This window comes from Sorex fumeus, unplaced genomic scaffold (genome assembly GCF_029834395.1).
Source record: "Sorex fumeus unplaced genomic scaffold, SorFum_2.1 ptg000029l, whole genome shotgun sequence".
Classification (NCBI taxonomy): Eukaryota; Metazoa; Chordata; class Mammalia; order Eulipotyphla; family Soricidae; genus Sorex; species Sorex fumeus.
The window spans coordinates 2,236,622-2,357,134 of NW_026606086.1; the positions used below are offsets into that span (position 1 = coordinate 2,236,622).

Sequence of the window (120,513 nt, forward strand, 5' to 3'; positions counted from 1 at the left end):
AATGAACATTTTTGTCAAGTGCTTTCTCCAGGATAAAATTTTCCAAGAGATAAAGTTGACACAGGCCCCCACAGGGCAGCTTTCTGAACTGAAAGGTCCCATAAGCTGCCCATCCTGTACAGCTCCTGTACCTGGACCCCAACATCTCCCCCTTCTTGTTTTGCTGATCCACAGACTAGCAGACTCTCTTACATCTCAAAGGGCAGAAGCCTTTAAAGTGAGTGAATTTATTTCAGGTGCAGAAGTCTCTAAAGTGAGTGAATTAATTTTAAAGGAATCTTCACTGAGAGGCAGCAGAGATAAGAGTGTTCCCATCACTGAAGTTTTCTTCCCCAGAATGCCAACTTTCCGACTCTCCATGGAATGAAGGGCCCATAAATCACTCTATCCAGCATCTCTCTACAGGCTGATCTAATTCATCTTTTTTTACCCCATACCCAGCATTGCTCAGGGGGATGATCCTGGCTCTGTGCTCAGGAATCACTACTGGAGGTGCTTAAGGGACCATGTGGGATGCTGGGTCATCGAACCTGGGTCAGCTGCATGCCAGAATTCCTACTCGCGGTACTATCACTACACCCCAGATATTAATCTTTTAAACTAAGCATATCTATTTCCCTAAGTGTGTGCATATCCAGCAGGGGACCAAACTAGGGATCAGTCCTGAGTTCTTCCCTGCCAACGTTTGCTTCTGCCTTTGAACCACGTCCCAGCTGGGATTCTCTCTCTGGTAGTTGGAGCACTTGTTTGACCTGCTACAGCTCAACCAGATCTAAACCAACATGTTGGAGGTGGACAGATACGCAGCTGGACTCAGAGAATCTCCTCAAGGCTCTTTCCGTTTGCACGACAAAAAACAGGTCACAGCAGACACCCCCCCCCCCACACACACACCACCACCACCACCACCAAAAATAAAAGCACTGTTCCAAGTTGTGAGGTCAGAGGAATCTGTCAATTCTTGAGTGTAAGATAGAAGATGGAAGGGAGAGGGGTGGGGGAGGGGTTTGGACCTAGGGGTCTCAGAGGGGAGAGATCAAGGGCTCAAAGCACCTTCCTTGCAAACCAGAGGCCCTGAATTGGACCTTAGCCTCCCCCATGTGACAGCTTCAATGGCTGCAGTTCTGCTGTTTGTGATGTCCAGCCTCCGTTGCCATAACAGTGTACTATCTCCAGAGTACAGGCAGGGGTGTGGTGAATATCTGTGTGACTCTTTGTGTGACAACCAAGTGCGTGTAGACATCCCCTTCCCCAACAAACACTCATACCCCATCACTTTGGAAACAAAGGGAAGAGGAAAAAAGAGAAGTTAGGATCCAGAGAAAAAGGATGGGGGTTGATAAGGTGATTGCCTTGCATGCAAGCTCCCTAAGTTCAACCAGCACTGCATAGAGTCCCTGGATCGCGACCAGGGGTCACTCCTGAGAACATAGCCAGAGATTGCCCCTGAGAACCATCAGGGTTGCTCCTGAGCCCAGATTAAGAGTAAGCTATGAGTACTGTGGCCTCCAGGCCAAAATCGAAAGAAACAAAAGATAAGCAAGGCCTGAAGAGATGGCTCAGTCACTGAGAGCACTTACACTGCATGCAGGAGGCCCTGGGTTCAGTTCTCAGTACTGCAGTACTCTGAGCACCATCATGGTGACTCCTGGAGCATTGAGGTGGGAGTAGTCCTTGAGCACTAATGGCCATGGCCCCAAAAACAAAAAAAAATGGAACAGAAAGAAAAGATGAAAGTATCAGAGACAGGAGAGCATCTGAGTTGGTGCTCTTCTCTTGTGAAGCCCCTAAAGGTGAGCATAAGTCTGTGGTCAGCTAAGACAGGACTCCATAGCAGGGTACCTGCGCAGTCCTTTAATTATTTATTTTTATTTATTTATTTATTTTTGGTAGGGGAGGTGAACTACACCCAGTGATGCTCAGGAGTGACCCCTGGTGGTGCTCCAGGGCTATGCCTGGCGCTGTGCTCAGGACTGACCCCTAGTGGAGCTCCAGGGACCTTGTGCAGTGCTGCTGCTATATGCCAGGCAAGAGGAGCCTGGCTCTCTCTTCCATTCTATGTTCTGGAACACTTCTATTTACTTTCAATTTTTTGGGGGGGCACACCTGGTGGTACTCAGGGATTACTCCTGGTTCTGTGCTCAGAGAGCACTCCTGGTGGTGCTCAGGGGACTATGGGAGGTGCTGGTGATCAAACTTGGCTTGGCTACATCCAAGGCAAGCACCTTTCCCACTGAACTATCTCTCTGGCTCCAGGAACCATTTCTATTTTCTCCAGTACTCCTGCCTTCCACTGTGTTGGGTTACCTTCATTTCTATGCTTTTTTTTTGTTTGTTTTTTTCTCTTTTTTCTCTTTTGCCAAACCAGTGGGACTCCACGCCAGGCTGTTTTCACTTGGGGCACCCCAGAGGGGGCAGGCGAGAGCCCTCCCCCCACAAGGGACCCAGCCCCAGTGGCCAACCTTCACTTCCCAACCGCCGTTACACTCCAGGCCGCTTTCCAGACACATCATAAGACACTTCCTACCCATTTTCCATAATTACCACACCATGTTTGATGGAGTTCAGTGGAGTTCAGACAGTAGGCAACAAATCAAATCATATAAATATATATATATTTATATATATCACTGTCCTCACGTTGTTCATCGATTTTCTCAAGCGGGCCCAGTAACGTCTCCATTGTGAGATTTTGTTGTTACTGTGTTTGGCATATTGAATACATCACGGGGAGCTTCCCAGGCTCTGCCGTGCGGGCGAGATACTCTCGGTAGCTTGCTGGGCTCTCCGAGAGGGGCGGAGGAATCGAACTCGAGTCGGCCATGTTGGCTGCGTGCAAGGCAAACGCCCTACCGCTGTGCTATCTCTCCAGCCATATATATATATATACATATATATATATATATATATATATATATAATCACGCCCGCACGAACAGAGCCTGGCAAGCTCCCTGTGGTATATTTGATATGCCAAAACCAGTAACTATAACAGGCCTCATTCCCCTGACCCTAAAAGAGCCTCCGATCATTGGGAAATATGAGTAAGAAGAGACTACTAAAATCTCAGGACTAGGATGAATAGAGACGTTGCTGGCGCCCGCTCGAGCAAATCAACGAACAACGGGATGACAGTGATCCAGTGATACCAGGAGAATTTTCAGGGGTTCCTCTTGGATCCACCCTTAGGGATGACTCATGGGGGATCATATGGGATGCTGGGGATCAAACCAAGGTCAGCCATGTACAAGGCAAATACCATATCCCTATCCACTGTACTCTCTCTTCAGCTCCTGAATTTCTATGCGTTTATTTGGTGTGTGAAATCCTCCCTTGGAAAAGCTCGCACTGCAGTAGAACAGAGCTTCCAAAACAGTGTTTAGAGTTGGGCCGGGGGGTGGGCTGTGGGTAGTCACGAGGTAAACATAGGTTTGACCCCCCAACACCCCATATTGTCTCCCCAGCCTGCCAGAGCCAGATCGTAAGCCCTGAGCACCTCTGGGTGTGTCCCCCAAGCTGAACAAAAACAGAGTTGGACTGGGAAGATAGTACAGGGTTAAGGCACTGGTCTTGCATGCAACTGACCCTGGTTCAATACTAGTTCCCTGAGCACTTTATAAAGAGCCTTGAGCACAGAGTCAGTAGTAGCTCCAAAGCACTGCTGGATGTAGCTCCAAGCCCTATGGGGAGGTAGCTCAAAGGGTTGGAGCACATGCTTTGCATGCAGAAACCCTGGGTTCTGTACCTACAACTGCACAATCCCACATGCTCAGCTGGTGTAACACAAAAAATTAAAAACACACACACACACACACACACACACCTTTTTATAGACCCAAACAGGAAACCATTTGCCGTGCATTTTATGAGGCTAGAATAAGAAATGAAATTTATAGTCAGTGGAGAAACATGCTTCAAAATCCCAAATCTCCAAATATTTGCAAGCTGAAAAAAATCTTAGTTGAGTCTGGTTTGTCCCGGAAATGTACTTGAACAGATTACAGACTTAGGACATTTATTTCTGATCCCACGCATTAACAGATAAAAGAGAAACCATGATTATAAAAATGGGGGCAGGAAAAAAAAGACTTTGATACCATCCAATACCTATCCAGGATCTTAACAACTTAGCATCCTTCCTTAGCCTAATTTTACCAAAAGCCAAGAGAAGCATCCGCAGTAAATGATGATTCATTTCAAATGTTTCTTTCTTTTCCTTGACTTCCTTTTTGTTTAGTTTTGTTTGGGACCACACCCAGCAGTGCTCAGGGCTCATTTGTGGCAGTGTTAGGAGGACAATATGCTGTACTGGGATTGAATCCATACCTGCAGCATTCCAGAAAAGTGCCTTAACCCTTTTTTACTTGAATTCCAAATGGGACAGCAAGTCTAGGGGTCATTTATATAGGGCCCAAGTCAATGTAAAATGAAGCAAGTATGCCTGGATTAGGAATCCATAACCCTTTAATGTCATAGATGATTTTCTAACTGTTTTATTCTGGCATTCCCTGAGGAACAGGCCGTGTTTTTGCCAGGTATTTCTTAATATTCTGAAAAACTCATTACACACATGGTATCAAGCATCTGATAAGTATGGAGGACACATGAACCAAAACAGTGTGGGGCAGCATTTCGGGACGAGAGTCTCTGTCGCAAGATGATCGTGCATCCATGTACACATCTACTTCTAGATTCTGTAAGTTGCTCCCTGGATCTATTTCTTTTTTTCTTTTGTTCTTTTGGGTCACATCTGGTGATCTCAGGGATTACTCAGAAATCACTCCTGGTGGTGCTTTGGAAGACCATAAGGGATGCTGGAGATTGAGCCCAGGTTGGTCACATGCAAGGTATACGCCGTACTTGCTGTACTGTCTCTCCAGCCCTCTATTTCTTTTAAGAGGGATGTGCTAGGATCAAACTCAGGATTTCAAATACGCAAAGCCAAGAATGTAGCTCAATGCTAGAACACTTATCATGCAAGTATGAGGTCCTGGGTTCAATCTCGGACACCACAAAAATTAATTAGAACTGGAGAGATAGTAGCGGGGTTAAGGTGCTTGCCTTGTGATGCAGCCAATCCTTGGTTGATCCCCAGCACTGCATATTATTCCCTGGGCACCATCAGAAGTCACTCTGAGCACAGAGCCAGGAAGATCCCCACAGCACCACCAGGGGCGCGCCTGAGCAAAGAGCCGGGACGTGCCCCTGAGCACCACCAGGGGGCGCGCCTGATCACATACATAAAAGCTCCTGAACTCTGCTGTGTGTGGCCCAGATTCACCTCCAAGCAAGACCTGGTCAGGAGTGGCTACAGCTCCTGACCAGGAAAACAAAATTAGACCCTCACCCCCAGCGGCTCCCCAGCCTGGAGAAGATTCATTCTCTCCCTGTCCGCCTGCACCCTCCCTGTGGAGGCTTCGATCACCATCACGATCAGATCATCCTGTTCGTCAATTGCCTCGAGCAGGCCCCAGTTATGTCTCCTTCGTCCTAGCCCAGAGATTTTAAAGTACCATATTCAAGGCATTTGCGGCTGCGTGACATCTTATCTCATTCTTTGTACAACCTGGCAGGCTACCGAATGTAACCCGCCCACACAGCAGAGTCTGACAAACTCCCGTGGCATACTCAATATGCCAAATACCAGTAACAATGATGGGTCTCATTCTCCTAACCCTGAAAGGGCCTTAGTGTAACCAATCAGATAGCAGGAATGGCTAAGTGCCGGTTTATAACACGTAACAGTGGGTTACTGGTATGAGGGGGTTCCCTGTGGTTGCGGTGGATGCTTTGGGGGATAATCTCTATTATTGCTGCTGCTGAGGATTCCATTTAAAGAGTCAGCCTCGAAGCTGTACCCAGGAATACAGGAAATAAAGAGAGAAAAGTCTGACGACAAGCACTGGGTGCTGAACCAAGTCAGGTTTACTCAGTGAGATCAGAACTTCTGATTTGAATTTTTCTAAACGTTCCTCTTGTGCCTTTGCTCGCTTTCATCATTGGCAAACAATTCATGTGGTGCTGGGGATCCAACCCTGTGGCTGCATGCAAGGCATGTGTTTCAAGCCCTGTACCATTTCTCAGATCTCTTGTTTACTGTTTTATTGGGGTGAAGATGATAACTCTCCCACTGCACGGACGCCCTGCTGGAGGCCAGGTAGTGACAGAGACTGAATATACTCCTTAAGGAGTTATTTTAAAAGAGGCAATAGAGGTAATAAAAAGGGAATTATGGGGAAACAGAGAGACAGTAAGAGCAGAGAGGGTGCTAGTCTTGCAATTAGCTTACCTGGATTCAATTGCTGACTTTACACAGAGTCCCCTTCTAGGAGGGGTCCCTAAACATAGAGCCAGGAGTCAGCCCTGTGCACCGCCGGTGAGTCCCCAAAACAACAATAAAAAGGGAGCTTTAGGGACTGGAGGTAGTACAGAGAACAAAGCTCTGGCATTGAGAGATACTGATCTGGGTTTTATCTTCATCCCTGCATAGAGGGTCATCCGAGCATAACGTAACTCAAGAGCAGGGCATTTGGTAGAACTTTTTGTTTTCACCCACAATGAGCTTCACTTAAAAGTATGTCTTTCACAGTTGCAAAATTCTGGGCATTTTTTAATTCAAACATTCGCAAAACAAAGACCTAAATCTTTCTTTTTTTTTTTTTCTTTTTAGGTCACACCTGGCAATGCTCAGGGGTTACTCCTGGTTCATGCACTCAGGAACTACTCCGGGCCGTACTCAGGGGACCATATAGGATGCTGGGGATTGAACCCGGGTCGGTAGCAAACGCCCTACGTGCTGTGCTATCACTCCAGCCCCAGTCTTTCTTGTGCTTTGGACCTTTCCCTCTTTACCACTGCTGCGACTCAGTAGAAAGAGTACACAGAGATATATTTTAGAAAGTTTATATTTCTGTTGTTACTGTATTGTTGGGCTGGAGTGATAGCACAGTGGTAGGGCGTTCGCCTTACAAGCGGCCAACATGGCCGACCCGAGTTCGATTCCTCCGCCCCTCTTGGAGAGCCCGGCAAGCTACCGAGAGTATTCGATATGCCAGACACAGTAACAACAAAGTCTCCAATGGAGACGTTACTGGGCCCGCTCGAGCAAATCGACGATCAACGGGAGGGACTTTACTGTATTGTTAGGGCGTTTGCATTGCACGCAGCCAACATGGCCGACCCGAGTTCGATTCCTCCGCCCCTCTCGTAGAGCCCGGCAAGCTACCGAGAGTATCTCGCCCGCACAGCAGGGTCTGGCAAGCTCCCCATGACGTGACCTTTTCGATATGCCAGACACAGTAACAACAAAGTCTCCAATGGGAGACTTTACTGGGCCCGCTCGATCAACGGGAGGGCCTTTACTTTAGTTTACTTTTACTGTATTGTTATTATTTTACCGGTGGAGATGATGCTGACTTAGAGGTTTGCCTAGAGAGACCCTGTCCACTAGTCTTCAGTTCTCACGGACACTGTAGGCCGGCGGGCCGCAATGACTGCTGGGAAATGTAGTTCGGAGAGATACGGCGGTGCAGGGAGGGCCGGCTCACCTCTGCGCATGCGCTCTCGCATCTGAAGCGGCGGCGGCGCCAGAGTCCCGGCTTTTGGGGTTGGGTTCAGGCGTCGGTCGCGGTGGGCCCAGGTGTGCAGCTGCCAGTGAGGCAGATCGGGGCGCGTGGCCCCGGCGGAGAGCGCGGCGCGGAGTTCTCGCTCTCTTCTCTCGAGACTTGGTGCTGTGGAGCACTGGGGCGCGAGTCCCGGGTCATGGGGTTGGGGCGGGGGCATCTCTCTGGGCGAGTTGGGGTGCAGTTGGGCGCGGAGGTGAGGACGCCAGTGGGATGAGCCCGGGGTTCTTCCCCGTACATTTGCAGGGTGCGTCCCGGTGGTCACCTCCGCCCTTGGTGTCTCTGCGAGTCCCTGAACCTTTATCCTTATCAGTGCTCAGGAGCCGGGTGGGGGGGGGAGGGGGGGCTGGACTGGCCCTGGCGGGCAGGGGAGGAGGGGGAGACGAGGGGGTGGCTGGACCACACATGAGGCGCTCAGAGCTGAGTCCTGGCGCTGGAATCACTCCCGGCTCTGTGCTCAGGGCTGACTCCTGGCTCTGTGCTCAGGGCTGACTCCAGGCTCTGTGCTCAGGGGTCACTCCTGGCTTTGTGCTCAGGGTCATTCCTGGCTCTGTGCTCAGGGCTCACTCCTGGTTCTGTGCTCAGGGGTTACTCCTGGCTCTGTCCTCAGGGGTCACTCCTGGCTCTGTGCTCAGGACTCACTCCTGACCTCAGGTTCACACTCCTGGCTTCGTGCTTGGGTGATCCTGGTGGTGGGGATGGTTGACTGTCTTCAGTACAAGCACTGGCCCTCTGCTCTCGCTCTCTCTTTCTCTCTCTGTCTGTTTCTCTCTCTCTCCTCTCTCTCTCTCTTCTCTCTTCTCTCTCTCTCTCTTCTCTCTCTCTTCCTCTCTCTCTCTCTCTCTCTCTCTCTCTCTCTCTCTCTCGCCCCTTCTCTCTCATTTTTGTTTTCACCACAAGATGACCGATGCCTGCTTGGGTATTTCTTTTTTTTTTCTTTTTTGCTTTTCCGGGAATGCTCAGGGGTCACTCCTGGTGCTGCACTTAGGAAATTCTCCTGGTGGTGTTTAGGGATACTGGGGAGCGAACCAAGGTCAGCCATGTGCTCCCCCCACTCTTATCTCTCCACTCCCCTTGCATAGTTATTTCTGCAGCCTCCGATTCAGCCAGTGGACTTTGGAGGTGCTTCATTTCAGCCCTGACCATCTAACGTTTGGAGCTCCATCTCACATCCCAGGGCAGTGGGCGGTGCTGGATGGTGTGGGTGTGCCCTTCATAGTGCTGGTAACTGGCTTCAGGCCCGTTGCAGCCCTGGGCAGGCTCAGAGACTGCCCAGTTTCCTTTCCCATGGACAGGTCTGCTCCAAGTGCTAAGAGTAGGGAAGCAGAAATGGCCTCAAAGTGGATGGTGGCCCCCAGCTCAGGTTAGTGATGTGTTTTCTCCCACCTCTGCTAAGTTGGAGCGATAGCACAGCGGTAGGGTGTTTGCCTTGTGTTCGGCCAGCCTGGCCAAGCCGGGTTCAATTCCTCTGTACCTCTCGGAGAGCCCGGCAAGCTACCGAGAGTATCCTGCCTGCACTGCAGAGCCTGGCAAGCTACCCGTGACGTACTCAATATGCCAAACACAGTAACAAGTCTCACGATGGAGACGTTACTGGGCCCGTTCGAGAAAATCGAGGAACAACGGGAGGACAGTGCTACAGTGCTGCTAAGCTCCGTCCCTGCCAAGAGGCGACCCTTGCGGGGTCCCTGGGGACCTCTCGGCGAATTTGCCTTTGCAGGCGTCTGGGACCTTTCTGGACGTGGCCGGGAGGCGTGGCAGTGCCTGGCCCAGCGCAGCGCACCTTGTACCGGGAGGTGATGATGGAGAACTATAGGGCCCTGGTCTCACTTGGTGCGGCCTCAGCCAAGCCTCCCTGCCGGTCTGGCCACATCCTAGCAGCGCCTTTCTCCCCTTAGGCCCCGAGCCTGGCCCTTCCCCGCCCCCAGCCCCTGGCACCTCGAGTCCTCGAACGACAGGCCCTGCTTCCATCCCAGCCCCGCCGCCTCCCTTCCCCAGTGTACCTTTGCCCGTGGTGATGTCCTTCCCCAGGACACCTAAGGAATGGCATCACCACGGTCTCCCCGGATGCCGGCTCACCCAGCACGCAGCACTTCCCCGGCCCTCCCTGCTGACGGGTGAAGGTGTCCTGGCTCTTCCTGTCTCGTGCTCCTTGGGGTCTGTCCCCTGGGCCCCCAGTGGGTTCCGCTCAGAGGGGTGCAGGGCCAGAGTGTGGCTTTCAGCCCAGGGTGCCTCTGGCCAACTTCTGTGCAGGTGTGGGACAGGTTTGGTTTCGTCCGCACGCGCGTGTGCACGTCTGCATGCATGTGTTGGCACGCCTGGGTGCGTGTGTCTGCGCCTGCCGCCCTGTGTGTCTATGCGCACCTACATTTGTCTACGCACCCCTACATGTATTCGTGGGTCAACATGCACAACATGGACAGGATCTCCTCGCACAGGGGTCCTGTTCTCCAAGCCGGAGACACTTTTCCAGTTACAGCAAGGGCGAGAGCTGTTACAACAGCGTTACAACAGGCTCCGCCCACCCAGGGCTCGGGCCCTGGGTGGGCGGAGCCTTTTGTTTGCACAATTATGGGCAGAGCTGCTCTGCAGTTTGTGCGGTCGGGCCTGTCTGCCTGCTGGCTGTGCTAGTTGAGGCTGTTAACGTCAGGCTGCGGGTGGCACAGCCTGTCTGGCGGGCGATGGGCGGGGCCTGTTTCCTGCAGGGGGTGGGCGGGGAGGCATGGTGGGTGGGGCCTGTGGTCCGCAGGGGTGGGGCCTATTGTCTTTAGACCGTGGGTAGGTGGGGCCTGTTACCTGTCAAAGCCTCCCTAGCCGCAAGCCCTTCTCATCCATCTGTCTGTCATTGGTCTTTTTTTTTACTCTTTTATTTATTCACTTATTTATTTTTGTTTTTTGGGTCACACCCGGCGATGCACAGGGGTTACTCCTGGCCCTGCAGTCAGGAATCACTCCTGGCGGTGCTCGGGGGACCATATGGGATGCTGGAAATTGAACCCAGGTCAGCTGCGTGCAAGGCAAACACCCTCCCCGCTGTGCTGTCGCTCCAGCCCCTGTTATTGGTCTTCATTTCTGCCAGGCTGACCTGGCTGCCCTCTGACTCTTCTTGCCTGGGAGAGTCTGTCGGAAGCTCCTGTTTCCCAGGAGGAAGGTCGGGAAGTGAGGTCTCAACTCACCCATGAGCCTTACCCCCTGTTGTTAGGTCGAGGCTCGGGACCCCAGGATGCGCAGCCGCCACCGGGCCAGATGAGCAGACCCTCCCGGAAGGCCTCCGCAGCTGTGCAAAGACTCTTCCCGAAGGAGCGGAGTTGGAGGGGCCTGAAAATCGGGGACAGTGCCGGGCTGAAGCTACTGCTGCTCAGGAGATCAGGGTCTCTCCCCGGGAAGCCCAGCACACAGCAGTCCTCCATCCTCTCCCGACAGCCCGGCGTGAGCTGGGTGTGCCAGTATCGCCGTCTTACTGCACAGCTCCCCCCTGGGCCAGCACCACACCGGGGGACCCACCTGAGGAGAAGCACCACCAGTGCCCCGAGGGCCAGAGGGCCTTCAGCCAGAGTGCGGCCAGGCCTTCTCCTCCCGCCTGCACACCCACGCCAGAACGCACCTGGGGAGAGAAGCCGTCCCACTGTCCAGTGTGCAGGAAAGCCTTCAGCTCACACTCAGCCATCAGCACCCACCGTAAGACCCACCCCGGCGAGAAGCCCCTACAGGGGCACGGCCTGCCACAAGGTCTGCAGCCAGAGCTCGGCCCTGGTCCAGCACCAGCACATCCACATGGGCGAGAGGCCCGACGCCTCCGCCAGACCTCGTCCTTGATGCTGTACAGGACGGCCTACGTGGGGAGGAGCCCTACCACCTCGAGGCCTGTGGCAGAACCTTCAGCCAGAAGACCACCCTGGCCAGCCACCAGAGGGCTCACACCGGGGGCAGCCTCTGAACTTGGCCCACAGCCCAGCCCGATGCACGCACCTCCCAGCTCAGACCTGACGGGGAAGAACAGGCAATCAGGAGTCGCTAGTGGAGGATCGGCCTCATCAGAGTCCAGGAAACCCAGAGACTTGAAGGGACATTAGGAAAAGCTACGAGACAGTGGTTCCCCACCCCCCTGTGTCCATAAGTCATTAGCAAAGATTGTGATGGTGGGGCCTAGTGATAGTGCAGTGAGTAGGGTGTGCACCTAAGCCACAGGCATCCCAGGTTGGATCCCCTGTACCTTTCGCCAGTGTTACTAGGAGTAATGTCTGAGCTTAGAGCCAGGTGTTAGCCCCTGAGCACAGCCAGGTATAGGTCCCCCAAGCCAAATGAGTAAAATTACAACTGTGTAAGATCAAAGGGTTCAAACATCCCTCCCAGCTCCCTGGAAGTGTGCTAGTTGCCAACTTGGCAAACATCGCTGGGGAACATGTTGGTGGAAATAAAAGTACACTTGCCAGGGGCTTGAGTCTGGATTTTTCTTTCTTTCCTTTTTTTTTTTTCCCTTTTTGGGTCACACCCAGCAATGCACAGAGGTTACTCCTGCCTCATGAACTCAGGAATTAACTCCCAGTGGTGCTCGGGGGACCATATGTGATGCTGGGAATCGAACCCAGGTTGGCCACATGCAAGGCAAATGCCCTCCCTGCTGTGCTGTCGCTCCGGTCCCTGAGTCTAGATTTTTCACCAGAGGGCTAATTTTTCTGGAACACCATTGAAGTGTTGCACAAAACACTTTAGCTAGAGGAAACATGGAGAAGGAATGTAAACTGGCCTACCAGTTTACATTCCTGAGTCTACCTCACTGACCATACACCTGCTTTTTTTTTGTTTGTTTTTAATAATGTAAAAGGAAATGTAACATTGGTGGTTAAAATTTGGAGGTGGAGGCTGGTTGGTGCATTAATACAGTGGGAAAGGTGCTTGCTTTGCATGCAGCTGCCCCAGGTTTGATCCCCAGCACCCTAGAGTGTCCCCTGAACCAGCTAGGAGTGAGCACTGATCTCAAGCTGGATGAATTCCTGAGCACTGCTGGGTGTGACCTCTGCCCACCCCCTCACCCCATCCCCACAAAGTTAGAGGTAGTTTGACTTGGTATTTTTGCCCTAAATTTTTCATTTGAGAAGAAAAATCTCTTGTCAGCTCTGCAGGTTAGTGATGAGACCGTGAGTTTTCTCAGACTTTTTGTCCCAAACTTAAGTCTTCTTGATGCTGCTTGATGTTCCCTGATGCAGTGCACGCATGGCACTGCACTGCTTTCTCGGACAGGAACTGCCTTTCCCGTGTTGAGGACAAAAAGTTTCTTCAGACACAGCTTTTACAGACCCGTGGGATACTGAGCTCTCCTGAAGGGGGGGTGGGGGGCATTGGGAGCACCGGGGTGGACTCCCAGGCCAGACTAGCCCCTCCTCCCCAGGAGTAAAGGGAACTTCCCCCTCACGTTTTACTGCAGTGATTAGACTCAACCCACATGCTGAAGGCCATCGGACAGGAAGCGACCTCTTTCTTCTTAACAAAATGAAGCTGTGGACCCCTCCCTTAGCAGGTGACTCAGCCGGTCAATGATTTTTCTCAAAGGTGAAGAATTGGAGGCACAAGATCATGAAGTTTGCTTCCAAAATCAGGAAAGAAGTTCTGAACACGACCTAAGGTCAGCCTGATCAGACTCTCCCAGAATCTTGGTAGGAAAAGTGTTTGGGGAAACAGTGCTCCTTTGTGTCCAAGGGAAGCGTTTTTTTCTCTGCACCTGGGGTGTCGCGAAGGGAGCCTGACGTGAGAGGCCCTGAGTTTGATTTCTGGAAACACACACTTTCCTTTGAGCCATACCAGGTAGAGCCCTGTGGTTTTTCCCAAAGCATGGAGACTTAGGCACTGCAGCCCAGCCCATGATGATGATGATGATGGACGAGAAGAAGACAAACCCCCCAGAGACCTCAGAAAGGTGTCACAGATAGCGATGAAACAGAGGCAGATCCCTGGGTTCTCCTGCTTCCTACTACATCCGTGTCAGCTTCTGCCTGGTGAGACTCGAGCATGGAAACCCCTCTTTGTTGCCTGGTGGCACTGCCTTGGGCTAGGAATACTAGGAGCACCCACTTTTTGGGGTTCCTAGGTCTGCAGGGCGCCATTCAGTGAGTGCCACCAGTTGTTACATTTGTCTTGGTTTATTGTTATTTTGGGTCACAAGCTTCTGTGTCTCTAAACTCAGGAGCTTCCCTGTGGTGGTGCTCAGGAGAACCCGTCTGCTGTCCGGAGACTGAGCCTGGGTCAGCTGCATGCAAGGCCAGCACCATCCTGCTGCCCAGTGTGTCTACCCAACTCCTTAGATCAGTCCCCTCGACTCACCTTGGATTCTCGGGGTCCCTGCAGGGCGAGCCTGCAGATGGGACAGGCTCATTCTCCACCTTGTCTGGAAACCTGGGGGGAGGCTAAAGTGAAGTCTTCTTAGTTTTCAGGGAGGAGACAGCCTGAGGCTGGCAATGGGCCCCGTTTTGCCAACATGTGCTCTGTGGGGCTAATGTGGTATTTGCCTTATTTGGAGCTGTGTGTGGATGCTGGGAACTGAGCTGCTGATCACTGAAAAGAGGGAGAAAGTGGAGAGGGGCGCAGGCATTGGTTTGCTATGGGTGGGTTCCAGCTTGAGTCCCAGCAAACCATGTGGTCCTCTGAGCACTGCTGGGCACAGCCCTGTACCCCCCCAAACCCTCTAGTAGGGGGACGGCCCAGGCTGGCCCTGGCACTGCAGGGCCTGAGCAAGCACCTCATCCTTGAACCCGCATTAAACCACGAGACTTGCCAGGCCTCCAGTCTCTAAGGCCTGACACTCATCCTTGACTTGTAGGAGCCCAAAGTTTAAGCCCTGGCACCGCCTCGTCCCCCCAAAACCTGTCAGGAGTGACCTTTGAGCACATGCAAATATGTCCCCCTTCAAAAAAAAAGAACGAAAATAAGCAAAAATATTTAGAAAAATTAAAGACTGGAGCCAGAGAACAGCAGGGAGGGCGCTTGCCTTGCATGTGGCCCACCCGGGTTACCCTCGGCATCCCATATGGTCTCCTTTGGCCTCCATGGGTGATCCCTTAGTGCAGAGCCTAGAGTCACCCTGAATACCGCTGAGTGTGGCCCCAAAACAAGCAAACAAAAAACAATTGGAAAAATTCTGGGTTTTCACTCCAGCCTTGTACCCACTCTCCCTTCCCCTAGGGTGGGCTGCAGAGAACTGCCTGCCCAGTTTACCTCAACACCCCTTGTTAAAGGGCCCAAGAGAAGGGAGTTGGGTCCAAGGAGCACAGATGAGGCAATGATGGGTCCTGAGTTTAAGTAAAGAAAATGGCAGTGGGACTGGAGCAGGTAATGTGTTTGTCTGGCCTGGGGTCTGTCCCCAGCATCCCATACGGTCTCCTGAACACTGTCAGGTAATTCCTGAGCATAGAGCCAGGAGTAACCTCTAAGCATCACCAGGTGGATTTCAAAAACTAAAAAAAAAAAACAAAAAAAACCCAATAGCAACAACAACAAAAAGACAGGGCCAGGCTGGGTCATAGGGAGTATCAAACACAGGCCAGTCAATGGCCAGTGTGTCAACTTTGCCCCTGAAACCGGTCATTGAGTGGGAAGGAAGGTTCCAATGGGACACAGTATTGATAACTATTATTGTCAGTATTAATTACTAATAGCCAATAAACATCACCTGATTATCACCATCAGTTGCTATTGATCACTAAGTTACTAATTATTTTTAACCATTAAGTAATTGTTAACCATTAAGCCATAATATAAATGGTTAATTTCAAGCAGTAATAATCAACGGTTATTAACTATCATAAATCATTAGTATTGATTTGTGGAAACCAATAATGAATCGCTGATCACTATTAGTTAATACCAACAAACCACTGTTAACGCTCAGTTATTTAAATCTACCAATCGTAATCAGCAATGATTTAACTCTTAATCATTATTGGGTTATTAAATGAGTATCAGTCAATTACTTATTGGTTATCAGGGTATCTGAGTGAGAATCCTTGGGGACTGCTAAGTTCAAATTTCTGGGGGAGGGGACATGGTGGGGTGCCGAAAGGGGGCCGAGTGCAAGGAGAGAACAAACCCACGCAGGTCCAAGTGCAGAGACTGAAGTCAGCATTTTCCACTTTAATAAGTTAGAGAATGAGGCGTACAATTGTCCTGTAATGTGAGCGGGCACGGGGAGTGGCCCCCAGGAAGGTGTTTTGAGGGGGCAGAGGGGTTACAGCCTGGGGGGCCAATCTCCCAGTGCCCTGGAGGAGGCCGGTGCCATTGCCACAAAGGCGCGAGGCTCTCCCAGGAGGAGGTGTCTTGGATGGCAGAGAGGACTTCTGTGCCCCGAGACCCCCAGATGGAGCGAGGCTGGTGCCGTGCAGGTCCCTGAGGCCCAGGGCTGCCGAACTTGGGGAGGAGGAGAGCGGAAGCTTGCTCTAGCAGGAAGACTCCTACCAAGACCCACTTGGGCTATCTCTCGGGGCTACCCTAGAATCACCCCCAGGCATGACTGGATTCAGCCCCCCAGCTTTCCCCATCTTGGGCAGTGCCCCTGCATCAGACAGTGGGTGGGCGGGGGGCAGATCCATTCTACCCCAGTTCTGCCTCATCCCCACTCCTGGATCCAGACACATCTTGGCCCCCAACATCTCATTTCCAGAAGGGGTGGTCACCCCTACAAGTGTCCCGCAGTGGGGGGGAACCCTTTCCTGCCCCTTCATTCCCTTCTCTTCCTCCTGAAGTGCCCCTTACCCACCAAGTGGGGAAAGTGCCAGTGGTGAGAAAATGGGGTTCCCCACCTCTCAGCCTCCCTCTGGGGGTGGGCTCCCTAGAGATGCCGCCAGGAACCTCTGGGGAAAGCCTTTGGGGCCCCTTAAAAAAGGCCAGACTGGGGTTCCCCAGCTAAGCAGCCAGGGACATGCCAGTGTGGAGCTAGGGGCTGTCGAGGGCGACCCAGTGATCCCAGGAGCACCCCCTTACCCGCAGGAGCCCTGCTGTCAGGAGGTGGAGGGGGGCTGGGTGCTTTTCCAGACAGAGGGGTGGGGCCCACCTACCTGATGGAAATGCAGCCCGAACTCCAGAGTGTAGGGGGGTGGGTACCCCCACATTCTCCACCCTCAGAACAGCACCAGATTGTGGCTGGAGAGTCCAGATCCACAGGTGTCCCCAATTATTTTCAGGTGCCCTTCCAGAATTCTCCTGACACATCTAGATGTGGGAGAGCAGAAGTGGGGGTACTCTTAGGACAGGGAGACCTGGATACTCCCATCCAGCCCCTCCAATGGGGTCGGGCCCTGGTTGCCACTGCACATGGCCGTCACCTGCTTGGTGGATGAGAGAATGCACCCCCAGTCCTTGGGGGTCCCCAGAGGTAATGTGAGACAGAGCCAGGAGTAAGCTGTCCTCAGTACCTGGGGCTGGGGACCTGTGAGACATTCCCTGTCCAGCACCCGGGAGGATTGAGAACACCCAACACTTGGGGGTCCTCTGGGGAATTGAGATATGCCCCCTCCAGCACCTGGGGCTCTTTTGAGGGATTGGGACACACCCGCTCCAGCACCCGGAAGTCCCCTGGGGGATTGGGACATGCCCCCTCTGGCACATGGGGGATCCCCTGGGGGATTGGAACATGCCCCCTTCAGCACCTGGGGCTCCCTTGGGGGAATGGGACAGACCCCCTCCAGCATTTGGAAGTCCCTTGGAGTATTGGAACATGCCTCCCAGCACCTAGGGGTCCCTGGGGGTTATGACACACCCCATCCAGCACCTGGGGGTCCCCTGGGGGGTTGGGACACACCTTATCCAGCACCTGTGGGTCCCCGGGGGATTGGGACATGCTCCCTCCAGCACCTTATGGGGCTGCACCTTTTGGGGCTTGGGTCCGAAAGGTCCTGGTCTCTCCGGACTGGTTCCCATCACTCTCTGCCTGCCCCTCTTCCCGCCACTCAACAGGTTCTAGAACATTCCGGGACCTGAACATATGGCTGTTGGCCTTCACCCTGTTTCCTAGCAGGCCACAGGGCCAGGCTAATCCTGGGAAGGGAGTTGGGGGTCGCTCTTGAAGCAAGAAAGAAGGGGGCGCTCGGGGGCTCTCTCCACTTTATTGCATCTTTGGGTGCTTCTCCTGCCGCCTCTTCTCCTCCATGAGCTCCTGGATGCGCCGGTTGCGGGTTTTCTCGTAGCGGCTGGGGCGCCTCGGGATGAAATTGCCCACGTCTGGGCTGGGGGTCTTATAGGGCCCATCTACGGCGTTGGTCTCGGGGCGCTCCTCAGTGGCGTTAGGGCGCGAGGCGTTGAGAGGAGTCTGCAAGAGGGTGGGTGCTGGGTGGGTGGGCTCCGTCTCTTCCTGCAGGCGGAGGGTGGGTACTGGGTGGGTGGACTCTGGTTCTTCCTGCAGGTGGAAGGTGGGTGCTGGTTGGGTGGGCTCTGGTTCTTCCTGCAGGTGGAGGGTGGATGCTGGTTGGGTGGGCTCTGGTTCTTCCTGCAGACGGAGGGTCGGTGTCAGGGGCGTGGCCTCCGGCTCCTCCTGCAGGATGTCGTTGTTTGTCCGTGGGGGCGGCAGCGGCTGGGCACGGTCATCCCAGTGGGTCTGGTTCCCCTGCAGGCCGCAGGACTGGCAGCAGAGCTTGTGGTAGCCCTCGATGGAGCAGTAGCGCGACAAGACCTCCATCTTGCAGAACATGGACTTGTCCCCTTGGCAGCGGCCCTCTGCAAGAGAAGAGGGCACACGTCACCACAGCCCAGGCGGGCAGGGACTGGGAGGGGTGGCGGCTTGCAGGAGGTGCTGGGGGAGCCCAGAGACAGTGCTGGAGAGAAGCAGGTGCACGGGGACGGGGGATGCTCCCAGTGGGGGTGGGGTGCAGGCACCGAGCTGCGAGCAGTGCCCCCTCCTCCAAGCAGACCTTTTAGGCGCCTCTCAGTGTAGGAGATAAGAGCAGGCCTGTGGGGGGTGCAGAGCGAGCATCCTGGGCCAGGTGAAATGCTGGGGCAGAGGTAGACTCAGCTGCTGTCTGTAAGCAGCAACTACAACCTACGCAAACCCGGGAGAGTCAGTCCCGAAAGCCGTGTGGGGCAAATCCCAGAGGCTGGCTTTTCCCACTTTGGGATTTATGTTTGGAAGTGGAACCACATCAAGCGATGCTGCAGGGCTACTTCTGGGGCTGTGCTCAGCGGCGCCCCCTAGTGGTGTTTAGAGACGATTCCAGGCTCTGTGCTCAGGAGTGCTCCCTGGAGGTGTTTGGGGAACATTGAGATGCCAGGGATTGAACTGGGAAGGCAAGGGCCTTTAGCCCCTGTCCTATCTCTCTGAACCCCACAGAATTCTTAAAATCTTTTTATTGCTTCGTAGGTCACACCTGGTGGTGCTCAGGGCTTACTCCTGGCTCTGTGCTTGGGGTTGACTCATGGCGGGGCTCAGAGAATCACACTTGGCTCTGTGCTCAGATATCGCTTTTGGCTCTGTGTTCAGGAATCACTGCTGGCAGGACTCAGGGGACCTTATGAGGTGCCAGAAATAAAATCCAGGTTGGCTGGATGCAACCAACTGCCTTCCCAGTTGTACTATCTCTCTGGCCCTCACACAATTGTTTTTAGTTTTTGGGCCACACTGGCTTGTGCTCAGGGATCATTCCTGGCGGGGATCAGGGGAATCCATGGGATTTCGGGGATCAAAGCATACAAAGCAAACACTCCACCGACTGTACTATTACTCTGACCCCCACACAATTTTTGTTTTAAAAAACACTAGACATTGGGAGAGGAGGGGGAAAAAAAAACTAGGCATAAAGATTGCATCCCTACCCCTCCCACTCCAAATTGGCATCAAATCTGCAATAGGGATGCAGTGATTTAAGGTATTGGCTGCCTTATCAATTTTTTACTTAACTGGCTCCCAACCAATCTACCATAATTATTCTCTGCTGGGTTTTGGGGTCAGACTCCATGGTGCTCAGGGCTTACTCCTCGCTCAGGACCAGAGTGGGGGGTGGTTACTCCTGCTGATGCTCAGTGGGTCACGGGGTGCTGGGGTTTGAACCTGATCTCCCCCCAGGCCCAGCCGCGTATTCTCTCCATGTACCCTCTCTTCTCTGAGCATCTCTGCAAGAGAGCAGGAGAGGGGCAGGGCCACCTCTGACGTCTACTTACGTCTGATGAACATCTTCTTCAGCACTTCTGGCAGTCCTGCCACATCCAGAGATAGTGGGCTTAGGTTCCCCCCCACCACTGCCCCCTGGTGACACACGAGACCACCTCCGTCTCCCAGAAATTCACACGTTCCGCGTAGGGCGCGTAGAAATCTCCCAAGCAATGCAAAGCAGGGCTGAGCGGTTCCCATCCCATCAGCGATTCTTGCCCAGCTTGTCAGATTCAGTGCAAAGTGCAGGGTGGGATAGGGAGAGAGGCCTCCAGAGATGCAAAGTCACACCGGAGTGCAGCAGGGTGGGAGAGGGAGAGAGGCCTCCAGAGATGCTCCTCGCAATGCTGTGTGTGTGTGGAGGGACTCGACGGTGCAGGTGAGTGAGGATTCGAACGACATTGCTGCCTCATGTGCACTGAATCTTTGTACTATCTCCTGGGCCTTGATTGTCTTTCCTGGCACCCACAGCACTCAGGGGATCAAACTTGGGGCCTTATGAGCTGCCCAGATCAGCTTCTTTGGATCTGTTTTGAGCTTGCTGTCAGGACGCTCTTGCTGACCTGAGGCTGTGCCTCTCCTTTCCCTTCGCCCTAGTACCCCCTTATCTCCCCTCTCCCCAGACACAGTTTCAGGGTGCCCAGGGACCCCCACTTCCTGGGAGCGTGGGGCTCCCCTGGGATTCAGGCCAGGTAGTAGAGGCCGACCTTTCCACTTCCTGTCTGTGAACATCCCCTAGGTGCTCAAATGCTTAAATCAGAAGGGGGAAAAGGTGATGAGGGGCTGGGAATGATTTTCACAGATGGGGGCACTGTTGTTGGACCCCGCGCTCCTCAGAGGAAGGAAGGAAGAGGAAGAGCGGAACCCCACACAGGGATGAGAGCAGTTCAAGAGACAGCCTGGTATTTCCAGCTCAGGGACTTGGCCCATCACCTGGCACTGGGTTTGTGGGGGAATAAAAGGGAAGGGGTGAGGATGGGGGAGCTGCGACTACCTCTTCCAGGCAGGCAGGATTCTGGGGTCCCATTTCCTTTGAATTGGGGCTCGGGTTTGTTTATGCGCTGAACAAAATTAAAAATATCCCAACAGAGGAGAGAGACCTGTACAGAGCAGAAGGTGCTTTGCCTGGCATGAGACCCACACGAGGTTCCATCCCCAGCACCCCGAGTCTTTCCTACTCACACGCCCCAAATTAGAAGAATGAAAAATTGGCCACTTTGGAATTGAGCGTGAGATGGGGAAAGTCAGAGAACGGCCCCTCCCCCACAATCCCAGGGACTCGCTGTCCTGTTAGTTGGGGGACTACAGCCCCATCACCCCATTTCTGGGATTTGTGCTTAAGGACTGTCACCAGCCCCAGCTGAGTCATTTTGCTGGTGGTGGATGAACTCACCCAAGGACCTCAGGGTTCCCCAACTCACCAGCACCCCTAGGTCGGCTCTGTCCTCACACCTGCCATAGGGTCACCTTCTGCCTTATTCTCTGTTTGGCAGAGGGGCTCTCACCCCCATCATACGAGGGGGCCTGGATCCTTAGGGGGCAGTGCATGGCTCCCTGTCCCACTGCTGGTGGCCAACCCGCAGCTTGCTTTTCTTGGTGGGTGTCTGGATACACTTTCCACCAGGACACCCTAGGGCGACTCCAAAGCAGGGAGCTGGAGGTTGCCCCTAACCCCCACTGGATCTCTGCTACCCTCCATCACCCTCCCTCCCCCAGGAGAGAGCCACTGGCCCATTCTCTGCAGAGTTGCCTAGTTCAGCACGAAGGATCCAAATGCAAGAGCAGCAAGGTGGAATGTCCTGGAATGGGAAAATGCTCAGGGGGAACCCCAACATCTCGCTGGAGCCAGACGTACCCCCAAACCTACTCAAGCCCAGATTCACTGCCCACAGCACTGCCTTGGCACGGCTCAGCCCAGGGGTGGGGTGGCGGTGGGGACAGAAAGAAGCAGGAGGAGCAGCCACACCGCAAGCACCCAGTTTCACGGGACTTTTATTGAGTTTATTAGGGGGTGCATCACACGGAGCCTTTTCCGCAGGAGGCGTGGGGTGAAGGCTGAAGGGGAGAAAGTGGATTTTCACAGTCACTTTGGCACACACTAAACGTCTTATAGAAAACAAAAACTCGGCGTGGGCGGGGGGACATGGCGGCTGGGGCCTGAGAGGCGCCGTCATCATCATCATCATCATCATCATCATCATCATCATCATCATCATCAACAACAACAACATCATCATTATCATTGAAGCATTAACAAAAGGCGAAGGAAAGATCCCTGATGTGCTTGGTGCAGCCAGAGCGCCCCCCTGCCGGCCGGCGCCCCACGCCCGCCCACCCCGGCTAGTCCAGGAGAGCAGTTAACAGTCGAGAGAGACAGAGAGAGAGAGAGGGAGAGAGAGAGAGAGAGAGAGAGAGAGAGAGAGAGAGAGAGAGAGAGAGAGGGAGTCGGCTGCACATACCCGAGTATTTACATTAACAGTAGTCAGCGCCAGGGTGCGGGAGGCCAGCGGAGCGCTGTGCGCGGAACGGGGGGCGCGGGGGGGGGCGCGGGCAGCGTGTCACCCTCGGTAAGGCAGCTGTCAGAACGCCCTGCGGGCCTCCAAGCAACAGTCGCTGCCAGCGGGCAGCTGGGGACACCAAGGGGCTGGCGGGTGCCCGGTGCCCCGAGGCGGGAGGCGGGGCGAGGAGGGGGCACGCCGGGGCCGCCTGGGTTTGGCAGAAGGTGGAACCGGGCCGCCCCCCACCCCACCCCACCCTCCTCCCTGGAAGGCGGCGAGCCCCCCGCCCTCAGAAGCCCATCTGGTGTGACCGGGGAACTTTAAGGCATTTTTTCCCTTTCTCTCTACAGTTTTCTCTAAGCTCAGAAGCAATAAAAATTGAGGTAATTCTGTGGTTGTCTGACGGCGGCAGGCGGCCGCGGGCGCTGGGCACTGACACAAGGCCACGGGAAGCACACACCCGGCACGGCGGCGGGCACCCCGCGGGAGGCTCGGGACCCCCACCCCCACCCCGGCTCTGTCTCCCCAGTGAGCAGCGGCGGCGTGGTGGGGGTGTGGGTAGAGGGGGAGAGGGTGGTGGGGTCGGCCCTCGAGGTCCCACCGGCAGCTTCAGCTTGGAGGAGTCCCCTTTCAACTCCAGCCTGGGCCCCTCGGCCCACATGACAGATCTTTGCCCCTTGACAAGCCAGCATGGGGTGCCCCCGGGGCCGTGCCCCCTTCCTGGCCGTGAAGCCACGCCCCGTGAGACACGCCCACACGAAGCCACGCCCCGGAGACCACGTCCCAGGTCGGGCACCCCAGGAGACCACGCCCCCTGGAGGCCACGCCCCCAGGAGGCTGCACAGTCAGCTCCAAAACCAGACAGCAGCCGAGACAGGCGAGAGCCACAGGCCGGGAGCCGACAGTCAGCCGAGAAAAGCGCTCAAGGTGGTGCTGGTCAGGGGAGCTTTCCATAGAGAGAGAGAAGCGGAGCCCAGGGCAGAGCCCACAGCGCACAGGGCATGCGCGGAAGGGCGGGGGCAAAGTTATAAACCGGCCGGTTACTTGAGGAGCTCTTCGGCCCGGGGGCGTCGGGGTCTGGGCGCGACAACCACTGGACCACGTAGCTCTTCTTCGATGGGTCCGAGAGGTTTCCTGAGGGGGGAGGGAGGAGAGCAGAGCTTCAGCACGGGACAGCCTGACTCAGGGGGTCCCAGTAAGGCTTTACTGGAAACATGTGCCCCTCTCCTCCTCCCCACTATGGGGGGGTCCCATCTCTCAGTCAACGGGACTTTCCTCTTTAGTTGTTTCAGGGACGCACCTGGCTGGGTGCCCCCTCCATGTCACACCTGGGAGGTGTGCATTCATGACCCGGGGCCCTGGGAACCCTGGGGAACCCCAGTCTGGCAAAAATGTCCTGTGGGCGCGGGGGTCAGGGGCTGAGTCTGTCCTCTCTTCTCCCAGGAGAGGGAGCATGGTGGGGGCTCTAAGCTTATGAATGTGGCATTCTGCTCCCTCCAAGCCCTGCCCAGGTGCCAGGAGAGAGGAGAGCATACTTCCAGGGTCAGGACAGCAGGGGACATACTTATGGGAACAGGACAAAGGATGGAACAGCAGAGATGTAGTTGCAGGGAGGATGCAGCAGGGGGCATCATTATGAGGATGGGACAGCAGGTATGTATGTAGCTATGGAAACAAGACAGCAGGGGGCATTCTGACAGGAACAGCAGCAGGCATGTAGCTACAGAGACTGGACAGCAGGGGGCATTGTGGTGGGGGATGAGACAGTGGAGTGCGGTGTGGCAGAGAGTAGACAGCAGGGCCATCCTTACTGGTATGGGTAGCAGGATGTGTACTTAGAGACTGGACAGCAGGTATAGTGACAAAGAGCAGGCAGGATAGGGTACAGTTACAGAGAGCCAGGCAGCAGGGTGTGTCATGGCCCGTATGGGCATCCGGGGGTGTACTTGCGGGGACAAGACAATAGGGGGAAGAGTCACAGACTCACAGAGGGGGTGAGGGACAGCAGGGATGTAGTTCCAGAGAGCAGACAGCAAGGAGAGCGATGGTGGGGCTGGGAAGCAGGTCACACTTACGGAGACAGGGGCCAAGCCTGCAAATCCGGGCTGTCTCAGGCCGCGCCTCCCGGCAGACTCCAAAGCTGTCATCTGTGGTGCGGCAGAGCACTGGCCGCTCCTGTGTGCCGTTGCCGCAGGTCACTGAGCACTGTGAGAGTGGAGTAGAGTGGTCACTTATGATCCCCTGCACTGTTAGGGCGGGTGTCAGAGGACCTGCTATACCCTGGGACTACTTGGAGGAAGTCCAGGAGATCTTACACACACACCAGAGAAGAGCCTCTAGAGGAAGCAGCTGCACCCAAACCTCACCCGCCTGTCCTAGAACGTTCTGGGTCTGACTTCAGCACTGGCCCTTGGACAGCTCCCAGGAGCGCCCAGTGCACACCTGAAGGTCTGCACAGGTGCTATTTCTGCTGCCTCACTGGCGTCACTTGCAATAGTTACCGAGACCTGCTACGGTGTACTGGCCCTCAAAAGCTTTGGACACTCAAGTGTGTTTATGCATGTAGGGGTGAAATATGTCACACGTGATTTCCACTTTGATGCTGTAAAAGGGTCAGGACACCACTGAAAGGGATGTCTTGAAGCCAGGATTTCCTGTCTGGGTCTCTTCTGACTTGACCCACAAACCTCTCCTTGTGCTGATTCTCTGCTCTGCTTTATTTCGGGAAACTAGGTCTCCTAAAACTGCAGCCATTGGAGTCAGTTCCCAATCCCTCCTTGATGCTTTTAATGTCTAAATCAGCGGCTTTCAAGCATCAGTCCATGAAGCAGCTGGCCCGGTGTGAAAAGGTCCAAGGATGAGACGCTAAATTGAAACTGAACAAAGAGCTGGATTTTCTGAGACAGGCCAGTGAAATGCTGAGTCCGAGCTGCTCCTGGGGACCCTGAGTGGTGGGTGGTGGGCATATCAGCACTACCCCATCCCTTGAACTCACCCTCGCGTGTGCCTACACGGCTAACCTCCCCAGACCCCCACCTGGGACCTGTTCTCCCATTACCAAGCGCAGGATGGGATCACCCTCCTGGGGCTCGCAAGGTTCCATTATCATGGAAGGGCGGGGCTTATCTGGGGAGGGCGGGGTTTCTCTGGGAGGGGCGGGGTTTCTCTGGGAAGGGCGGGGTTTCTCTGGGAGGGGCGGGGGTTTCTCTGGGAGGGGTGGGTTTGCCCAGGAAGGGTGGGGTTTGCCCGGGAAGGTGGTGCTTATCAAGGAAGGGTGGAGCGTGCCTGCCAAGGGGTGGGGCTTACATGAGAAGGGATGCAGTTTCTTCCGCAAGGGTGAGTCGAGGCTTACCTGGGACCAGGATCCAACGCGCCAGCGGCCAGGGCACAGCTCCCGGTTGCAGGGCCGGCGACCCTCCGGCCGCGCATCGTTGCAGTGTTTGCTGTGCACGGAGCGCGTGATGTTATTCTGCAGCGGCTGCACACAGCGCACTGAGCGCGCCTGCGTGCCCGTCCGCCCGCAGCTCTGACTGCACGGCTCCCACTCGCCCGTCACCCACCTGCGGGGCAGAACAGCACGAACTGAGTTCCCCGCCACCCTGCCCAGGCCAGCCTCCCTCGCTCCCGTGGGTGAAGCCTAGCACAACGACAGGAGGTGCTGCCTTTCGCTGGACACACCGACTGAACTGAACAGCTCCCGGGCAGGATCCTCCTGCCCACTTCCCAACCGTCCAGCCCTGCTGCCGAGAGTGGCTTGGGGAACCTCGGAATTGGAAGAAACCCTACACCCTCTGAGCCTCGGTCCCCCCATCTGAGCATTGCTCGCTTGGTTTTATTTCAGGGAGGAAGGGTTTCGGACCACACCTGGAGTGCCCAGGGATGATTCCTGGCTCTGTGCTCAGGGAGGGGCTTGGGGGACCCTAGGCAGTGCCAGAACCTAACCAGAGTCAACCATGTGCAAGGCACGTGCCTTCACCCCAACGCTATCTTGCCAGCCCTGTGGGTTTCTGTCTTGGTTTTTGTGTCACACCCAGTATATTCTGGAATGCTCCTTGCCATTTCCAAACACCCAAAGGCATTTTCGTGTTGTTTTTTGGTTTGGGGGCCACACCAACCTGTGCTCAGGACTTACTCCTGGCTTTGTACTCAGAGGTCACTCCTGATGGGCCTCAGGGACATATGAAATGCTGGGGATTGAACCCAGCCTGGGCACATGCAAGGCAAGTGCCTTATCCTCTCTCTGGCCCTCAAAGGTCATTATTATTATTATTTTTACAGGGAATTGAATTCAGAGGCCAACATATGCAAGACCCGTGTCTCACTGCTGAACCACTGTGCTGACCCATCTTTAATTTTACTAGGGTCCCCCTTGGCAGTGTTGGGCCGGCAGTGTGAGCCAGTGGGGCTGGATGCTTTTAGGTAATGACTGGGCTGGGTGGTACTTGGTGGCCCACCCAGAGCTGGGGGTCGAACTTAAGAGTCTTATATATACCAGGTCACATGTTCCACCCTCTCTGAGGCTTATTTCTGTCCCACAACTTTAAAAAAATACAATTTAATTATATATTTAAAAATATATATATTGGTGGGTGGTAATTTAGGGCTACACCTAGCGATGTTTGACGATCCATCCAAGACTCACACATGCAAATTAGGAACACAAGCTTTGGGAGCACCATGTCTTATTATGTCTCATTATCACTCAGGAGGGATGGGGCGCTCCGCTGGGGATTCTTAGGGAACCGGGCCAGAAGGTCAATACCAGGACTTGAGGATATATTGCTTCGCAGACCCTGCAATGCCCCAAACCTCTGGACCATTCTGGCAGTGCTGGGGGCCTCCAAGGCTCACTCAGCAGTGCTCAGATGACCATGGGTGTACTGAAAATCAAACTCAGGTCAGATTCATACCATAACCACTGTACTACCTTTCAGCTCCTTCCTGCCCCATCTGCTCACTACTGTTATTTTTAAGATGTCCTACAGTGAGACTCGAGCAGGCCTGCGCAGTGGCCCATTGGCATCAGAGACCCCATGGAAGGCGGTGAGGAAGAACTCTGCGTTGTGTCTGGGAGGTGGCGGCCCCATTCACCTCCCTCCCGAGAGCCCCTCCTACAGGAGCACTCACACAGGCTGGGAGCACTCTTGCGGGTTGCAAGCACGGCGGATGGCCTTGGGCTTAGCCACAGCATCACAGAAGCCCCGTTGCACCATCTTGTGGTCCAGCCTCCGGCGGCAGCCATACTTGGTGAACTGAGACCCTGCAGATGGATGAGACCGTGTGTGTGTGTGTGTGTGTGTGTGTGTGTGTGTGTGTATGAATAGGGCATCTGGACCGGGTGGAACCTGAGTCTGGTGGTGGGTGGGGCCGCAGCCCTATGATGGACAGGGGCCTGAGTTCACAGATGGGTGGGAAGGGTGGGAAGGGGTGGAGCCCGAGCCATCCAGTGGATCGGAACTGAATCCTCCAATGAGCAGGGAGGACCAGGGCCTGGGTCCTCTGATGGCATGACAGGGGCAGGGCCTTGGGCCTCTGATGGACAAGGTGTGAGTCCTCTGGAGGACTGGGAGCAGCATGAGCTTGGGGGGGGTCTGAGCCCTCGAATGGACAGGTGGGGTGTGACCTGAACCCAGGAGCACGGCTGATCAGTTTGGAGACCATCAGGCACCCTCGGGATGCGTGGGGGTGGGAGGGGGTAAGTGGGATCCCTGGCCCCTGGCTGGCACCCTGGGTATGACAGGAAGCTTCTGTGTCCCCTCCAATCTAAGTCCCTCCCCGCATCACAGTCAGCCAGCACAGAGGCTGGAGGCTCCCTCCACTCTCCCCGTGGGCCTCACCTCCCCCGCAGGGCCGGGAGCAAGGTGACCACTTCTTCAGCGCCCACTCGAAGCCCGTGGAGCCATCCTCCAGCACGTTGTTGCCGTCCACGTTGAGCGCGTCCTCGTGGATCATGTACTTGTAGGTGAGCGCGATGCGGGCATCACCCTGTGGGACCACCTGGACCCCCAGCGCCATGAGCGAGGCTGCTCCCGTCCCCAGCAAAGTGCCCCCACGCCCCTTGGGAACTGGCATTCTTGGAACTCAGGGTCACTGAGCTCCGAAACGCTGAATTCCCCCTTCAACCAGGGTGACTGCAGGGGTACTTAGGGAGCCCGAGGATCAGGTACTTCAGGAGCTGTGGGTAGCCAACCCCCGGGGTTTGGAGCCGCCTGAATGGGAACGGAGGTGTCAATCACTCCAGCCTCCCAGTGCCCTGACTCAGGCCTGCAGGCTGGCCTCAGGGGGTGCTCAGCAGCCCCCCGATTTTTCACCGAGACCTATGTGGCTGCCAGTGAGCCAAAACTTTAACATTAAACTTGGAGATGATGGATGCTGAGGTTGGTCCAGCCCCTGGAGACCTCCGTCCGCAGGCCCCCTGGTGAGTCTGGGGGGTAGCTTGCACCTAACCACAAAGCCAGACTGAAGGGACCTGGACTTGGTCTGAGGTTTTAAATTATGATATTTTGGGTTTTAAGGTCACACCTGGGGCTTCCCTGTCATGCTTTTTCTTTGGGGAGGGCACACCCAGCTGTGTTCGGGGGGTTACTCCTGGCTCTGTGCTCAGGAATCATTCCTGGTGATGCTCAGATGACCATATAGGGTGCTGAGGATTGAACCTGGGCTGCTGCATGCAAGTCAAATGCCCTCCCTGCTGTCCATGGCTCAGGTCCTCCAGCCAGGCTTTCTGTGGAAGGGGGAGTAGATGGCTCAACCTGGAGCTCAGGGGACCATACCGTACTGGGGCCTGGACACAGGAACCCTACGTGTAAAGTCTGTGCTCCAGCCCGGCTAGGAAAGCTTTGGATGTCCCTTGAGCAAATAAAATATGTTCCTTATGCAATAGAAACAAATTGGGGAGGGGCTTATAAATTGTGTTCAGGAAGTTCAGGGGCCCCAAGACCAACTGGGTGGGCAGTTTGGTGCCAGGGTCCAAGGATGTGGCGCTGCTTCCTGTCTCAGGTGGTAAAGAACACTGGGGGATCCAGAACACCTCAGCAGTGCTCAGGTCCCCAGAGCTGCTCCTCACAGTGCTCAAGAGTCCCGTGGTGCTGGGACTTGAACCCAGGATGGGTACATGTCAGCCAATGGTTCCCGACTGCTGTGCTTTCTCTTAGGCAAGAGTAACTGGAAACACCAGGCTCTTTTCTCCTGTCACCAAGGACAGCCTGAACTTGGAGACTAAGAGACCCCAGGGGGTAACAGGATGGTCCTCCCTGGCACTCACCGTCCCCCCTTACCAGCACAGTGATGGCGCCGTGCAGCGGGCCCATGGTCTGCAGTGTCTCACGGCCATCCTCAGCACGCAGCTCCCACTCCACGCCCATGGCGATGAAGGCCCTGGACGCAGGTGGCCTGTCCCTCTCGTCATTGAGGATGAACTTGCCCGTCTCCAAGTTCTTGACAGCTAGAAGAGCAGAAGGGGGGGGGGTCTGTGGGGATCCCCATCCTTGCAGAGTATGTTGGGGCACAGAGCTCCTGAGGAACCAGCTGTCCTCTGCCAGAGGTTCATCCTTGTCTGCTGACATGCCAAGTCCCTTTTGGGAACCAGCAGGAACCCCCACCCAGAGGTAGACGATGCCTAGCCCAGGAGGTGTGTGCCCTTCCCCCAGGAAGCAGATCCCCTCGCTGGCAGTGGATGCCTCCCCTTAAGGAGTAAAATGCCTGTCTTAGAAGGGCACAGTCTGTCAGGCAGTGGTGGGAGTGGATAGGATAGTTTGGGAGCCCCAAATCAGGGAAGCTCCCAGGAACCTCCCAAGTGACCCAGTATCACTTCAGCATTTGGGGACCCACAATTCCCCAGAGAGGGTTGCCCAACTTCTTGGAGAGCAGGTGCAGGCAGTTGAAGCCTCTGCCCCTGAAGTGGCCCCCAGGCTGGGGAATTTGCTGAAGAACTGCAACACACCTGCATTTCAAGAGACACCCCACATGTCAAGAGCCTGACCCATAACTTGAGACAATGTGCAGATGGGTCAGGTGATTGGGTGGGTGGGTGGGGCCCAGGGTATAGGGTCCCCAGGAGCATTCTAGAGGTTGGCAGAGAGACTCACCAAGACGATGGCCAGTGCTATCCGTCTCCTGGATGAGTAGGTGTCTGGCTCCTGCAGGGATCTCGAACATCTTGATGTAATCTTTGGGGGTGGGGTGCAGGTAAGGAGACTGAGTCAGCAGGAGATGGAGGTAGTTCTGGGAGCTCCGCAGTGGGGCAGCTCCCTGCTTGTACATGCAAGGCCACAGGTTTGATCCCCAACACCACCTCGCCCTGGGCACTGGCCAGATGGGACTGAGTATCACAGGGAGCCAGTCTGACCCCACCTCCACCCCAGAGCAGTGGGGGAACGCAACTACAGTCCCAGGCACCCAGACTCTCCCTATCAGCTCAGCTCCGACCCAGCAGGGATGCACTCACCCAGCTTCTTTGGGGCTCGTGAGAAAGTGCCTTTGACCACTTTGCAGTGGCTGTTGTCCCCGCCACACACACCACACTTGTCCTCCTGCTTGCTTGAGCCGATGACCCCATCACAGCCCACCTTCTGTAGGGGTGGAGAATGACAGCCACTGAAGTCCTTCTGAAACTACCCTCATCCCTCCTATACTCACTGGACTCTGGCTGGGTAACAGCTGTTCCCATCCCTATCCTGAAGGTTCAGGGAAGGGGAGATCGGCATCCCCACCCAGATGTCTTCTTAGCACAAGGATGCTTTCCTACAGGGACCCTCAAAAGGCTTTTAATAAGAAGGCTGATGGCCCCTTACCACTGAGGGCACTAACTGGTTAGAAAAGGAAGAGTGTGGAGAATTGAGACAAAGCTGTGTCCTCTCCTTCCTTCCCTTCCTCTCACCCTAACTCCCATCACTGTTTTTCGGCCACTTCCAGTCATTGTCAGGGCTCCCCCACCCAATCTGTGTGCAGCTTTGTCTCCTATGATTAGGTCCTTCCATCCTATGCAGGGCCACGGACAGAACCCAGAGCAACTCCATGCAAGCCCGGTGCTCCCGAGTGTCCTAATGCTCTGGCCTCAGAGTCTATATTTTATCAAAATGGCAATGCTTGGAGAACGCCCCTGTGGGCCCCATTTTATTCCTGATTTTGTAGGCATGTGTACCCTTTTCAATTCTGCAACTTTGGTGGTGGCTGTCACTTCCTAAACTCACCCTGCGACCGGCCTTTAGCCCGAAGCTCCACCCTTAGACTGTAAGTAAGCCTACCTCCTGCAGCCAGCGGTCTCTGCAGTCCCTGCCCACTGAAGACCACCCTCCTTGCTGCAGGCATTCATTCTGCATCCCCGCCCATGCAGTCCCCTGTAGCACCCTACAATCCGGGCCCACAGCAGCCTAGCCTTCCACTGACACACCGCCCCTCCTAAAGCCGTGCCCTCCATGAGACCCACCCCACCGGAAGCTGCAGGGACCCTATCTCCTGCCTTCCCAGGGAGCCCTCCTGTCGCTGAAGCCCGGCACTTGGGCAGCCAACAATCACCCTGTGACCCCTGCATGACCCGCCCTCCGCCGAAGCCCCGCCCTATGGCAAGATACCCAATCAGCCTTGCCCCCTAAGCTCCGCCCAGAAGCCCCATCCCGCAGAGCCCCACCCCCATCGCAAGGCACCCAATCATTCTTGTCCCTTAAGCTCCGCCCCCGCGGAGCCCTGCCCTCCCTGCGGCCAACCTCCCTCCTCACCTTGCAGTCTCCACGCACGCACAGGCTGAAGGCGTCCTTGTAGGAGCAGCGAGTGCCGTCGTGCACCATGCGCTTCATGGACACGACTTCCCCGGTCTCACGGGACTCGCAGTGCAGGTGGCACCTTTCCTTGGCTGTGAGAGAAGCAGCAGAGTAGTGCGAGTGGCAAATGCCCAGCGCCAGGCTGAGTCCATTAGAGAACAACTCTGCCGGGGCTCCCAGCTCCCCTGCCGGGGCAGAGGAAACACGCCCTTTCCAACCTGTCTTGGCCCATCGAAGCGGGCAATCGGCGGTGCAGTCTCTGATCTCTCAAGACATGCCCGAGCACCCCAACCTTGGGGTGGCTCTGCCTGAGGACACTTCTGGGTCTGCTCAGACTCCAGAACAAACCATATCTTCAGGGCGGTCCCTGCTGCCCTCCTGTCCTGGACCAATGACATGGGGTCAGACTCTGCTTAACTTCCGGCCACAGGGCAGACCCTCAAACTAGAAGGGGCTTCTCTCTCTCTCTCCCTCTCTCTCTCCCTCCCCCCTCTCCCTGTACTTCACCCCTAGTCCATGGTGATTCATGGTCAGCTCCCTCTCACTTGCCTGAGCCCTGCAGATACGGGCTGGGGTCGGTTCATAGCTTTTTTGCTTTATTGAGAGTTTTGAGGCACCTGATGCTGCTCCAGCTGTGCTTGGGGGTCACTCCCTGGGGTGCTTGGGAAACCCTGTGTGGTGCTGGGAATTGAACCAAGCTCTGCCATGTAAGACCAATGCCTCAGTCCCTTCTCTGCCTCTCCAACCCGGTGGTTCAGAGTTACTGGGGATCACTGGGATGGGGCTCAGGTAAATAGAGACACAGGGGCTGTGGGGCGCTGGGTTCCAAGCCCTCCACTGCCATCGATCAATCAACATAAATACCACACCTCACCACAGAACCTCACCATATTCTTATGCATTCTAATGTTGCACCATAGATATGTAACTCACTGTCACTGTCCTCCCGTTGTTCATCGATTTGCTCAAGCGGAGCCAGCAACGTCTCCATTTTGAGACTTGTTACTGTGTTTGGCATATCGAATATGTCACAGGTAGCTTGCCAGGCTTTGCCGTGCGGGCGAGATACTCTCGGTAGCTTGCCGGGCTATTTAAGTAATACACACACAATTTTTTTGTCTGTCTAAAAAGCTTCACAGAGTGGTCACACATCATGTTTTTATAAAATCAAGGAAGAAAAGAGGAATAATAGGGGCAAAAAAAAGGAACAGGAAAATATGGCATAAAGGATCAGAATAAAAGTACAGTGGGTAAAGCACTTGCTGGCCTGGGTTTGACACTTAGCACCTGTATGGTCTTCTGAGCCTGGCCAGGAGTGAGCCCTGAACACAGCGTCAGGAGTCAGTCCTGAGCACTGTAGGGTGTGATCCATCAAACAAAACCAAAAAGTGTGCAGTGATTATGTGGTGAAATATAGGATTATAGTAAAATTCATTAGAAATGGGGAGTTACCCAAATGTAACAATATATTCTGAAGCCCAAGATGAAGCCAGGTCCCAATACTGAGTTCTTGGCCTCGTCCCTGCATCCTGGGCCATGCCTGGCCCCTCCCCTCTGTCATAGGCCACACCCCCAAGCTATCAGTCCCACCTCATTACCCTAGGCCACGCCCCCGAGTCCTAGACACCACCCGGGTCCACCAGGCTCACCGTCGCGGTGCTCATGAGGCAGCCAGTGGTGCTGGCCATCCCCGTGCTCGAAGTACAGGTCCCACTGGCGGCACTGCTCTTCGCGGAAGTCAGCCAGGGGGTCTGGGCAGCCCTGTGGGCTGCAGAGCTGGAAATCGTAGCCCAAGCCGGAGCAGGTGCGGCCCCCGTTGGCCGGGCTGAGGAAAAAGCAAAGTTCTTTCAGCCTGTGCCGGGGCAACCCCAAGATGACTCTGCTGAGGGTAGGGAGCGAGTAGAACCCTTGCCTCCCAGATCTTAGATTATGGTGTAGAGAAGGGCCTGGAAATGTGGCACAGTAGTAAGCAATGCCTGGCACGCATGAGGCCCTATGTATGAGGTTTTATCCTCAGTCAAAATAAAACATTGTTTAAAAGTTCCAGAGAGTTAGGATAAGAGGTAATCACTTGTATGCAGCCTATCTCTTACATCATGAAGCGTCTCCTGAACACCAGCCACTAGCAAACCCTGAATACCACCATATGTCACAGTCAGGAATAGTCCTCAAGCACCACCAGGGGGCGCATCTGAGTACAGACCCAGGAATTGCACTCAAGCACCACCAGGGGGCACTCTCGAGCACAGAGACAGGGCACTGCCAGGTGTGCCCTCCTGGCTCTATTAAGAGTCTGGAGAGATGATTTACTGGAGTGAGCACAGGCTTCGCATAGGGGGCCCCAGGTTTAAAGCCTGGCACCGCACAGTCCCCTGAATATTCCTAGGAGCTGCCTTTGACTACTACTGACTGTGGCCTTCCCCTGAAAATAAAACAAACAGATAAATCAGGAGAAGGGGTTAGTGGTTTCCCTTTGGGAATCCTCCTTCGGTTCTCATCACTGTTATCAGGAACCCACAGTGACGTGACAAGCCATCAGGTTCTGCTTGCTTCTCGTGGATCCCCACGCATACCCCCCAAGGACCATAAACCCTGGGACCCAGAGCAAGTGCCTAAAAAACAACTCCAAGATTAGGGAGCCCAAATACAGAGTTTTTATAGTGTCAGCACAGGGGAACACTCCCGACCTTGGCCGCTTTCCTGCAAACCCTTTATTTCACTGGGAGTGATTCTCTCCACCAAACCCCAACAGCCTGTAGGGAAGGGTCTTCCGGAGGTGGGGACAGAGGGAGTGCAGTTCGAGCCTGTGGAGGGAAATAGGACCAGGGACCTGTGCTGGCAGTAACTGAGGTGACCAGCAGAGGGCATAGTTCTGGGGACCTCAGAGTGGGGTGAGGGCTCGTGGAGCTCAGGGAAGCAACCTTCATAGAAGTAGGGGGTGGAGGAGACTGGTGGTCACTGTCCCCATTGGAGAGGGAACACCTCTGAGCTCATGGACAGTTCTGGTAGCTATATACTGGCTGCAAAAGGAGGCCCCTAAGGGTCCTTGCCCCACGGTGGGCGATACCTCATCTGACTTCCGGTCTTAATCAGTTTCATCCAGCCTTGTCAGTTTCATCATAGCACTTGGTGCTGTAGAGACCAGCAGCAAGGGAGGTAAGAAGGGATGAGTGTTGGGGCTGGAGCAATAGTACACTGAGTAGGATGCTTGCCTTGCATCCAGTCGACTCAGGTTCGATTTCCAGGATCCCATATGGTCCCCCAAGCACTGCCAGGAGTAATTCCTGAGCACAGAGCAAGGAGTAACTTCTGAGTATCACTGGGTGTAAACCAAAACCAAACAACAAAAGAAGTGGTGATGTTGGTGAGTGTGTGGGTTAGACTGACAAGCTAAGGGTGGCCTCTGTCTCTTACAGGCACTAGGGACTGGGGTTGGGGTACGGAGATGGTTCTGGTTTCTGACCCTGCCTCTTGCCTGCTTTGCAAACAGCAGTTCCCCACTGTAGGCTCTGGACACCCCAGCCTATCTCACCTCTCACTTTCTGTCTTCCGTACCCTGAGCCAAAAGTTCCCCAATTGACCAGATCTACCACCCGATGGCCCCCTGCCGCCCCCCACCTTTTTCAGAAAAATAAAATCACTCAGTACCCGCTAGAAATCAGCTTTCTTTAGGGAAATGAGCAGGCAGCGCCCCCTAGTGGCATTTGGTGGTACTACCGGCACATAATGAACCAGTTCAGTGGCCCCAAGTGGGTGGGATTGGGAAAAGCCCATTTCTTCCTGGCGAGACAGTGAAGGACTGGCTGCGCGCTGGGTGGAGCGTCCCTGATTGTGGAGAACACCCCTCTGTTACAGGCCGTAGGGCTGGGGCAGGAGCCCTCCCTTTGCTGAGTCTCGGCTGGCAAAGAGAGGATGGGCGGAGGCTGGGGGACCCCCCGCCCCGGGGGCCAGGTCCCACTCACTGTGGGTTGTCACACTGGCGGGTGCGGAACTTCACGCCGGTGCCGCAGGTGCGGGAGCATGAGCCGAAGGGGCTCCAGGCGCCCCAGTTGCCGTCACGTTTGAGGATATCGGGGGTCAGCCACACACAGTGCCCCTTGAAACAGTGCTGGAAGACACAGGGCTGGCCTCAGTCCCTGACGACCCCTTACACCCCCTTCCTGATGTTCCCAGTAGCAACCTGGCTGACCCCCCCACTGCGGCCCGGACCCTCAACCAGCCAGCAATGAGCACCCCAGTTTGACTTTCCCCAGAGAAGGACCCAGGGTATGTCCGTTCCCATTAAGGGCTACCCAGGGGGCTGGAGATATAGTCCAGCATATCGGGCACTTGCCTGGCATGTGACCAACTCAGGTTCAATCCCCAAGCATCCCATATGGTCCCCCAAGCCTACCAGGACTGATTCTTGTGCACAGAACCAGGAGAGCACAGAGCAGAGAGCACAGAACATAGAGCCCTGAAAACCGCTGGGTGTGACAAAAAAAAAAACAACGGAGGCTGCCAGACATCATGCTGACACTAGGGGACAGTTAGAGGGAAAGGGAGAGAGTGCAGGTGCCAGGGGCCACTCGGGTCTCAGCTCAACAATGCTCCTGAGCACTGCCAGCGATGCTAGGATAGAATCGAAGTCCAGTGCCTTCCTGTGTGCCTGGAAACTCTGGCACTTCTTGTTAATTAAGAAATATCTGTGTGGGCTGGAACCATAATACTGAAGTAGGGCACTTGGCTTGCACACAGCTAACCTGGGTTTGATTCCTGGTTTCCCATGTGGTCCTCTGAGCCCACCAGGAGTGATCTCTGAGTGCAGAGTCAGGAGTAAACTCTAAGCACTGCCAAGTGTGGCCCAAAAAGGAGAAAGAAAGAATGAAAGAAAGAAAGGAGGAGAGAGAGAGGAAGGAAGGAAGGGAGGGAGGGAGGGAGGAAGGAAGGAAGGGAGGGAGGGAGGGAGGGAGGGAGGGAAAACGGTTGAAGGAAGGTAGGAAAGAAGATCTGTGTACTCAGGACCTGGGATATCCAATAGTTGTTAGGGGCCCCCAGGGCCCATTTCATACATTCTTGGCCAAGCAGTCCTGAAGGTTTAAATGCTTCAGCTCAGAGACATGGTGTGGCTTAGTCCCAGGAGTTTTGGAGGTAACCAGAGCCTCTTCAACAAACAGAGCTGGTGGGGTGTGTGGGAACAGGCATGAAACTCAAGTCTGTAAGTGCACACCCTCCTGCAAATTAAAATAAATGTGGGCTGGGCATGTAGCTAAGGGGTGGAGGTGAGGACCCCTGCAGGTGTGAGGCCCTGGTTTGCTAGCATTACAAAAGGGGAGTTTAGTTTATAGTTTGCTGCAGGTTGACTTTAGGTTGACCTTGCAACAGCGGTAGGGCATTTGCCTTTCACGCAGCCAACATGGCCGACCTGAGTTCGATTCCTCCGCCCCTCTCACCCCTCTCGCCCCTCTCGGAGAGCCCGGCAAGCTACCGAGAGTATCTCGCCCGCACGGCAGAGCCTGGCAAGCTCCCCGTGACATGTTCAATATGTCAAACACAGTAACAACTAGTCTCACGATGGAGACGTTACTGGGCCCGCTCGAGCAAATCGATGAACAACGGGAGGACCGTGACCGTGACAAAAGGGGAGAGGAGGGAGGGGATGGAGAGAGGAGGGGAGGGGGATGGAGGGAAAGAGGTGGGGAGAGGGAAGGGAATGGGAGAGGAAGAGGGGAAAAAGAAGAGGAAGAGGAAGTGCATCTAATATCATAAGTGAACATCCCAGCTGAGCCCGACCTGTCTGCATCATGCTCAGAACACAAGGAGAACAAGTATTGGGCCCACCTAAAACCAAGGAGCTGGAGAGCACAGGCAAAGGCAAAGATAGGCCTTTGGTAGCTGGTGGGGGTGTGAAGGGCCAGAAGCCCCCCGGCCCTTCCCGAGTTAGTGCTGAATACCTATGGGGTCCACCCTTCCTCCACTTTCAAGTCCTTACAATTACAGAGCTGGGCAGGAGAGAGAGGACAGGGATAAGGACAGCTCCTGTTCTCTTCCGAGCAGTGCATGTTCCCTCAAGCACTGCCAGGGGGCGCTCCTGAGCACAGAGTGGGGAACAATCCCTCTGTACCACCAGGGGGTGCTCCCGAGCATGGCCTAGGAACAGCCCGGAGCACTGCTCAAAGACTCCCGGACACACACACCACATGACTCGTCTTTCCGTGGAGCTGACCAAGGAGATGTGGAGATCTCGAGGTGCCAGGACCACTCAGCCCACAGGTCCCGACTGTCTCTGGATGGAGGGCCAGGCTGGACCCTGTGGCCACAGGCCCCTGCGGAGGAGTCCCAACCCCTCACTCCTGGGAACAAAGCCGACGGCACCCTGACACGACTCCTCAGCGCGGGACCTCGGGAGAGGAGCCCTGGATGGGGGACTGGCCTCATGCGATAGCTGCTGGAGTGCTCCGGGAGAGAGGCAGTGGGGTGGGGGGCCCAGGCCAGCCCCCACGCCCCCGCTCACCTTGCCGTGCGCACACATGGTGCCGTCCAGTGGGGGCCCCTTCTTGGTCTTGCAGAAGTAGGGGTTGTCCGGGTGGCTGCACCACAGCTGCTTGCAGGGGTCGAACGTCCGGAACTGGAGAGAGCAGCCGGGGTTGCTGCCGGCCCCGTCCGGGCACCTCATTGCCCCCCCGCCAGGCTGGGGTCGGACTGAGTCCCCATCCCCCACGGGGCGCCCCACCAGCTAGGTACGTCTCCCAGGTGGGACTGAGGCAGGGGAGGCCTCTCCGACCGCGGGTCCCCTCAGTGGTAGGACGAGGAAACTCCTGCTTCCTCCCCTCAAGCCCCGGGGAGAGCGCCAAGACTGCTGCCAGCACTGAGCCCTGTCTTTTGCCCCGCGTGCGCCCGAGCCGCCTCCTCCTCCTCCGGGGGGCTCTTCGGGATGCTGGCCCTGGAGACACGTGGCCCGACGCCCCCACTCACCGCAGTGCACATCATGTAGCCCAGGCCGAAGTCGAAGCGGCACTGCTCGTTCATGGAATAGTGGAGCCCGGGCAGCTGCGGCAGCGCCGGCCAGTCGTGCGCGAAGGGGTCGTCCCTCAGACAGTCGTAGGAGCTGCAGGGACACGGGCACCGTTTCCTCCGGGGACCACCGGGGCCGCCCCGGGGCCACGACGGGTGTGGGGGCTTAGACTCTAAGGAGACTCTATATCTGGGAGCCTGTCAGCCCCTTGCAGGGAGGGCCGGGTGCCCTACAGGCCAGCCTTGAGGAGGGGACGTCTCCTGGCCCTGAAACTCGGGGGGGGGGGGGGGCGCTGAGGGCCCTGTAGCTGTGAGGGCCTGGGCGGGGCTGGGTGGGAGGAGTAGGTGGGGCTGAGGCGAGGCCGGGCAGCCTTCTTGGCTCTGGGCTCCTGGGCAGCGCTGGGGATGGGCAGGACCAGGTGGGTTGGGGCGGGGCCCGGGATCTTCCTTGCACAGGGCGTGGGGCGGGGCAGGGCCCTCCTGGGCTCTGGGGACGGGGTTAGAGGGGCGGGGCGGGGTCCTCCTGGGCCTTGGGTGCAGGGGCGGGGCTGGAGGGGCAGGGCGGGGCCCTCCTGGGACCTGGGAGTGGGGTTAGAGGGGCGGAGCGGGGCCCTCCTGGGCCTTGGGTGCAGGGATGGGCTGGAGGAACAGGGCGGGGCCTTCCTGGGCTCTGGGGGCGGGGTTAGAGGGGCGGGGCAGAGCCCTCCTGGGCTCTGGGGGCGGGGCTGGAGGGGCGGAGCGGGGCCCTTCTGGGCTCTGGGGGTGGGGTTAGAGGGGCGGGGTGGGGCCCTCCTGGGCTCTGGGGGCGGGGTTAGAGGGCCCCGGCGGGGCCCTCCTGGGCCTTCCTTGGGTGCAGGGGCGGGGCTGGAGGAACAGGGCGGGGCCTTCCTGGGCTCTGGGGGCGGGGTTAGAGGGGCGGGGCAGAGCCCTCCTGGGCTCTGGGGGCGGGGTTAGAGGGGCGGGGCAGAGCCCTCCTGGGCTCTAGGGGCGGGGTTAGAGGGGCGGGGCAGAGCCCTCCTGGGCTCTGGGGGCGGGGCCCTCCTGGGCTCTGGGTGTGGGGTTAGAGGGCCCCAGCGGGGCCCTCCTGGGCCTTGGGTGCAGGGGCGGGGCTGGAGGAACAGGGCGGGGCCTTCCTGGGCTCTGGGGGCGGGGTTAGAGGGGCGGGGCAGAGCCCTCCTGGGCTCTGGGGGCGGGGTTAGAGGGGCGGGGCGGGGCCCTCCTGGGCTCTGAGGACGGGGTTAGAGGGGTGGGGCGGGGCTCTCCTGGGTTCTGGGTGGGGTTAGAGGGGAGGGTTAGAGGGGCGTGGTGGGCCCTCCTGGGCTCAGGGGCGGGGCTGGAGGGGGGGCAGGGCCCTCCTGAGCCCTGGGCGCTGGGGCGGGGTTAAGGGACGGGGCGGGGTCTTCCTGGGCCGGGCAGGAGCGGGTCAGGGGCAACGGTGGGCACTCACTGCAAGTAGCGGCCCAGCTCCTGCTGGCTGCAGCGCGACCAGTGGAAGCGGTGGAAGGCGGCCTGCACCAGGGGGGCCATGATGCTCCCCAGCCGCACCTCGTCGCCGCAGCGGTTGCCTTGGCCGTCATGCTCCATGCCCAGTCTGCGAGGAGACTGGACCGCTGATTGCGCCTCCCCAGGACCCCCGGCCCTCCCGCGCGGTGGTTACCCCAGCTGCCCCGCCCTGGCCACGTCAAGTCGCACTGACTCCGCCCGGAACATGGGTAGGACGGCTGCAGCACTCGCTCGCGCCCCCCGCCCCCCAGCTCCCGCTCTGCAGAGAGCCCAGGTCTGCTCTGGGCCCCGCAGGGCTCCCTCCCCGGTCCGTGTCAAGGTCCCTGGCTCGGGGAGACTCACACGTGGCCGGTCTCGTGCGCCACCACAAAGGCAGAGGAGAAGCCGTCCTCGTGGTTCAGAGTGCAGCTGCGCACGGGGTGGCACATGCCGGTGACCGGGGCATAGCCTGTGGGGCAGATGGGGCCAGCTGTGCAGGGAGGTCCGACTGCGCAGACCCCGCAGACCCCCGCCCTACCTAGTTCTGGAGACACTGCAGACCCCAGAGCAGAGGGCTGGTGAGGAAGCCCTGCCACCCCTGAGGGCATGGGCAATGCTCCCACAAAACGGTCCCCCACCGCCCTTGGCATGACTGGGAGTCACCCACTCCCCACCCCTCACCCACCACTGCCCGGTCAGGTGCCTCCCTCCTCAGACCCGCCCTCCTCCTTTCTCTTCCTTCCTCCCCCATCCCTCCTTCCTTCCCTTCCTTCCTTCCTTCCTTCCTTCCTTCCTTCCTTCCTTCCTTCCTTCCTCCCTCCCTCCCTCCCTTCCTCTCTCCCTCACTCCCTCCCCTAGGGGGTCAGTTGGAACCAGTGCGTCAGAGGCATTGGAGGAAAGGGAGCTACTGCAGGGCAGGCACCAGACCCCTTGCTTGCTCTGCTTGTGTCAGGGGGCTTTAGGGGGTGCATACGTGCACATGGCTCCTCCCCAAACATTTTCTTGGGGTGAGGGTTGGGTGGAGCGTGTGTGCTCAGGTCTCAAACATGCCTCTTGCCTGCTGTGCACTTGGTAATTCTCTCTGTAATCCAGGAGACTGTGACTGACAGGATGAGGTTTGAGGAAGCAAGGGGGGGGGGGCAGGGCCCTGACAGCAAGGGCTGGGGGCAGGGAGCCCCTCCCCCCACTGAGGAGAACAGCTCAGCCTGGTCTGCTAGCAAAGAGGAGAGATGATGGAGCTTCATTCCCGTGGACCCTCTCCCCACCCCAGGACTCCCGGCTGCCCAGCCCTGCAGTCTGTCCTGGAGAAAAGTCTCAGGTGTAATGTTTGCTGGAGCCACTTAGGACAGGCTGGCTCAGTCCTTTTCAGGGACTTGGCAGGAAACTCGCTACCTTTGAGTTTCCTTTTTCCTCTGCAGAATGGGGGTGGGGTGAGTGGTTCTTGAATCTGCATCAGAGAGCACAACACACACACACACACACACACACACACACACACACACACACACACTCCCGCCCCAAACTCCCGCCCATGTCTTTGTGATTTGCATGCAAGGCTTGCCCAGAACTCAAGCCTGGGGGACGAGTTCTTAGCCACCTGCTCTGCTTCCATCCACAGCGCCCTCAGCCTTGATCCAGAGTTCTTTGCTTTTTTGCTTTTTTTCATATCCTTCCCTCGCTGGTTTCACTTTGTCACTGCTCTAGAAATCACATCAGAGAGACCTGGTGCCTCCCAGAGCTGATGGTGCCTCTGCCTCCTCCATCCTGTTTTACCTGGTGTTTTTCTATGCTTTTGCCTCATATTTATGTCCAGTAACTGTCTGTGTTTGAGAAGGAACCACTATGACAATGATAGTTGAACATGACCTTTCTGGACAAGAACTGAGTGCTGAAAGGAGATAACCTTTCAGTATCTGTATTGCAAACTATAATGCCCAAAAGAAGAGAGAGAGAGGGAGAGAGAGAGGGAGAGAGAGAGAGAGAGAGACTGTGACAGACAGAGAGAAGAAAAATGCCTGTCATAGAGGCAGGCAGGGTGTAACTGTGTATCTCACGATGATTCAAATAAAAAATAAATTAATTAATAAAAAAGAAATATCTATATTTCTTTTCCTCTTTTTTTTTTGGCGGGGGGATACCCATCTCTGTTAGGGCTGATCCTAGCTCTGTGCTCAGAGATTACTCCTGGAAGGGTTTAGGGAACCTTCTGTGTCAGCTATGTACAAAGCAAGTGCCCTACACACTGTACTATATCTCTGGCCTCCTCTTTCTAAAATATATATATATATATACATATTGCTTTTTGGGTCACACCCAGCGATGCACAGGAGTTACTCCTGGCTCTGCACTCAGGAATTACTCCTGGCGATGCTCAGGGGACCATATGGAATGCTGGAAATCGAACCCAGGTCAACCACGTGCCAAGCAAATACCCTACCCATTGTGCTATCTCTCCAGCCCCTCTAAAAATATATTTTTGAGGCCAAACTCAGCAGTTCTCAGGCCTTACTAGTCTCTCTGATCAGGAATCTCTTGGCAGTGTTCAAGGGATCAGATGGGGTGCTGGGAATTGAACCCAGGTCGGCTGTGTGTAAGAGAAACACCCTCCCCATTGTACTAACTCTCTGGCCCCATAGATAACTATGTTTCTATCCCATGCATATGTTTCTACCTCATAACTCACAGTTTCTATATCATATAGAAATCTATCTTTATCATAGATATATGTTTCTAATAGACAGATATCTCAATATATTTGGGGATCCCTCTCAACCTTTTCATTTCTTTGCTCTGCAGAATGGGATGCTGGTGGTGATTTCACGTGGGTGGCACTGGGGATCGAACTTGAAGCCTCACACTTGTTGGACAAGTACTTTTGTCACTGGGTTGTCTCACAGGATAACGCCCCCCCCCACCGGAATGCATACATCAACCCCTCCCCCAAGAAAAATAACTTTCCAAAGTGGGAAAGTCATTCCAGTGCATGGGCACTATAGAGAGAGTACTCAACAGGATGTACATGTACTCGGCAGGCAGAGGCTTTGTTTGAGCCACAGGCACTGCACGGTCCCCAGAGCACTGAGCCTTGAGTAGACCCTGAGCACCTGTGAGTGTGGGGCACAGACAAAACCTGGAGGGAACAAAAACCCCAACATTTCACGACCTGGAGATCTTTCCCTGAGAGGCCATGGGGGGAAATGACGTCAAGAGCGGTGGTTTCACAAAATGAGGGGGGTCTCCACACTCACCCCCACTGGGTCCCTCCAAGGCTCCGTTATCCACGCCGCCTCCCCCTTCCTCCCCCTCCCTCCCATGCCCCCCCCACTCACCCTGCATGCCCGAGGGCCCAAAGTCCTGCCTGGTGAGGAAGATGGCATGGTCATGGTACTCGTCATGGTCAGTGTCTGCCTTCTGCTGTAGGTAGGCCCAGCGGCACACGTTCTCCAGGCTCTGGGAGGGGTTCCCGATCTCGATGAGGCTCGTGGACTGGGGTGGCACAGAGGAGAAGGGCTGGTTTGGAGAGGCAGGTGGAGACTGGGGGCTGACCAAGCAGCAGGGTGAATGGCTTGTTTGGTTTTGTTTTTATCTCTTGGGGTCACACCCTGTGATGTTGCTCAGAAGTTATGCCTGAGTCTGCTCAGGAATTACTCCTGGCAGTACTCAGGGGACCATATGGGATGCTGGGGATCAAACCCGGGTCAGTCGTGTGCAGGGCAAACCCCCTATGCACTATGCTATCGCTCCAGCCCCCACAGCAGGGTCAATGGACTCCCGATGTCGGAACTGCCCAGAGGCTCAGGGCCCCGCCTCCCAATTTGGGTCTAGGTTTCTGAAGGGCAGGCGAGTCCTTGGGGACAGCTGGGAGCTGCTGACATCAGCATGTAAGGAGGATCGCTGAGGCAAGGGAGCATGGCGGGAGCATGACCGATGGCTGTGGGCATGGCCAAGGTGTCGCTTGGTGACTGGGCCATGGCCAAGGGTGGCCCAATGACTGAAACTCAGGGCCAAGATGCCTGAGGCTAGGGGTGACCAGGCTGAGACCTGGTGCCTGGGAATGGGGCTGGTCACCACAGTGGGGACTGACTCCTGCAGCCTGCCCCCGACTCTGGTCTCTTCACTCCCCAAGGCAGGAAGGGGAGCTTGGAAGCCCCCCCACACACACACGTAGCCGGCAAGCCCACATCCAAAGCTACACCCCATCACCAGATCCCAGAACACTTCCTAAAAGACTATAATCTCTGGGTCATTCAGGGAACCAAATCGTCTTTCCTAAATATGGATATTTGAGGGGGTTGGGTCACACCCCAACTGATGTGGCTCCAGCCCTGACCACATCAAGTGTGTCCCCCAGATGCTCAGAGCCAGTGTGAGCCGGGTGCCACATGCCCTCCACCCTCCCAGGCCCGCCTAGGGCACCGTTTTGAAAACCCTGGGGTGAAGGTCCACATGTGTGTACAGGACCTTGTTCCCACCTTCCAGGCTCACCCCCTCCCTGCTGAGGTCCCTTCCCACACACCCGCATACGGGGCTGCCCTCCCGGCCCCTGGCATCCCCTGGCAGTTGAAGGGATTTTGCCACTGTGGAGGCTGATTGATTCGACTCTTTGTATTGATCTGCGTCTGGTCTCTGCCCTTTGCAGGGAACAAGCCGCATGGGAGTGGGGAGAGTGTGTGTGTGGTGAGGAGGTCCGGGGCACACGTGTTTCGGGACCTCACTCCAGGTTTGGGGATTCTAAGAAAACTTACCCTCCCCCAGACAAGAGTCGAAAGGTGCTGCACAGAGCTGGAGTGTTCTGGGAAAACAAGTTCTAACAAAAAATGAAGATGTGGGTTCACTCCTTCCTGTTTCTCTGCTGTCGAATTTTCTCAAGACTTCCGACTACCCAAGGTGGGCATTAAGGAATCAAAGGGGTGCAAGTGGGGGCCAGGGATGAAGAGCAGAGCTCTGGGATGGCCCCCAGGGTGCCCAGCACCCAGACAGTGCCCTCAAACAGCCTGTGTTCAGATGCAAGCGCAGAGGAGAGCCTGGTGAATTTGGGGAAAGAGTTCCTCATGGGTAAAGAGGAGAAGAGGGCAGGAAGGGGATAGGGGGCAGGGGTGGCTTCTTCATTGTCACAGAATTGGGACAAGGAGTGGCAGATGAGCAGGAGAGGTGGGAGGGGGTAGAGTCAGGACTTGGAGAAAGCATTCCAGGTACTGTGCCAAGGGTCAGTCTGGCTTGGTGGGTGAAACAGAAATTCCTTATATTTGGAGTTTGGGTCACAGCTAGCAGTGCTCAGGGCTGACTCCTGGTTCTGCACTCAAAGTCACTCCTGGAGGGGCTTTGAGGATCCTATAAGGTGCCAGGAATATAACTCAGGTTAGCCGCATACAAAGCAGGGACAGTACCTGCTGTATGATCTCGCTTTGGTCCTGAAATTCCAAAATATTGATAAGGGGACCCAGCGCAGCCACCCATGGGTGTCAGCCTCCTAGACTCCAGGCACATGCTGTTCTTGAATGATGGCACCCACTCTATGATAGCTTCCAGCAGCACAGAGGCCAGTGAGGGGGCAAGGCTGGGCTCCAGGACACCCTCACGGACAGAACCATCCACCAAGACTCAATCTTTTCTACCTCTGTGCCACCACCAGCCACAAGCACAGTGCCACAGACACTGCCAACCTGGCTGTGCTTCCACATGATGAGACTGGAGGTACGAGGAGCATCATCCCCATGAGCACAAAAGATGCACCAATTACTAGCCCCTTCCCTGCCACTAAGAAGCATATTGAAGGCTGGAGAGCTAGCACAAGGGCTAAAGCACTGGCCTCATATGCAGTCGCCCCTGGTTTGATCCCTGGCACCACACTGAATTACTGGAAACCCACCAGGAATGATCCCTGAGCACAGTGCCAGGGGTTCAAATCTAAATCATAAACAAACAAACAAAAAATGCACATTGAGAGTGACAAATGGCCTACAAAGTAAGAAGGTAGGCTAAGGGGAGTTCTGAGTTTGATCCCAGTACAGCATAGAGGGCATCCGCTCCCTGCTCCATCCCCTGCTGGAGTTGTCCTCGATGACCCAAATCACTCCCCCCACTTCTCTCAAGATGAGTGTCCTGATTGCCTGCTGAAAAGCATGGCACTTGCTCCCCTCCCTGGGTGGGGTGTAGACTCTTGGGGTAGGGGGTTCTGGCACTGCAGGGAGCAGTACCCCAGACAGCAATGTTGGTGGTGCCACCTGATGTCCTGAGTTAAATTCAGGCAAGTGAAAAGACTCACTTCAAGTTCCACCCAGAGAGAAGTAGAGGAGGGGCTGGAAGCCTGGGGGGGAGGTTTGTGCCTGCCCCTAGGAGGGACCAGTAATAGCAGTGCAGAGCCCAGAGTAGTCACCAGATGGCGCTGTCACTGCAGAGATCTGAGCTGGCCACCAGGTGGCGCTGTCGCGATAGATTTCCCCAGCTGGCCACCAGGTGGCGCTGTTTCAATAGATTCCCCAGCTGGCCACCAGGTGGCGCTGCCGCCACAACAACAGAGGCTCCAGGGCAATCTGCTCTAAAGCCAAATCCATGCAAGAAGCAGGTGGTCCACATGACTGTCTGAGTGCTGTTTCCCTGGGAGAGCTGAATTCCTTCTACAATTTCCCTCTGCAGCCCAAAACACCCACAGGGAAGGGGATCAGACCTGCAGCTGGCCGGGCACCCCTTGACCACCGTAGTCCTCCAGGGCAAACCTGGACACTACCCCCCTACACACCTCAGCCCTGTCCAGCAGAGACTCAGAGTCCTTTGACAAGTACCACCACCATGTTCTGAGGTGCCTTTGCACAATGGGAATAGGATGGAATGGGGACTGAGTCTGCCTACCAGCTGGTACCTAGACTGGCAGGAATCTTGCAGGGCTCGAGCATGCCCCAAAGCCTCTGGCTGCTGCTCACACAGAGTGGGAGTTGGGGTGCAGAACTTTCGGGGTGGGCCAGAAAGGCAATGATGGCCCCGCTCCTTTCTGTTCTGTCGTGTCTTCCTCTAAGACAGAATTTTTCTGTCCCCAAATTTTCACCTCTAAAGTGAGACTTCTGAACTAGAGAGATAGGATACAGCTTAAAGTACTTGCTTCGCACATGGCTGACCTGGATTTGATCCCTAGCACCTCATAGGATCCCCTTAATCCCACAGGGAGTGGTCTCTAATCTCAGCCAGATGTGGCCCCCAAGTCAAAATTAAATTAATTAAAAATGTGGTGCCAGAGAGATAATGCACAGGGGAAGGTGCTTTTCCCGCATGTGGCTGATCCGAGTTCAATGCCTGACACCACACAGTGTCCCCTGAGCACAGAGTCAGGAACCGACCCTGAGTATTGCCAGGTGCAGCCCAAAAACTCCAACTAAAAAACCCTTGACACTCCTCCCAACACCCACTGGCTGGTGGCCTTGGCCGCTTGCTGTCCTCGCATCTTTGTGCCCTACTGGCTTTGGTTTTCAGCCTCTGAGGGGGGAAAAATATTTTATAGAAAAAAGAAAAAAGAAAGCAAAAACAAAAATCCCAAAATGAACTTGCTCAGTGGCTTCTGGTACCTTCTCAAAAAAAAATCAATTGAAAAGCCAGTTGCTATGCAACCTACAAGTGTCGCTCCCCGACTGATGGCAGATTGCAATATTGCATCCTATAAAATAAGATCGTCTCTCTGCTTTGGCTGGGCGGGGGGGGGGGGGGCGGCAGGCATTTCAAAAATGGAGGAAAATGTTTTCAGGAAAACTTGCCCCAACGTGCGCATCTCATAAGCTGGGAGACAGACGATCTGTCACTCAGAGAAGTGACACCGAGTGGAGGAGGAGAAGCGGACGAGCAGAGGGGGGTGGGGAACTGGTCTGCTTCCACTGAGCTCTGGGCAGACTGACTGGCTGCGGACCAGGACGTCTCCTTCCTCTGCCCCTGGGTAGCCAGCTCAGAGCCCACCACCACCCCCCACCCTGTCCCTTCAGCATGCCCTGGACTGCAGCAGGGTACAGCCCTGGGCTGTCAGAAGCTCTGTCTACTGCCGCTTTGGGTTGGGTTGGGGTTGGGCTTTGAAGGTCCCTGCCTGCGAGTGACATGGGGTCTCTCCTGGCAATGCTCGGGGGAGCAAGATGCCAGGGCTGCACTCTGTGCACCTGCCCCAGGATCTATGCTCGGATTATCAAGACAGAGTCGGGGACTCTGCCTCTGTTCTTTTCCCTCCTTTCCCTCCCTCCTGTCTCTCCTCCCTTCCTCCCTCTTCTCTCCCTTCTTCCTCACTCTCTTCCTCCCTCCTCCATCCCTTCCCTCCCTCCTCCCTCCCTTCCATCCCTCCTCCCTTCCTTCTCTTTCTTCCCTTCCTCCCTCCCTTTCCCTTCCTTCCCTTCCTCCCTTCACTTTCTCCTTCTTTTCCTTCCTTCCCTCTCACCCTTTCCTGCCCTCCTTCTCTCCTTCCTCCCTCCTACCCTCCCCCACACACACACCCCTGGCTGTGCTCTGGAACTATCTCCTGCTCAGGGGCCTGTAAGTTGCTTCCCTTAGTGCTCAGCCAGTCTTGTATTTCACAGTAAACGTATCCTTCCCCTTGGGAGTAGCAGCATTTGTGTTTTGGGATTTGCCTGGTCGATTCATACGAGTTCAAAAAGATTCATAAAGAGTTCATACAAATTCTTTATAGACAAGGGCATCTGGGCCAGACTGCAAATATTTTTCTTGCTTGTTTGTAGGTTTGTATTTTGGGGAGAGGGGGCCAGTCACACCCAGCAGTGCTTGGGAGCTAGTCTTTTTTGTTTGTTGTTTTTTTGTCATACCCAGCGATGCTCAGGGTTTACTCCAGGCTTGGTGCTCAGGAATCACTCCTGGTGGTGCTAGGGGGACCATGTGGGGTGTCAGAGATTGAACCCAACATGTGCAAGGCAAACACCCTACCTGCTACACTATCGCTCTGTACTCTGGAAGCTACTCTTGGCTTGTTGATCGGGGGTCACTCCCAGTAGCACTGACGAAACCGTGTGATGCTGAGCTCGAACCCAGGGCTCCTACATGCAAAGCCTGTGCCTTTTGAATCCTCCATTGGGTGCTTTTTTTTTCTTTCTTCCCTTCCCTCTCATCACTGCAATAAATCTGTGTAATACTCACCCCACACTTGGTTGCCCAAAAGAGATCAAACACTTTTCTCGTGGGGCTGGAGAGGTAGTAAACTAGGAAGGGCACCTCTGTGCCTTGTATGTGGCTGACCCAGGTTCAATTCCTGGCATGTCATATAGTCCTCCGAGCTCTGCCAGGAGTGATCCCTGAGTACAGAACCAGGGGGAAGCACCACTGAGCACTACTGGGTGTGGACCCCAAACAAACCAACCCTTTGTTGTGCCAATGGGGAATGCTAAACCTTCGTGTCACTGTGTGGGAGCTGGGCCAGGGACCCAACTCAAAATCCACAGCCGAGAGGCTGCTGCTTCACTGCTAAGCCGCACTCCTTGCCCCATGTTTTATATTTTATTTGGGCCACACCTGGCAGTGCTCAAGGCTCACTCCTCACCCAGTGAGGCTCACGGCTTACCCAGGTTCTCCAGCATGACTCTGCTGGGCTCCAGGGACCATACGGGGTGCCGGGGATTGATCCTGGGTTGGCCGTATGCAAGGAAAATGCCCTCCCCACTATACATATCACGCCAGTTCCTCAAGGGTCACTCCTGACTGTGCTGAGTGCTAACTCCTTTCTCTGTGCTCAGGGAAGACTCCTAGCTCTGTGCTCAGATCTGACGCCTGGCTCTGTGCTTAGGGCTGGCTCTTGGCTCTGTGCTCAGGGCTGACTGCTGGCTCTGTGCTTGGTGATTGCTCCTGGCAGGGCTCAGGCGACCCTGTACAGTGTCAGGGATAGAAACTGGACCTGTCACAGGCGAGGTTAATGGTTTCCAAGCTGTCCTGCCTCTCGCGCCTCAGGGTTCTTATATTTTCAGTTTTCTAATCTTCCTGTTTACCAATCTTGTCTCTGAGATGTAAGGATAGGAAGCATGTAAAAAAAAATCACGATTTTTGTTTCCTTGACTTGTCCAGCCTCCATAGCACGTTCCCCTGGCCATATGGCACGTGGCATATTTCATTTACTACAGAGGAAATGTCCGTTTGTCACACACGATTTGCAACTGTTCGACCCTCCTTTCTGCATCTCTCCCACTTCCTCCAGCCCAGAGCCTCCTGCTTCCTTCAGCTGGTCTGTGGGTGCTTAGGCAAACACAGTCGGATTTTAATTAGTTTCGCTTCCTTTGAGGTTTGAAATCAATCCCCTTTATGATTTGCTCGCCTTGGAAGACGTTCCCAGCCCTTCTTGAGCCTAGATGATTCTAGACAAATGCTGTGATGCTTTCCTCCGATTTCTAATTATTAATCTGGGAAAACTCCCCTTCACCTCAGCATTGGCCCCCTCCCCAGGAGCAGTTTCAAGGCTCTTCATTAAATTCGCCACCGTTGGAGACTCTTATTATTTCCCGCCAGAGCTCCTACTTCTGTCTTGTTAGAGCCTTTTGCAGACGGTCATACTTTTGGCACCTCTAATAAAAGGGACTTTTCTCTCCCTCTTATCCCTTTTTCCAAAGGCATCCATGATGCTTAGATGTTGGTGTTTGCATAATTGTCCTGCCTGGCCATGCCACTGAGTCTCATGAACCCAAAGAGTTTTAGTATGAGTTCTTTTTCTAAATTGCCTTTTTTTTAAGTCTCTCTCCTCTTCATCTTCAGTAAGAATTATTTCTGCTTTTGCTCTGATACAGTTCAATGTCATACCATGTTGACTAGAGTTTTCGGAATCTGTGACAGAGTGTTGCTTTTTTTTTTTTTTTTGCTTTTGGAATGCGGGCGGGGTAGGGGGGCACACCCGGCAGTGATCAGGAGTGATTCCTGGTTCTGTGCTCATGAATGACTCTTGGCTCTGTGCTTAGGGATCACTCTTGGCTCAGTGCTCAGGGAACACTCCTGGTTCTGTGCTTGGGGGTCACTCACAGTGGGGCTTGGGAGCCCTCTACAGAGCCAGGTATAAAGCCCAGGTTGGCAGCATTCAAGGAAAACACCTTCCCTGCTGTACCTGTGGAATTTTCTTTGTTGACTTATTTGTTTGGGGGATGGGATTCATCCCTGAAGGTGCTCAGAGAATACCTCTGACCCAGGGTTCTGGGCTCTCTGCTTGTAGGACTGGGACGAAGCTTGCTGTGGTACTTTCAGATACGCGTGTTTTCTCTTTCTACCATAAAGTAAAAAGTCGGTTGTCATGTTCCCATCTGTTCCTCATTCTCCCAGATGGCTCAAACCCAGGCGCTACCTTCCCTGCCATGAGAGAGGAGATCCCATATGCCTGCAGAATCAGGGGGCCTCAAGTCTCCTGGACCTTCTCTCGGGGGGTGGCAGTCCCTCACTCATGCCTTTGCACATGACACTTATCCATTTGTACACGACACCCAGGGCTTTGCACATGACACCCATTCCTTTGCACATAACACTTATGGCTCTACACAAGACACTTGTCCCTTCCCTTGAACTCTGCCTCCCCAATAAATCCTCAGTTGAACTTTGGTCTGGGTCTCATCCCCCCACCCCAGTTTCTGGCTCCAGACCGCCCCCCACCCAAGGTTGGCACTTCTGCCCGCCCACTGCCAGCACAGAGTTCTGAGTCTCCATCTCACAGAGCCCAGGGCACCTCACCCTCCCAAGGGGCCCTCGAGGTTCTCTTCTACCCTGTTCCCACGCATGGCTGTGCCCTCTGCAGAGCTTGGGGCCACTCCCCAGACAAACACCGGATGCTCATTCCCTCAGGTCATTTCTCCCCGTGATCCAGCCCTTTATGGCGCCTCGGGGGTCCACAGCCTCAGGGAATGGGGACCAGAGCACCCGCCACCCCATCATGCAGCTTCTCAGGGACCCTCCTGCTCCTGTGACCCACCCCCCCAGGCTCTGTGGGGATCTCGCTCCCTCCCTCCCCCACCCAGCTCTCTTCTCTTTGCTCTTTCCTTCCTTCCCTCTCTTGTCTTCCCCCCCAACTATATCCCTCTTTTCTCTCCCCTCTCTTCCTCCTTCTCTGTCAACCCCTCTCTTCCATTCCTCCTCCACCCTTCTCCTTCCTCACTCTCACACTTCCCTTTTTCCGACCTTGTAACCCTCCCCCATGACCTATGAATAACGAGTGCTCCTCACCTCTCCTCCCCAACTAGTACCTGCCATGAAAATTGAGGTTCCGGGGGATTGCTCCTGAGTTCAGGGGTCCCATCTGGGGGTATCTACAGTGCTCGGTGTCAAGGAGCTGGATATGACAGGGAGCCTCTGTGCTCTGGAACTAGGCGACTCGAAGTGAAGAACGCCCCAAAGAACATCCGTGTCAGGGAGAGTCTTTGGGGTATTTGCAAATGAGACTCTACACCAATTTGGAGTCTGACAACTTTTGTGATGACACTGCTGTACCAGGGGTCCAACTTGAGGCCTCACGTGTTCAAGGCCTGTGTTCAATGACTTGAACCACTTCCCTTCCATCTTTCTTTTGGGGCATTGTAAAGTCAGTGCGTAAAGATATGGGTGGATTCTGAATATGTAGATATGTATCCTGTATTGCATTTCCTTCCTTAAGAACTCCTTGGAGGGGGTGCTGGAGCGATAGCACAGCGGGTAGGGCGTTTGCCTTGCACGCGGCTGACCTGGGTTCGATTCCCAGCATCCCATATGGTCCCCTAAGCACCACCAGGGGTAATTCCTGAGTGCAGAGCCAGAAGCAACACCTGAGCGTCGCCTGGTATGACCCAAAAAGAGAAAAAAAAAAAGAATTCCTTGGTAGTAGCAGAAGAGATAAGATAGCCAGAAAGACGAGAGCCAGGAATCAGCCTTAAGCACTGCCAGGTGAAGCCTCCAAGCCATGATAATCATAATCATCATCATAATAATTTGCCAATGAATAAAATGCACTGGGAAAAAACCCAAATCACAAACAGATGTTGACAGTTAAAGGGCAGGCCAGTGGCGCTTGAGGTGGCTGGGTGGGATGGAGAGATGGAGGGAGGGTAACAGGTGAATCCTGGGCTACCTTGTGAACCTGCAAACTTACGTGTCACGCGTGTAGTGGAGGTGAAGGGAAATACGTAATTGCGGTTGGTAACAAGGTTTTTGGCTTCAAATAGGAGGCACAGGGCAGCTGAGGGAGGATGTGGGCGACCATAAATGTTTTAGGAGGAATCCCTCTGGAAGGGTCAACCAGTCTCATAGCGGTCGGAGGTACAAATGTTTGCACAAAAGGCAGGGTGGCACCCAGAAGGTGCCAGATGGTTCTAGAATAGAACCTAAGAAAGTTCTGGAAAGTACTGGAAGGCCCTGAGAAGTTTTAGAAGGCACCAGCACATGCAGAACGTCATCAGAAGCCACTGGAAGGTTCTAGAAGTTACAGAAAGGGACTAGAAGCACTCACCTTGGTGTGGCTCAGCAGGATAATTCTCACCAGCACAACGTTGATGTGGGCCCCCAGGGACTCGTCGTGGTAGATTTCATTGACCTGAAATACAATCAGGGAAGGGTCAATGGAACCAGGGGACCCTCAGCCCAGCCCAGCTCTGCAGAGTGTCTGGCCCCACCAGCTGCCAGGCCTCTGCCCACCTCTCCGCCTCTCCTCTCCCTTTCTGCACCCCACTCGCCTGGGTGACGGTCACCCTTCCTTGGTGGAACCCCTCCCACCTCTACTTGAGCTCAGATGGGTCACTGAGCCCATTATTTGTTCTCACCTCTAACTGGGACAAGACTGAGATTGACCATGGACTGCAGACCCCAGGGAGAGGACGGTGCATGGATATCACTCAGCAGGGACCCTCCCAAACAGTGCTCCAGAGGCTGGAGCCATTCATGGGAATTCACAGTCAATGAGATGTTGTTCAATGCAACAACCCCAGAATGAGATACTAGAGACACAAAGGCTATGCGTGTCGGTGCTCAGGGGTTGTGCAGTGGCATGTGACTGCTATTTCCCCAGCATTTTAATATGTGCATATATAAAATAAACATATACAGATATAATATACACAGTGCATGGGTTAAGTCGCTTGCCTTGCACATGGCTGAGCCCGGTTCTATCACTGGGGCTACCATGAGAGGGCACACCTGAGCACAGAGCCAGGAGCAGCCCAATTGTTCGCACCATCAAGACAAGTAACAAAAATTGGGACCAGACCAATAGTGCAGCAGATAGGGCATTTGCTTTGCACACGACCCACCAGGATTGGATCCCCGGCACCTTATGCGGTCCCCTGAGCCCTGAGCCAGGACTAAGCCCTGAGCACCGCTAGGTGTGGTCCCAAAACCTAAATAAACAATTCATTCTATTCTTCTCAATTTAATTTGTGCTTTGTTTTGTCTTTGCGCTTAACACATCTATTATGACCAGATGCCCATGGATTCCACCAGGGACCAAAGGAGTTCAAGGCACAAAATTAAAATATAAGGTGCTGAGCGACAGCACAGCGGTAGGGTGTTTGCCTTGCGTGCAGCCAGCCCGACCGCGCCGGGTTCGATTCCTCCGCCCCTCTCAGAGAGCCCAGCAAGCTACTGAGAGTATCTCGCCTGCACGGCAAAGTCTGGCAAGCTCCCTGTGGTGTATTCAATATGCCAAACACAGTAACAACAAGTCTCAAAATGGAGACATTACTGGGCCCGCTCGAGCAAATCGATGAACAACGGGAGGACAGTGCTACAGTGCTAAATTTGCTTCAACATGACCAAGTGGGCCCTTCCCAAAAAATCCTGCAGAGGACCATGGGGTGAGGCGGGGGCTGACACAGCCTCCCTTCCCGTTAGCCCCCCCCCAGTCCCCCAGGACGCTGCTGGAACACCCACCGCCTGGAACACCCTGCTTCTCAGAGCCTCTCCTTCTGCCCCCCCACCCCCAGAGACGCAACGTTTACCATCTGTATCTTAGCAACAGTCCTTGCTCTCTGCAAAGAATAGGAAGACCCTGGGGAAATGTGAGCGTTAACCAGGAAATTCAGAGCTAGGATGGATGGGCAGCTTGCCAGACTCGCAGCCTGGCGTCCGGGGCCGGAGCAGGTGCGGCTCACCGGCGGGGAGAGGCGAAGTGCAGCGCACGGCGGGCTGCAGGGTGAGGCTAAGGCAGAGAGCTGACAGGTGCGGTGGGCTAGGGTGGGGTGGGGCTGACGTGCAGGTGGGCGCCTAGGAGCGTGCGATGGGGCTCGTGTGAGAGGTGGGAGTAGGGACTAATGCCGCAGAGCTCATATGCGAGGGTCCGGCCTTGATCCAGAGACCAGCAGTGAGTGGGAGACAGCAGCTCGTAGGAGATCTCTCGGACCCTGTACCAGCCTTCTCACCGGGCACCTCAGATGAGCGGGCGTCCCCTATGCGCCCACTCCAGAGGAACCCCCGCTGGCCACAAACTGAAGACTCCATTTAAGCGCATTAACGGCCTTGACCCAGAGACTCACAAATGAATCTCAAAATGGATTAGCTCCCTACAGCAATGTCTCCGGACCCCAATCATTTACAATTTTATGGGTTTTTTTTCTGCTTTTGGGGTCACACCCGGCGATGCACAGGGCTTACTCCTGACTCATGCACTCAGGAATTACTCCTGGTGGTGCTTGGGGGATCCTATGGGATGCTGTGGGTCAAACCCGGGTAGGCCACATGCAAGGCAAACGCCCTACCTGCTGTACTATTGCTCCGGCCCCTCATTTACAATTTGAGAATTCCAAGACTACACGGCCGCAAAAGCAGCCGCACAACTTCTCATGATATTCCTAATAAGCGATAGAAAAGAAATTTTCTAGAACCAGCCTGTGGCAGGCAGGCTTGAATGGTGGTGGGAAAATTAGAAATCATGCTGTTGGGAAGGTGTCATGGTGGTGGGATTGGTGTTGAAATATTGAATGTGATCAATTAATGTGAACGACCTTACGAAAATAAAATTTAAAAGTTAAGAAGAAAATAGAGCTAAGATGCTGGGAAGGGCTAAGTGAAATGCAGGGTGGGGCTAACACGGGGTGGGGGGTAGCTAATGGGAAGGGTGGGGTTTGCGTGGAGGGGGTCAGTGTGAAGGGTGGAGCTAAGGCAAGGTGCGCAGCTACCAACGGGTGTGCAGAGCTGGGCTGACTCGGAGGTTGGCGCAAACGTGGGAGGTGGAACTGGGGGTTGTGGGGGCTGTGGCTGTGGGTGTCAGCAGGGTAGAGCCACAGTGAAGTGAAGGGGGGTTCTCCAAGGTGGGCTCTCACGGTGTGTAGCCTGGCTAACACGCAGGGCTGGGAGGGGCCGACATACACTGTGGGCTGGCTCCCAGGACCCACCCTCACCCCATCTGGCCAGTAGTCCCCTGTCCAGGGCGTAATGGGTCCCACAAGGCTATGATTTGGTTCCTGCCTGGCCCTGGGTCTCTCAGGGAAAGGCACATTTGTGGTAACTGGCTTGGGCCTTGTGTCTGGGGAGAGTGGATGGGTGCCCACATCTGCCGGAGACCCTCTGAACCCACCACCCCCACCCTGTCACTCACAAGGTGGGCCTGCAAGCTTCCCCCACCCACAGGCTAGCCCACAAGTCCCTATAAACCCGAATCTCGGGGCCGGAGCGATAGTACAGCAAGTAGGGCATTTGCCTTGCATGCAGCCGACCTGGGTTCAATCCCTGGCATCCCATAGGGTCCCCTGAGCATCGTTGAGTATGACCCAAAAAAAAGCAAAAAAAAAATAAACCCCCCAAAAACCCGAATCTCATCCACTAGCACTGTGAGAAGCATATCCCGGTGTGGGAGGGGATGTCAGTGGCATCACCGAGGGCCCCATGGTGTTTGTCCCTAGAGGGTGTGTCACTGAACCCCGGCCCTAAGCTGAGGCTCTGTGGGGCCAGGAGCATGCAACTCTCAGGCTTCGGCATCCGGGCTTTCCCTCTCCGCCTCTGCCCCCCAGGTGTGGCCTCCACAGCTCTCTAAGCTGCGAAGAAGGGGCTCCCAGGACGTCCAGAGAGCCTCCCCCTAACCAAATATCCCCTTAAAAATAAAAAATCAGGGGCTGGAGCGATAGCACAGTGGGTAGGGTGTTTGCCTTGCATGTGGCTGACCCGAGTTTAATCCCTGTCATCCCATATGGTCCCCGAGCAACACCAGGAATAATTCCTGAGTGCAGAGCCAGGAGTAACCCCTGAGCATCACCAGGTATGACCCAAAAAGCAATAACAATAATAATAATAAATCAGAAGACTTGAAGAGCCAGCCCCCAACTGTGCAGAAGGGACCCCTGAGGCTCATGCCCCACCTCCAGAGAAGTATGGGAAGGCACCCTAGTGTCCAGGCCCATCTCAGAAACCTCCCGAGGCCGGAGCAACAGCACAGTGGGTAGGGAGTTTGCCGACCTCGGTTCAATCCCTGGCATCCCTATGTCTCATGAGCCTGCAAGGAACGATTCCTGAGCACAGAGTCAGGAGTAGTCTCTGAGTACTGCTGGGTGTGCCCCAAAATCTGAAGGAAACAAAAAAGAATTCTCCTATTTCTCTCCCATCAGCCTGTGGGACCAGATTGAAGGTCAGCACCCTTCCCCCCAAGCCCCTCTCCCCACACCCACACACAGGCTGACAGGGGCCAGGAAAGGAGACAGGTCACACACATGGTTGGCTGGGAGGGGGCACCAGACTGGGGGTCTCCGCCCTCCAAAGCAAACCCACCATCGGCTCTGGCTCCTGGGTCTCCTGGCTGCCAGCGGCTCAGGGGCAGGGGCATATAGGGGCAGCCCCAGACACCCAGGGAGAGGGAAGCTTCCAAACTCCCCAAGACTGGCCACAACGCCAGCACGCTCAGACCATCTCCCCGGAAACCTGCACCCCCTTGGCAGGCAGCTGAGCCATCCAAACCAGGCCCCGACTCTCGCTCTGCAATATAGACCGTGGGGGCTGGACGTCAGGGGAACCCCCCATTATCTACCCCTCAGCTGGTCCCTCTGAATCCCAAAGCACAGCCTCTTGCCTTCTTTGCAACACGAGGGGGTGTGGTCAGCCTAGACAGGACCTGGGGACACGGGGGGCAGCCCAGTGGGGCAGAGCCCCCCCAGGCTCCCCCATATCTGTCTGACCCTGGGTAGGCAGACGGTGCGAGGCATCTCGGCTGTTGTGTGTTCAGAGCAGCCCAGACCCCCTTTGGGGGCCCCCAACCACACTCAGTGTCCCAGCCCACCTCACAGACAGCCCAGCCTGGCCCTGGCCCCTGATCCACTGCCCGCTCCTTGGGTGATGTCTAATGTGGTAACACCCCCCTCCCCCACCTGCACCCCTAGCCTCTAAAGTCTTGAAATAGCTGAAGAGCATTTGGAGGGAACCAAAAATGCAAAGCAAAATAGATGGCAAAAGATGGGAACTAGGGGCTGGAGCAATAGCACAGTGGGGAGGGCGTTTGCCTTGCACACGGCTGACCCAGGTTCGATTCCCAGCATCCCATATGGTCCCCTGAGCACTGCCAGGGGTAATTCCTGAGTGCAGAGTCAGGAGTAACCCCTGTGCATCGCCAGGTGTGACCCAAAAAGCAAAAAAAAAAAAAAAAAGATGGAAGTTATTTTTCTCCCTCTTTCTTCCAATGCTCTCGGGCCTCCTCACTGCACATGGAGTCAAACCTGCACTCAGGTGGCACTCTGCTTCCTCTCACGCCATCACCCTCAGAACCCAGTTACTCCAGTGTCTCTTACCTTATCAGCCCCAGGGCCTTTGCACTTCCTGCTCCCTGGCATCCCCCAAACTCAGGGCCTTTGCACTGGCTGAGTTTCTGATTTCTCAAGCTTTTGCCTCTCCTCCCTGACCCCTTCCAACACAAGCCCTGAAAGCACCCTCTGAGTTACCAATCAGGTCTCCCACCCTTTGCTGGGGTTCACCCAGTGTTTCATATCTGCCCAGACCTTATTGCCTCTCTCAGCAGTCTGACTGGTCCTGCCTCTCCCCACTCACACCAGCTGCCCTCTCGTCCCTCCCCTCTGCTCAGCAGCTCCGGCACTAGCTACTTCCCAGTTTCTCAGGGGCCTTGAAAGGAACAAACCCGGCAGGTGTGACATCCTGGGTTTGATTCTCAGTCCCACTTGGCCCTCTGAAAAAAAAAAATTAGTCATTAATACAGCTGACCTGGGTTTGATGCCTGAACACTTCCAAGATTGATCCCTGAGCACAGAGCTGTGAATGATTCCTGAGCACAGAGCCAGGAGTGATCCCTGAGCACAGAGCCGAGAGTGATCCCTGAGCCCAGAGCCGGGAGTGAGCCCTGAGCACAGAGCCAGGAGTCAGCCCTGAGACAGAGCCAGGAGTGATCCCTGAGCACAAGGCCGGGAGTGATCCCTGAGCCCAGAGACGGGAGTGAGCCCTGAGTACAGAGCCGGGAGTCAGCCTTGAGCCCAGAGCCAGGAGTGATCCCTGAGCCCAGAGCCGGGAATGAGCCCTGAGCACAGAGCCAGGAGTCAGCCCTGAGCCCAGAGCCAGGAGTCAGCCCTGAGCCCAGAGCCAGTAGTGATCCCTGAGCACAGAGCCGGGAGTAAAAGCCGTGAGCGCTGCCGGATGTGGCCCCCAGGCCCCAAATAAAGAGTTGAATGAATGAACGAGTAACTGGAAGAACAGAACTAGGCAGAAATGTGGGACAGCCCCAGAGACCCCCAGCTCAGAGAGCAAATGCCACCTCCCTCCTCTAAACCCCCCCCCGCCCCAGACACTGCAGGCGGGACGTGGTACGGGTGCAGCGTGAGCGAGCCAAGGTGCCCTTCAGCCCGGGCTGGGAAATTGATCCTGGAATCGCTCGGCCTCGAGGGAAGCCTTCGAGCCGCAGCCTCTTCAGCGGAGGCAGCCCGGGGCGCGGGCTCTGGGGGGGCCGGAGGGGAATCCACCAGCCAGTCTGTCGGGCCGTTGGCGGCTGCCAAGTTTCTGCTGTGGAGCGGAGGGGGGGAAGGATGGAGGAGGAGGGAAGGACGCAGGAAGGAGGGAAGGAGGCGGCAAGGACGAGGCGAGGCTGCGCAGACAGGGAAACAGCAGCCTCTGGGGGGGGGTGGGATTTCGCTAGTCTGCTGGGCGCGGGAGCCGAGGGCCCTCTGCCCTGGGTGGGAGCGCAGAGATGGGAGAGACACAGCCAGCTGGCATGACCCTCACGGGGAGCACAGTTGGGCCTGCAGGAGGGCCTGGTTCCTTCACAATACAAGACACTGAGCTGAAGTGCACCCCCCCCCTCGCCCCCCAAGAAGGCCCGGGCTCCCCCGCCTCACTGCACGGTGACAAACCCACCACAGATGACCCGTGCAGACTGCCCGGAGCTAACAAGAGTAGGGGAGGGGGCAGCGGGGTGCTGGGCTAGCCCCTGTGCCTTGCCTCAGTTTCCTCATTTGTCATGTGGGTACCTGCCTAGTCCTCACCTGCGACCATTTCCAGGTGCCAATAAGGAGGACTGTGATTTCCAGGGCTGGGTGGCAGACTGCTCTGCGTGCATTTGGGGGCTGAGGTGGAGAGACTGGGGCCCCTCCCTACAATATTTTTTGGCTTTTCGGGTCACACCCAGCAATGCACAGGGGTTTCTCCTAGCTCTGCACTCAGGAATTACTCCTGGCGGTACTCAGGGGACCATAAGGGATGCTGGGAATCGAACCCGGGTCGGTCGCATGCAAGGCAAATGCCCTACCCACTGTGCTATCGCTCCAGCCCCTGCTCCCTACATTCTTGATGTATCAGGACTGAGAGTGCTGAGATGCCCCTGGGAGATGGTGGTGGCCAAGCCAGGGGAACTCCAGGTTATACCTAGCAATTCTTGGGGGTTGAACTCAGGGCTTTGTGCACAGAGAAACAAATTTCAGAGCTTCAAGTTCACTCCCTGGCCCCAGTCCTAAATCTAAAAATACTCTTTTGTGTGTGTATGTGTGCTTTTTGGGTCACACCTGGCGATGCACAGGGGTTACTCCTGGCTCATGCACTCAGGAATTGCCCCTGGCGGTGCTCAGGGGACCATATGGGATGCTGGGAATCGAACCTGGGTCGGCTGTGTGTAAGGCAAACGCCCTACCCGCTATGCTATTGCTCCAGCCCCCAAAATACTCTTATTTTAAGGAATTATTTTTTGTGGGGGACAGGGGGGTGGGTTGGTCACACCCAGTGGTGTCAGGACTGACTCCCGGCTCTGCACTCAAGGCGGATTCTTGGCTCTGTGCTTGGGGAATCACTCTTTTTTCCTTTTTTTGAGTCACACCTGGCTCCGTGCTCAGGGATCACTCCTGGCAGTGATCGGGGAACCTATGGGGTGCCGGGGATCGAACCAGGCTCATTCAGTCACGTGCAAGGCAAGCACCTTCCCCACTACACCATGGCTCCAGCCCTCAGAGATCACTCCTGGAGGGCCTGGGGGCCATATGCAGTGCTGGGGACTGAACACGGGTTGACCATGCGCCAGGCAAGTGCATTCCCACGTTCCGCTCCCTGGCCCCTACACTGACCGTGTTTAAGTGACCAGCAGAAAGCCACCACTAATGCGCGAGCGGATGCTTACTGCCCCCTCGGGTCACTGCAGTGTCTCATTTCTTAATTCTTTCAGCCACATTCCCCACCACTTCCTAATGCCCCAGTCGCGCCCAAGAGCACCTTTCCATGAGCTACAGAATCCGTGCGGTGGGAGGCGAGGGGGATGGGGGGGAGTGTCCTGTGTGACAGGACGCCATGTTCAAGCCCACACCCCGGGTGACATGTTCCCACCCTGGGTCCAGTTCTGTAGGGCAGTTGGAGACAGAGGGGTGGGCCACCCCACAAGGGAACCCCCCAGCAGTTTCTCCTGGATTCGCCTTCATACAGTGTCATCAGGGTTTATGCCGGGGAGTGTCGGGGACCCTTGGGGAAGCGAATAATTTAGGGAACTGCCTGGGGGTTTGGGCGCGACCTCTGCTTCCACCAGCCGGACCGTCCTCCACAGTTGCTGTTCCCCAGAGGAGGGCATTTAGGTGATGAAAGGCACTTGTGGGCAACTGACCCAGGTTCAATCCCTGTACCACAAAGGCCCCCCCCCAGCTCTGCCAGGAGCCAGCCCTAGGCACAGAGCCAGGTGTACCCCCCGACACTCAGCCCAGTTCTCCCCTCTGGTGTATCTGTGGGGAAAGGAGGGAGGGGGGGAGTTCTGTGCTGTTTTTGTTGTCACCAGGACTGACACTCATCCTCCTGTCCGCTCTCCCTGGCTCCTTGGTGCTGACACCTCCCAGCTCCCCCCCACCCCCCATCCCAGGACAACAGACAGTTTCTTGACCAGCACTCAGGGCCCGGGGGGTGTCTCATATTTCAGCAGTTTCTTGGAGTCTGAAATGTACCTGGTAGGTTCTAGAGGATATCTTCTATTTAAGGGGGTCCTGAGGGTGCCTCACACTTTGAGGATCCCCCAGTGAGATGCCCACAGGCAGTGAGTGAGAAGTCATCATCGGCATGGCAGCATTGAGGTGCAGCCTAGACCCCACCCAGACATGCGCTCTGCCGGCGGGACCAGGTGCCACACCCTCAGCTCCCTAACCCTGGGCTTTGCAGAGAAGCCAGAGATTCTAGGGCCCTTGGGGAAATGGTTGCAGTGCCCATGTCCTGCTTCTCCCAGCCACAGCCCTTCCCGCCTGAACCCCAGGCCTGGGTTTCCACCATGTTCTGATTCCCCAGCAGCCTGGAAACCAGCAGGAGCAGGAGAGTCTGGGGGGCCTGGGAGTGAGGAGAAGTGTCCTGTTCCCCACAGCATCCTGGGACTCAGTTTGGACTCACACCTGTACTATCTCTTCACTCCCCACTTTAGAATTTGTTTTTTGTTTTGTTTTTTCTGGGTGGATGGGGGGAAACGGGTTCATATCTCCCAGACCCATCCATGAAACCCTCCCCCACCCCTCTGCTTTCCTGCTGGGGCCAGTTAAGCCCATTCTCCAATGGCCCCCCTGACCCTTGACCCCTTATACTGGAAAGTGGTCCGAGTGGAGCTGCCGGGCACTGACTGTCTGCGATTCCTGCCAGGGCCTGGGAAACCCAGCCTAGCTCCAGGCTAAATCAGGAAAGAGATGAGGAGTGTAGCCCAAATCCTGGCACAGAGACTTGGGGGACATATTTGGCAATGCTGGGGGGTGCTCCCGGCTCACTGTTCACAGGTCACTTCTGGCCCGTCTCAGGGCTGGACTGGGTGGAGGTCAAACTCACACCACCCAGGGGCAAGGCCTGTGCTCAGGTTCTATCACCTTCTCTCCAGCCTCCCGCTGGGTCGTTTTAAACTGTCTATTAATGGGCCAGGGCCAGGGTATGGCAGGGAGGGCATTTGCCTTGTATGCAGTAGATCCAGGTTCAATCCCCGGAATGCCATATGGTTCCCTGAGCCTGCCAGGAGTGATTCCTGAGTGCAGAGCCAGGAGTAATCGCTGAGCACTGCTGAGTGTGGCCCCCCAAAATGGCGGGGGGAGGCGGGTTAACAAATAGATGCTAATTTTTTTAAAGTGGCTATTATGATCAGCTTGTTCTTTTCATTACATTTTCATTACATTTCACAGAATCCTCTCCCCCTGCCCCCGCTGGAGAAATGGTTTAAGAGACAAGCTGCTGAACTTACACACAACAGACCCCAGTTGGATCCCTGCCACTCCAGAGGGACCCCCAAGCACTGCCAAGAGTGACCCCTGAGCATTAAGCCAGGAGTCAGCCCAAGCACTGCTTGGTGTAGTCAACCCCTCCCCCAAGAAAAGGCTCCCTCAAGAGACTTCATGGGTCCAAGGAGTTGACCAGGCGGGGACTAGGGGGGGTGGGCGGAGGTGGTCATGGAGTGTCTTCAGCATGAAGACCATGACAGAAGGTTTGTCCAGCCACAGGGTCTCTGAGGCTGAGGGAAGGGAAGGGGTACCCTTCTGGCCAGGGATGGTAGCCATGTTTCATATATGGAAGGAGGAAGAAGAAGGGAACAGATTCAGGGTTGGGGGGAATAAGAAGCAGGAAGAGGAAGAACAGGAGGAGCTGGAGGAAGAAAGGAGGCCAGAGGAGGGCGGGGAGCAGCAACAAGGAAAGGAGAGGCAGCAGGAGAGGCAAGGGGGCAGCTCTGAAGAGGAGTCAAAGGTTCCCATGAAGCTCAGCCAACCCTTCGGCCCTCTCAGCCTCAGCGTCTGAAATGGGAGGGACAGAGGCGGGCGTGCAGGGGGCGGAGCGTACGCCACCTCAAGGATCCTGGGACCCCAAGTCCCTCTCCCCACATCTAGTGACCAGTCTTTCTCACTTCCAGACATCTCCCCATCTGGACCCTTTCTGGGGTCTCCTCATACACTTAATCTTATTTCCGCCCAGGACCTTTGCACAGCCAGTTACCCAGCAGCGCTCGGGTTTCAGCCCTCCTAGATGAGCCCCGCTTCCCTCCATCAGGCTAGAAGTTCCTAATGGGTCATTTCCTGCTGGCCAGGACTTTGGGGAAGAACTAACCCCAAATGAGGTACAAAGTGTGGGGGGGAGGGGAAGTGGGCGAGGGGGGAGATACTGGGAAGGTAGGTGTGTACAGCTCATGCATGAAGCAGACAAGCTGTGTAACTCTGGGACTCAGAGCCTCCACCCCGGTCACCAAGGATGAGTGAAACGGTGTTACCTGGAGCTGCACCAAGCCAGCACCTCCCAGCCTCTTTCCCTTCCCCTGCTCCCGGCACAGGGGTGTCCCCAGCACTGCTCTGCTCCCGGGACAGACTGTGTGCCCCAGGGCCGATCAGATGCTCAGCACGTGCCTGGTCCAGACCAGCTGTGGCCTCTTCTGCCAACCATGGCAGGAGCAAAGGAAGAGATGGGGCTGGGGGAATTCCCACAGTCGCACTAACTTCTGGGAGAGAGAGGGGCTGATCATAACCTTTCAGGGTCACTGGGCCACCCCTACATCCCCATTTTCCCAGTTGGGATCAGCTACGTGTTGGGGATACTGTCTCATATAGAAGGATGAAGATTCTCCCAGGACACAGGGCAAAGGTGGAAACTGCCCCATCAAGCTGCACACAGCATTCCCCCCCTCCACAGAACTGGGCAGGAAAACCTGAACACTAATAAGGCTCAGGAGATGCTCAGGTGATGCTGAGTCTCAGAGGAGAAAGGGAACGTCTCCTGCAGTTCCCCCGACGACCTCGAGGCGGCGCCAGGGCAGGGGCTGGGGGAGCATCAGTCGCTGACAAGATCTAAGGTGAAAAAGATCCTTTTCCTTCGGGGTTACCATAGGCAAAGTGAGGTCTCTTTTGTACAGTCACAGGGGCAATTTGGCTTATAAATAGGGACTACTCCTAGCTCTGCAGGCTTGGGGCTCTGGGAACCAGCGGGGAGGGCCCAGCACTCCCACAGCGGAGCCTGCATGCACAACACAGCTCTGAGCTATCTCTGCGGCACTGGAGGTTTTTATTTTATTTTTCATCTTTTTTTGGTTTTTGCCCCACACGTGGCGGTGCTCAGGGCTGTCTCCTGGCTCTGTGCTCAGGGTCTGGGGGTGCTCTATGTAGTCACGGATGGAGCTGGGGAAGGCTGCCGACGAGGCATCTACCTCTCCGGCCCCGTGACCAAAGTGTTTGAAAGGTAAGCTTGGTTTCTCCCTGGAACCTGGCTGCTGTGTCCCCTGAAACTATTCCCTCACACTGAAGCCCTGGACACTGTGCAGAGCCACAGTCCTAGCCCCACCTGGCCTCATCCACACCCCTTTTACCCTGCCTGGCCTACTAACCTGCCCTGACCACGCCCAGTGACAGACCACTGCTCAGCACTGCACTGCCCCTATTTCATCCTCCTTGGGCACACCCACCGACACAAACCCTGTCCACAGACGGACCACGCCTACTCCCGCTCTGACCACGCCCACCAGTGCCGGTCACGCCCACAAATAGACCACTCCCACCACGCTCTGGCCACACCCTCCAGAGCGCACAAACCTGCCAGATCACCCCCTCACCGTCACCTGCCCGACCCAGTCACACCTACCGGCACAATCTCCACCCACAAACGGACCATGACTACTCCCGCCCTGGCCACACCCTCCAGCGCGCACAAACCGGCCAGACCCACGGCCTCTTGGTCACCTGCCCCACCCCAGCCACACCCATCAGCACAATTCCGCCCACAAATGGACCACACCCACTTCCGCCTTGGCCACGCCCTCCAGCACTGGTCACGCCCACCACCAGACCACGCCCCCGCCCTGCTTGCCTTGTCCAGTCCGAGCACACAAACAGGCCAGATCCCGCCCCTCCCTAGCCACGCCCACCAGCGCCAGCCACGCCCACCACCAGACCACTCCCTGCTTGCCTTGTCCAGCCCCAGCATACCGTGCCCTGTCCAACCCAGCCAGGCCCCGCCACGCCTGCCCCTCCACTTACGATGTTCATGAGCGTAAGCAGGTACTTCTGCACATGCTCCTTCCCGTGGAACTGGACAACGGAGTCGTCCACGCCCAGCAGCACCTCGATGTTGTAGTCGTCCTCAGCAGTGTGCCTGCGCCGCCGCGGGTGCCGCCTGGAGCTGTTGACGTGCTCCTCCAGGACACCCAGGGTGCGGCTGAGGCTGTCCAGGCTGGCCCGGGGGACCCCTGCAAGGACGCAAGACATGGTCGGCATCTGCCACCCCGTAGGCCACGTCCGGCCCGGCCCAGCCCACTGTTGGCCGGGTGGGGGCTCAGTCTCCACACCCCTGTGTGAAAGGGAGGGTGAGAGTGAATCCATTTGCACAAATCCCTTCGGGCGGAGCCTTCCCTGCCCTGCCCCCACTACCACCAATAGGCATCCCAGGGTCACTGCGGGGCTGCCAAGCTGTCCATCGGGATCCCTGGCCTCTTTGGACGGCGTGTTTGGCGGAGTCCCATGACCAACGCCTATCCCCACCCCCCCCCCCCCCACACACACACGTACATCCCGCAGACGCGGCCGGGTAGGGCTAGGGGCCGCAGCGGCAGCACAATCACCCTGCTAGCTGCCTGGAGCTGGTTCAGGGCTGTCCTGGCGGCTGTGCTCTGACAGGGACTTTGAGGAATTGTGACTCTATTTTTACACGTTTATTTCCTTGCATTTCCAACCGCTGGGGACAGCTCACCTTCAGAGCCACCTTGGGAAGGGAAGAAAAGCCGCGATTTCCATAAAAACGCTCTGCTGGGGGAGGGATGGGAAGAGAATAATCTGGGTAACTGCAGATAGTCAGGGCAAAATCTGGTCACGGAGGTGCCTCCTGAACCCACATGGCAACAACAACAAATAAGTGAGGGGGGGGACGTATTTTGGCTAGAAGGCTGCCAAGGCCTGGATTCCACCCCCAACACCCCCCCAACACTGGGGGGCTCCCCAAAGCGCGTACCCAGTGCTGCTCAGGACTTATTCCTGGACCTGGGCTTGATTATCAGTCCCAGTTCTCTGCTCAGGGCTGATTCCTCACCACGCCCAGGGACCACTCCTGGTGCTGCTCAGGAGATCCTAGGAAGTGCTAGGGATCAAACCAGGGTCAGTTACTTCCAAGGCAAGTGCCTTAACCTCTGTGTTACCTCTCTTGCTCCAATCATGCCCTTTCTTTTCAAAGACCCCTGCCTGCCCAGAAGACCCTACAATGGTGCCTGCAGATTGCTGAGGAGGAGACGGGGAGGGAACTGCAAGAAGAATCCTAAACTTTGGAAACCAAAAGAACTGTAGCACTGTCCTCCCGTTGTTCATCGATTTGCTCAAGCGGGCACCAGTAATGTCTCCATTGTGAGACTTGTTGCTAATGTTTTTGGCATATCGAATACGCCACAGGGAGCTTGCCAGGCTCTGCCGTGCGGGCGGGATACTCTTGGTAGCTTGCCGGGCTCTCCGAGAGGGACAGAGGAATCGAACCCGGGTTGGCCGCGTGGAAGGCAAATGCCCTACCCGCTGTGCTATCACTCCATCCCAAAAGCATGGCTCTAAAACTTAGCCTAAGCAGAAAATGGAAATTCTCATCATCAGCTTCCGTTAAAACTTGGAAGAAATCTCGGAAGAAATTGCAAAAACCCAGAACACTCCACCCCACAGAATACTTATTCCTCCTCATCTGCAAGAGAAACACAAAGGGCTGTGTTTTGGTACATCATAATAAGCAGCAAAAAATAGAACAGGAGAAAGGGTTTACCAACAACTGTGCAATGAACACCTCATCCCTGGCTGCCAGATCTAGGATCAACAAAAATAATGATTGTGAAACACCATGTAAATAGCCACGTCTAAAGTTCTCCAGAGAGGTCAGAGAGGGAGGACAGGGCTGACGGGACTTGTACTTGCTTCACATGTAGATGACGGCATTGCCCGCTGAGTCCCACCAGGGGGCGCCCCAGAGCATAAAGTCAGAAATAGCCCTTGAGTCCCACCAGGGGGCGTCCCTGATTACAGTGCCGGGAAGAGCCCCAGGTGTGTCCCAACTCCTGACTCCCCATGAAACACAGTGAATTCTATCAGGTACACCAATTCAGAGCCTGCATAAGGAGCAAGACTGATGCTCAATAACAGGGTCGGCATGGGTGGGAGAGGCAAGCTGGGGTTATGAAAAGGCAGAAACGGAACTGGAAATAATGCAGTGCGGGCTGTCTACTCTCCCTACTCAGGTGCGGGGGTACAGGGTGCAGAACCTGACCGCATTCCTGGTTTCTGCAGCTGGTGGAGCTGGCTGGCATCCCACCCACCTAGCACCCACCCCCGGCAGAGTCAACTCTTCCACATGGAAATAACCAGCCCCCAGCAAGTGTCCCCAACTCTGATCCTTAAGGTGAGAAGGACACACAAGTCACGCAGAGGCAGGCTCTGGAGAGGGGGTGGGATGGGCTGGGGAAGCTGAGGCAGGTTTGCCCTGAGGGGGCCCCTGAGCTCCATACCCCACTGGGGTGCTTTGTTAAAGCAGCTCACAAGGATGATTTCCTCCCCACTCAGCAATGTGGAGCTCATTTCTGCAGCCCAGCAAGTGTACTGCATCCCCTCGCCCCGTGTGCTGTTTCTACCCCCACAAATCACCCCCTTTGAAGGCCATGGAACAAGAGGCTGGGGAAATTGCACCCCAGCCTCTCCCAATTCGCCCCACCAAGGCAGAGATGGGTGGTCTGCGAGACTGCATAAGGGACTCCACCAACACCCCAGAAGGCACGAGCCAGTGGCACAGATTTGGGGCAACTCACCCCCACTTCCAGCTCCTAGGGCTCAGGGGAACCAACCCCACGGCTTGGGGATGCCCACCGCCCCCCCACCCCCCAGTCCAGGCAGGCCAGCAAAGCTCCACGCCAAGCACTGGTTATGGGGAGTTAGGAACAGGGTGAACTGAGGAGGGCGGGGGGCACCATGGAGTGCGCTGACTCCACTGTGGGAGATACTCAGACCCTCAGCTCTCAAGCACATTTTTTTTGCCTTCCTGTCTCTCAGCCATTGTGACCCAGCTATTTCAAATGGGTGTGATACACAAATGATAAATATTCACAGAACACACATATACATGCAATCACACAGATACATGCATTGGTCATGTGCACCACAGACAGTCCACACATAATTACATGCACAACCACCCACACAACCACACAGAACCATACACACTCATACATTCACATGCACACAATTACCCTACACAACTACATGCACAACCACCCACAATCACACAGAACCACACTCACACCTGTACACATGACAATGTGCACAAATAATTTCCACACAATCACACATGCACACACACAATCACACAGAAGCACACACACACACATGCCTGAGCCATCATGTACACACACAATCACACAGAACCACATTCACCTATGCAGACACAACCATGTGCACACAGAATCACTCCCAAGTGCATCCACCGTGCCCTCCACACTCAAGGATGCATACACAAATCATGTGCTCACACACAGTCACACCATGATGGTGTGCAACCAGCTCCTTGCACAGTGGAATATGACACGATTCGTTAAGAGAATAAAATCTTGCCTTTGACTGCAATGTGAGTGAAAGAGGAGGGCACCATCTTAGGGGGAGTGAGACAGAGAAGAGTGTGAGTAACTGGCTGTTGCCGCTTGCCTGAGGTGTCTGAACAACTCAGCTAGACCAGAGGGCAGCACTGGGCAATACCTGGCCCTCAGCCGCACACCAGAACTCAGCTCACCGACCAGTGATGGTGGGAGGAAGAAGAGGCTAGAGGTGACCACCGAACAAGGCGTTGGATGGTCTTGGGTGCTTCAGTGGGGGGTTGGGGTGCAGTCACTGTGCTTCCAAAGTATCCACATGAGCACTGAGATGGCCCTGTGAGGACCACTCTAACTGTAGGGACAACAAAACTCAGGTCTCAGGGACTGGACCTAGAGTACAGTGGGGGGGTGGGGGACGGCGCGTGTTTACTTTGCACGTAACTGACAGTTTCAATCCCCGGCATCCCATAAGGTTCCCTGAGCCACCTGGAGTGATTCCTAAGTGCAGACCCAGGAGTAACCCGAGTACTACCAAGTGTGGCCCAAACACACACACACACACACACTCACAAATACACACATACAAAAAAACCTCCAATGCTCAAGCATCCAATGCTGCCCCATAAAGCCAGAGCAATAGCACAGTGGGGAGGGCACTCGCCTTGAACAAGACTGACCCAGGTTCAATCCCCACACCTCTAGTATTCCCCAAGCCCCACCAGGAGTGCTCCCTGAGTACAGAGCCAGGAATTAGCCCTGAGTACCACCATATATGGCCCCCCAACAAATGATCTGCCCTGTGCTAGCACAGCCTGGTCTATGGGGCCCCCAGTGGTACAGCAGGAGCATGCCCCCCCAATTCTGACCCACCCTAACCATATATGACCTGATGTTGGGGGTCCTACTGGGTAACACAGTGGCTCCAGGAGAGTCAAGGTCACGAGGGCTGATTCCAAACCAATGGGGTGGGAGGTCCCTTAGATTCCCCCGAGACTCAGGCCCCTGCTTCCAATCAACCGCTGGCCACAAGGGAGATTCTGCGCACCAGTTGCTCCTGTTTTTTTCCACAGATCCCAGGACACAACCCCCAAAACCAGATCCTGGGGCTGCCCCATCATCCCCTGGTCTCTGCAGGGATGCGAGCACCTCTGTCAGTGTGTGGGGTGGGTGGGTGGGAGAATGGGGGTTCCTGTTGGTGGAGTTGGTCAGCGAGGCAAGGGGGCCCCCTCTTCTCCCACAGGGGCTCCCCCCATACCTCAGCCAGATGGTAGGGAGCAGAGAAGCTAGCAGATGGCCTCATGGAAATATCCATCAAGAACTCAGCGAAACACACCTAGCACCGCGGTACGACAGACAGGAGGGGGCTCAGGGACGGTGCTGGGGAGCTGGTGAGGAGGGGGTGCTGCCTGAACCCGGGCCAGACCCTTCCTCTGTACATAGCAGTAGCAGCCAAGTCCCTGGGACATCCCTGTCCCCGTTGCAGTCCTTCCTCCTGGCTCCAAGACATGATCCATGCAGCCATGCCTCAGTATCCCTACACGTCGCCCCCCCCCCCTCAGGGGCTGCTGAATCTGAGCAGGTGGCCGAGGGCACTACATGGGACTGGGGCTCAGCGGTGACCACCCCACACCTTGTTCCACCAGCCAGCTTCCCGGGAAGGGGGAACAAGTGTCCAGTATTGGCGGCAGGATATGACGTTGCACCCGCCATGACTGGCAGGTGACAAGGAGCACCCATTCCAGGATGGATTTTCAGGGGCCCCCAGAGGGCTTAAGGAGGGCCCCCATTCTGAAGGACTGGGAACAGGGCCCCCAGCTCCTCCCTGCCTCAGGGTGTAGATGCCCCAAAGCCTGCTCAAACACTACGCTTCAACTCTGCAGGGTTCCTGGAAGGAGGCGGCTTGCTTTGGGGTCCAGGCTCAGGGAAGTCATTGGCAGGCTGCCAGAGAGGGTGCCCTGTCCCACCCAAGCTGCCTTGGCCTCAAAGCACCAAGTCCCACCTGGCCATCCCCAGGGATGGGGTGCTGCAGGACAGAAGGAGCTGGGTGGGGAGGTTTGGGGTCTGAGCTGGGTCCTTCCCTGGGTCCCCGCACTGTTAGAGCTCATGGTGGGGAGCACAGCCCCAGTAGGGACCTCTGGGTGGACAGGGTTCACCTAGATTCTGCACCCCAAAGTCTGCCAGTCCTGCGGTGCACATGCCAAACCCCCACTTGAGAGCCTCACCCGTGGGGACCAGAGCGATAGCGCAGCAGGTAGGGCGATTTGCCTTGCACCAAGGTGACCTGGCTTTGATCCCCGCATCCCAGATGGTTCCCAAGTATGGCCAGGAGTGATTCCTGGAAGCAGTGCCAGGAGGAGCCGCTGAGGACAGCCGGGTATGGCAAAGCCTCGCCAACAGTGGCTGGAGGAACCACTGCCCGGCAAGCCGTGAGTTCAAATCCCCACTCGTGTCTCACCCTGGTATGTGCAAAGACTGAAACCAAAAGGCACTGCAGCTGGAATGGGTGGGACCCCCCAGTCCTGGATCAAAGACCTGGACCACCAGGAAGGGAAACAGGAGGCAGAGACACATCTGAGAGGTGTCACACAGGACAGAGCCTGCTCAGGGCAGGGACAAGGGACCGTCTGATGCCTGGCCCCCTCCTGAGTGCGAGGTTCGCCTAGGGACCTTGCTGGTGGAGTGGATATCTCAGATTTGGGTCACATCCTGTCTCCCAAGGCTCCCACTTCCTTCCAGGGACCCTGCAGAATTGGGGTGCAATGTCTAAGCAGGCTTTGGGGCATCTGTGTCCCTGGGCAGGGAGGAACTGGTGGGTCCTGTCCCCACTTCTTCAGAAATGAGGATCCCTCCTTCAGCCCTCTGGTGGCTGCCTGGAAATCAAGGAGCCCTGAGCACCCCCATCCAGCATTGGGGAAATCTGCCCTGTCGTAGGGTTCACAGAGCCAGACCTTCTCTGTCTTCTCTTCTCTCCTCTCTGACCTTTCTCTGTGCCTCACCAGAGAGAGACTCAGAAGATGAGGCCCACAGAGCTAAAGCTTCAAGTCCTGCAAATCTTGAAATTCCAGCCCCACCACCCCCTGAGCTCTGCAGGTGCTGATGTATGCAGTGAGGGGGGAGGAGAGAACACTGATGAGCTTATCTGCACCCCCACCCACTCCCATTTGACTTAGGGGGCCTCAGAAGGCCCATGGTTGCAGGGGGTGACACCAAAGAGAATTGTGGGGTGTAGGTATCACCCAGCTCCCTCAGAGACCAAGAGGAGCTAATCCTCCTGGGAAATCCCAAAGGGAGAACCAAGTACCTTTCACTCACACTCACACACACACGCACACACACAGGAGCACATGCAAGCACGCAGGAACGTACATTCAGACTATGCTCAGTGCTGACTCCTGGCTCTGTGCTCGGGGATCACTCCTGGCAGGGCTCAGGAGGCCTTAGGAGTGCCAGCAATAAAACCCAGGCCACCGGCTTATACCAGTAAAGCATCTTTCCCCTTAGACTATCCAGATCTGATTTTTTTTTTTGGTGGGGGGTGGGAGCGGAAGGCCACACCCAGCAGTGCTCAGGGCTTACTCCTGGCTCTGCACTCAGAAATTAATAGCACTGTAGCACTGTCCTCCCATTGTTCATCGATTTGCTCGAGCGGGCCCAGTAACGTCTCCATTGTGACAATTGTTACTGTGTTTTGTCATATTGAATACATCACGGGGAGCTTGCCAGGATTTGCCGTGCAGGTGAGATAGTCTTGGTAGCTTGCTGGGCTCTCCGAGAGGGGTGGAGGAATCGAACCCAGGTCGGCCCGGTCGGCAGTGTGTAAGGCAAACGTCCTACCCGCTGTGCTATCACACTCAGAAATTACTGCTGGCAAACTCAGGGGACCCTACAGGATGCTGGAGATGGAAATCGGGTCAGCCTTGTGCAAGGCGGACGCCCTCCCCCTTGCACTAACGCTCTGGCCTCCAGTCCAGATTTTTGAGTTGTTGTTTTTTTTTTTCAATTGGGCACTCTCAGGGGTGTAGGCAGAGATGGCAGAACTGGTGGCACTGGGGTGGGGGGAGGCATGTGGTGTTGGGGTCAGACCCAGTGTCTCCCAGAAGTCCGGCATGAGCTGGACCCATAAATGACATGTCCGCCCCTCGGATTCCATATTTTAGTTTTAAACCGTATTTTCCATTGTACATCCTCTGCCCATTGGCTTCTTCTCATCCCTTCCACATTCCTTTCACGGGTGGTCTCTTTTTCTATTTTTCAAACCTCGTTTTATTGAAGGGACAGTACATGGTAACCTTATGTAACTTGTCCACTTTCTTTTGTGAGAGCCACAATCATCCAACTTGGGGTTTTGTATTAGCATGCACGGTTAAATATTATTTCCCTCCTCTAAAAACGTGTTGGAGCTGGAGAGAGAGAGAGAGAGAGAGAGAGAAAGAGAGAGAGAGAGAGAGAGAGAGAGCGCACGAGGGGATTGAATGCTAGCTCTGCACTGCCTAGGGTTCCCTGAGAATCACAGTGTGCAGATCTGGAAGCTGGAGACACACAGGCCTGGAAATCCCGACCCCCTGTCTCCTAAATAATAAGAAAAAGCTGTTTATTTATTTTGGTCTGGAAGCCACACCCCACTGTCCTCAGAGCTTACACCTGGCTATGTGCTCACCAGTACCCCTAGTGATGTTCAGGGGTTATTCCTTGCTCTATGCACAAGGGGCTATTCTTGGTTCTGTGCTCAGGATTTTGCCTCGGTGATGCGCAGGGGCTATTCCTGTTATGTGCTCAGGAGCGCCCCCTGGTGGTGCTTTGGGGCTATTTCCGGCTTTGTGTGCAGGAGTTCTCCCTGATGATACTCAGAGGCTATTCCTGGATGTGTGCTCAGGAGCGCCCCCTGGTGGTGTTCAGAGGCTACTCCTGGCTCTGTGGTCAGGAGTGATCCCCGACCATGGTGTTCTGGGAACCAAGTGGTCCTGAGAATCAAACCCAGGATTTCCATGTCCAAATCCTTCTCTCTGGCTGTTGATGTTCTCTCCCTGGCCCATTTCAAATCATTTTGTAAAATAATTTTAATGGGGCCAGAGCGATGCTACAGTGGATACAGCATTTGCCTTGCACACGGTCGACCAGGTTCGATCCCCAGCATCCCAGGTAGTCCGCTGAGTATCTCCAGGAGTAATTATTTTTTTTTGGGGGGGGGGGGTTTGGGTCACACCCGGCGATGCACAGGAGTTACTCCTGGTTCATGCACTCAGGAATCACTCCTGGCGGTGCTTGGGGGACCATATGGGATGCTGGGAATCGAACCTGGGTCGGCCACATGCAAGGCAAACACCCTACCCGCTGTGCTATTGCTCCAGCCCCGTCCAGGAGTAATTCTTGAGTGCAGAGCCAGGAGTAACCCCTGAGCAATCCTGGGTATGACCCAAGAAGCCAAAAAAATTAACAAAATTAAAAGCGTAAACATTTTAACAAAAATGTTCAAAGAGCAGGACTCCTTTGTTGTTGTGAAGAGGAAATGATTCCCTGTCCCTTAAAGCCAGAGTGGAGAGAGATAGCATCCTTGTGCTTGTCATTTCTTGGGACAAGTGCTGCCTGGGCTCTTCACAGCACCTCGTCTGTCCTGTCCACGGGTTTAGCAGCGGGAGAGTCTCCTGCTGGTCAGAGTGGGATTGATGGCAGCCACACATGGCTCCTCCTCTCTGCTATCCAGAACTGCTCTGTCTCCCCCCACCCTCCCCCCGTTCCTCATCTACTCAATCCACCCCCGACAGGCAGACGCAGATGACAGATTTCTCCATTTCTCTCCCTTCTTAACCAAGTGGCCATCAAGCCAATGGCAGCTACCCTAGAGGATTAATGGCCCTTCTCAGCTGCTGTGGCACCAGGGGGAGAAAATGGAATGCCATCAGAGGTGACTTCATCTGGGGTCGGCAGAATCTGTGGCGAAAGTGACAGCCGCAGCTGGTCTTCAATGCCCTGAGAGTTCTATTTTCAGACTTAAAAAAAAATAAATCACTTGTTTGGGTGTTGGAGCAATAGTACAGCAAGAAAGGCACTTGCCTTGATCAGCTGGGCCAGAGGTGCCTAAAAGAAGGGTGCTGGCCAGAGCAATAGCACAGCGGGGAGGGCACTTGCCTGGCACGCAGCCAACGCAGGTTCTATCCCCGGCTTCCCACATGGTCGCCTTGCACCGCCAGGAGTGATTCCTGAGTGTAGAGCCAGGAGTAACCCTGAGCATCGCTGGGTGTGGCCCAAGAAGGGAGCTGAGCCCACTTACAAGGACCAGTGTCCTGCAGCTCAAGGATTCTGCGGGGTCGGGGCTGCCCAGGAACGCTGGAGTAGGATGTCCCGGTGTTCAGGAGTATCAGGGACAGGGCTCGTCCAGGGATGGACTGATCCATAGAATATCTGGGAAGCTTGTCTGTGGGTGGGGTTCATACACAGCAAGGTTGGGGTGGGGCATGTCTGTGGGCGGGGCTCAAGCACAGCTGTGCAGGGGTGGAGCATGTCTGGGGCGGGGCTTGCCCACAGGTGCATACAGACACTGGTGTCCTGGCAAGCAGGATTTGCTTGAGGAAGGCATAGATGCATCTGCTCTGCCTGTGTGTGGTACCTGTGTGTCTGCAGCGATATGCTCCACGCATGTCCACACAAACGCATGCATGTACGTGTGTGCAGTGAGTATGCCTGTCTGTGCCTATGGACGCGTGTGTGTGCACAAGTGTGTATACTAGAACGTGTGTATGCAGAAGTGGGAGGCAGGGCTGAAGCGAGTGGGGAAATCAGATACAAGAGGCAGCAGAAGGGGTGAGCCCCCCCCCACTTCACTGGTGTTTCCCACAGTGGGGTGGCTGGAGGGGGCGGGGAGGGGGTCGTGATAAGTAGCCAGGGAGCAACTGGCCTGGCGGCCTTCCAGTGGCCACGCCACCATGTTCTCAAAAAGGAAAGGAAAGGACTCGTTAGCACCCCTCCCCATACTGGAAGCGGGTGGACACTTCAAGCCCACAGTGAGGGAGAGAATGTCCACGTAGGATACAGCTGAGGGAGGCACCCCAGCTTTACAAACACAGAGACACAGAGCAGGGGTCAGGCTGACCAGTGGAAGTCTTCAGGATATTTGGTTTCATTTGGTTTGTTTCGGGGTCACACCCAGTGGTGTTCTGGGCTTCCTCCTAGCTCTGTGCTCATCATTGCTGTGAGCTTGGGGACTGCATGGGACACCAGGGATCGAATCCAGATCAGCTGCGTGCAGGGCAAGCACCTTGCCTGCTGTACCGTCGTTCCAGCCCCAGCAGGAAACCGTTAAAGCAAGTCCCCATTCCGTCTAGCACAGAGCGAGGACAGAAAAGGGACATGCAAGTGGGTTAAACCAAGGACACACTGGCAGGGCTCAGCCAGGCCACCCTGCAATCACCCTGCCACCAGTTTTCGAGACGCCCCCAGAGGGACAGGTTCCACACGACCCAGTGGGTGGGGTTCTGACCCACCGAGCGTGTGACTCTAATGTCCACTCTGGGTTTTCTGTGGTGGCCAGGCTGCTCCCTTGCAGTCCAGATCCCCCAGCCAAAGCCGCGCCTCGTGGTGTTACCAGGATAAAAGGCCAAGAATGTTCTGGATGTCACCCAGAACACAGAAACATGCCTTTTCTTTGTCTCTTTTCTTTGGACTTCCAGCACTCAGCGTGCTTGTGCCTCATACCGTCTGGGCTGGAGATCACCCAGGTCAGAGTGTGGGGTCACTGTGTCCCCAGGATTTGGGGGTAGCCAAGAGGATGGCCACTGCCCCATCCGCGTATCCTAGCTCTCGCCCCAGCCTGGCTGGAAGTTTGGAGTTGCCCAGATGAGGGCATTTGGAAAACTTCGGAGGCCGAGTCAAAGCACACATCCACCCCATCTGAGGCTCTGTCTCGGGGGCCAGGATATGGCCACCCCTGCATCCCCAACCTCCCACTAACGCTTAGCAGCTGGTCCACTTCCGGCCGCCAAGAACAACAATACAGAGTGCCGCGTTGGAAGAGGCCTCTCTCCCCGAAGAGAGAAGACAAATTCCTCTGCAGTGTTTTGGCATTCCTGGGCCAGGCCTGGCCACGTCCCAGAGACCAGAACCAGGACACAACTGCTGCCCAGGGTTCCTGAGGTTGCCCCATGATCCTACCACTTCCTGCTCCTCCCCACCCCCAGAGAATGGAGGGGTGTTCCCAGGCCCGGATAACGAGCCTTTGGAGATACTGAAGAGGGGTTTTATTGATTTTCCTTTGGGAGGAGGGTTGGGGACATGCCCAGCAGTGCTCAGGGCTCAGTGCTCAGGGAGCAGACTGGCAGGGCTTGGGAATCCCATGGGGAGATGGGTATTGAGCCCTGGTTGTTGGCACCTACAGCAAGCGTTTTCCAGGGGTTCTCTCTCTCTCTCTGGCCCCATAAAGAGAGGTTTTATTGTTTGTTTTTGGTTTGGGGGGCCACACCTGATGGTGCCCAGGGCTGACTCCTGGCTCTGTGCTCAGGGATCACACCTGAAGGACTGTGATGGCGTGCCGGGGATCAAACCCAGGGTTTCCTGGCCACATGCAAGGAAAATTCCCTACCCACTGTGCTATTGCTGCAGTCCACCCCCCTGAAAAGAGTCTTTATAGAAAATGGCCATTCCAGAAGATTCCAGACTCTGGTTTTGCTGTCTATACTGCCTCCTCTCCTCCTGACTGGACCCCCAAATCTGGACAAAGTTGCAGGGTCACACAGTACCATCCTGGGGGGCTCTGACCTTGTTAGGAGTCGCTATAACGCCTGTTGCCTCAGCTTCTCCTGAGATGAGTGACAGGCTCGAATCTCATACCTATACTGATGAAGAGGGCTCATCACTCCCACACTCCCCAAACCGGGTTCCCAAGGGACTCTCTCAAGCCCAATGACCTGGATTAAACTTGGGGCATCTTGACACCCTTAAAGTCTCGAGTGGACGTTCGCAGGCCAGAGCGATAGTGCAGTAGGGAGGGCGCTTGCCTTACACGCTGCTGATCCGGGCGTGATACCAGGCACCCCGTAGGGTTCCCCCCAAGCACTGCCAGGAGTAATTCCTGAATGCAGAGTCAGGAGTAACTCATGAGCATCACGGAGTGTGGACCCCTGAGTGGAGGCTCATGCTCATGGATCTTGGGGTGACTGCTGTGACTTTATTTTCAGACAGCCCTCGCTCACCAGCGAAGCCCATGGGTAGCACCCTGGGTGTCAGGCCCCACCCCACAGCCTAGTCCCACCCACTCAGGCCCCGCCTTAATGTATTGGCCCCGCCCGCCGAAGCCACGCCCCAAAACCCTGGCAGCCCTCTCCCTGTCCCCAGCTCCACCCTAGCCCCCTACTCAGACCACACCCACGCCCTAGCCCCGCCCCACAAGGCCCCGCCCCAGGCCCCGCCCCTGGCTCTGGCAGCCCTCTCCCTGGCCCCATCCTCTCGTCCCTCCACTTCCCAGGCCTGGCCCTGGTTCTCCCCAGGGCGGGGAGAACTGTGTGTTCAGCTCTTTTGTCCACGGATGGGGGACGGGGCCTTTTGTTTTGCGGTGGGGAACTGGGTGAGTCACACATTTATTCTTTTGGGACATTTTAACCTGAGTCCCATGCCAGGACTCCGCCTGATGCTGGGAATTCTGCAGGCAGCAAAAAACAAAAGCAGGGCCGGGGTGGGGGGGGGGTTCGGGGGGGGGGGGGGGTGAATGGATGATTCAAGGCTCTGGCGAGCCTGATTCGCATGTGGGAATGCCATACCCGCTAACAGCACTCCACACGCCTGCAGTCCCCTCCACACTCACGCGTACACACACACTCCCCAGCCAGCCCTGCCATGCCCACCTCTCTGGCCAAGTGAACTCTCTTGTCCGCTGTCAGCCTTCCCTGGGCTCCCACCTTCCCTCTGCCCACACCCAGACATTAGCCCCAGCCACTCACTCACACATTCACTGGAGATCCGGGGAAGCCTAGACCCCAGGACTGAGCCATGCGGAGAGCAGGTCAGATGTTGGGGAGCCCTGGATAGTCCAAGTGGGAGACCCCCAGCCATGATGCAGACCAAGAGGGGGGAGGGGAGAGGAGAGAGAGAGAGACAGACACAGAGACAGAGGGAGACAGAGACAGAGACAGTGAGAGGAGGGGAGGGGAGGGGAGAGGGAAGGAGAGGAGAGGAGAAAAGAGAGGAAAGAGGGGAGGGAGAGAGAGAGGGACGGAGAGGGAGAGGGTTTGGGGAAGCGCCTCCCACAGGTCCCACATGCTCCTGACCTTTCCCAGCTCTGAGCAACTCAGAGCAGGCAGGTGCATCGTGCTGCTTGGTATTAATTTTCTCAAGAAACAGGTCAGGGAAAATTGGGAATTTTTGCAGCCAACACCCCAGGCTACCTCAAGTGTCTGCGCCCTGCTGAGAATTTGAAGAATTGGGGCATGGAGCCGCCAGACTCGGGCCGGATCAGGCTGATTCTGGGGCACAGCCTGCTCCTCAGATGCCCCCACATGGGGCCCCGCCGCCACCTGGCACCCAGTTTCTTCGGGGAGGGTGGGGCGCACGACCAGCAGCCAGGACCATGCAGAGCCCTGCCTCAGCCCCTGGAGGCCCCCCACTCCTCCTTAAGTAGGGGGAGTCAGGGGCACTCCCACTAGTCCTGGGGTGTCTGTGGGGGGTAATTGCTGCGCTGTCGGGGTTACCTGATGCAACGAAGAGTGTTCCCGAGCTTCACATTAGTCATGATTCTCCTGCTGCCCAGGAGTGGGGAACCCCTCTGCACACCCCAGTTCTCAACACCTTCCAGGTAGCCTTGTCCCCCCATGCCAGCAGGGCCAGGCCAGGACCCCAGGTACCCACCTCCCTGTCTGTTTCCTTTTACTGCTCCGCAAAGCCAGGGCTTGGCTTATTTGCTCTCCATTGTTCAAAGCCCCTGAGCTGCTGCTCTAAGCTGAGCCCCGCCCCGCCCAGCTGGCTCTGGGGGCAACCTTGCGGCAAGAACAAGGGGCTCTGCTGGGACTCCGGGGTCTCCCAGACACGCTCTCCTCACACCACGCATGACCCCAGCCAGAGGCCAGAGACACCCGCCCCAGCCGCATCCTAAAGCCGCTCCCGGAAGTCTCAGCTGCTGCCACGCTGGCAGAATCACCCGGAGAAAAGGCCCCACACGTGGCTCCTCCCTCCACGGCTCTTGGAGAGTTGGGACCAGAGGCCGGTACTGGAAAAACCATCAGGGCTCACACATGTGCCTCGACACCGACACACACATACAGATATGTACACACAGATACACATGTATAAGCATACACATAGATACACATATGCACACACACCAAGACACAAATGTAAACGCAGGCAATGCCCCAGACACACAACGTAGAGACATGCACACATGTGCAAGGCACACTTGCACACACATAGACACATGCAAAATACACATATGAACACACATGTGTGTGTGCAACGCAACCAGTCCTACATGCACACAGACACACATGCACATAGACACACATGTTCACATGCGTAAAGACATGGATAGACATTCCCTGCGGGGTCCCTGTGCTCCCCAAAGTTAGGTGAGAGGGGAGAAAGAGGCAGAAGCTGCTAAAGTGTGCAACAGGGACTCCTCGGGCCACTGAGCACCCCCAGGTGTGGACTCCCCCAAGCCAAGGAGAGGGAACTCCTGGATGAGCCCCACTTATCCCGGCAATCACCCCAAAAGTGCCCGCAGGAACGCATTCTCAGTCAGGACAGAGGGAAGTGGGGCCATTGGCACCCCGGACACACGGGGCTGATGAGCCCCCTTTCCACTCACCCACCCATGCCCCACCCTTGTAGGACGAAGAGGGGGTGCTGGGGAGCAGAGGCCCGGGGGTACTCAGGGTCATGGGTCCCCTGTGTGGGACATCTAGGAGTGGGTCTCTGCGTAAGTGGGTGCCATGCAGGGGGTGCTCGAGGTGGGGGGAAGTCCACAGTGTTGGGTGGACTCGCCGATCAAACACGGGCTCCAGTGCTTTGACCCGCAGGACAGTCCATGTGTCACCATCTGAGCAGTGCTGGGAATGAGGGGGTTTGCCAGCTGCAGGTGTGGGGCTGAGCCCCAGAAAATCACAGCTGGGGGGCTGGTTCTGGGGATACGGCTCAGACCCGAGCCCTGTCAGCAGAGCTTAGCCCTGGGGAGGAAAGGTTCGGCTCATGGGCAGCCCTGCAGGGTTAAGGGGGTCCCATCTGCACCCCAGCACCCCCAGACTTGTTGCAGCCAGGAAGGTGGGAGACCAGTCTGCTGGGGAGGGCGGGTACCTGGAGGGCAGGCTCTGGGGGAGGCGGCCGCTGGGCTCGGAGCTGACAAAGTTTCAGGCTGACTGGAAATGCCCCAGCACGTGGGGATGACTCACGCAGGCTCCAGTGTGGGGGGGAGAAGACGAGGAGGGGTGGGGACCATGCAGGGAAGGAGAGGTCCGGGGCCATGAGGGTCAGACTTCGAGACACGGAGGCTGGAGTGGAGATCCAAGACCTGGCTCCAGGGCCACCTCCCATGGAGGGTCAGAGAGTTCGGGTAGAGGGGGACACTGACTGCTTGCCTTGCACTCCAGAGACCTGAGTTTGCTTCCCACTTCCAGGAGTGACCCTGAGCACCGCCATGTGTGTCTCCCAAGCCGAAAACAAACAAAAGAGAACAGCCCAAGCTCCTTGCTTTGGACACTCACCAGCAGAAGGGGATCCCCCCGCCAGGCCCACACTGGAGGCCTCAAAACTCCCCAAATCTACCAACAGCCCTTTGCCGTGACATGCTTAGCAGAGTGACACTGACACAGGCGGCAGCTCCCACACCTGCACTTACCCGTGTCCAGGCTCAGAGGGCCCCCTGGAGGCGGTGACCAAGGCGTAGGAGGCCGGCGGTGGACCACGTGCAGGCGGCCCTGCGCGGCCTCCATGCTGGCCTCTCCCTTGGCCACGGGCTCGATGAAGAATTCTTCCTCATCCACCCGGATCAGACCTGCCTGGAGAAACGAGGAGAGAGGGTTCAGACCCCCACATCCGGCAAACTGGAGAAACCCCACAAACCAAGGGAGCCAAGAAAGAAGGTCCTGCCCAGGCCAGTCCGAGGGTGCCAAGTTCGAGACGGACGTGGAAATGTTCAGCCACGGCTGAGGCAGCCACAGACAGAGGTGCTGTGTGGGTGTTTTATTTCATAGGGTCCTGAATTTTGAATTCCAGGCTCTGGCCAGTGATCCTCTCCCACCCTCCTTTCCTCCTTTCTGCCTTCCTTCCTCCCTCCATCCCTCTCTCCCTCTTTCTTTCCTTCTTTGCCCTTCTTCTCTCCCCCTCTCTCCTTTCTCCTTCCTCCTTCTTCCTTCCCCTTCTTTCCTTCTCTCTTCCTTCCCCTTCCTTCTTCCTTTTCTTCCCCTTCCTTCTTTCCTTCCCTCCTTATTTCCTTTCTCCATCTTTCTTTCCTTTTTTCTTGCACTTCCTTCTCCCTCCCTCTTTTCCTTCTTTCTTTCCTTCCTTCCTTCCTTCCTTCTTTCCTTCCTTCCTCCCCCCCCACAGATAACTCCAAATAGTTAAAGCTATTTTGAAAGAGAACAAAGCCAGAGACATCACATTTCCTGAGTCCAAATCATATTACAGAGATACAGTAATCCAAACAGTATGGTGAGGTTGTGAAAACAAACCAAAGAGGCAACATGGAGAGCCCAGAGTCTTACTGGCAAGGCTGCTAGGAATACTTAATGTGGAAAAGATGATTCCATCCAAAAATGTTTTGAGGGGTGAGAGCAATAGTATATAGCAGGGAGGGCACTCGCCTTGCATGAAGGTGACCCAGGTGAAATCCCCAGCACCCATCAGGTCCCCTGAGCCCCACCAGGAGTGATCCTTGAGTGCAGAGTCAGGAGTTGGCTCTGAGCACAGAGTCAGGAGTCTGTCCCCAAAACCTAAATTTAAGAATGGTGTTGGGGAAACGGAATATCCACAGACAGAAGAACAATCTTGGCCCACATCCAACACCGCTCCCAAACATGAACTTGAAATGGGCCAAAGACTCCAACATTGGAAGGCAGGAACCCTCAAACTCCTGGAACAAAACAAAGTGAAAAGTTCCTTGACATGAATCTTGGCAAAGATTTTTGGACCTGACTCCAGAAACACAGCAACCAGAGTCAAAAACAAAAATCAAAGAAATTCAACTAGCAAGATGACATCCAGCGAAAAAAAACTTCTTCACAGCAGAAAGTAAAATCTTCCACTCAGCGACAAAGGCTGATTAGTTAATACATCCAAAATAGAGAACGTAGGGCCAGAAAGATAGTACAGTGGGGAGGGTACTTGCCTCGCAAGCGTCCAACCCAGGTTCAATCCCCGGCATCCCATAGGGTCCCCAGAGCACTGCCAGGAGTGATTCCTGAGTGCAGAGCCAGGAGTCAGCCCTGAGCATCGCTGGGTGTGGTCCCAGCACCACCCCAGAAACCAAAGAAAAGGAAAAGAGGGGCCTGCCCCCTCCCTCTGCATGAGCATGAGCACCCCCTGCCTCTACCTGCTCCAAGCACACAAAGGAAGCAAAGTGACTCTCACCTACACACACACACACACACACACACACACACACACACACGGGGTCCTGATGCACCTCTCCTCCAGCATATTGGGGGTCTTCAGCCATAGAGGCCTATTTCTTGGATCCAAGAGAGGCCTGTGTGGAATATTCTCTTTTTTCTTTATTCTATTTTTTTTCCTGGCATTTTGGGTCACATCTAGAGATGCTCAAGGGTTGCTCCTGGCTCTGCACTCAGGAGTTACTCCTGGTGGTGCTCAGGGGACCATACTGGGTGCTGGGGATCAAAACCAGGCCGGCCATGTGCAAGACAAACACCCAGCCCACTATACTATCACTCTAGCACCAGGCATGCAAGGTTCTTGACTGACTCATGGCAGACCCACATTTAACAGAATCCTTTGAGCACTGGCACTACACCATAGAGTCCTCCAACCCTTGCCCAGGGTAATCCCTGAACAGAGTCAGGAGTGAGTCCTAAACAAAGAATCAGGAGTCAGCTCTGTGCACAGCCAGGTGAGGTGCAATCCCCCACCCAAGAAATGTTGGGGTTTGTGGGAACTTGACAGGGTAGGGGCCCAGGGCTCTCTATGAGGGACACTGCCCCACCTTTTCTACTTTTACAGGCACATTTAGTCATGCTTGTGCAAGTCACGCACCTCAAATTCAGGGCCGTCTCCCCAGCTCCGCCCTCTCTCTCATGCAGACCTCAATATCTGGATAGGGGCTCTCCAGGCATGGGGGAACAACTCTAGGCTGGACCATCCCCCCTTCCTGGGGAGAAGGCAGGCACCCCAGAAGGTGGGAGTCGTGGCTTTGAGCAGGTTTTCCCGCACCCCAGAACTCCCCAGCATCCCCCAGATTGAGCCTACGTAGCCGCTGAGATCTGGGATGCAACCTGAGGAAAGATGGCACCCAGTTTCCAAATGAGGCATACCCCATCCACCACCTCTTCCGGGGAGGCCAGGGGTATCTGGTGTTGCCTGTCACTGTGGGGGTCCCTGCAGGCAGGTGTAGGCAGAGAGGAGGACACAGATGCAAAAACACCAAAAGGGAAATGGTGCCTCTGTTCAGGCTCTCTGGTTTGGTTACTCTTACTCCTGGGCCTCAGTTTCCTCAGAGGAAATTAAAAGGGGCCGGGGTGAAGAGAGCTAGGCTCAGAAACCCCCCTTCAGCCAGGGAGCTGAGACTCAGCCTGAGCATCGTGGTGGGACCTGGACAAGCTGACCCACCGCCTGTCTCCGACCTACCCAACCCCGCCCCCCCTCCCCCTGGGTACCATGACCTCATCCTCGCAGGCTTCTCCAGGCTGGCAACACCCTGAGGTGCTAAGCTGCATCTCCCTCCTTGACATGCGTGTGGCCACAGGAGCTGGCAGCCTCTCTCTGCGGGCTGGGGTGGGGGGCGGGGGGAGGGGCTCAAACAAGGGACCTGGCAGACTCACACATTTCTCTCCAAGTGCTAATCTTTGCAGGGGGAGTGTGTGGACACGGGGGCCCTTTCTTGGCCCCCAGAAGTCTGCTTCATTAGCTCCTTCACACCGAAGGCTCCTGAAGAGGCTGTTGGCAAGTTCAGAAATGAACTCTATGTGGGAACAGTCTTCCAGACACCCCTAAACCTGGAGCAGTCCCTGGGGACCCACAAAACAAGGACATCCGGTGGGGGTTCTACCTTTCCCAGGACAGATACTCAAGTCTTCTTTGCTTTGTCGGTTGTGCTGAGGCTTTGGGGGGTCGGGGTGGGAGCTGGAAAATGACTCGATGCCAGGGCCCCAGGCTGCGCTGTTGCTTGGGCTCTGCAGTGCCTGGATGCCCTGGCAGTGCTGAGGATGAAACTCAGGGTGGCATATTGCAAGACAAGCACCCTTATACAAGCTGCTAATCTCCCCGGCCCTGGATTTTTTTCCTGAGCTACAGGCCAGGGCTTGGCTTCATGGTCAGGATCTGAGGTGGTCAGAGCATGGATTGAGCATCCAGAAACATGCCAACAACATATCCAGGTCATCTGGGGAGAGTTGGAACTAAAGCTCATTCTAGAGACTCTTGTGCTTCTAGAACATTCTTGAAGGACTGTTTTAGAAGACTTGTCCTAGCCCTACCCAGCTGAGTTCTGAGAGCCCTGGCCCAGGTCCGACCCACCCACAGCATGAGGGTCCCCCGCCCCTGAACCCCTGGATTTCAAGGTGAGATGGGGCTGGCTTCTAGAGTCAGCTGGAAATAACCCCTAACCCCAGAAACCATCTGGAGTTACAGGTATGGGTTTCCTAGGCAGCCGAAACGGTGTGTGCCACATCACAGGGTGGACAAGGGAAAGACAGAAATATCCCCCTTGTGCCAGAATCAGCACCAAAATCGCTTACCAGGGAGGGGTCAATCTACAGCCTGGACTTGTGGGGGGAAGGACAGAAGAATCCACCTCAAAAGGAGAGGAAGTGGCTAAAAAGATGCCAGCACTGTGCCCACAGCATTGTTCTTCTATTTTTATTTGGAATATTTTGGCTTAGGGGCCACACTTGGCTGTGCTCCAGGCTTACTCCTGCTTCTGTGTTCAGGGGACCACTCATGATGGGGTTCCTATGTGGTGCCAGGGATCAGCCACATCCCAGACAAGTGGCATAGCCCCACTCAAATCTTTCCAGCCACCAGCATTACATTATTCTAAAGACATGAGATGAAGTCAAACCCCATCAATGGGTGAATGGCTGAAGAGGCTTGAATGGGTGGAAGGGAATGGAGTGGAAGACAAACAGATGAGCTAGAACAGAATAGAACTGAATGAAATGGAACAAAATGGGGTGAAATGAAAATTAATGGAATGGAAATAAGTGGAATGGGATCAAAGGAATAGAATAAAATGGGATGAGGTGGAATGGTAATTCACATAATGGAATGGATGGGATGATGCGGAATGGGAACGAGTGGAATGGAAACAAAACAGAATGGAAAGAAGGGAACGGAATAAAATGGGATGAAATAGAACAAATGAGATTAAATGAAATTGAATGGGATGGAATGGAAAGGAATGGGATGGAAATAGGCAGATAGACAGAATAGAAATGACTGAGATAAAATGGATGGAATGGAAATGCATGTAGGAATGGAATAATTTGGAGGGAGTGATGGGAATGAAATGGGAGTGGGAATGGAATGGGATGGGAATGGAATGGAATGGGATGGGATGGAAATGAGTAAAACAGAAATGCATGGAGTGGAGTGAATGGAGTGGCCATGCGTTGAAAGAGAATAGAATGGAACGGAAAGGAACAGAATGGAGAGGAATTAAATGGTAAGGAATGGGATGGAGAAAATGTATAGAGTGGAATGAATGAGAGGAAACAAATGAGACTGGATTGGATGGAAAGGCCCAGAGGAAGGGCAAGAAGGGAAATGCACCAAGATGTGTGCCATTCCCAGCAACATGGCGACTGTGATGGGGCTGAGGGTGAAGCAAGGAGGCAGGGATGGAAAGGTCGAGATGCACTGGCCTCACCTGACCAGGCACCCACACACAGACCATATCTACTGGCAGGACAAGGACAAGCGTGGAGGCTGACCCCAAGGGCAGCTGCAGGGAGGGGGCCTAGGGGACAGGAGTGTGAGTATGTGTATGTGTGTGTGTGTGTGTGTGTGCATGCATGTGCGTGGGGGTACCCAGGCCCTCGCTCAACCACATGCTCCCCAGAAAGTGATCCAGCTCTCTCCTTTGCACCAGCACCACTGGACTGCACTCTGCCCTAGCTTCATCCCACCCTGCCCCCGAGGCTCTCCCTGGGGGCAGCGTCTGTCCTTGTTCTAAAGGCAAATGAAAGGGAAGTTAGAGGTGAAAAGACAGGAGGGGCTTTCTTTGTGCACTTGATCCCCAGGGACTCCCAGAAGTGGGTCTTGCTCTTAGGGTTCCACCCCCCGCAGGTCCTCCTGCTAGGGCTTTCACACCATTCCCTTGGGATAGAGGGCCCTTGTGGTCCCCTGATGTGTGGGAGGCTCCTCTGGGTGGGTGGGAGGGGCCACTGGGTAGATGGGAGGAGCCTCTGGGTGGGTGGGAGGGGCCGCTGGGTAGATGGGAGGAGCCTCAGCAAGGCCAAACAAATCTCCAAGAACCAGTGCTGGGGAGAAGGGGGAACTCAGGCCCCTGATCTCAGGCAGAGGCCTTCCCATGAAGAAAGAAGGACCCTCAAACCCTCATATACTAACCCTTCTATTTTTTGCTCGTTATGTTCATTGGTAGTCAGACACATATGTGCTCAGAGCTGACACCTGACCTCTGGGGTAGTCCTGGGGCTCAATCCAGGGTTGGGGCTGAAGTGGTTGCAGCAAGGGAGTATGTCTCCAGCTGCACTCTGCCTCCAGCCCCCAAAGCCTTCAGGGGCCAGAGAGTGGAATGGAATTCCCAGCAACGGGGATATACCAGGGAGATGGGGGAGGTGGCGGGTGTGGATTCTGATGGCCTGCAGGAAATAAACACACACACATACACACACACACACACACACACACACACACACACACACTTTATCATGTCCTATGCTCAACCCCTGTTCAATGACTAAGTGAATTTTTTTGCTGGGGAAGGACACCCAACAGTGCTCAGGTCTTTCTCTTGGTTCTGCACTCAAGGATCATTCCTGGTGGGCTTGGGGGACCATATGGTGTGCCAGGGATCGAACCTGTGTCGACCACGTGCAAGGAAAATGCCCTACCCACTGTACTGTCACTCTGGCTCCAGCCTAAGTGGACTTGACAACCCCCTCCAACACACACACACACACACACACACACACACACACACACACACACAGAACAATTAATTTGAGATCTGAACTGAGAGAAATCAATGCCCAGTTCCTAGAATGTCCAGGTGGGGGCGCCCTCGGGGCTTTGGAAATAAGCCTCAGAAAACAGTTCATATGTGTGTGTATAGTATAAATAATATAAAATATAATATAAATATATATTATATAAATGTATTTGGGATTGTGGAACTTTTTGTTTGGAACCACACCCAATGATGCTCAAGGATTGTGTCTGGCTCTGCACTCAGGAATCACTCCTGACGGTGCTTGCCGGACCATTGGTCACCCCAATACATTGGCCATGTGCAAAGCAAGTGCCTAACCCACTATCCAATCTCTCCCTGCCCCATATAAATATTTTAAAATCGTTTTTATAAATATAAAAAATGTAAAAAATATATGCTGAAAAGAGCCAGAGAGAAGCAGCATTCTGTACAAGGGTAGGCTGATTGTTTCCACTTACCCTAAAATTTCTTAATAGAACCACATGGCCCAAAGAAATTGGGGGGAAAAAGACTCACTATGAGGGGAGAAAAGACATATCAGGGCTGAGAGACAATACAGGAATGAAGGCACTGCCTTGCAATGAAGTTGATCCTGGCACCCCATGTGGTCCTGCAAGCCCTTCCAGGAGTGGTGCCTCAGCACAGAGCTAAAAGGAAGCCCTGGACACCATTTGGATGCGGCCCAAATCTCCTCCCTAACACCCCCCCCAAAAAAAAACAGTAGTGTACTAATGAACAAAAAATGGTGCCCTTCAGATATGCAGACAAGTTAAAATGAGATAGGGCTAGAACAATAGTACCGTGAGAAGGGGCGTTTGCCTTGCATGTGGTAGATCAGGTTCAATCACCGGCATCCCTTATGGTCCTCGGGCATTGCCAAGAGGGACTTCTGAGTGCAGAGCTGAGAGTAAGCCCTGGGCACAACTGGATGTGGCCCCCAAACCAAAAATAAATACATAAAACTGGAAAAGGAAAAAAGAACATTCGATAGCTAGAAGTATGTGCACGAAATCAACCTGAAGCAAGGAGGGGGGGAAATATAAAGAAAATTTAAAAATCAACAAACTGGAAGACAGGAAAGTAACAAAAAGAAAAGAGGAAATCAAGAGCTGGTTCTCCACAAAGATAAATAAAGCTGGTATCTCCTGGAGCAAAACCTACAGAGAAAAAGAAGATTAAATGCAAATGAATGTGTGTGTGTGTGTGTGTGTGTGTGTGTGTGTGTGTGTGTTGGGCCACAGCTTGCAGTGCTCAGGGGCTCTTCCTGTTCTTTGCTCAGGCATCCCCCCCCCCTGTCCCTCCCCGTGGTGCTCACAGTCTATTCCTATCTCTGTGTTCAGGAGCGATGCCTGGCCAAGCCGGCAGTGTGGCAGTGTTTGGAACTGTACTAGGTGCAGGGGATCAAATCCAGGTCAGCCACCTGTGAGCCAAGTGCTTTCCTGTTGTGCTCTCTCCAGCCCTTTGTTAAGGTTTTTAGAGGAAGAAGAAAATCGCATCAATGACAGTATTTTCTTAAGGAACATTTCTCTGGGCAGAGAAAGAGCTTAGAAGGAAGCTTCTGCCAGATACCCAATCCCTCAGAGAACCTGAGAGTTACTTGGTCTCCCCCCACCTCCTCTCCTGAACTGCCTGGATGCTGCAGTTTGCCAAGGAGAAAATGGGGTGGGGTGGGGTTGAATAAAATAAAAAGAATTAAAGTTAATAAACCTACTGAAATGAGATTTCCTCCCTCCCTTCCTCCCTCCTTCCTTTCCTTCCTTTCTTCCTTCCTCCCTTCCTTCTTCCCTCCCTCCCTCCCTCCCTCCCTTCTTTCCTTCCTTTTCTGCCACACCTGGAGATGCTTAAGTGTTACTCCTGGCTCTGTTTTCAGGAATCACTACTAGAGCACTCATGGGACCATATGGGGTGCCGGGGATCAAACTGGGTTGGCCATGAGCCAGGCAAATTCCATATCCACTGTACTATCTTTCCAGCCTCAAGATTTGTTTTTTCAAAGAAGTTCCTGCCTGGAAATCTCCCAGGAGATGCTCACGGTCAGGAGGCCGGGGTGGTGGGTAACGGGCAGATATAAGGGTTCCAGTCAGCTGCCCCATGAGGAATGTGTGGGCATCGGAGAGAGCCCCCAGACCACTGGGACCATTGGGGCTTCTCTGGGAGCTGGCTGGCTAGTGGAGGGAAACACATGTGCATGCACACACACATTGTCATCACACCTGTACACACATCCAAAACCACTCACATCCACACATATACACCAATTCTCACACATACACCACAAATGCACATAGACCACACACCACATGCACACACCACTCAGCTCTGTATAATCTGAAGACACACAACAAACATGCAGACCCATAACCCCATTCACACACACATGCCAACAGATGCACACTTCCATGCACACACACACAACCATATACATACGCACACACAAGCACACACATCATTATCACACCTGTGCACACACAAACCATGCACTCCTATGGACACATACACAACCACAAACATGCACATATACATATGCACACAAGCACACATCTACATCACACATATCACACATGCTCACAAACTTCTCATTCACATGCTCCTATGTGTAGAATGCTCACACAAACACAACCTGAACACACTAATCAGACACACACACAAATGCAACAACTGCTCACACAAGCACACACAACCTACAGTCATGGCACAGTCATGGTCCTCCCGTTGTTCATCGATTTGCTCGAGTGGGCCCAGTAACATCTCCATCGTGAGACTAGTTGTTACTGTGTTTGGCATATTGAATATGTCACGGGTAGCTTGCCAGGCTCTGCCATGCAGGTGAGATACTCTCGGTAGCTTGCCAGGCTCTCCGAGAGGGGCGGAGGAATCAAACTTGGGTTGGCCATGTTGGCTCCATGCAAGGCAAACACCCTACCACTGTGCTATCGCTCCAGCCCACACAACCAACACATATCACTCATTTACACAATCACACTTGCACACCCCACTCATACATACATACAATCACCCTGCACACACACCACAAATGCATATGCACACATATACATCATTAATGGGGGGGGGGGGGGTCAAAGCTCAGGGCAGGCCTAAGTACCCTGGGACAAAAACTCACAATGCTCTCCCAGAGTCTAGGGATTCAGGATGGCTGGATACACATGACAGACTCCCCAAAATACTGCAGGGAAGACCAGGTATGCCTGGTTCCCACGCAGCCTCACCCCAATTCTCACCTGAAGGCCCAGGACTGAGCACTGGGTCACCAAACCCCACCTGGGAGCCACTGCTGGGGGGGTGGGGAATAGATGGGGACAGTGCAACAGAAAACCCTGGAGGCTCAGGGACAGCAGGGAGGCCACAGGAAGCAAGTCACTTTGTTTCTGGGACAACCCAACACAGCCCTCCATTTGTGGCAGGGGATAGGCTGAGGGACCCCCAGTACCCATTAGGACCTCAGAAATGTCCCTAGTGAACACACAGTCGAGGTGAGAACTCACCTGCGATGACCCTTGGGGTGCTGGCTAAGGGGCCCCCCAGCCCCACCCAGCAAGTGAGTCAAAAGCTACCCCTCTGCAAACGGAACCCCCCCCCCCCGCCCAGCTCTCTGCGTATTACTAAGCTCTTGGGAGTCTCAGGGCCAAGCCTGATCCCAATACCTGGCTACCCTGGGGGCCCCCGCTCTGGGCAAGGCAGCTGTACCTCATCTAAGATGCTCCCACAAGGGTCCAAGAACTTGGGCCAGAGCGACAGGACAGCCGGGAGAGTGCTTGTCTTGCATGCAGCTAACCTGGGTTCAGTCCCAGCATCCCAAAGGTCCCTTGAACCCCACCAGGCGAGATTCCTGTGTGCAGAGCCAAGAGCAGCCCTGAGCATTGCTGGAGTAGCCCAAATCCCTTTCTACCCCATTGTTTTTAAAAAAAGAGCTATTGGGGGCTTAGACTTGTGTTGGGCAGAAGCACAAAGGAGGTATAAAGGACACACCAGCAGGAACTCCCCCAGGCACGTGGCTGTGCCACATCCTGACAATACCTAAAGCATGCAGGGTTGGAAGCCAGGAGCAGCAGGACTCTCAGCATCCACACCCTCCAGCAATGTCTGCCATGTGCCTCAGCCACAGTGACCTTGTAAGAGACCTTGGCACATTTGGACTCTGTGCTGGCCCCAGGGCCTTGACACCTGTCACCTCTGACATGTGTCCATCTCTCTCCCTGGGGCCCTATTTCCAGACACGTGTATCCCAGACCCAGACCCCTGCCCACCACCGCTAGTCCTACAGAGGGTTTGTGTGGAGAATGCCAGTGTACCCGCTTCCCCCTGCTCATGGGCAGGCACATGGGGGTGGGCAGAGCTCGGCAGTACCGGGAGAGGATGGGGGAATGCCAATGGGGAAGGTTGTGGGCATGCCCCTCCCCCCCCAGCAGGCAGACAGGAGTCAAGCACCAGTGGGCAGAATGTAAGTGTGGGGGGCACTCCTGTCTCACCAGGATATGCTAACTACCCCACAGACCCCACAATGCACTACCCCACAGACCCCCAGGAAGGTTAAGTACCCCACAGACCCAGCAATGCACTAGTCTACAGACCCCCAGGAAATGCTAAGTACCCCCCTACAGACCCCTGAGATATGCTAACTACCCCCACAGACCCCCTGCTATGTGCTAACTTCCCCTCAGACCCCATGAAGTGCTAACTACCCCCACAGACCCAGCAATGAGATAATTCTCCCAAAGAACCCCTAGATGTGCAAACTACTTCTTCGATGTGCTAACTACCCCTACAGACCCCTGTGAAGTGCTAACTATCCTCACAGTACCCCTCCCCCCACCCTGTACTAATTATCCCTGCAGAACCTCATCTACACACATGCAGCCACACGCGCATGCACAAAACCACACACTCATGTAAACACAGTCATGCATCTGCACCATGATTATGTGTGTGTGACTCACGGCCACTCACAACAATGGCGGGCAGAGTACAAGTGTGTACATGGGAACCCTATCTTGCCAACCGCCCCCTGTGCTAAGGACCCCCACAGACCTCCCCTGATGTGCTACCCACCCCACAGACCCACTGCAGTGTGCTAATCACCCCCACAAACCCTCCCATGATGTTCTAAGTACTCCTGCAGTCACTTGTGAACACAGTCATTCATCTAGATACCACATTCCTTGGCAGATGCATATAAGCACACATGCACACACACACACAACCACACACTTATCTAATCAGTCACCTGCACACATACACATGAGCACATATGCACCTGTATCAAGCAACACACATATACTCACACCCACAGCATGCACACACACCACATCATGCACACACACATCATACACACATACACCTATACCCATGCACACACATATACCCACACCCACATCCATGTACACACATATACTCACACATATCACGCACACACACTGATGCACACCCCATATCCATGCCCATCCATGTACATACTTACACACCCGTATCCATGCATTCAAGTACATACTCATATCTATGCACATACAAGTACATACACCCATACCCACACATGGTATCCATGCAATACAGATAAACATTCACATAGATCTACACACATATCCATGCATGTAGACTTACACACATAAATGTGCACAACCATATCCATGCACACACATACACTTGCATCCATATCCACACACATACATATACCAACACACACCCATATCCATATTCATACACACATGCACACCCCATATCCATGCACACGCATAAAAACACACACCTGTCTCCACACACATATACACACACCCATATCCATGCATACACATATATATATGCCCACACCTGTACACTCGCACACACCCGTATCCATGCACAGAAATACACTCACACACCCCGTATCCACAATCATACTCATATCCACACACATACACACATCCCATACCCACAGACACAAAGACACACACCATGTAACCACACACATACACACACTCACACCCTGTACTTACAGACATACATGCACAAACACATACCCACATCCACGCATGCACTCAGAGCTTGAGGCGGGGCTGACCAGAGCAGAGACTGGGCTCCTGCAGTCCCCCAGCCCGGCAGGCAGAAGCTGCCTCTGGATCTATGGCCACTTGTCCCCTCCCAGCCAGTCCCTGTGCCTGTATCTCCTTGACTGGCTGGTGGGTGCAGCCCTCGGCCTCCCCAGCCATCTGGGGCTCTCGGCCGACCGCTCCTGGCTGCCACGTCTTGTCTCCCTGGAGCTGGGTGGGCGCCAAGGCTGAGCTAAGTGAGCAGGAGACAAAGGGAGGGGCTCGGGGGAGGGAGGCGAGGCTGCTCCCCGCCTACGTGGTCCCAGACACTCGCTGCCTCTTCCCCGTCCTTGGCAAACCCGAGTGGTTCTGATCCAGCACCACGTCTTCCTGCACACTGAGTCCCCCAGGGTCTTGGAGGGAGGCGTCCCTCTCGGCAGCCCCGCCCACTGCACTCTGCACCCCCTTACAGATGCGGGGTAACAGATGTGTGCCTCCCCATGGATCATGGTCACCCAGACCCAGTCCCTGGGTTAACTGGTATCACCCAGCCCCTGCCCCTGGCTCCGGTGGAGGGGGGACTGCCCCTCACATCTGCTAACGCTGACTTCCCCCCCGCCCCCGCCAAGACCCCCAGCCACCGCCATTAGCGCTGCCTCTCCTGTCTCCTCCAGCACAGCCTGGGGAGCCAAACCCCAGACCGCCCAGAAAGAATCCTCTCCAGCTGGCCAGAACCTTCCAAGGAGCCTGACTTTAGTCAGGAGTCTTTCCCCAATCCGGACAGCATCGGAGATCCAGCCCCCAAATCCCCCTTAGTGCCAGGTCTGCCGGCTACTCTGTGCCCAGTATTCCCTCCCCTCCCTGCCCCTCCCCCTGCCTCAGCCCCTCCCCCAGTCCATCTTCCTCCTCCACCCCTCCCCGACTCTGCCACTCCTCCACCCTGTTTGTCTCTGGTCTCACCTACCTCTTGCTAACTCCTGGAATCCCACCTCTGTTCCCCTACCATGAAGCAGGGGGGCTTGGGGCTTACCTAAGGCGGCCACTGCTTCTGGAATCTTCTGTAGGGCTCAACAGGTGCTGCTACCCACTCCACCAAGCACCCATTCTAGCAGGCTGAGCAGAATTGGGAGTCCTTCCGCAGGGGAGCAGCCTCAGCCCCCAGAAAGGCTATGCTCCATCTGGGGTGCAAGTGGAGTGGAGAAGGAGCTTGCTCAGCAGGGCCCAAGAGGAGGTCCCAGTAGGTAGGGCCAGAGAGCATGCTATGGTTTGGGGGGTGTGCGGGTGTCCAGGGAGAGGAGGAAGCCAGAGCCCCATGGAACAAAGCCCAGAAGGAGCAAAGGGCAGGCAGGAAGGAAACAATGTGGCAGCAATGAGTATCCAATCCCAGCTCCCCCACCCCCATGAAGGAGATTCCCACAGTCCAACACTTTGTAGCAAAGATTCCCACAGCCTGACATTTTCGCAAGATAGCTTCCCAACCGTGCTACACTGTAGCCAGAGATTCCCACACACGAGCATATCAGAATAAAGATTTCCATCGCCTGACTCACTATAGCAAAAGAGATTCCCACAGCCTGTTATATTGTAGCAAGAGAGCTTCCACAATCTGACACATTTGAGCAAGAGATTCCCACAGCTCAAAGTTACAGCAAGATAGAGTCCCCAAGCCTGACACACTGTAACAAAACCCCAGAGAAACTTCCAAGAGAAGATTCACTCCCAGGGCCCAGAGAGGAATCACAGGAGCCCAGCTGGCCTCAAAACAGGAGACCTAATGCAGAATGTGCCGCAAGAACAGTGGGGGATCCCCCACTCCCAGTGTCCAAGCAGACTCTGGGGTCCTGTCCAACTCGGCAGAGAGGACTGACTCTGGGGAAGAGTGGAAGTGGAAGGGAAAGTGGATCAAGCAAAAGCGTAAATAAGGGTAAATACCAGCAAGGGGAAGATCTTGGGGCTGATTCTGTTTGTTTTTATTTGGGGACCACATCCAGCGATGCTCAGGAATGCTCAGGGGTGCTTCTGGCTTTGCACTCAGGAGTCAACCTAGCAGTGCTTGGGGGCCACATAGGCAGTCAGGGATGGAACTTACATGGGCCACATGCAAGACAAGTGCCCTACCCATGTACTATCACTCGGACCACTTGGGGGCTGAATCTTAGTGACATTGAAGTGCTGAAGTGTTGTAAGCACCCAGGGCCTAACACTTGATTTGAGGGGGGGGACTTGGTGCCTGCAGCTGGCTGCTCCCCAACTTCCTCCCTCAGCCAGGTTTTCTGGTTATTCCTCCTAAATCCCTTCTTGGCTCTAAGATGACCCTGAAAACCGGTCAAATGGCAGCCTAATGCAGTTGCACCCCACTCTACTGGCCTGCTGGGAATTGTCTGTTCTGAGCTCCAATTTCTGCCACCTACACTGTGGGTGAGGAGCACAAGTCTCCCCCAGAAACAGGAGACCCAGAATAGGGTGTGTCCCAGGAGGTGGGTTGTCTGATGCCTGCCCCCACCATTCAGAGAGGAGGGACCGCAGAGACTCCTCCTCTGGGGGTCCCTGAGGACTTGCTGTCCACACCCAACACCCCTGCATGCCTGAGAATGAGGAGCAACACCCCCTCTCTTTGGTCTTAATCACAGACATGCTTGAGTCACAATTCCAAGAAAAGCAAAAGTGCAAACCTGGGTTTTCCCGGAGACCCAGGGCTGGTGGCGCTGGTTGTGCCCTGCAGCCACCATCAGGGGAGGAGCAGCCACCAACACCCTTGGCCCTAGATACCGACGGGCCCCAGATACGTGCAGGCATTTCCTCCCCACAGGCTCGGCACCCTGTCCTACCCACACACCTTCTACCGCAGGCCCCGAGACTTGCTCTGCTTTGCTTGGGATGCTCAGGGCCCTTCCCGGATGACCTGACCTCATGCTGGTGATAGTCTACAGCATTCACCTCAAAGGGAGGGAGCCCCCAAATCTGGCGCAGGGGATCTGGCGAGCAGGGGGTCAAACCAGGTGACAAGTGGGCGGGAAACTGACATCACCTCAGAACAAACATGATGCACATGTTTACAGGACAAACTTTGTGCTGGGACACATCTGGCTCAGGGCACCCAGAATAGTAGGAGAAGTAGGGATGCAATCTGAGAGGGGAGGGACAAATAAGATCATGGAAGGTTCTGGAAGGTCAAGTGGAGCTTGACTCTCCATCTCCTCACCATCCCACCTGTAAGTCCTCCCACTGACGATCATCAGTGGGGGGAAGGGAGGATGCGTGCAAGGATCTTCGGACTGCACTGACCACAGCAGAGAGCTCCCCCCCCCCAGATGCCCTTTGCACCCCTCCCAGCCCCTGAGTGCGGTTCCCCAGCCTGGACAGCGCCTGCAGAAGCCATTCATCTCGGCTTAACGAGCCTCTTCCAATTAGTTAGAGAGAATATGGGCGGTGCGGCTGCAGAATTGCGCCCAGAGCTTATTAATTAAGCGGCGGCTGCATGGGAGGCCAAGCCCTCATTAAAACGGCAGGAGAGGAAGGCAAGGCCGGCCAGAGCCAGACAGAGGTGGGAGGGGGTGCGCAGAGGAGGGAGCCGGCGCGGGAGAGCGAGCAGACGGGACAGGCACGAGGCAGGGCCAGCAGGGGCAGCCACCTTTGCAAAGCCATTGGGGGACTCTGGGCTGTCTGGGAGGCTGGCTGGAAGGTGAGGGGCTGTGGGGACAGGGGGGCATCTAGGAAAGGTGCCCCTGCAGATCCCCACCCTCAAGGGTCCTTCCTGGCTTCCTGAGGAATGTAGAGTCGCCCCCACTCCAGGGTGAGAAGCAGCCCTGGCACTCCTGTGCCTGAAGAGAATGGAATGTACTTCTGGGCACACCCCATGTGCTTATGTGTGTCCATGTGTGGGTCTGCATATACACGGAGGCGCCTGCCACAGGCCCCACAATCTGCACAAGCTCTGAATGTGCTCATGTATGGGCAACCGAGTGCATAAGGCAAGCCTCAATGCTCTGCATGCCTTGCACACATGTATATTTGGACAACCATGTGTCGCAGAAAGTGCTCATGCATGCACCCACAGGCATGGCTGTGTGCACACCACATGCCTCCCACCTTGCAATGAACCGAGTGAGCTCATGCATGTTCATGGGTGTGTACGTATGAGTGAGCGTGTTCACCACATGCCCTGCAAGACATTGCATGACACACATGCATGTACACTTGAGTGCGTGCCACACACTCAGCAATGCACTCACCCATGTGCACGCACCTGTCTCAGCACACTGCAGGGACTTGTGTGTGCATGCAAATCTGTGTCTACATGTGTGTACACACCACATGCATCACAGTACAGTCGTGTGTGTGTGTGTAAGCTAGTGTGTGCACCTGTGTATGCCATGTGCCTCTCCATGAGCCATGTGTAGGTATGCAGGCACATGGACATAGATGCATGAATGCCTGTGTGCATACCACGGACCTCTCAATGGACTGTAAATGTTTACCCATGTACAGGCACATATTGAAGTCAGGTGAACAACCTCACACAGCACCTCATCATGTGTATGCACACATGCATCTACCATATGTGTATACATGTATCACGTATATGCATCACTTTTCATGTATTCATCACATATACATACACGTGTGCATCCATCATGTGTGCACATGTCCATATATGTGCTTGCTCTGGGCCACCACAATCAACCACACACACCCCATGTGCATTAACACCCACGCAGCGCACACAGACACAGAAGAACTGTCAACCATCACCACTCAGTCTCTACCACACAAACACTGGTCTCTATGCCTGAGACTCGTGTGCACATCAAATCATTTGCACACTTTCATTTGCACATTGCAATGTGCAATGTGCGGACTTGCAGGGAGCGAGGGGAGATGGTGGGGAACAAGGAGCTGGCAGAAGCAGAAGACTGAGGAACAAACGTTTCTTTGGACCTTTATCCAATTGAAACAGTTCCCATAACTCCCCACATCCCTCAACCTTCATTTTGACTTTGGAAGGACCTGCCCTTCCCAGCTCTACCTCATAACAGACTCCTCCAAATCAAATGATAGTGTCAGCGCCCCAAGAACACCTGGGGATGACCTCAGAAAGGGGCAATAACTGGGGCTGGAGTGATAGCACTGCGAGTAGGGCGTTTGCCTTGCACGCAGCCGACCCGGGTTCTATTCCCAGCATCCCATATGGTACCCTGAGCACCGCCAGGAGTAATTCCTGAGTGCAGAGCCAGGAGTAACGCCTGTGCATTGCCGGGTGTGACCCAAAAAGCAAAAAAAAAAAAAAAAAAAAGAAAGGGGCAATAACCTTTGGGGTGACAGGGAGAGGCTCAGTTAGATCCCCAGCACATCTGATCCCCAAGGCATGACACCTTCAGATATGGCCCCAAAGTCACCCCCCAGAAGGTTAAATTTGGGGGGAAGGGGTTGGGCGCTGAGCGTTTTTTGGTGGATTTTTGTTTGGGCTTTGGAAAAGGGTTAGTAGCCAAATAAATCTGGGATCTCAACTCTAGGATGTCTTGTACACCAGCACAGGGACCCCACAAACACCCACTCCAAGCCCCAGCCCAGCTATTTCCCTCCCCAGGCCCCCAAGAGACAGGACCCCACCCTGCTAGCTTCCCTCAAGCTTGAAGTGCCCCATGCCTAGATTCCAGCCCCTCCACATTTCCCAAGTAGGTTCCAAGAGCAAGAGCTCCAGCGAGGGTGACAGACAGAGACAGACAGAATCCAGAAATGCCCACTGGCTCCTGGCCCAGCCCTCCCCGCCCTCCCCACCCTGACCCCTCAGCTCCATCCCAGCTGACTGACTCAAAGCTTGACAGCACCCATCCTCGAGGGCAGTCACGTGGCCAGGTGTGGCCAGCAGAAGTTCACCCCTTAGTCCCGCCGGAGTGACTGGCCCAAAGCGAGACCCAATTCAACCTCGCCTCAGTGATTGGCACCAGCGACGGGGACATGGAGCCGGGAAGTCTGCTGGGGAGTCTGCGTGGCTGCCGGAGGCCTGGGCCCACCAGGTTTCTCCCCTTTGCAGTTGCCAGAATCTGGCCGGAGGTCGGAGTCATGATGGGATGGAGAGCCTCGAGCACATCACGGGGCAAAGGCTGCCAGTCACAGCTGAAGATCCCATTGAGGACAGCGTTTCTCCAGTGGGGATGATGGAACTAGAATACCTCTCGCCCGCCCCCACTCCCCAACCGCCACTCGCCCAGTTTGCCACTCCCCCAGAACCTCTTCTGGGCGCAGCCTGCTCCAGCCCACCACAGCCTGGGCTTCCCTCCCTGCCGGCCCCACCAAGGCTTTGTACTCGCTCAGGCTGGAAATGGTTCCCATATCATGGGTAATTGTGTACAGGTGGGGAGGAATCCTGGGTCGGCTGGAACATGTGTGCTGCGTCCGTGTGTGTGTGTGCGTGCATGTATGTGTGTGTGTGTGTGTGTGTGTGTGCGCGTGCCCACATGCGCCTGTCTGCCCCCAGTCCTGGCGCAAGCCCTAGTAATGCTGTGCCCAAGAGACAGAGTGAAGGGTTCCGGGCTCCAGTCTATGTCCTGACGAGCTCTTGGTGATGTCAGCGGTTCTTGGCGTCGTCCAGTAAACATCTGTTCCCCTTCATCTGACCCAAGAATTCCATTTCGGAGCAGTCATGGCTGGGGCCCTCCCCCAGAGCAAGGAAGGGGGAGGAGCTCTCACCCCCACCCCCATCCCAAAGGACTGGAGAGTGATGAAGTTCTGCGTGGCACTCTTCTACGGTTCCAAGTGCTTTCACTCTTAGGTTCCTCTTAGCAACACTGAGAGGAAACAACCAGGACCAGGAACTAGGACCACTGATAGCAAGTGGCTGCATGGCCTCACGTCACATCTTTCTGTAACAACCACACACACACACACACACACACACTCACACATATACACCCCATCACAGTTGTCTCCACCACCAACTTTTCCAAGGCAGGAAAGGGCCTGCCCAGTGATGCTCAGGCCTCTCTCCTTGTCCTGGAGCTAGAAGAGCAACATGTGAAAATTGGACTGGGGTGTCTCCCACAGGCAAAGCATGCACCCCTGCTCTGTGAGCCATCTCCCACCTCACCCCCACCTGCTTTGACCTTGCACAGAAATAGGGACTCCAGGGGTCAGAGTGGTAGTACAGCAGGTAGGCCACTTGCCTGGCATGTGACCAACCCATGTTCTATCCCCGGCACCCCATATGGTGCCCTGAGCCTGCCAGGAGTGATCCCTGAGCACAGAGCCAGGAGTAAGCCCTGAGCACTGGCCAGGTGTGACCCCAAAACAAAAATGAAACAAATTAAGGCTTCAGCACAGTAGGGTAGGCTGAGAGGACAGCACCTGGGACAGACAGAAAGTTTTGAACTGAAGATGAGAAGTACCGTTTGGCCACAGGGAAAGTCTCCCAAAGTCCTTGGGAACTGAGATTAGAGGGGCAGGGCGGGGGTGGCCAAGGACACCTGGAGCTGTGGGGCCCCTTTAGGGGGGGTGTCAGGGTGCAGGTGCAGACACTGGAGCTGTGGGGCCCCTTTAGGGAGGTGTGTGAGGGTGCGGGTGCAGACCCGCTCGCAGGAAGGCAGACCGTGCAGCTCTCCCAGCTTCGCTAGAAACGCGTGAAATCTTTCCCTTGAGTAACATTCACCCAGCACTGAGCAGGTAGGGGCTCCACCCTCAGTAACCAGCTGGGGACCTCCCAAGGCCCACCACCAGAATCAGCACCACCCCGAGTCACATCTCCAGGCAAGCCCTGCCCCATCACCAGACCCACCCAAGCAAATGGTCCCGCCCCTCGCCATCCCCCCTCAAATCAGTCCCACCCCCTCACCAACACCAGCAGTTTCCTGGCAGGCCGTGCTCTAGCTCCAGATAGGAGCCCCCCCTTGCCACTGGCCAGTTCTTTCCCCACGAAGGGTCACTGAAACTGAGATGGGGGGAGGAGCTTGCTTGCTTGACGGGTCTCTGCAGGCGCAAGGACACTGCACCCAGGTGGGTCCCCAAGATGCCACACGGAGTGGAGAGGCGCTTCCAGACACAATGGGGGCCACCCGCCAGCAGCCCTCCCCAAACGAGGAGCCGGGCCCGAGTTTACCGAACCAGTGGAGGTTCTGGGCTCAAAGGTGTACTTTCCTAACAGATGGGTCTGCCTTAAGATCTCTCTCACTTGCCCTGTGATGGCCTGCTGTGGCCCTCTGGGAACCAAGCACTCTTTGTGAGATTCTCTCCACAGTCCGGACAAAGATCCTTTGAGGAGATGCACTGATGGAAGAAAGGAAAGGAGGGAGAGTGAGGAGGGAAGGATTGAGGAGGGAAGACCCACCAGCACTGAGGTAGTTTCATTAGTCCCATGAAACCTCACCCACCCAAGAAGTTATCAAAGAGATCATGGAAATGCAGAAGATGGGAAACAGGAAGATACAAAAAGGAGCACCTAACAGGCCGAGCACTAGTGCAACAGGTAGGGTGCTTGCCTTGTGCGCAGCCAATCTACACCAAATCCTCAGCATTCCTTATGCCCCCCCTCCCCAGCACCACGAGTGGTTCCTGAGTGCAAAACCAGGAGTAATCCCTGAGCACTGACAGCTATTGTCCAAAAATCTAGAAAGAAAGGGGGAAGGTCTTTCCTGTTTAATCCTACATTTGCAACCTGAAGAAACTAGCTTCCCTTTTGAGAGGGTGTGTGCAGGAGGAATTGGGGCACACAGCGGCCATGCTCAGGTTGGCCTCCTGGCTCTGCACCCAGAGCTTACTCCTGCCTCTGTGCTCAGGGATCACTCCTGGCAGGGCTTAGGGAATTCTAGGTGGTGCCGGGGATCAAACCCAGGCCAGGGCACAATCAGAACCACCCATGCTTCATCATGAATACGCATCTGGAGTAAAGGGGGGGACACTTGTAAATGCATTTCGCAGAAGCAAGAGCGAGGCCACATAAGGGGAAAAAAAGAAAAAAGAAAGATTTCAGCCTACACTTTGGACTCCCAGTAAAACAAACTCCCTGAATAAAGGAAGTGAATGTATTTCTTTTGGAACCACAACCCACTCACTAGCCACATCCCAGAGGGGGAAAACTTCCCCCCAAATACATGAACAGGCTTGAGTGGAGGGAAATTTACTTCCACTACAGCTAAAGGAGCAAAGTGACAGATTAGCAAACAGTGAGAGCGACAACCTTTTAATTTCTAGAAGCTTCAAGCATCAAACCCAAGGGGGGATTTCCCTGTGCATGGCGCCAAGGTTATTTTCCTCTTATTTTATTGCACTTTCTTTTCTTTTACAGAGCTAGGGATTGAGCCCAGATCTGTGTATGCAAGGCATACACTGGGTTGCTGAGGTCCTTCCTCTGCCCAGTGTTATATTAATTTCAAACATTTTTTAAAAATTCAAATAGAAAGAAGTGTGTGGGGGGGAATGCAAAGCATCAACAGAGTCATACTTGAAAATATCCAATTGTGGGGGCTGGAGAGAGCACAGCGGGTAGGGCGTTTGCCTTGCATGCAGTCGACCCGGATTTGATCCCCAGCATCCCATGTGGTCCCCTGAGCACCGCCAGGAGTAACTCCTGAGTGCAGAGCCAGGAGTAACCCCTGTGCATCACCAGGTGTGACCCAAAAGGAAAAAAAAAGAAAAGAAAATATTGAATTGTTTTTCCACAACCTGGGGAAGGAGATGCAATCAAGGAGGGAGGCCCGGAGTAGCTGACCAGGAGGAACAAAGCCAGCCTCAGGGAAGGCCAGTCAGCATGAGAGGAGGAAGAGGAGATAGGGAGGCATCACCTGTCAGCACAGAACCCCAAGTTTCAGCAACAAGAGGTTAACACCCAAACGTAAATATCCAGCTCCAGGGTTCCTGGGCCATGAACCCATCTAGGAACCAGAGGGAATCAGCATTCGGTGTGTGTATATGGGGGTGCTCCTCAGTGCCTAGGGAGTGCTTAGGGTTCACTTCAGCCTCTGTGCACAGTCCTCCTGTCAGGGCTCAGAGGAAGCCTGTGCAGTACCAAAGATCAAACCCACATCAACTGCATGCACAGCAAGTGCCTTACCCTAAAGCTAGCCCTCAGGCCTTTTTTTTTTTTTAATTTCGGGGAGGGTGCACACCCAATGATGTTCAGGGTTGATTCTTGGCTCTACACTCAGAAGTCAGGCCTGGTGGTGCTTAGGGGGCCATATAGAATGCTGGGGATTGAACCCAGGTTGGCCATATGCAAGGTAAGAGCCCTCTCTGCTCTGGTCCTTGGTTTAGTTTTGTTTTGTTTTTCCCATGTCAAAACAGATTTTCAAGATTGCCTGGGTTTTTTGTTGTTTTTTCATTTGAGGACACACCTGGCGGTGCTCAGGGATCCCTCCTGCTGGGGGTCAGGGGACCCCATGTGATGTGGAGAATCAAATCCAGGCCAACTGCATCCAAAGTAAGCATCTTTACCCCAAAGCTATAGCTCTTGCCCTGTTTTTATTTTTTCTTTAAACAGTGTTTTACATGTCAAAAACAGATTCTCAGGATTGCTGGGATTTTTTTTTTTTTTTTGAGTCACACCTGGTGGTACTCTGAGCTAACTCCTGACTCTGTGCTCAGGGATCACTCCTGACTCTGTGCTTCTGGCTTTGCACTCAAGAATCATTCCTGGCGGTGCTGGGGGACCCTCTGTGGTAGCAGGTATGGAACTTGGACTGGCCACACGCAAGGCAAGCACCTCTCTCCAACCCATAATGCTCTTGACATCAACAGTGACTCTTAGTCCTGCCTTAGCTACGCACCATCTGACTGCGGTTGGCGCTGCCCCCCAGGTGTAGATGTAGGTCAGGACAAAGGTAAAGAAGGGTGCAGGTCCCTTGCCAGATGGGCGTGGGCTTCAGTGACTTGACGCAGAGAAGAGAGGACCCTAGCAGGTGATGGTGGCACCCCATGGCCGCCGGGCTTTCTAGGATCCGGTCTGCACCACCAAAAGCCGCGGCGAGGCTGCGGTAACACCTTCCTCCACTAAGTGCTGGGCAGCCGCCACCAAGGCCACTTCCCCACAGGAGGGGCTGGAAAGTGGCAGCAGCCCAACTGCAAGATGACACGGCTGTGAAGCATGGAAGGAAGGGGAGGAAGGGTTCTGACTCCTTCAGGGGACAGTAAGGGAAACTTCCAAAGCTAAACTCGGAAGCAGGTCGCTTCCCGGGGCATCTTTCTTAGTCCATGAGGGAGCACTGTGCAGACACAGCGGCAGCGGGGCCATGGCGAGCCTGTGAAGAGTATTTATGGAGGAATATCCATAAGCTCAAGTCCATGGGGGTGCCCCAAAAGGTGTGGGGGGACCCAATGGGCATGTCCCTTGGGGCATGTCCATGAGGGTAATGGACAAGCATTGAGGGGAATACACTGCATATATTATGGGGGCGTATCCCTGGAGCAGGTACAGAAGCATGAATATGGGGGCATACCCAGGGGGCTTAGCAATGGGGTATGTCTCTATGGGGCAAGCCCTAAAGGGCGTGTCCAGGGTTGTGCCCTTGTAAGGTAGGCATCCACACTGATGCATAAAGCCACCACGCCCACTTAGCATCTCCCAGAAGGTTCTGGAAGGTGCAACTTTGAAAGGAGGCACCAGTATATCCGAGTCACCATTGACACATCGGAGCACTGTAGCCTTGGGAAATCCCAGGGTGGTCCGGCATGCTGGATTAGAGAGAATGAGTTCAATCCGGTCGCTGAATAAAAAGGGATTATCTGAAAATCAATCGCTTTCCTGTCATGGTAAATCCTTTCTGCGACCCTGGTTAGTGAGAAGGAACCAGGGGACAGGCGGTTTCTGGAGGGAGCGACAGCCAAGCAGAATGAGAACGATCGGAAAACGGCCCATGCTCCCGGTAACCATTTTAAATGGTGTCAATTCTGCCTTGAACAATCCCTCCATTTACTTTACTGTCAATTATATTCAGGGGAACGGTTTCTAACCTGACAAAACAATTCTGAAATTCAGCCCAACGAAGACACAGATGTGACAAGGAAATTTCGGAAGAAGCCCAGCAAAAGGAGGAAATACCGCCAGATAGTGCAGAACAGTCCCGGGGGACTGAAACGAAACGTGAGGCTCACACGTAGTCACATTCTTTTACAAAATAATGAAGCAATAAAAAAGCATGGGGGAGCTGTCTCCAGGAACTGGGGCACAGGCTTCACCTGCGAAAGATTCAGATCCATCCCCTGCCACGGAGGGTCCCGGAGCACTGCCAGGAGTGGCGCTAAATAAATCAATGACTGGCCCAAAGAGATAGGACATCAGGGAAGGTTTTTGTCATGGGCATGACTGACTAGGTTTGATCCCCGGTATCCCATATGGTTCCCTGAACCCTGCCAGGAGAATATCACAGAGCCAGGAGTGAGCCCTGAGCACTGCCAGATGTGGCCAACAAAACAAAAGAACAAAAGTGATAGTAACTTTCTTTTTTCTTTCTTTCTCTCTTTCTTTCTTTCTTTCTTTCTTTCTTTTTCTTCCTTTCTTTTTTTTTTGGGGGGGGGAGGGACATCCCTGCTATGTTCAGGGTTTACTCCTCGCTCTTGCTGGTTCGGGGAACACTATGGGATGCTGGGGGTCAAACCAAAGTCAGCCAGGATAAAGGCAAGTATCCTCCCCACTGCCCAGAGGTTACTCCTGGCTCAGGGATCATTCTTGGCAGTGCTCCAGGGGATCATATGGGATGTAGGGGCTCAAACCTGGATCAATCACATGCCTTCCCCTCTGTACTATCACTCCAGCCCCAAGACTTATTAAAGAAAATAGTTCAGTGAGGAGGGTGTTTGCCTTCACACAGCTGACTAGGTTTTGATCCCTGGCATCCCATATGGTCCCCTGAGTCCTGCCAGCAGTCAGCACTGAGTCAGCCAGGAGTCAACCAGGAGTCAGTCCTGAGCATCACCAGGTGTGACCCAAAAACAGGCAAACAAAGGCAAATAAGACAAATACAAAAGCACTCTCTGAAACCTGTTGTAATTTTATACATAAGGAGCCTCTGAACTCAGACTGTCTCATTTCAAGAGTAGCCAAGCCTGTGTTTGAGCTGAAAGGGTCAAGTTAGACACAGATTGGAGCAGGGAGGATTGAGCCACACCTGGCGGTGCTCCCGGCTTCCTACTGTCTATGCTCAGCGGTCACTCCTTCTGTGGTCTGACTGACTTCCGACTCTGGTCAGGGCTCAGCCCTGACCGCCTGGGAGTCATACCTGACCTTGTGCTCAGAGATGATTCTCAGCTCTGTGCTCTGGGTGGACTCATGACTCCATGCTCAGGGCTTGCTCCTGACAACCTGGGAGCCATCCCTAACTCTGCTCAGGGCTAACTCTTGGCTTTGTGCTCAGGTCTCAGTCCTGGCTCTGTGCTCAGGGCTAATTCCTGGTTCTATGCCTAAGGACCACTCCTGGTGAGTCTCAGGGGACCTGCAGCAGTGCCAGGGACAGACCCCAGGTTGGTCAGGTGCAAGGTCAGCACTTTCACCCCTGTCCTAGCTCTTTGGTGCTCACAGATGTTTTTGCTTCCTGAGAGAACTCAATCAGCCAAGCACAGCGGTGGATGTGGGTGGTCTGATCTCATGGTCGCTTTGTGGGGTGACCATGAAATCATCAGGACTCCTGAAACGAAGCCCCACAGACACTGTGGAACCACTAGAGTTCCGTTTGGAGGGAGTCCAAAGTGATACCCAATTTTCAATGGCCAGTGTGTGGGATAATGCACACCCCCACCCCCACCCCAGAGCCTCTTGTTTTACAATGAAGCCTGTTCCTGCAGGGGCCAAGAAGCTCAGCATGCACACAAACAAACAGAATTTACGATCTCGCTGAACTTGCAAACAACTAGAGTATGATCCACCAGGGGCCAGAACGATAGTTCAGGGGGGAGGGCACTTGCTTTGCATGCAGCCAACCTGGGTTCAATCCCTGGCACCCCATATGGACCCCTGAGCCCTCCAGGAGTGATTCCTGAGTGCAGAGCCAGGAGTAAGCCCTGAGCACTGCTGGGAGAGGCTGCCTTCCCCCCAAAAAACACACTCAATGGGGATGTTTTGCATGCAGCTCACCCTCCATTGAATCGACAAGCTCGTTCATGGCCTGCTTGGAAGACCCCCCAAAAAATAAAAGCAAACCGTGGTATACACATGCATGCAATCTTCGTAGTATGTCCAAAGGTCTCAGTCCATCCCAGTCACTGTGGAGCCATACAGAAAACAGAGAGTCATCAGTTATAGTTGATGGTGCTCAGGGGACCCTACAGGGTGCTATGTATCAAACCTGGGTCAGCCACATGTAAGGCCTCCCCCTGTGCAATCTTTCTGGAACCTCGAGTGTTTATTTGATTTGATTTGATGTGATTTCTTTTGGAGGGGGCAGCTACACATGGCCGTGATCAGGAATTGCTCCCAGCTCTATGCTTAGGGTTGACGCCTGGCTCTGTGCTCGGAGCTCACTCTGGGTTCTGTGCTCCAAGGTCACTCCTGGTTCTGCACTTGGAGCAAACTCCTGGTTCTGTGCGTGGGACTGATCTTACCTCTGTGCTCAGGGCTTACTCCTGGCTCTGTGCTCTGGGAACCCTCGATGGTGCCAGGGATTGCGTCTCAAAGACGCACCCACTCCAGATGCTTTCTCTCTGGCCACAGCCACGTACTCACCTGGCTCTCTGCAGACACAGCAGGGGCGATCTTTACCTGGGGGGAGTCACAGGAACCCATATGGGTTCCATATGTGGGACCTTCAGGATTCACCTCTAGGGGTTGGAGGGACAGTTAAGTGGGGAGGGCATTTGCCTTGCACATGGCTGACCCGGGTTTGATCTCCAGTATCCCATATGGTCCCCCGAGCACTGAAAGGAATGATTCCTTCATGCAGAGCAAGAGTAACCCCTGAGCACCACTGGGTGTGACCCAAAAAATGAAAAAAAAAAAAAAGATTCACCCCTGGAGGCTGCAAAGATGAGACATCTGTTAGGGCATTTGCCTTGCACGCAGCAAACCAAAGTGTAGAAAATCCTCAGCAACACTTAGGGTCTGCAAGTCCCCCCAGGAATGATCGCCCAGCACCCAGCTAGGACAAATCCCTGACAATAGAGTCAGGAATCAGCCATGAGCATGGAGCTAGGAGTCATCCCTGAGCATAGAAATAGGAGTCAGCCATGAGCACAGAGCCAGGAGTGATCCTTGATCACCCACCACAAGGTGTGGCCTCAAAACCAAGAGAGAGAGAGAGAGAGGCAGAAAGAGAGAGAGAGAGAGAGGAGACAGATACAGAGATAGAGACAGAGACACAAAGAGAGACAGAGACAGAGAATTTACCTGGAGGGAGAACTGTACCACCTGCCACTTCCTAAAGAGAGTCAGTTCCCCCCAAAATAAATGATGCAGAGAAGCCACTGAGACCCAAGTGAGCAGTACTAACAAGGCGTGAGAAATGGCTGCCTCCCAGGACTCTGGCTAGGTTTGGTGGCACCTTTGCAACAGGCAAGTCCCAGGATCTCAGTCACACTAAAGGTCCCGGATACATGGTGGTGCCCCGAAACGTGAAATACAGAAATGACCCCTGTCTCCTACATGGCAAGAGACCCTCCCCCCATTCAAAAGAGGAAGGCTTGAAGGGAAGAGAAGCACCCCTTTGCCCACCACTGTCTGGGTGCTGGGGGCCCGGGCTCCCTATGCATCGTGTCCGCTCCCGTCCTGCAGGGCTGGAGCCGTACAGCATAATTGAAATTCATGGATGCATCCGAGGCGCCGGCTCCAAGCTCAGTAATCACTTCTCCATATTAATGGCAGCGCGGCAGACCCAGTGGACGGCTGACATTTAATATGAAACAGACGCAGCCTGGTGAGAGGCCCCTCCAGGTTGGGGGGGTGAGGAGGAGGCCCCCTCCCCTCACACCTCCCCCTGCCTCAGCCCCCCCCAAGCAGGAAGCCCCTGTCACAGAAACAGCAACCAAACAGCACCCTTATCTGCGGACATGCGTGCTTGCAGGGGCTTCTACATGCCTGTTTCCACACACATGTATGCACACACACACAAGGCATGTGGCTCTGCACGTGCACAGCCCCACAGGCACATGTGTATTTACACTCAGGCATGTACTCACATGCACGTGCAAATTTCCATGCATATAAGCACACACAGTCCCACAGGCGTCAGGCAGATATACAGGTACACATATCACACATGTGACATATATACATCACGCACACACGCAGGCAGGTACACATGCCCTCCCACGGGCAAGCAGGAGACATACCACATAGTTTTGTTTGTTTGATTTGGTACTTGGTTTGGGGTCACACCCAGTGATGCTCAGGGCTGACTCCCAGCTCTGCATTCAGGGATCACTCCTGGCTGTGTTTGGGGAACCATCTGGATGCCATGGATGAACCTGGGACAGCCACGTGCAAGGCAAATGCCCTAGCCACTGTACTATCCGTCCATACCCAGGACATGCACACGTCTGCACGCATACATGCACTCCATGCTCCTACAGCAGAGGTGTAGACACAGGCACACCTGCACACAGATGACACATGGGCACGCACTCTCACTTGCACTCTCATGACACAGGCAGAAACATGAGTCACCCCACATGTGTACACACAGGCACACTTTCCATGCCCACCCAGGGGTGTGTGCATATCTGTGCATGTTTAAACATGTTTGTGCACACTCAGTCTTGCTCACATGCTCCTTGAGGAAGCATACACACATTTTAAACACACCTGCAGCTATTTCCATGCATGCATGCGCACGCATGTCCACGTGGCACCAGGCACATGGCATAGACATGGCCACATGCACACACGTACCCACAGTGGTACCTAGGGATGCCCCTGCACAGACTCTCGTAGATTCCCAAGGCACACACAGGTTGTGGGCAGAGGTGTGCATATCTTCACGTACCTGACACGCTCACACACTCTCATGCCGGCTCCTACAGACAAGCAAGCACCATTCCCAAGGACCCAAGTACACATGCTCCCTCCGTTGGAACACGGAAAGGTGCCCCACAGTGTGTCACATTCCAGACACATGCATGTGCATTATGCTCCCTCACATGGTATAAAGGATGTGTGCAAATGTTTCCATACACTACCACGTGCACGGGCTGGAGCGATAGCACAGCGGGTAGGGCGTTTGCCTTGCATGCAGCCGACCCGGGTTCGATTCCTCCGTCCCTCTCGGAGAGCCCAGCAAGCTACCAAGAGTATCTCGCCTGCATGGCAGAGCCTGGCAATCTCCCCGTGGCGTATTTGATATGCCAAAAACAGTAACAACAAGTCTCACAATGTCACAATGGAAATGTTACTGGTGCCTGCCCGAGCACATCAATGAATAACGGGAGGACAGCGCTACAGTGCTACCATGTGCACACCCCACACATAGGTACATGCTTGCTCATGTGGTCCAAGCAGATATGAACACACAAACACACACACACGTGCAGGTACATACTCACAGATAAGAATGTGCAGCACATTTTTTGATCTCTCTCTCTTTCTCTCTCTCTCTTTCTCTCTCTCTCTCTCTCTCTCTCTCTCTCTCTCTCTCTCTCTCTCTCTCTCTCTGCCATAGACCACATACTCTGCTGTGTTCTTAGCAGCTGAGGATTACCCAGGCTGCCTGAGCAGCAAACAAACGAAGGCAGGTAATGAAAGACGGGTACGGACGCTGAGGAGATAGTGCAGAGGATAAGGTGCTTGTCTTGCATGTAGCCATGGGTTCGACCCCTGGCACCTCATATGGTCCCCTGCGCCCCACCAGGAGTGACCTGTGAGTTCAGAGTTAGGAGTCCTAAGCATTGCTGGATGTGGCCCAAAAACAAACAAAAACTTTTTTTTTCTCTTGCAGATTGAACCTCTGAGCCCATTCAGGAATGACTCAACCCACATGGCCTCCCATCCCTAAGAGTTTTCACTCCTACATACAACTCCAGACTGTCTCATTCACTAAAGACAAAAAGAGGGGAGACTGGGATTCCACCATGGCTCCATCAGTTTGAGCTGGGCTCCTGGGCCCTCCCGAGGCCATTCTGCCACTGCGCACAGAGCCCAGGGCATCAAGGCTGTCCACTCCTCAAGCTCTTGACAACCCCAAGAAGGTGGTGGGCACCCCCGAAGCTGGCTGGCTTCTCTGCGCCCCACCCCCTCATTTCTCAGGAAGCCCAGACATCTCTGGATCATGCTTTTGGACCAGCTCTTCACATGGCTGTTGCACCCACCTCTGCTACAGCCAGGGAACTGTGCGTGCACCCTGACTCTGCAACCTAGACTTGGTTGATTCTCCCAGGGTAACAGCTCCAGGAATGTCCTTTTTCTGAGGGCTGCTGGGACATGGTATCTGTGGGCAGAACGCAGGAGCACTGCATGCAGGAGTCTGAGTTTCAACCCTGCCATTGCAGAAGCCTCTGGCGGCACTTGAGTGAGTCTGGAGAACTAAGTTGGGGTAAGAGAGGAGAGAAGAGGAAAAGAAGGGAGGGGAGGGGAGGGAAGGGAAGGGAAGCAGGTGGCAGGAAAGGCCCCCAATGTGAGGAGATGTCACAGAGAGGAGACCTGCCTTGCAAGAGAATGGATACGGACGCCAGCCTGGAGCCCCTGGATCCAGCCAGGCCTGAAGCAGGCTCTCTGAAAACAGTCCTAGGAGAGAACGTTCCTGCACATTGATGATCTGCCACTTTATCTAAGTCTCCTTGACAAGAAAAGTAAAAAGCCAAAGAGAGGTGAGAGCACCTCAAGTGGAGGCAGATTACTAAGAGCAGATATATAAACCCTACTAAAAGCAGATATATGAGCCCTACTAAGAGCAGATATATGAACCCTACTAAGAGCAGATATATGAACCCTACTAAGAGCAGATATATGAACCCTACTAAGAGCAGATATATGAACCCAGACGCCACAAGCTTCCCTCCCCAGATAAGACCAAGGAAGTAGAGAAACTCCCTTTTATTCTTTTGTTTCCTTTTTGGTTTAGTGGAAGGCTGGGTCACACCTGGCTGTGCGCAAGGACTACTCCTGGTTCAGTGCTCAGAAGTCACACTGTTAGAGGCTGGGGTACCAGTGATGAGGTTCTCAGGAGCTCCTTCCAGCTCAGTGCTCAAGGATGGAAACTGGGGCTCCCACAAGGGTATTCAGGAGCTACCCTCACCTGTATTCAGGGATCACTCCTGGCAGTGGTTTGGGGGGACAGGGAATCAGGTGGTACTGGGGTCAGCTGTATGCAACTGACCTTATCCCCTTTCCTAATTCTTTATCCCCCCACCCAAAGTTGCTTTTTGGTTTGTTTTGGGGCCACAGCCTGCAGTGCTCAGGGCTGATTCCTGGCTCTTCACTAAGAAGCGCCCCCTAGTGGTGCTTGGAGATTACTCCTGGGTCTGTGCTCAGGGGTTCAGGGGACCCTGTGGAGTGCTGGGGATCAAACCCAGATGGCAGGCTGGAGCCCTCAAGGTAGGGCATCTGCTTTCCACACAGCTGAACTGCGTTCAATCTCTGGCATCTCACAGCACCACCAGGAGTAATTCCTAAGTACAGTACCAGTAGTGACCCCTGAGCATTGTCGGGTGTGGCCCCAAAGCAAAAACAAACAAGGAAAAAAACAGATCGCCCATATGCAAGGCAAGTACCCTGCCTGCTATATTCTCTTGCTGAAAATGTTTTTCATGCCAGCAGATTTCTCCTAGGTTTGTATTGTTTATTGTTATGAGACCCTCCCAGCAGTGCTCCTGGGGTCGGAGCTCCCCAGAGAGTTGCAGGAGAGGGAAGAAGAGTATCCTGAGGTGCTGAGATCAAACTCTGGGGCTCACACTTGCCAAGTCTCTGCTCAAGTCCTGAACCATAGCTCTGGCCCTTCTGGGCAGTGTAAGAGGACACTGGGCCACAACTGGCGGTGTTCAGCAGCTACTCCTGACTCTGTGCTCAGGAATACCCCCTGGTGGTGCTTGGAGGATAGTCCCAGTTCTGTGCTCAGTGCTCAGCAGTGACCCCTGGTGGTGCTTAGAGTAAAGCACATGCAAGTGCCTTCGCCCCTGTGTTCTCTTCACCTCCCCCTTCTCTGGGGTCCTGAGAATGAAGGATGATGGGAAACTTGCCCAACCCTACGTGGCCCAGGTTGTGTGGAGCAAACCCTTTCACCGCAATCTCCCTCACTATTTCTTGTGCTTCACACAAAGGTGAGTTTGAACTGTCCTGGGAGCCTCTCTCATGCACATGGAGCATCAGGTCTGGAGAGAAGGCACGCGGGGAAGATGCTCACCTCCATGGAAGCAGTTCCCACACAGCACCGCCGGGCTGGCAATCCTAGCAAGGGCGACCCCAGTCAATACCCTGAAAATGTGACCGTTTCTTCAGAAACAATGGGGTAGACAGATCCTTGTGACCCACATGGTCTTTTTCTTGAGTGCACAATTCTGCCTGTGGCCTGATTTGGGGGAGCAGAATCCCCCAGCCCTCTCCCCCCCCACCCCTCGACTCACAGTCTAGATTGTGAGCAGCTCAAGCTTCACTCCTCATAGAACTTGCTTGGGGAGAGGCCCATGACTTAGTGGAGAAGAGAAGTACCAAAATTGACCGCTGTCAGGGTGCAATACCAGAATGAGGCTCCTTCTCTATGGTTGAGGACAGGAAGACCCTTCCATAACACCCCCCCCAACTTAGCCAGTGGGCTCATTACTAAAGCACAGAAGGGCTTAAAGGGTTAAGGAACGGGGACTGGAGTGATAGTAAAATGGGGAGGGGGTGCTTGCCTTGCATGCAGCTGACCCAGGTTTGATCCCTGGCATCCCACATGGTCCCCAAGCACTGCCAGGAGTGACTCCTGAGTGCAGAGCTAGGAATAAGCCCTGGGCACAGCTGGGGATGGTTCGAAAAACAAATAAGTGGGGAAAAAAAAAGTGGTTCTGGAGAGGGACTAAGGAATTAACAGATACCAAATCAAGAAAGATGGAAGGTGGGGGAGAGGAAAAAAAAAAAACAGAAATTGTCTCAAAGGCCACAACTGTCTCCACATCCAAGGACACTCAGGCGAGCTTCAAGCCCTCTTCCAGGCGCAGCTTTGGTGTTTTGTTGTCATTGTGGGAAAGGGATTTGGCATATCTAGAGGCAGAAGGTGGGGGTTAGAGGGCGGATTCCTGGCTCTGGGCTCAGGACACCACCCCCCACCCCGGTGGTGCTGGGGGTGGGGGGTGGGTGTGCTCCTGGCTGTGTGCTCAGGAGCGCCCCCTGGTGGGACTCAGGGGCTAGTCCTGGCTCTGTGCAGTGAGCCATCAGCTGCCCCTTGAGCCCACGCAGCACCCCCTCAACCCAGACAGACATAACTCTGCTGGACCCATGAATGAGTGAAGGGACAGAATGAATGAATGATACTATGGCCAAGCCTTTCCCCCACAGACTCCCCGTTAGAAATTCATCAGGAGGCATGAGTGTGTATAAGGGGGAGGGGGGACGGGGAAGCCCTGTGTTCTGGATCCTGGCCAAATTCTCGCCTCTACCCATCCTCTTACTCAGCCATCACTTGCTTATCCCCCAAGGCCACGACGCAGACTGCCTGTAATTGCCAAAACTCCGCTCCAGGGAGCAATCAGATCCAGTCCAGGAAGCCGAGGAGACTCCTTGGAGACACCCCAGGAACCCCAAAGGGTTTTCCCAGACCACCCTCCCCAAAGACATTTATAGCTCGTTGCATTCCTCCCCAGAACTCTAAATGACATCCAGTTCACCGCAACTGGGATTTTCAAAGCAACAAGTGACATTTCCTGTAGCTCCATAAAAAGAATGTGCAGCCGGCGGCGGTGGGTTGGCAGCAGCGGTGCTGGGGGGCCAGTATAATTGCCAGGCCTGCAGCAACAGGAGGGGGCTGAGGACTGGGGAGACTGAGAGGGAGCCCAGAGGGGCTGCACCCCCGAGCATCAAGTAGAGCCAAACCCTTGGTGGTCGGCTTTACAACTGCACCCCTCATTCAGAAATAGAAAGCCGCAGTGGCTTGCTGAGTGCCAGGCCCCTGGGCAGCCAGACGGGCACCGCCAATGTCAGCTTCCTCCCTCAGCATCCAGCATCGATCCCTCCTTCTACCCCCACCCCCCAGGGGCCCTTCAGTGCACCCCCACACACATCAGAACCACCCCAGCATGGGAATCGCTCTCAACAAGGTGGGGGGGGCAGGTCACCTTCTGCCCCAAGTTTCTTGCCTGCCCTTTGGGGACTATGGCTGACACTTCCCAAATCTCCCACTTGGCGAGAGATACAGAGAGAGAGAGAGAGAGAGAGAGAGAGAGAGAGAGAGAGAGACTTTTCCAAGAGCCAGCTGGTGTCGGACAGGAAACCACAGCATCGAAAAAGCCGTGGCTCCCGGTCAGCCAGGGGACAGCAGAGGATTCAGTGGGCATTATTTCAGCCTCACTGGTCAATTCTGCTCGAGGGTGGGGGGGAGAGAGGTGATGTCTTAGACACACAAATGTAACCCAGGCTCAAACACACAGGGACACACACTCCAGAGACTTCTGCTGCACCAGCCCCTCCAGAAAGACACTGGCCTGAGAGATCCGTGAGTGCTGGCCACACCAGAGCGCAAACAGGTATACAGAGCTGAGACACTTTGCACAAATTGCGATGTGCTAACCCCAAGGCTGAGGCCTGAGACCTAGCGATGGGCAGGCGGTAAAAATCCACACTGGTATCCCGGAGAGGCTATTGGACAGCCAGGGCTGGTCCCGCCCCCTGCATAAATATCACCCCGCCCCGGCCCCATCATTGGGCAACCGGGCTGGGCCCCAGCCCCTGCATAAGTAACCCCCTTCTGGCCCAGCCATTGGACACTAGGACCCAGCCCCGCCCCCCCAACTGCATAAATATTGCACCGCGCCCCCCCCCCCCCCCCGCCCTGCCGTTGGACACCAAGAACTGCCTAGCCTGCATAAATACTGTGCCCTCTGGCCCCGTCACTGGCCACGCGGGCCGTCCCTCCACAAGAGGGGGCTTCTGCAGGGCGCCACCCGTGTACGGCTTACCTCCTACGTCACGCCCCCCTTCCTGAGATCCGCCCCTCCCGCGCCCCGGGACTGCCCCCTGTCTGGGGACCCTGGGGGAGTGCCCGAGACACACGCACTCACCAGGCCGTCGCAGTTGCTCAGTGCCACGGAGGAGGCTTCGGGGCGACCCGCCACGTCCCCGACATACACGCAGGTCCCCAGCAGCGGCTCCACGCGGAGGGCGGCGCCCGCCTCGTCCTGCCACTCCACCGTGGCCCCCGGTGCCACGAGGCGAGAGTTGGGGCGCAGCCGCAGGTGCAGGTCTCGGCCGAAGACCGTGACGTTGTAGAAGAGGGAGCCGCGGGGGTCGTCGGGGGGCGCGGCCCGGCGAGCGCGGACCCCCGCCCCGCCGGGCGCCGCCGACACCACGTGGGACAGCCAGCGGCCCTGGGCGTCAGTGCGCACGGGGACCGCCAGGCTGCGCTCGGCTCCGCGCCCCGGGAGCTCACCTGCAGCGGGGACGGGGAGTTGCGGCGCCGGCGAGCCCGCGCCCCCCACCCCTGGCATGCACCCCTCCGGCAGCGCGAGCGCGCATGCAGGACCTCCGTCCCCGGCCCGCGGCGCCCGCGCGCCACCCCCACCGCACCCGTCCCATCCAGACAGGGGCTCCCGGGCTTCGCCAAGTCCCTCCACCGCCAGCCCGAGGCCGGCCCTTCAGGATGTAGCGACATCCAGGCGGCGGGGGCTCCGGCCACGCCACTCGCGGCGCGGGGAGCCCCGATTTCCCGTGCGCCTTCCAGCCCCCACCGCCTCGCCCCGCACGGCTCGGCGTCCGGAGCGCGAGGCTGGCTCCGGGGCACGGGTGGCCTGTCCCCGGCTCCCGGCAGCCCCTCTCCTTACTCTTGCCAACCCGCGGAGGGGTGCGGCGGGGGCCGGACCCGATCCCCGGGGCTCCGAGGAGCCCAGCCGCCGCCGCCCCGGCGCCCCAACTCTCCCCTCCCCGACCCGCCCGCGGGGACTGGGCCCGGGTCCGGGGCGCGCGCGGGGAGCCGCCGGGGGGCGCGCGGGGTCGGCACCCGCCCCCCGCCCGCCGCCGCCCGCCCGCCCGCCGCGCCCCGCGCGACCGCCCGGCCTCGAAGTTGGACAACTTGGCCCGGGGCGGGCGGGGCGCGCGCGCGTCGCCCGAGTCGCGCCGGGGAGGGGGCGCGGGCGCACCTACCCGGGGCGGCGGGCGGCGGCGGCAGCGGCAGCAGCGGCCGGAGCAGCAGCAGCAGCAGCAGCGGCGCGAGGCAGAGCTGGCGGCGGGCGGCCCGCGCCTCCTCCATGGTGGCCGCCACGCCGCAGCCCGGGCCCCGCACTCGCAGCCGGCGCGAAAGTTGCCCGCGCGCCGCCGCCGCTGCCCAGCCCACATCTGGGGGCAGCTGGAGCCGCCGCAGCTGCAGCACCGCAGGGCGCGGGGCGGAGGAGGCGCGGCGCCGCGAGGGCGGGGAGCGCCGGGAGGCGGGGCAGAGGCGGGCGGGAGGGCGGCCGGGCGGAGGCGGCGGCGCGCCGAGGGCGGGCGGCGGGCGCTGCGCTGCCTGCGGTGACCCGGCGGCCCGGCCCGGCCGGGCCCAGACACCCCGCCGCGCCCGGCTGCGAGCGGGCTCCGGCCGGCAGCCCCGGGACGCGGTGCGGGAGGCCCCGGGGTCCCCAGGGGGATCCAGGAGGCGGGAAGACGCTTTTCCAAGGACTGGGCGGAGATTTGCAAAGACCATCTCCAAGAGCAACTTTTGCTGCTTTGCTTTTTCTTTCTTTTGCTTTTTTTTGGGGGGGTCACACCCGGCTCTGCACAGGGGTTACTCCTGGCTCTGCATTCGGGAATTACTCCTGTTGTG

General features: G+C 55.3%; 1 protein-coding gene across 1 annotated transcript; it reads right to left on the reverse strand.

Annotated features, from left to right (window-relative positions):
* Positions 1 to 17,613: 17,613 nt before the first annotated feature.
* ADAMTS2 (ADAM metallopeptidase with thrombospondin type 1 motif 2) lies at positions 17,614 to 120,031 on the reverse strand. Its single transcript, XM_056115704.1, has 22 exons — positions 119,859 to 120,031; positions 118,781 to 119,148; positions 83,163 to 83,322; positions 66,789 to 66,997; positions 53,891 to 53,974; positions 43,806 to 43,962; positions 40,840 to 40,945; positions 40,442 to 40,585; positions 38,956 to 39,088; positions 38,495 to 38,608; positions 35,964 to 36,109; positions 33,651 to 33,826; positions 31,960 to 32,093; positions 30,690 to 30,813; positions 30,331 to 30,411; positions 29,521 to 29,687; positions 28,081 to 28,240; positions 27,371 to 27,503; positions 25,596 to 25,803; positions 24,319 to 24,448; positions 23,288 to 23,377; positions 17,614 to 18,319 (listed from the first exon to the last, which is right to left on the reverse strand). The coding sequence occupies exons 1-22, from the start codon at positions 119,962 to 119,964 to the stop codon at positions 17,712 to 17,714; spliced, it is 3,738 nt and encodes a 1,245-aa protein (XP_055971679.1). The 5' UTR covers positions 119,965 to 120,031; the 3' UTR covers positions 17,614 to 17,711.
* Positions 120,032 to 120,513: the final 482 nt, after the last annotated feature.

What these genes read in the sequence shown, in the direction of transcription:
- ADAMTS2 (XM_056115704.1), bottom strand. Translation starts at nt 119,964, where the DNA reads ATGGAGGAGGCGCGGGCCGCCCGCCGCCAGCTCTGCCTCGCGCCGCTG. An exon ending in CTCCCGGCCCTGCGGGGGAG is followed by an intron (nt 27,504 to 28,080) that starts GTGAGGCCCACG and finishes ATCCATCTGCAG; the next exon opens with GGTCTCAGTTCACCAAGTAT. An exon ending in CAGGCTTGGCCCCTGTCTCC is followed by an intron (nt 23,378 to 24,318) that starts GTAAGTGTGACC and finishes CTCCCCCCTCAG; the next exon opens with GAAACCTCTCGGACCCATCG.